This window comes from Chaetomium fimeti (genome assembly GCF_033439085.1).
Source record: "Chaetomium fimeti strain CBS 168.71 chromosome Unknown B0H64scaffold_2, whole genome shotgun sequence".
Lineage (NCBI taxonomy): Eukaryota > Fungi > Ascomycota > Sordariomycetes > Sordariales > Chaetomiaceae > Chaetomium > Chaetomium fimeti.
Window position 1 is genome coordinate 1,944,327 of NW_026944330.1, and position 103,430 is coordinate 2,047,756.

The 103,430-nt window shown below is 53.2% G+C and overlaps 32 protein-coding genes across 32 annotated transcripts; 15 read left to right on the top strand and 17 right to left on the bottom strand.

Annotated features, from left to right (window-relative positions):
* Positions 1–13,768: 13,768 nt before the first annotated feature.
* B0H64DRAFT_386090 (acyl-CoA dehydrogenase/oxidase) lies at positions 13,769–15,674 on the bottom strand. Its single transcript, XM_062803120.1, has 2 exons — positions 15,366–15,674; positions 13,769–15,297 (listed from the first exon to the last, which is right to left on the bottom strand). Exon 2 carries the CDS (start codon positions 15,172–15,174, stop codon positions 13,816–13,818), a length of 1,359 nt encoding a protein of 452 aa, XP_062662273.1. The 5' UTR covers positions 15,175–15,297; positions 15,366–15,674; the 3' UTR covers positions 13,769–13,815.
* A 776-nt stretch (positions 15,675–16,450) lies between these two features.
* B0H64DRAFT_422497 (uncharacterized protein) lies at positions 16,451–17,889 on the bottom strand. The gene is made up of 4 exons (XM_062805567.1): positions 17,656–17,889; positions 17,470–17,593; positions 17,117–17,401; positions 16,451–16,996 (listed from the first exon to the last, which is right to left on the bottom strand). Exons 1-4 carry the CDS (start codon positions 17,688–17,690, stop codon positions 16,535–16,537), a joined length of 906 nt encoding a protein of 301 aa, XP_062662274.1. The 5' UTR covers positions 17,691–17,889; the 3' UTR covers positions 16,451–16,534.
* Positions 17,890–18,097: 208 nt separating this feature from the next.
* B0H64DRAFT_386095 (uncharacterized protein) lies at positions 18,098–20,293 on the top strand. Its single transcript, XM_062803121.1, has 4 exons — positions 18,098–18,453; positions 18,560–19,062; positions 19,130–19,264; positions 19,359–20,293. Exons 1-4 carry the CDS (start codon positions 18,204–18,206, stop codon positions 20,148–20,150), a joined length of 1,680 nt encoding a protein of 559 aa, XP_062662275.1. The 5' UTR covers positions 18,098–18,203; the 3' UTR covers positions 20,151–20,293.
* A 132-nt stretch (positions 20,294–20,425) lies between these two features.
* Positions 20,426–21,949, top strand: B0H64DRAFT_318029 (kinase-like domain-containing protein; the record flags this gene model as incomplete). The annotated part of the gene is made up of 2 exons (XM_062800366.1): positions 20,426–20,802; positions 20,857–21,949. The coding sequence occupies 2 exons, from the start codon at positions 20,426–20,428 to the stop codon at positions 21,947–21,949; spliced, it is 1,470 nt and encodes a 489-aa protein (XP_062662276.1).
* Positions 21,950–23,412: 1,463 nt separating this feature from the next.
* On the bottom strand, positions 23,413–24,728 carry B0H64DRAFT_386097 (kinase-like domain-containing protein). Its single transcript, XM_062803122.1, has 2 exons — positions 24,036–24,728; positions 23,413–23,958 (listed from the first exon to the last, which is right to left on the bottom strand). Exons 1-2 carry the CDS (start codon positions 24,520–24,522, stop codon positions 23,528–23,530), a joined length of 918 nt encoding a protein of 305 aa, XP_062662277.1. The 5' UTR covers positions 24,523–24,728; the 3' UTR covers positions 23,413–23,527.
* B0H64DRAFT_422501 (uncharacterized protein) lies at positions 24,700–27,954 on the bottom strand (the record flags this gene model as incomplete). The annotated part of the gene is made up of 6 exons (XM_062805568.1): positions 24,700–25,318; positions 25,410–26,015; positions 26,069–26,304; positions 26,357–26,945; positions 26,998–27,222; positions 27,361–27,954. The coding sequence occupies 6 exons, from the start codon at positions 27,952–27,954 to the stop codon at positions 24,872–24,874; spliced, it is 2,697 nt and encodes an 898-aa protein (XP_062662278.1). The 3' UTR covers positions 24,700–24,871.
* Positions 27,955–29,122: 1,168 nt separating this feature from the next.
* Positions 29,123–31,241, top strand: B0H64DRAFT_422502 (uncharacterized protein; the record flags this gene model as incomplete). The annotated part of the gene is made up of 4 exons (XM_062805569.1): positions 29,123–29,285; positions 29,350–30,380; positions 30,450–31,053; positions 31,127–31,241. The coding sequence occupies exons 1-4, from the start codon at positions 29,176–29,178 to the stop codon at positions 31,239–31,241; spliced, it is 1,860 nt and encodes a 619-aa protein (XP_062662279.1). The 5' UTR covers positions 29,123–29,175.
* A 340-nt stretch (positions 31,242–31,581) lies between these two features.
* Positions 31,582–31,944, bottom strand: B0H64DRAFT_318673 (uncharacterized protein; the record flags this gene model as incomplete). Its single annotated transcript, XM_062800399.1, has 1 exon — positions 31,582–31,944. A coding segment is annotated over one exon (363 nt), but the record flags the coding sequence as incomplete, so codon positions are not given.
* A 761-nt stretch (positions 31,945–32,705) lies between these two features.
* B0H64DRAFT_316862 (chaperonin 10-like protein) lies at positions 32,706–33,782 on the bottom strand (the record flags this gene model as incomplete). Its single annotated transcript, XM_062800309.1, has 1 exon — positions 32,706–33,782. One exon carries the CDS (start codon positions 33,780–33,782, stop codon positions 32,706–32,708), a length of 1,077 nt encoding a protein of 358 aa, XP_062662281.1.
* A 1,544-nt stretch (positions 33,783–35,326) lies between these two features.
* On the top strand, positions 35,327–37,330 carry B0H64DRAFT_318436 (uncharacterized protein; the record flags this gene model as incomplete). The annotated part of the gene is made up of 3 exons (XM_062800390.1): positions 35,327–35,687; positions 35,751–36,608; positions 36,744–37,330. 3 exons carry the CDS (start codon positions 35,327–35,329, stop codon positions 37,328–37,330), a joined length of 1,806 nt encoding a protein of 601 aa, XP_062662282.1.
* Positions 37,331–38,013: 683 nt separating this feature from the next.
* Positions 38,014–38,448, bottom strand: B0H64DRAFT_371212 (uncharacterized protein; the record flags this gene model as incomplete). The annotated part of the gene is made up of 1 exon (XM_062802136.1): positions 38,014–38,448. One exon carries the CDS (start codon positions 38,446–38,448, stop codon positions 38,014–38,016), a length of 435 nt encoding a protein of 144 aa, XP_062662283.1.
* Positions 38,449–39,249: 801 nt separating this feature from the next.
* On the bottom strand, positions 39,250–42,189 carry B0H64DRAFT_415335 (von Willebrand factor type A domain-containing protein; the record flags this gene model as incomplete). The annotated part of the gene is made up of 1 exon (XM_062805092.1): positions 39,250–42,189. One exon carries the CDS (start codon positions 42,187–42,189, stop codon positions 39,250–39,252), a length of 2,940 nt encoding a protein of 979 aa, XP_062662284.1.
* A 925-nt stretch (positions 42,190–43,114) lies between these two features.
* B0H64DRAFT_386106 (uncharacterized protein) lies at positions 43,115–45,078 on the bottom strand. Its single transcript, XM_062803123.1, has 6 exons — positions 44,668–45,078; positions 44,566–44,602; positions 44,401–44,489; positions 43,949–44,337; positions 43,797–43,876; positions 43,115–43,734 (listed from the first exon to the last, which is right to left on the bottom strand). Exons 1-6 carry the CDS (start codon positions 44,812–44,814, stop codon positions 43,358–43,360), a joined length of 1,119 nt encoding a protein of 372 aa, XP_062662285.1. The 5' UTR covers positions 44,815–45,078; the 3' UTR covers positions 43,115–43,357.
* Positions 45,079–45,430: 352 nt separating this feature from the next.
* B0H64DRAFT_316158 (S-adenosyl-L-methionine-dependent methyltransferase) lies at positions 45,431–46,989 on the top strand (the record flags this gene model as incomplete). Its single annotated transcript, XM_062800276.1, has 5 exons — positions 45,431–45,676; positions 45,746–46,078; positions 46,148–46,327; positions 46,390–46,742; positions 46,827–46,989. 5 exons carry the CDS (start codon positions 45,431–45,433, stop codon positions 46,987–46,989), a joined length of 1,275 nt encoding a protein of 424 aa, XP_062662286.1.
* An 829-nt stretch (positions 46,990–47,818) lies between these two features.
* Positions 47,819–48,826, top strand: B0H64DRAFT_82253 (uncharacterized protein). The gene is made up of 4 exons (XM_062808827.1): positions 47,819–48,163; positions 48,247–48,348; positions 48,412–48,491; positions 48,556–48,826. Exons 1-4 carry the CDS (start codon positions 47,905–47,907, stop codon positions 48,811–48,813), a joined length of 699 nt encoding a protein of 232 aa, XP_062662287.1. The 5' UTR covers positions 47,819–47,904; the 3' UTR covers positions 48,814–48,826.
* Positions 48,827–48,906: 80 nt separating this feature from the next.
* Positions 48,907–50,263, bottom strand: B0H64DRAFT_82248 (uncharacterized protein). Its single transcript, XM_062808826.1, has 5 exons — positions 49,837–50,263; positions 49,643–49,762; positions 49,459–49,577; positions 49,304–49,388; positions 48,907–49,217 (listed from the first exon to the last, which is right to left on the bottom strand). Exons 1-5 carry the CDS (start codon positions 50,111–50,113, stop codon positions 48,988–48,990), a joined length of 831 nt encoding a protein of 276 aa, XP_062662288.1. The 5' UTR covers positions 50,114–50,263; the 3' UTR covers positions 48,907–48,987.
* A 670-nt stretch (positions 50,264–50,933) lies between these two features.
* Positions 50,934–51,324, top strand: B0H64DRAFT_439215 (uncharacterized protein; the record flags this gene model as incomplete). Its single annotated transcript, XM_062806410.1, has 2 exons — positions 50,934–51,021; positions 51,191–51,324. The coding sequence occupies 2 exons, from the start codon at positions 50,934–50,936 to the stop codon at positions 51,322–51,324; spliced, it is 222 nt and encodes a 73-aa protein (XP_062662289.1).
* Positions 51,325–51,864: 540 nt separating this feature from the next.
* Positions 51,865–53,530, bottom strand: B0H64DRAFT_82271 (PAP2 superfamily-domain-containing protein). Its single transcript, XM_062808828.1, has 3 exons — positions 52,923–53,530; positions 52,312–52,861; positions 51,865–52,245 (listed from the first exon to the last, which is right to left on the bottom strand). The coding sequence occupies exons 1-3, from the start codon at positions 53,364–53,366 to the stop codon at positions 51,950–51,952; spliced, it is 1,290 nt and encodes a 429-aa protein (XP_062662290.1). The 5' UTR covers positions 53,367–53,530; the 3' UTR covers positions 51,865–51,949.
* Positions 53,531–55,657: 2,127 nt separating this feature from the next.
* Positions 55,658–57,252, top strand: B0H64DRAFT_415340 (uncharacterized protein; the record flags this gene model as incomplete). Its single annotated transcript, XM_062805093.1, has 4 exons — positions 55,658–56,077; positions 56,186–56,441; positions 56,820–57,183; positions 57,225–57,252. The coding sequence occupies 4 exons, from the start codon at positions 55,658–55,660 to the stop codon at positions 57,250–57,252; spliced, it is 1,068 nt and encodes a 355-aa protein (XP_062662291.1).
* Positions 57,253–60,444: 3,192 nt separating this feature from the next.
* On the top strand, positions 60,445–60,861 carry B0H64DRAFT_439218 (pyridoxal phosphate-dependent transferase; the record flags this gene model as incomplete). Its single annotated transcript, XM_062806411.1, has 1 exon — positions 60,445–60,861. The coding sequence occupies one exon, from the start codon at positions 60,445–60,447 to the stop codon at positions 60,859–60,861; it is 417 nt and encodes a 138-aa protein (XP_062662292.1).
* An 802-nt stretch (positions 60,862–61,663) lies between these two features.
* Positions 61,664–63,710, top strand: B0H64DRAFT_415341 (uncharacterized protein; the record flags this gene model as incomplete). Its single annotated transcript, XM_062805094.1, has 4 exons — positions 61,664–61,913; positions 62,050–62,182; positions 62,423–63,433; positions 63,551–63,710. The coding sequence occupies 4 exons, from the start codon at positions 61,664–61,666 to the stop codon at positions 63,708–63,710; spliced, it is 1,554 nt and encodes a 517-aa protein (XP_062662293.1).
* Positions 63,711–64,238: 528 nt separating this feature from the next.
* On the bottom strand, positions 64,239–64,974 carry B0H64DRAFT_454367 (FAD dependent oxidoreductase; the record flags this gene model as incomplete). Its single annotated transcript, XM_062807271.1, has 2 exons — positions 64,239–64,412; positions 64,468–64,974. 2 exons carry the CDS (start codon positions 64,972–64,974, stop codon positions 64,239–64,241), a joined length of 681 nt encoding a protein of 226 aa, XP_062662294.1.
* A 752-nt stretch (positions 64,975–65,726) lies between these two features.
* Positions 65,727–67,588, bottom strand: B0H64DRAFT_317620 (major facilitator superfamily domain-containing protein; the record flags this gene model as incomplete). The annotated part of the gene is made up of 3 exons (XM_062800343.1): positions 65,727–65,815; positions 65,874–67,314; positions 67,385–67,588. 3 exons carry the CDS (start codon positions 67,586–67,588, stop codon positions 65,727–65,729), a joined length of 1,734 nt encoding a protein of 577 aa, XP_062662295.1.
* A 1,280-nt stretch (positions 67,589–68,868) lies between these two features.
* On the top strand, positions 68,869–69,588 carry B0H64DRAFT_317581 (uncharacterized protein; the record flags this gene model as incomplete). Its single annotated transcript, XM_062800340.1, has 1 exon — positions 68,869–69,588. One exon carries the CDS (start codon positions 68,869–68,871, stop codon positions 69,586–69,588), a length of 720 nt encoding a protein of 239 aa, XP_062662296.1.
* A 694-nt stretch (positions 69,589–70,282) lies between these two features.
* On the top strand, positions 70,283–73,678 carry B0H64DRAFT_316445 (uncharacterized protein; the record flags this gene model as incomplete). Its single annotated transcript, XM_062800287.1, has 4 exons — positions 70,283–70,520; positions 70,596–71,113; positions 71,176–71,519; positions 72,202–73,678. 4 exons carry the CDS (start codon positions 70,283–70,285, stop codon positions 73,676–73,678), a joined length of 2,577 nt encoding a protein of 858 aa, XP_062662297.1.
* Positions 73,679–73,909: 231 nt separating this feature from the next.
* B0H64DRAFT_82321 (uncharacterized protein) lies at positions 73,910–75,656 on the top strand. The gene is made up of 3 exons (XM_062808829.1): positions 73,910–73,948; positions 74,013–74,465; positions 74,576–75,656. The coding sequence occupies exons 2-3, from the start codon at positions 74,204–74,206 to the stop codon at positions 75,607–75,609; spliced, it is 1,296 nt and encodes a 431-aa protein (XP_062662298.1). The 5' UTR covers positions 73,910–73,948; positions 74,013–74,203; the 3' UTR covers positions 75,610–75,656.
* Positions 75,657–75,702: 46 nt separating this feature from the next.
* On the bottom strand, positions 75,703–78,154 carry B0H64DRAFT_415344 (uncharacterized protein; the record flags this gene model as incomplete). Its single annotated transcript, XM_062805095.1, has 7 exons — positions 75,703–76,333; positions 76,388–76,832; positions 76,884–76,962; positions 77,212–77,331; positions 77,437–77,588; positions 77,859–77,915; positions 77,989–78,154. The coding sequence occupies 7 exons, from the start codon at positions 78,152–78,154 to the stop codon at positions 75,703–75,705; spliced, it is 1,650 nt and encodes a 549-aa protein (XP_062662299.1).
* Positions 78,155–78,478: 324 nt separating this feature from the next.
* On the bottom strand, positions 78,479–79,200 carry B0H64DRAFT_82334 (uncharacterized protein). The gene has a single exon (XM_062808831.1). It carries the CDS (start codon positions 78,977–78,979, stop codon positions 78,614–78,616), a length of 366 nt encoding a protein of 121 aa, XP_062662300.1. The 5' UTR covers positions 78,980–79,200; the 3' UTR covers positions 78,479–78,613.
* Positions 79,201–79,628: 428 nt separating this feature from the next.
* Positions 79,629–80,517, bottom strand: B0H64DRAFT_82332 (uncharacterized protein). Its single transcript, XM_062808830.1, has 2 exons — positions 80,102–80,517; positions 79,629–80,017 (listed from the first exon to the last, which is right to left on the bottom strand). Exons 1-2 carry the CDS (start codon positions 80,376–80,378, stop codon positions 79,647–79,649), a joined length of 648 nt encoding a protein of 215 aa, XP_062662301.1. The 5' UTR covers positions 80,379–80,517; the 3' UTR covers positions 79,629–79,646.
* Positions 80,518–83,304: 2,787 nt separating this feature from the next.
* On the top strand, positions 83,305–84,420 carry B0H64DRAFT_386127 (uncharacterized protein). The gene is made up of 3 exons (XM_062803124.1): positions 83,305–83,883; positions 83,945–84,205; positions 84,282–84,420. Exons 1-3 carry the CDS (start codon positions 83,381–83,383, stop codon positions 84,403–84,405), a joined length of 888 nt encoding a protein of 295 aa, XP_062662302.1. The 5' UTR covers positions 83,305–83,380; the 3' UTR covers positions 84,406–84,420.
* Positions 84,421–85,499: 1,079 nt separating this feature from the next.
* Positions 85,500–86,549, top strand: B0H64DRAFT_354462 (uncharacterized protein). The gene has a single exon (XM_062801537.1). The coding sequence runs from the start codon at positions 85,754–85,756 to the stop codon at positions 86,378–86,380; it is 627 nt and encodes a 208-aa protein (XP_062662303.1). The 5' UTR covers positions 85,500–85,753; the 3' UTR covers positions 86,381–86,549.
* Positions 86,550–88,023: 1,474 nt separating this feature from the next.
* On the bottom strand, positions 88,024–89,149 carry B0H64DRAFT_354465 (thioredoxin-like protein; the record flags this gene model as incomplete). Its single annotated transcript, XM_062801538.1, has 1 exon — positions 88,024–89,149. The coding sequence occupies exon 1, from the start codon at positions 88,798–88,800 to the stop codon at positions 88,024–88,026; it is 777 nt and encodes a 258-aa protein (XP_062662304.1). The 5' UTR covers positions 88,801–89,149.
* Positions 89,150–103,430: the final 14,281 nt, after the last annotated feature.

Here is a 103,430-nt window from a genome sequence, read left to right on the forward strand (position 1 = left end):
GCTAAGTTTATCCGAGAGGCTAATAAAGTAGCTTAACCCTAAGAATCTATCTATACTTCTATTAACTATATTACTGAAAGCAGTAACCTTATAGTTAGATCTCTTTTCGCCTATACTATAGCCAGATCGTTAAACTTCTTTATAGACCGAGAATAAGGAGGCTATACTATAGTATAGCAGTACGTCCAGAAGAACCTAGAAGAGCTATATAACAATGCCTAACAGTAAGCCTGGGTAGAAGAAGCTAGAGTAGTAGAAGAAGTAGAAGTAGAAGAAGTAATTACAATAGTATAAGGAGTACCCCCGCTGAAATACCTTTTTTAAGAAGTTAAGAGCGAGGGACCCCTTTACAGTATCTAAGATAGCGATGAGGTCCGGAAAGCCCGGAAGACAATTCTTAAATATCCGCTTAGGCCTTCTTTAGCTAACTAGAGGGTATAACTATCTTCGGCTATAGGAAAGAAGCTGGTTAAGAAAGAAGTGATATCCGATAAAGCCTGAGAGTTAGATGCGGTAGGGTATCTTAAGGAGTTGGTCTATAAATCTTTATAAGTTAAATCCTTATTAACTATAGATAACCTCCTAAAGATCTCTCCGGTATACTATAAAGCTTTACTAGCCTATATTTGTATAGCCGGTTCGTCCTATAAGGTTATTAACTATAAGGGTTCTAGTATCCTAGAGTAAGATATAGCCTGTATAGTATCTAAGGAAGGTAAGGGACTCCTATAGTCTGTAAAGACGAATATTAATAATTTAGGAAATTATCGGGGTATTGACTAGAAGGGGGAAACTGTTTTAGCGATCTTTAGTATTATAACCGATAGCCTATAGTCGGTGGTTTAGGGAGGGTTTTGGGAAAAGCTCTTTTAAGGTAGCTATAATAAGCCTTTAACTATATAAGTAGAGGAATTGTTGAAGATACCCTATAGTTAGTTTATATTCAGTTAAAAGATAGAGCTTAGAGTGATTATCCGGATATATACCTTGCCGAACCTTTACTACTAGTTTAAGGATATCTATAGTAATAAGGAGCTTATATTTCTTAATTTAGGGTTGGAATGTAATATAATTACTCTAGACCTTGCGAAGAAGTATAGCCTTCCTATCCAGACTATAGAAGTTGTTTCGAAAGGATTATATTAGTCTAAACCGTTTATAGGAGAAGTCTTTATAAAAATCATCCTAGCTAGGAATGCTATTACAGAATACTTCTTTATATTAGACGGCGATATAAAGGGCTATAATATCCTATTAGGGATACTATTCCTTCGTAATATATCCCTAACCTTCGACTATAGTAACAGCTATCTAGTTACTATAAACTATATTATCAGGAATAAGCTTATTAAAGCCTATATAGTTTCGGATGAGATCTCGGGCCTACACCGCTTGAAGTAACTCCTAAATAAACTTTTTTAGAGGTTGGTTTAAACTACCGAAAGGACCCCTAATTAGATAGAGCTTTAAGAGAGTAAAGAACCTTTGGGCTTTATAGGAGATATAGAAGGTAAGGTAATTTTTAACCTAGTTTTGAAAAATTGTTATTTACCCCTTCTTTATATGCTAGTATATATTTCTTCTTCTTTATATTCCCCTTCTAGATAGGAGACTCCGAAGGATCTAGTACTATTAGAGACAGTCCAGAAGGTTAAGACTTTTCTTAACTATATTAGGTGCTACATACTTGCTAAGGTAATTCGGAAAGGACCCGCCAGCCTCCGGACATTTACTATATATAAGATAATAGCTATGAAAGTTAAACTAGTAGACTATATAATTTTAGATAGATTAATACCCGATGGTAATCCGAACTAGAGGGAAAAACGTTTAGTAGTAGTATAGAAAAAGATATAGTTTGGATCAGAGTAGGATGGCCTAATTATACTATAGTTCTCAGACCTTAAATTAGGGATAAGGCTTACCCTATCGAGACTGATAGATATAATGGCTAAAGTGGAAAGTAGTCTTATTAACTAGAAGGCCCGAATATTTATTCAGATCTTAAAGAACCGAGAGGCTATACTAGCCTAGGATTTTAGTAAATATAACCGTATTTTCTATAATATAGTTCCACCCTAGGTTATTAAGACTATTCCCTATAGTACCTAGTAGACTTATAGTATCCTAATCCCAAAGCCTTTAATATAGAAAATAGTCGATTTACTATAGTAAAGAATCTAGTACAGTATTATAGAAGAAGGTTATAGGAGCTACTGTAATAACTAGTTCCTAGTGCTTAAGAAAGATAGAGGACTTTACCTGATTAACGATGTATAGAAGGCGAATATAGTTACAATATAGGATACCTTTATACCGTTAGCTGCCGAGGAATTTAGCGAGGACTTTAGAGGTTACTAAGTTATCTCCCTTTTAGATCTTTTCTCGAGATACGATCAAGTTACCCTTAATAAAAAGAGCCGAGATCTTATAACCTTCCAGACCCTAATCGGCCTATTTAGGATATATACACTACTAATAGGAGGGACCAACTTAGTAGCTTAATTTTAGAGGGTAATAACCCGGATCTTCTAGAACCTGGTACTAGATGTATATTACATTTATCTAGACGATATCTATATTAAGGGACTACGATCCAACCTTAGTAACTAGAGGGTTGGAGAAGGTTTAAGGTAGTATATCGTTAAATATCTCTAGAATATCGATATAGTACTCCTTAATATAGAACTAGTAGGTATAACTATCGCTATAGTTAAGTCCTAATAGTATTAGTTAAAGGTAGTACTCCTCGGTTATCTATATACCCTAGAAGGGTAGTTTCCTAACGATATAAAGATTATTAAAGTTATAGAGTGGCGGATATATTTTGATTTGAAGGATGTAAGGGCCTTTATCGGCTTTATAGGTTATTACTATATCTAGATAAAAGGATTTACTATAATTGCCTACCCTCTCTATAATCTAATGAAGAAAGATACCCTCTGGATATAGGGACCGGATGAACTAGCTGTAATGGAAAAGCTCTAGATAATAATCGTTATAGTACCTATCCTCGCACCTCTTATATTTGACGATCCTTGTTATAGGCTTATTTTCTTAATAACCGATGCTAGTATTTTCGGCTAGGGTAGTATAATTAAGCAAATCGGCCTAGACTCTAAAAGGTACCTGTACCGATTCGAGAGTGGGATATGGAGTAATGCTGAGAAGCGTTACGATGCTATAAAAAGGGAGCTAAGAGGCCTGCTTTTCTTATTTAAACGCTTCTGGTATTACCTTTTTGGCATTTACTTTATAATCGAAACCGATATGTTAGTTCTAGTGTATTAGTTAAACGGTATAGCGAGCGATATCCCGGGAGCCTTAATAATGTGTTAGATTACCTGGATCTAACTATTTGATTTCGAGATTAAATATATCCTAGGAAGTAAGAATGCTATAGTTAATATACTTTTAAGGAAACTACTAGGGCCTACTAACTAGAGGGAGAAAGAGACTAAAGGGGATATTAATAACTAGGTTAATGCTTAAATCTTTATTAACTAGATAGAGTTATCTTTAAACTATACTTTGATAGATAGCTATTCGGACTACTCCTATATAATTGCTAAATATATAACGATACTTTAAAAACCCGATCTTAAGCTATACTAGAAGTATAGAGCTCTTAAATAGGAGGCCTTTAAATATATAGTTAAGGATGGGTATTTATTCCTATAGCTCTAAATAGATACCTAGAATCCTAGGTATATAGTAGATACCCCGGATAAGTAGCGATAGGTCTTTAAGGCTTACTATAATAAAGTCGGCTATAAGGGAAGAGAATCGACCTACCGAAGAATTACTAAGTACTACTACTGGAAGGGAATATATACCTATATTAACGAGTGGATTAGAGTATATCCCTAATGCTAGAAGTATAACCTATACTGTTTCGAGGAGCTCTATAGCTACTCTTACCCTTCCGCTATCCTATTTACAAAGTGGTACCTAGATATATAATATATACCCTCTGCCTAGAGGGGGAAGAAGTATGTCTTGCTTAAAGCTTGTAACGATCTAACGGGATACCTAGAAGCCGAGATCCTACCCAATACTAAGGCTACAAGTATAGAATCTTTTCTTAGATAGTAAATCTTCCTTTAGTATAGATTACCGATTATAGTAGTTATTAATAGAGGCTCTAAGTTTAAGAAGGAAGTTGTAGAAATCCTTAAGAAACTCGGAGTTGATTGTATACCTATCTCTCTATATAATTCGAAAGTAAATAGGGTTAATAAAGTCGGCTATATTCTAATTGCTATAGCCCTTACTAAAATAACTAATGGAACGGGGAAAAACTAGCGAGAAATGCTCCTCTATATCTTATTTATAGAGAGAACTACTATCTAAAAACTAATTAGGCGGACCCCTTTCTTATTACTTTACAACTATAACCCTATCAGCCCGATCGAGAATAATATCTAGATATAGTAGATTATTAACTAGAACTCTGTCCCCTCTTAGATAGAGGGTAAGGACTTACTTAAAGCTTGAATAAGGTTCTTAGAACTCCGGTATAAACTATTTATAAGAGCGGAATAAGACCGAGATATTGTAGCGGAGAGGGTTATAGCTGTAAGAGCTAAAGTAGCTGCCTAGAAGAACGAAGCTAATAGCCGTAAATTCCGATTAGAAAGAGCTATAATAGCTGTTAAAGATCTAGTTCTAGTATATAATAATATTAGAAAAATTGATATAAGCTCGTTCTATAAGCTGTAATTTAGATAGTATAGGCTATACTACGTTAGGAAGAATAGCGAGAGAGGGACTTATCTTCTGGAGACCCTAGATAGTATACCTATCTATATACTATATATATCTAATAGAGTTAAGAAGTTCTTTCAGCTTAATAGAGTTTAGTTGGAAGCTGATAGCTATAATAAGCTCTAGAAGGTAGAAGCTTCTTTTAACTAAAGGGAAGAACTTAAGGAAGAAGTTATTATTGAAGAAACTACGGGATATATTAATATAGATACTTCTTAAGGAAGATTTATAAGGTTTAGAGTATAGAAAGTAGAGGCTGAAAAGAAGGTGTAGAAAGTGGAATTTGTAATTAAGCTACCTAGAGGAGCCTACCTAGGTTTTAGAAGGTTCGATTAGTAAAAGCCCTATCCTGTCTACCCTCCTTTCCCCCCCCCCCCCCTTAAAGGAACTATATAGTGATTTTCCCCACTACCTCGACCGTCAACCAGGCCGAAATACAATACCTAAGCTTAAAAGCCCCTCTAGTTAGTAATAATTTAATCCTAATTAACAATTATCTCCCTACCTTTATCGAAATAGGCTAGCTTAACAGGACGTAGTAGCTGGTTCTTATTATAAATAATCTAAGTAAAGGCTATAGAATTCCTATTAGGGTTATCAGAAGCTGCTATCTCTTTAAAAACATAGTACTACTTATACTAGATACAGTTACTATATCGACCGTTAAGTATAGGTCTAAGCGAAATATAACTATAAAAAGGTATTATACTATATATAGTATATCTACCCGGGGTAGTTGTTACCGTCCGTTAATATCGCTTATAGTAATATTTATAAGGAAAAAGGTTTCTATAAGGAAGTTAGTTTATTAATAACTAGAAGGAGGAATAAGTTAGAAAAAGTATATCTATTACCGAAGGCTTAAACAAGTAAAGTAGTAGCCCGGTTAGGGCGGTTATAAAGCTTATAGAGGTGATGACCGAGAGGACCTCCGTTCTACAACTTAACGAAAACGGGTTATAGCCTTCTAATCAGAACTCCCCTCTATACCCGGAGCTTATTAAAGTAGGTCTTTACAAGGCTAGCCTCTTTAAATAGTATTATAAGTTTGTTAAGGTTGTTAGGGAGCTCCTACCGCTAATAAGGAACCTTGGGGAGGTTATCGCTACGGATTTGAAAGAAGCGGATAAACGGAATAACGATTTCCAGCCTAAACTATATTTCCTCTATATTGTAAATCCTATTAGAGAGAGGAAGGTTATCGGAATATATTTATATAACCTAAACAAACTAAGGACTATAAGCTGTAACCTTATTAGAAAGAGTAGTTAAATCGACAGGGCAATTAGTAAAAGGCAGTTCCAATAAGTACAATATAAGGTTAATTTCGATTTATTCCTAAGTTGCTAAGCGGAAGGTCTAGTTTATAGACTGGTCGGCTATAGTATTGTAAATTCCTAGGTAGGAGCCTAGTTAAATTCGAAAGGGAAGTAAAAGATAAGAAGTTATATCTACTACTAACTAGAAGGTAAGTAAGGTTGGAAAGTAAAAAGGAATAAAGAAGGGAGGGGATAAGCAGAGAATTTATATTTAAAGATACCTAGAACTAAAAGCGTTTCTATCTCAATACTACTAATAAAAATTTTCACCCTTAATAACATACCTTCTATAGGACTTTAACCTAGGAAAAATAAGCAAGAATGCTAGCTAATCTAGGAGATTGGAATACTAACGTATTAAGTAAAGCCGGGTAAAGGACCCTAAGAGAGATCGGATTCTTATATAAGATCGGATAGCCCTAGAGCCCTACCTTCGAAGAGAGCGGAATTAAGCTATACTAACAGGATAGAGTATTAGGAAGGAGGTCTATAAATAAAGCCTTTAGCAACTACCCTCCCCTCCTCTTTCTATTCTCTTCTCTAGAATTACTAGCCCTTCTACTATAGGTTTTTAACCTCTCTAACCCTCTCCCTATTCTACTAACTAAACTCCCCGGACCTCCCTACAACAATCGCTTACAATAGTATCGTAAGGTAAAGGGCAACCCCCTTCTAGTTAGCAGCCGCTAGTACCTTCCCCCAACTTACTAAACGTTATAAACTTATAAATTGTATACTGGACCTGTATCGAGCCTTGTAGAGACCTCTATATACCGACTTTCACACCGATACCTACCTCCGGTAACCCGGAGCCTTAAGAATTATAGGACTCTAAGGATTATCGCTAATAGATACTTACCTTCTAGCAACTAGAGGAGGGTATCGATTTAGTACCCTAAGAGGTAAATAATAAGAGAATCCTACTAATGCTAAATAAGTATATAGGATATATACTAATAATCGAGGCTAATAGGCCTAACTAGCTTGGAATGCTGCCGGGATTGGTATATAATAAAGAGGTAATAAGGTAGTTATTTCCCAACTATAAGGACCCTTTATCTAAAGGGGCTTTCTACTTTAATCTACCTTAGTATAATATTATATTATCTCTCTATAATATTAAGGGGTAGATTATTAGGAAATGGTGGTTAGACTAGACTAGTATTATAGCTTTCCTATACCTTTCCCTAGTTTGCTATTAATATTATATCTTCCTCTTTCCCGAGCCTATTACTAATAACCTCTAACTAGTAGAGGTTCTATAGTTTGAGGAAGAACTTTTAGAAGAAGCTAGAACGAAACGGTTCTAGGTAATCCCCTGCTACTTTAACGGAAATATAGAAGAAGCTTACTAGTTAGTTATAATCTATAACTAGGTATAAGGATCCTATTGCTATATAGACTCGGAGGATAGCAGCCCCTATAGTAATATTATTGGTATTAAAGGGGCGATTTTTACAGCTATTAAATATTTGGAAGGGATTGTTTGGCCGGATATCCGAATAATCGACTATCTAATATAGTTATAAGACTAGGAGTATAGGATCTAGGTAGTTAAGCTTATCCGATTTTTCTTCTAAGATATTAGAACCTATTAGGGTTATATTATAAATATAGATTGGTATATAACCCGGCCTTACTATAGACTAACTAGAGGGAAGGCCTAAGCTAAAATACTAAGTAAATAGTTTAAGGTTATTAGGGTAGCCTTAGGTAATACTATTACCTGCTTACTCTATATTAAGGTAGTATAGGATAACTATAAAAACAGTAACCTCTATAATACTAGGGTTTAGATACCTCCTGGTTAGGTTACTCTATAGTAGGAAAACAACTTACCTCTAGATACTAAAGGATAGTTTATATCCCTAATTTAAGGATAATAGGAAGAGAATAAAGGTAGCCTAAATAATAACGAAGTAGCTATCGCGTAACCAACCCCTATACTCCCGGATATACTAGTTAGACCGCCTAGGTAGGTAACTCTAAAGGTTAGAGCTAAAGCGATGTTAGCTACCCTAGGGTAGAATTCAGCTAGGTTATCGAAATTCCTAAAGAAGAACTAGTTTAATAACCCGTCTAAGCTAATTGCTAAAGTACTGAATAAGCTTAGTAATAAAGATATACTACCGGGTAGCTCTAACTAGGAGGACTTAGCTCTTACATCTCTTAATAGTACCCTAGTTCTTAATAGGGCTCTAAATAAGGAGTATAAGCTAATTGTTGATCCAGCCGAAATACTTTAGGCAGTAAGCCTTAAAGCAGGGCCTAATATTCTAGTCCGCCTTTAGTAGATCCAATACAAAGCTATAACCTAGAATAGAGAACTCCAGAAGGCGGTCTATATACAGTACTATAAAGCCGAGATAGCGAGGTAGGCTGTAGTCCAGCAGGCGCTCCCACCAGTACCGCCAGCGCTACAGCTACCCATACCTTAACTACTTCGGACTCCCGGCCCTATTGTTTAACAATCTTCTCAAATTAATATTTAATCGGTAGCGGTACCCTCTAGTTAGTAGAGGAATAACGAGACTATAAGAATATATAATCCGATATATATAGTTAGCCCAGAGGATCCGGAACTGGGTTTCAAGCGGCCCTCTATCTATAATTATCGCGGCTTATCTACCTATTATTTGGAACCTAAATACCCGGTATAGTAGTAGGGTTAGGCTCTTATATAAAGGGAAGTAGTAGATATACCTATATAGTATAACCATTACCTATAGGACCCGGTATCGTATACAGAGCGTATATAGCGTAATAGTTAGGAAGATTAGATTTAAACTTATAGATAGGAGCTATTATAAGTTTAAAAGGGAAGTATAAACTAGGGTAACGAGCTCCCTCTAACTAGAGGGATATAGGGTCTAGAATTTTCGTTTTTCTATTTCTTCGTTACGTTTGTCTGCCTAGGGTATCCTTGTATTTAGTCAGAGGCTTAAGCCCTCTCAGAGTTTACAGGGTATACAATTCTATTTCTTTTTCCGTACTTGTTGAAGTAACCTCTTTTTGCGGTAGTTGTAACCGCGGCCTTCTAACCAGAAGGCCATATATATAGGTGTATTGATTCTACAGTTGTAGGATCTGTAGTGTTGAAGATTGTTCTCTAAGCCAATTCCTCCCTTATACAACATTGACATTATAACGCGCGCGTAGTACGTGACTTACTGTAAATGTTTGGTGGTATGTGTGGTTTTGAGGTGTATCGCCACTTCAGTAGTATCGGCTATAATAGTATTACTCTCGTTATCGCCCTCTATAGCTAGAACTGGGAACCGCTATTTACAGCTAGAGCTTTCTAGCTACTGTAATTTAATAGTTAGCTTTATCTACTAGGTGGTTATCTTAACAGCTATTAGGCTTACTATACTTTGGAAGGCTTATAGTAAACCGGCTAGTATTAAAGGTTAAGTCTAACTTTAAAGATTGCTCTTACCCTCTTATACCTACCGAGAACTTTATATATTTTTACACCCGGGCTACCTTACACACCTGCCGGGCCATATACACCGCGATTTTCCAGCACTATTGCCCTACCTCTACCAATATACTTTTTAATTAACTCTAAATATACCGGTTTATTCTACTTATTTAACCTATCTCACTTTATAACTTCCATAGTTAGTTAATACCTATAAACCCAAATACTATTACTTTATATCTATAATATCAGTACATTATAGCCAACCCTAGTAATACTCTAGGCAATACTCTAGCCGGTCCGCCGCAACCGTTATAATTTATACCTAGTACTGTTAGAAGTAAGTATTATAAAGATTCGATAATAGTAAGTTACTTTAATAACTATATATTTAAGTTACTTAGATAAACCAATACTAACCTATATATTATTATAGGCCAGGTTAATTACTCTAACTACTACTATAGATATTATACTGCCCTTACCTATTGTACTAACTATATAAGAGACTGAAAATATTATACCCTATATACCCTCCGGTGCTATACCCGGTACTAGCGATATACCTAGTACTAGCAATATACCTAGTACTAGCGCTATAGCCGGTACTAGTACCGGCCCTAGTATAATATCCTTAAAAAAAACTCAAGGTAGTTCAACCCTATATAGCTCTAATAAAGAAGGCCAGGCAATCGATATACTATACCCCAACCTCTTTAAGCCTATCTCTTACACTTTATATAAGGAGCTACTTACAATACCCGATATCTAGGTTACTAGGAAAGTTAAATAGATTACTCCCAATACCCCTCTAAGTAAATAAGAGATAAATACTATAAGGACTAAGGTTAATATAAAGCTCCACTAAATCTTCTTTATATACTATAATACCCGCCTATTCGGAACTATTATTTCCGAGGTATACCCCGAAGTTCCTAGAATAAATACTGTTTTCTACAACCTTTATAAATATATTTAATATTAAGCTTAGTTCTATAGGTACTATCTGTTATACTAGTAGATATACGTTTATATAAAGACCTAGTTTACTAACTTCTAGGATGATTTCCGGTATAACCTCTAGATCTATATCCCTAAGTAGAACTTATATAGCGATAGCTTTACAATCTTTAAGCCTGAAGATATATAGTATATTAAGATCTAGGTTGAGAGTAAGATCTAGAAGGACCTCTTTAGTATAGTTTTTAAATAGTAGGCTAAATATATTAATTAGGATTAGACTTTTAAGAAGTACTATAGGAAGCTTTTCTACTTCCTCTATATTATATTTAGTATTATAATTAAATAGGTCTTATTTATTATAATTTCTAAAGAGATCCTTAACCTAGGTAAAAAGTAGAATCCAGATAATATAATAGGCTAGATAAAGGACTTAACCTAGTATAATATCTATACTAAAATCTTTAAAGGCCTTTTAGTACTAGACTTTTTCTAAGGGATCGAACTATACTATTTTAAATAGATTAAGCTTAATATCGAGGAATAGACTAAGGAACTTATTGTTAAGTATACCGATATAATAAACAAATATATTATCTCTTACTTACTACCGCCTAATTCCGGTAGTAGCAATAATAAATCGGCTACTAGTTCTCTCTAGGACTTACCATAGTATAAAACTATATAGTACCCCCCTTACTATTAGAACCTCTCTTATTCCGCTATAACTAATACTTCTAGCTAGATTACTAGAATACTATTTATATTGCCCGGTCCTTCCAAAGTATTAGAAGACCTAGCTCTAACTTCCTAATATAAGGATAAGGGTAAAGGTAAGGAGGTAGCTAGACCTAAGAATATTAAGGAGGGTCTTTATAGTAACTATATATCTATTAGCTCCAACAATCTCTAGCTAGATGATAATTATAGTATAGCGGCTCAGACTAATACTGATAAAACGATTTCCCTTACTATTAGTAAGTATATCTAGTAGCTTCTCGAATTTAGCTGCTTACTTAAAACCGCTATAGCTATCGCATTTAATAAAGGTAACTTAAATAAGGAATAGAGTTAATTACTAGAGCAACTATTTATAAGGGCTACCGGTATTAACTATAAAATAATATCTATCGACAGTACTTCTATATCCTAGGGTAGGGGTACTAGTACTAGCGGTACTACTAACTACCTATCTCTAAACTCTAATATTAACCCCTTCCTCTTACTATTTAGTTATAATTTTAGTAGAGATCTTACCTCTACAAAAAGAAATAATAGTACATTAAACCGGGAGATATAGTAGAACCCTACTAACCGCCCTACTATAGGCTTACCGACTTTTAATTTTAGTAGTACTATCCTACCGAGCTAATAGAGCTCGGATAGTATTACTAAGACTATTATACCTCTAGGTACTACTACTTTAACTATACCTATATCTACCTCTATAGTATCTATAGCTATATCGTCTATAGGTAGAAGTATAGTAGTATCAATACTGAAGAAGCTATCTACTACCCTAATCTCTATTCCTAAGATACCTATATCCTCTCTATCTACTAGTACTATAGGTACCCGGATACGGAAAATAGGTAGGACTTCCGAAATACCAGTACTACTTCTACTCTAATATACCTAGGCTATAGGTACTACCGGTCCTAGTAGGATTACCCTACCTAGTCTATAGTATATTACTAGAGGTCTAGGTAGTATATAGTCTCCTATATTAGTGGTGGCTACCGGTAAACTAACTATCTAGAGAAAGTTAACTATTAAGAAGGCTACTATTAGTAAGATCCCCTAGCAATTACCTATCTTTATTATAGCTTTAGCTACTAAATAGCAGAGTATATAGGAGTAATAAGCTCTTATTATATAGCCTGTAAGTATAATAGCCGGTGGTTCTACTAGTAAATCTACTACTATTACTACTACTACCTATATCTTAGCTAGGACCTATTAAACCTCCTAGTATATACTTATAGCTAATAATAACTTATCTTTAACTACTAGTATTTATATAGATATAGCTAGGTATAGTAGTACCCTAGCTATATATAGTAGAGGTAGTTATAGTAGTAAGGGTAGTTATAGTAGAGGTATATCTAATACTATATCCAATACTATACCTAATACTTAATATAACTATAGTAACTATAATACTTTATAGCTAAGGTATATACGCTTACTAGATTATACTACCTATTATAGTTATTACTTCTATTTATAACTTAGTTAATCGGTAACCGAATATAATACTAATATAAGCTAGGATATAAGTGATAATAACTATAATAGGTCTATTAGCCTATTTAAACTCTACTCTAAATATACTACTATATACTAGGCTAGTTACTACTAAACCTATAGTATAATACTACAAGCTATAGAATAGGTTAATAAAGCTAAAAGCGATATATTACCTTTAATAGTTACTAGTATATAGTATAGTATAGACTACCTTTATAACTACTTCCTAGGCTAGTACTTTAAAGGGGAAAAATAGATAGATCTAATTAATTAAAAAGAATATTACCTAACTTATATATTTCTATTACTTCTCTATTTACTTATTTATTTACTTCTTATTACATTGTATATTGCCACCTGGCTGTTCTCACCCACTGGTCATTCGCTACCGTATCCACTAACGCAGTCCTCCTCCGGCGCATCTTTCAGCGCGTCTTTCAGCGCGTCTTTTCTTGACGCGTCTCCACTTGCCTAATCGGGCATGAGTCGCAAGAATTGACCAATCAGAGTGGCTGCATTAGGTGGGGCGTTCATAAGCCTTACGGAAAAAATAAGCCTTACTTTAGACAGAAGCCTTACGAGCCTTCCAGAAGGCATGTAAGGCTAACCCCTCTCCTCATTTTCCCACTACGGTATTCAGGTCGCGTTTTCGGACCACCTGCAGGACCCCACGGCCGAATTTGGGTAGTAATGTCGTCGGGGCCGAAGGTCTATCTACGCATTATAACTCCAGTAAAGCCGAAGCCGAAGACAAACACCGCTGTCATACGGAGGTTGAAATGGCCATACATACACCAGTGCAGGGGCTAGGTACCACGCAGTCATTTCAGTATCTTCGATAGAGGCACCTGATAACGATGGGGAATCCGCCGTCAGTTTAGTCGAGGAATATGGCCAAATCGAACAGGAGTGCATCATAACCACTCAGCGCATGACCACAGATGCGGCTGACATGGCCGAGGCCGGAAATAGCCGGGGGTTCGATGACAGCCACCAACGGACGGCATGGTAATTAATAATATGTAAGAGAGAGGTCCAACACCAACTAATTAAGAACTAAGAATAGCACATGTGACATACTTAGATTACATGGCGCTAATAACTTCGTGGCAAACCAAGCACCCTCTCGCTGATATAATTCAAAATCATCTCCCGACTGACGGGAGCGATTCTCGGCACCAAACACTCACGAAAATAACGCTCAACATCATACTCCACCGCATATCCCATGCCTCCGTGCGTGAGGACGGCTCTTTCGCAGGCCGAGAAAGCGGCCTCTGCCGCCAGATACTTGGCGCTGTTGCAAGCCACACCAACCGCGTCCGGTTGGGCCGTCTCCTCGCCGCCCGCCCTGCTCTGGTCATAGAGACGTGCCGCGTGGTACGTCGCCAACTTGGCCGCCTCCAGCCGCATGTATGCATCCGCGAGGGGGTGTGCAATCCCCTGGTTCTGCCCGATCGGCCGCTGGAAGACTGTCCTCTCCCGCGCGTAGGCGGCTGCTTTCTCTAGTGCCGCGTACCCAAGGCCCAGCGCCTCGCCGGCGAGAAGACAGCGCTCTGCGTTCATGCCATGTAGAATGATTTTGAAGCCTTGCCCCTCGTCACCTACCAATGAGTCTGCTGGAATGGGGTAGCTGTTGAAGAAGACCTCGTTGGCGTCCACTGCCCGGCCGCCCATCTTCTTGATTCGTTGCATGTCTAAGCTGGGGCTGGACCGGTCAAGGTCGATGTAGAACAGCGACAGGCCTTCACTCGGCTTCTTGACTTGCTCTAGCGGTGTCGTCCTTGCTAGCAATATCATCTTGGATGCCACCTGCGCGCACGTAATCCAGATCTTCTGCCCGGACACCTTGTACGAACCATCGGCCTGCTTAACCGCCGCAGTAGACAGCCTCAGCGTGTCCAAGCCCGAGTTGGGCTCCGTCACGCCAAAGCACACGCGCGACTTCCCCTCGATGATGTTGGCAATGTCCTGCAGCTGCGCGGCGCTGCCGAAGCGCGCCAGCGGCTGGGTCGCGTAGACGTTGGCGTGGACGGACTGGGCCCCGGCCATGCCGGCCCCCGACTCAGTGATGGCCTGCATCATGGCCGTGGCTTCCGAGATTCCGAGGCCCGACCCCCCGAGGGACTCCGGGAGTGCGATGCCGAGCCATCCGCCCTCGGCGAGCGCGGCGTGGAAGTCGGCCGGGTCCTGCTCGCGCTGGTCGCGGTCGCGCCAGTAGGCGTTGGAAAACCGCGCGCATAGCTGGGTGATTGCGCGTCTGACCGTCAGCTGAGTGTCGGTAAAGCCGGCTGTCGTCATGAGCTGTCTCTGTGCTGTGGCGGAGAACGGGGCGCAGGGGGGTGCGGCGACCAAACACGAGGGGCGACAAGGCCAGTGGCCGTTGGCGGCGCGAGTGGGTGTTCGTTGTGGAAACCCACTCGCCCGCCTCGGTCGCCTCATAAATCGTCGCATTGTAGTGGTTGAGACGGATACGAGGTCCAACGCTCACTTTTATGAATCCGGTCTTGTCCAGTATGGCCTGGTGTGCCTAGCAGGCATCTTTTACACGATCCGAACAAAACTCGCTGGTTCGGACTTTCTTCCTGTCAGCACTCCCGACAACTGCCGAGCGGGGCGGGTGGAGCGAGAAATGACAGCCCTACCAGAACCGGTGTGCCGGTCCTTGTATCCATCCGTACCGTACCCCAGACTTTCCGTCTTTCCATCCAAGTTCCCGGGCAAGTTGCATTCGTCCACCGACCGCGCTAACGAGGCAAGTTTCGGGAGCATGAATATTAATCGCAGGACTTGGACTTGTCGACCTCTGCAAGATGTTCGCTATCCACAAGCGAAAACGCATGGGGTGAAATCCCTCGGAGTTTAGGTGATGGGATCATTGGGATGATCCGAGGGAGGCAATCCGCAGCAGGTAAGAAGAATGAATGGCTGGTGACTCAACAACTGAGGGCCTGATCCAGACGCACAGGATTACGGTAATCCTGTGTTGGCCCCCCCCTGCAAGTATCGAAAAATTGCGTCCACAGGTTAAATGGAGGCGCCTTTCCCTTTTAAGCAGTGGATTTTGCCGATACTTTGGGGCCAGTTGCTCGTAATCCCATTTTTGCCAAGAGACAATGTACCACGCTAAGGGGCTCGCCTCATTGCCTACAAAAGGTTTGGTCGCCAAGCCAGAGGCACAAAAATGCCTTCCAAACACTCTTTTTCGTAATCCCCGATTTTGGGGATTACGATGTCGAGCTCTCAGGATTACGGCTGCGGTAGAGGCGGTTAGAGGCGGCAGAATAAAAAAATTATTTTAACTTCTCTTTTTTAATATATTCTAACTATCGTAAAGGCTATAATATTATTATTACCTCTATTGTTAAGTTGGCCAACGTTAATAGTATTGATAGCGATAAATAGGAGAGAGGACTAGTATCGGGGCGATAAGCTTCTTCGCTGCAAGAGGCCTACAGATATATTAACTAATTCTGCAGGCCAAGCCGCTAACTTTTAGGGCAGAATGTATCTTTTTCAGGATTACGTGTAATCCTGTGTGCGTCTGGATCAGGCCCTGAAGCCGGGCTGCATCGGAGGTTCTGGGGGATTTCCATCTCACGCGGTTCCTGAACAGCCCTCAAGACCCACCACTGCCCCGCTGAGTTGGCCCAGAGTGGAGCCGTGAAGGTCGGTACCTAACAGTTTTCGAAATTCCTGACTGATTCTGCCTGTGTAATCTATGTATTGTAATCTTCCCAACCTCAACCTCCCCCTCTACACTCGTGCCCTGCTAAACCACCCCCCACTCAACGACGAGACCAACACCCCCTCCCTACTGAAACTGCTCGGCCCCGTACTTGCCCGTCATCTCCATGCGCAGCAAGCCCCCCTTAACAATCTCGTCCTCCCTAGCCACCAAATCATCCACGCTCCACTGCGCGGCCACGGCGCGGCCGCTCAGGAACTTGGCCTTGTCACTGGCCAGCCACACGGCGGCGCCGCCGACGAGGGCGGGCGAGTCGAAGTCGAAGTGGCGGAAGCTGTCGGGCACCATGTCGGTGTCGACGAAGCCCGGGTGCAGCGACACGGCCGTGATGTTGGGGTAGCCCGCCGCCAGGTGCGTCATCAGCTGCTGGCTCGCCACCTTGCTGGTCGCGTACCCGGACATGATGGGCAGCACCAGCCACGCCGCCGCCGTCGTCAGGTTGACGATGGTCGCCGGCGTGGTGGAGGGGTCCGGGAGCGCGTTGATGAAGCCCCGCGCGAGCAGGAAGGCGCCCTTGGCGTTGACTTCCTGTGAAGGGGTTAGTAAGTGTTTGATGGAAGGGATGGGATGGGGGGGGGGGGGGGGGGGGGGGGTTCTTTTTATGCTGTCCACGGCCGGAAGGGGTATGTTGGGAATGGGGGCACGTACATGGTTGGACCACCACACGTCAATGTCCTGCTCGTGGAAGTTTCCAGCGGCAACGCTGACACCGGCATTGTTGACGAGGACATCGGCATGGCCAAAGGTCGCCTTCACCTGTGCGAACAAATTGTCCACCGACGCGACATCGGCGATGTTGGCCGCAACGGAAAGGAGCTGGACCTTGGGGTTGATGGCCTTGAGTTCGCCCTCGACCGTCGCAAGCTTCTCCGCGTTGGTCGCCACGAGCACAATGGCCTTCGGGCCGGCTTTGGCGAATGCGGGAGCGATTCCCTGTTAGGACGAACTGTTAGCTACTGGTCTGATATCGTAGGTCCCAAGCTGTTTGGGGGGGGGGTTACCCTGGCTCCAATGCCGCGGCTGGCACCGGTGATGATGACAACCTTGCCGGCCAGAGACAGCTCCGGCTTCGAGGGGTCAATGGAGGGGTACACGTCTTGGTAGACGTTCTTGGTGAACTGGAGGCTGTTGATGCATTTTTGTTAGTGCCATGGCCGCTTGAGTATTGATGAGGCTTGGGGTCGCACCTGGTGAGGAAGTGGTCGGATGGGAGGTTCTCCATTGCGGCGGTGTTGATGTGAAATCGACGAAGTGTGAGGTGAAGATGTGCTGATGTCTGGTGGTTGTGATGTGGTTTGTGATGAGTGCGTGATGCGTTTGATGTGCATTCTGGTAGTAGAAGACTGGACTATGAAGCTCGTTATATATGATAAAAACACACGAATTTGTCAGTAGATCACGCTCTATTCTTACAAATTCGCGTTTATCGGCTCTGAGGCTCCAGGAACATCTTCAACTAAGCAAGATATGCAGCTCGATCAAAGTTGCCCGATCGGGAAGCGGGTGCAACATGGCAACGTGGAGCAAACGCTTGGCTCCGATCTCGCGCCGCCGTTGATTGGCGGGCAATGATGAAACGGATTCAACTCCTTGGAGGTGGGCTGACAAACCTCGAAGGCTCCAACGACTTCGAAATCCAGGCTCGAGCTAAGTTTCCTTTCTTGGATAACCTCCATCGGATTCAGCACAAGTGACTTAGCCAGAACCCTCGCGCCGCTTGTTTTGATCATGATTTATGACAAATTCGCCCCTGACAAACGGATTAATCACTGCTAAGCAGCAGGGGTTTCAAGCAGCGTGCCCGATTGAACGAGACCGGGCAGGCAGCACTGTGATCAATAGAGCATCGAACCCCCCGCCAAGTCTCGATTCGGGGAAAGTTAGAAAGTCACTGAACCAGCTACGACTGAAGCATTTAATCGCCATGGGTCGACTACCAACCAGCGGGTACTGCCAAACATGCCGGAAGAGACGAGTCAAGTGTGGTGAGTGGTACCTGCATGGTTAACTCCACTACCTCCCTACCAGTGTCGGCACTCCCCGGACACGGATCAAAAGTTTCCTCATTGAGACAATCCTTTGTACCTGCAGATAAGGCACGTCCCACCTGCGCTCGTTGCATTTCCTCCGGCCACACCTGCGGTGGCTACGAGCTCCCCATGCGCATGAAGGTGCTTGGCGTCCATTCGGAGCATGATGGTACCCAACGGATGGTGCAGGTCACTTCACCCGAACCCACCACTACCTTGGCGCGCCTGCCACATGTGCCGTCTCCCACAGCCGACTTACGCCTTCTCCGTAACGAACAGCAGACGTCCCCGCCCTACTTTTTTGCCAAGTACGGCTGGGCCCCGTTGTGGCGCCCGCTCATTCTCTCCGTCACGACCAGCGGGTTCCCCGAGATTAATAGAGTCTGTTTCTATGCCATCTCGTATGGATACACGGGTCTTGGCCGTGGGGATAGCGCCCTGAAGGCCCGAGGCGGCCAACTCTATGGGCATGTCTTGCGTGAAGTCCACTCATTGTTGTTGCAACCTGCCAAGCCCCAGCTTGCTGAACTGTGTTCCACCTTGATATTGATGGCCATGTATGAGGCAAGTTTCGCCCGGTCTGGCCCACGCTCGGTCGTTACATTGCTAACGTTAAACTGGTTGTCTCCAGTTTGCCATGAACAAGATCCGCGGAGACGCGCCTCCCCACCACGCCGGTATCACAAACATCCTACAGTACTGTGGCCCGGATATATTTCAGAATGACAAGCTCCTCCCCGTGTATCGGTCGTGCAGGACTTTGCTTGTAAGTTGTGTGGGGTGCCAGACACGACTCGTCATCCCGTATACCTACCTAGGCAGGGAGGTATGTACTGGACATGCAGCTAACGTCGCATAAGATCTGCCAGGCACTCTTTCGAAAAGAACGCTGCTTTCTCGAAGATGAACCCTGGAAGACTCTACCATGGCAGAAACTACCAAAGACCTTCGAGGATCGTCTCTTGGACATCATCGTCGACCTGCCCGGTATAGCCGAGGCTGTGGTTGGCCATCACGACCGAGCTGCCTGCCTCGACAGGATCAACACGGCAGCCACGGCGTTACAGGTTTGGCGGTGGGACTGGCACAGAGCCCACTCGCGTTCTGCACACCTAGTCCGACATCCCGGAAGTCCCGCTGACAAAACACGCACGATGCCTTTCGTGGTCAGCCTGATGCTGCAAGCCAACTTGGAATTCGACTCGCCGCGGCTGGCGCTCGATGTCCTGTACTACAACGCCGCGCTACTCTACCTGATGCAGCTCGACGCCTGCGCCCGCGGCCAACCATCACAACAACCCGAGCGGCTGTCGCCCGAAGATGAAAGGTATGTCCGTCGGCAGGCGGCAGCGGCCGCGGCCCATGACGGCAATCCCCTTCTTCTTCCGGGACAGGCCAGGTTCCGCTGCCAGGCCGCGGCCGAGGCGTATATGACGCTCTCTTGCATCACTAGGATGCTGGGAACTACACCGACGAGGCAGACGATGATTACGCCGACGGCCATTGGGATTTTGTACTGGGTCTTGCGGGACCAGCTGCAGTTGGGCGAGGACTGGTTGGCGTTGCTGCTCTCGAAACACGCCTTCTTTCATGATGCACAAAGGGTGTTTGACGGTTTTTACGTGTCAGCGCGCGTTGATAAAAGCGCGTAATTAGGTACCCTCGGTAACCACTTTGTGGCAGACGGGAGACCCAAACGTGTAGCGTGTGACTCGGCTCGCCATGGTGTAGCCTTGATCACATGACTAACGCCATCCCCCGGTCGGAACCCTTCCTCAATGCATGGCGATTGATTGGTCGGCGCTCGGTTGAGATGGCACCTCTTTCTCATCCTCAACCCCTTTTCTTCTTCCATCGATCAACCTCACCATGATCACGAACAATGCTGTCCAACCTTTTCCGCCTGGTGCACTGGCAATGGACATGGATGGTGTCATACTCCTCTAGGATACCCCTATGGTCGCTTTTGCCTGGTGACCACATTGTCCCAGCCGAGGCTAGGGCTAGTACCATCGGTCACGCGGCGGATGAATTTCCTACCATGACCGACGACCAATATCGGCGCCTTAAAAATGACTTCATCGAATCCCTTGATCCGAATGCCGTCTGCGCACTAGCTTCCAAGCACAACAGGGGCAGACCTTGTCGGGTTGTGGCCAAGGCCAGCGGAAGTTTCAATGTTTGCTTTTTCGTCGAATTTGATGGGAAAGGTCCGGAATGGGCTGTGAGGATTCCGATAGAGCCAGCCTTTGAACTTCTTGAAAATGCGTGGATCAAGGTTCAGAGCGAAGTCGCAACCATGCGGTCAGTACATGTGTTGATTTCCCCATCCTCCGGCCGCTACTCACACAATTCCAGCTACCTCCAAAAAGAAACACGAATTCCCGTCCCATGCGTTTTTGCCTACGGACGCGATGTTTGTTTGACAAAGTCGCGCACGAGGACGCAGATGTTCATCATCTCCGGGTTTGTCCATGGTCATGCATTGAACAAAAGCCTCTTAGTGGGAGCAGAAGAGCAAGCCCGAAAAAGATTCTACTCTCAGCTCATTGATGTTTTAACTGAGCTAAGGGGCCTCGAGTTCCCTGTCATGGGCTCCCTCATGCCGGATGCGGACCGCGGGTCCTGCCCACACGTAGGTCCCGTTATCTCCATGTCTGCTACGACGCTCTTGCAGCCACATCACAGCGCAGCTGGCCACCCCTCGTTTCAACGCCCCCCTCGAAAGCCCTTTGCTTCCGCCAGTGAATATATGAAGTACCAGTTGAGCCTTATATCGGGGTTCTTGCTGCTTCCGGTTGCCGATCATACCATCGATGACATCAAAGAAGAGATGTTCGCTTTTCGCGGCATAGAACAGATATCTCAGGACATCTTCACTTCACAACTAGATGGAGGGCCATTCGTTCTGCACCATCTCGACTTGCGAAGCGCCAACATCATCGTCGACGGAGAATTCAACATTAAGGCTATCATCGACTGGGAGTTCTCTGGTACTATCCCTCGCCGGCTCTTCACTCCACCATCCTGGATCACGGGCCATGATGCTACCGAGACGGACGAACAGATACAGATGCACACTGACTTTCGTGCCGTCTTGGACGAGAAGAGCAAAGCCCATGCTCGCTGTCGGCGGCTTAGAGAGGAGTGGTATGATGAGCGAACGACCGCCGAAGCGAACAAGGCATTTTACCTTGCTCACGTCCTCCGTCGTCCAACCGACGTGACCGACGTGTTTTCCGCCTTTGTTGCTCAGCAACACCCAAACAAACCCTTCGATGAGCTGGTATCCCACTTTTTCCACCACAACCAAGCACTTACATTGGAAGCGCACCGTCGGGCGGACCAGTGCGAAAGATACACGCAGCATCTAAAAGACAACGGGTTGTACGAGACTGACCTCGACCGGCTGTTGGCGAGATCAGAAGCCTTCAAGGCAACATGGCGTTGATCATGAAACTACCTAGCTACCTCCCTCCCCGACCGAATCAACCGTCTCAATCCCCAGCGCCTCTTGTAGCTCCACAATCTTCCTCATCATCTGTGCCATGCTGATGTCGATTTCATCTCGCCTCCGTTCGTACTCTTCCTTTTCTTCCTTGGCAGACTTTGTTCTTCGCTTATTTCTTCTACCGCGAGCACTTGATGCGCTTCCTGACACCTGATCCAAATCTGCATCATCGAATGCTCGTAGGAAGTCCAAGACACTATCCAGTTCTTTTTGTTTCTCCCCCCTCTCCAGGATGGCTTCACCCAATCTCTTCCGGAGCTCCTCGTTTGTCTGGTCCATTTGAGGGTTGGGTAAAAAGGGGGCTTCCCGGGCAACAGCAAGGATGACAATGGGTCTTTCGTTCGGCAATAAGTCAGCTCTGTTCGGCAAGAAAGGGTACCTAGATGCCCGGTACCTACCAAAGATCGGGCCTTGGCTCTGCATCTAATAGTACGTAGACACTAACTCTCGTTAACGTCTGCTTGCTTTTTGCTGATGTATCCGGAAAGCGGCCCGGAGAGGGGGGGAGGGGGGAGGGGGGGTTGAAAAGGACCATTAGGTAGGCAGCGTTTTCTGTGTACCCAATCGGTTGTTGGACGGCCACGTTTTGTCACGGGATGCTCGGCAGGGTGCTTCATCCGCATGAAACAGCAAATCGTTCGCGGAAGAGAGGAACTGGGGACGCAGCTGATCCTGCGTTGGTAGTCACAACTGTGGGAATGAGTGCGTGCTGGGCAAAGTGGTCGATCTGCTTCTAGTTTGTATTAAAGCATCCCCAAGTAGGTAATTAGACCATACTTAAACATAAAGTTGTTCTCCCCTCCCTAGTAGTTATTCCCACTTTCCATAAATACAGCGAGCAAAGGTGCGGCAACCGCGGGCACGATCTCAGGAGCCGAAACTTCGAAAAATAGGTACCTACCTAAAACGCTCCGGAAACGGCGAGTCCGCGACGTGGAAGGTGGCATGCTGCAACTGGCGCATGTCAAACCCAATCAGATCCATGATCTTCTATGTGGCAAAGTCATCTACCGTAGCTGTTTGGTGAACGCGTTCAAACTTCAGCGTGAAGCTAGATATAGAGAAACACCGCGAGGAGATCCAGACAGAGCGCATCTAGAGGATACAACCTCGACATGCGCTTCCGCGGGCAGCCGGTGGTGACTGCAAGAGAGAGGAAGGCGTTCGTCCAGGGCAACGCCGCCAGTTCCCAAATCTTCTCGACATGTCGGTAACGAAAGGTTTCGTGGTCGGACATCGGAATACTGTCAATGAACAAATTCTTCTTTTTCCAATTTTGTACAGATAATTTACGCGGTCTCGCCCCCCTGCATCCGGTGAAACGACATGAGTCGGACTATCCGTATCTCCCCTGGCCTCCGATTGCTAACTAGGGGATTCACGCACTCGTTTTGCCAACCACCCTTTTCTGGTACGAGCGCGGTGCCCGCAGCTTTACGCAGTGCTCGTCAAGACTTTGAAGACGAGGTTTAAGACTACGGTACCTTACATAGTTGAATTCTTTAGGCTAACTGGGCGTCACGGGATCCGCCACATCCAATACTCCGACAAGGCTGTCCATTCATCCTCGCAAGATGCCACAATCGAGTCAGCCCATCCGCCATCTCGCCATTCGTGGTTGTGTTGTCCGACAATAGTTAGCTTGCAGTATTCCCAGTATTCTGGATACCAACCCGCCTGCCCCCAGTCCACGATCCCCATGATGCTGCGACAGCTCGGAGTGTCGGAGATGATGACATTGTAAAGGTGAAGGTCGGCGTGGGTGAAATACACCTTGCATATGTCGGGAAGGAGGGATCTGTATGGATCTACCGGCCTCTCGGACATTGGCAGCCATGAGAGCGCAGTGAACTGTACCCAGTCGTTGAAAGCCGAGACGGTATGGAAGGGTCCCGCCTCTTCGCCGCCGCGGAAGTAGATGTCCTGCACCTGACCGTAGTTGATGGAACCTAATATTCTTGAGTCAACGAGACGAATCCGCGAAACCCGGCTACCTGGTAGGTACCTAAGGTAATCACAGACGTACCGATGAACGGCTGGGATGAAGGCTGTTGGATCCGCCTGAGAGAGGCCACCATTTGGCTCAGCTGACCACAGATGGATTTCTTATCCTCTTTGGTGAGCAATGGCCATACTTCCCCAAGGGTTGGGCCCTTGATTAAACTCATGTAGATGAAGTTCTCGCCCTGGTCGACTCTCCATCCGAATAGCTCAGGCACGGGCACATCCTTGGCGGGGAACAACTGGCCGATCGCCCACATTGCTTGTGCTTCTTCCAGCTTCACCTTGGAAGGGTGGCCAAACTTGACAACGAGATTTAGACGTTCAAACTTGACCACCTTTAGGCCTTGCGCTTTGCTCATTTCGCGGACTAGATCTGGGGGCGGAAGTTGGGGAGCCGGCGAGGTGCTACTCGTGGGACGGAAGAAAGACGTTTCGTAAAAGTTCATCTCCAGGTTCGAAATGTCCGGAAGCGAAGGGAGATGTAGTGTCGGTGAAATTGAGGGATCCATAGTCAGAACGCGACGGGAGTTAGGTACCGAGAGAGGGTTGATGAAAACCGAGGGAAGCTGCCGAGCGGCGCACAGTGCACCGCACTCGGGGTTGACAGGATTGGAACCCAATAAAAAGGCCGGGGGCAGCGATGGATCACTGCTCACCCTCGACTCACCCAGCTCTCACCCGGCTCACCCCCATTGGCGGCACGGTAAGCCGGAGCCATACGCGCAATAGTGCGATATTCTCAAATACAACGTCTCGTACCGTCAAAGCAATCATAAGTTACAACAATAAAAAGTATCCCTAAAACCCCTTTCCTCCCATGAGTCCCACCCAGCCCGAGAGCCCCGAGGCCATCAAACATCAAACCTCAAACCCGCCACTCCTCACCCTAGCCCTCATCCCCCCCACCCCAGGCGGCCCCTGCGCCCTCCTCTTCGCCTGCTCGGCCTCGACCGTCTTCCAAAACAGCTTCGTATCCCGCACCAGCCGCACCCGCTCGATCTCGTCCTCCATCTGGCGCACGGCGCGCACGCGCAGCTCGTTGAGGCGGCGGTAGTTGCGCGTGCGCTGCAGGCTGGCGGGCTGCCACAGCAGCGCGAGCCGCGTCATGACCCATTTTGTGGGTACGTTGATGCAGTAGAGTAAGAGGGCCAGGGAGAACTTGTCGAAGGCGAGCAGGAGCGAGAAGAAGATGACGACGAGCGAGATGCCGAACACGTAGTACAGCTCTTCGGCAAGGGTGCCGAGGCCGATGCGGTAGTCTTGGATGTTCATGCCGAAGACGCTGGTGATGAAGGAGAGGGGGAGCTGTTGGGGGGGGGGGGGTTGCGGTGGTTAGATATTGGTTTCTGGTTGGGGATGGGGGGAGGGTTGGAAAGGGGGAAAGGGGGGTGCTTACGAAGATGATGCTGAGGACGGAAAACAGCATGATCGATTTGCCCTGGTTGGACTGCTCGATACTGTTGGCCACGGCCTCCCAGGCCGAGACAATTCCAGCGTAACGGCTCTTGGTGTCAAGGAGGTCTTGGAGCCGCTTGTGGCAGTGCTCGGCTGCTGTGTGGAGGCCGTCGATTTGCTTGTACTGGTCGGACAGGAACAGCTCGGACTCGTCGGCGCACTCGAGCGTCCAGTTCGCGGCGGACTTCTTGTCGTCGAATATGTCCTGCCCGTCGTCCAGTTCCTCACGCATGCGCCTAACGTCTCGCAGCGCGGGGGTGTGTGGTAGCGTGATGTTAACGCCCAGCCCGTATTTGGGTACGAGACGGCGGGCGACGTGGATGTGGTACTTTTCTAGAACCTCGCGTTGGATGGACTTGATCTGGCGGATAATTCCGAGGTCGCTAAGGATATTGTCGGCTTGCTTCATCAGGCCGGCCTCGGGGTTGATATTCATGAGCGCCTTGTGCGCCTCCGCAATCTGGGCCTTGTCTGGGGAGCCGTACGCTGTCCAAATCTCTTGAGCTAGAACGGCTAGCTCTTGACGGGCGGCAAGCTCCCGTGTTGTCTATTTCGATGTCAATAGTCGTGATGGGAGGGGGCCTTGCTGTGCGGACTCACCACGAAGTTGATCGAGTCAGTGAAGATGTAATTCATGAGGGGTTGCCGGTCTTCGAAGGAGGTGTTCTCGTAGAAAGTCCGACAGCAGACATCGAACACGGAAAGGACGAGATCATATGGGTTCCCAATTTCCCGCTCTCCCCTTCTCAACTGATCCCGGACACGAGTGTGCACGCCAGACGGGTCACTAGCAAAGTACGAGCCCCAGCGTTGGGGGAAGCTGGTGATGATGGTGTCTGGAAAGTTAGCCCCCGAATGCTCCTCAAGATTTCAAGGCGAGGTACTCACTCTCGTCCAACACGAAAATCCACAGCTGGTCTACCATCAAGAGCCGTGATGATGTAGATCTCTCCGCAGTACAGTCTGGGCACTGACACCACTTACTGCAACCCTGGCGAGTCGTGTCCCGGACCTTGGCCGTTGCCCGGTACACAATCTGGTCCTGGTCGAGCTTCTTTGTGTCGCGCAGAAAATTGGCATACTCGTTGAACGACTGGTGGAGGGTCCGCCGCGGATGCAAAGGCGGGTTTGCGTACAAATAGTCGCCGATGAGCTGGTCATCTTCGTATGCTGTCATGAGTTTGGCGATGCGCGCCGCGCCGAACAAGATCCTCCCAATGACGCCACGGCGGGTGGTCGCGCGCATTGCCATGGGCCGAAAGTGGTTCATGGAGGCGGCAATGGTTTCTTGGGCCACGGCGGAAAGAGACGTCTCGTTGATGTTGTGGCCGCGTAACTCATTATGAAAGTTGTCCTCAACTCTATCATGCACTTGTAAAGCTGAGGGGTCCTGCAAGGTAGCAGTCCGAGTGGCCTGCTCGATTGCCTTGGATTGTCCCTCCCAACCCTGGGCTGTCTCCCAGTGGAGATATGGTGACTAGAGAGAGTTAGCGGTAACTCGGAAATAGGAGTATGGTGGTAGAACTTACAAATAGGCACATGGCGTTTGTGTTCCCGGAGCCTCCTTTAATAACTTCACAGCCGGGATCCATTTGCCGGGTGTGAGGGGCGCCGTGGCGGTCAGCACCCTCGCGCGAGTGGCCGCGCCAGCCGACGCGACGAAGGATCTCATGCGTCTTAGGGTTGTTTTTGGCCTTTTCGAAGAGATCCCCCCTGTCCGGCCTCACCTCGTTGTAATGGCGAGCAATGGCCTCCTGAGTTTTGTATCATATTAGCACAAAAACAAAGGAAACAAGAGAGCATAAGAGCATATTTACCTCAACCCACGATGGATTGTTCGCGGGAATGTGGAACCACCTAAGCATGCCTTCCTCGCATGGCTCCGTCAAGACACTCCTATCGCCATCTCTGGAGAGAAGGTCGGCCAAGGGGATGGTTTGATCAGGAAAGCTCCCCTGCAACTTGGAGTGGGAGTGAGGCTTTCCATCCTTGAAGTACACCGCTGCAGCCTGCAGTCCCTTGTAAGTGTGCTCTTTACCGTCCTCTTCGACATGGTGTGATCTTGACAACACAGCATCAATGTTTGGTGTTGACTCTGTCGAGAGCGTTTTGCCGCCAATTTGTATGGTCGGGATGTTGACCTGGCTGCTCCGGCTGCCAATGTGCAGGCGGGACAATGTATGGGCCAGGGTCCTCTCCCCTCTTCGCGGCTGGGGTTTGGACCGGAGGTCAGCCAGATGATCGGCGAGGCGGGCTGTCCAGAACTCCCCCTCGGGGCGGGAGTCGATATGGGATCGGACCCGTTGAACTCGAGAAAGCCAGTGGGCGACCCGCCCCTGAAGGTCTTGATTTGCGTTTTGCAGGTGGTTCTCTCGCTCCTCGAATCTCAGGCAACGGGAGTAGTGCAAGAGATCGTCGTGTGGAAGCGGGAGACATTCCGATCGCTTGGGCTTCTGCCTGCCCGTTGGCTGCTGTTCCAGCCCCATGTTGATTAGAGATGATTATATTAAATGTTTGGGCGGTGATGTTGCTCGGCGTCAACGTTGAGTCCCGGTTGCTTAAAACTGTTGATTTCCAAGCTTAGTGCTCAGTGATTATTATGTTTACACGGACGGTCAACAAGTGCGCCAGTATTAATTATTTAACAAAATGCAAACGTGGTGACTTTCTTCATGGTTTCACCGGCATCCTATCGTCCGCCATTTTCAGCAGAGGGATTTCTTCAGTTAGCGAACTTTCCATCCGTCCCGGCGCTTGTGCCGCGATGGAAGTTTGATATTTCCATGATAGTTGGGGGCCACTGGCTTCCTCGTGGTTCGGGATCAGGGTGCCACTGCATCGCCTCATCGTGTGGGAGTCTGCGACCGGACCCGCGGCCACCCTTCGCCTTAAATCCTGTTCCAGTGCCCCGGAGTGCCGAGCCTTCGATGAAATCTGGGCCATACTGGGCCGTCTATTGGCGTATAAACGCTGCTGTGCCAGACCATGCCGCTCAACGGCAGGCTTGGCGAATTCCCGCGTTGTTGCAGGTATTTTAGGACAGGGGCGGCGCCAGATCCTCAGTGTGTAATCAGCAATACGAAGTAGGTAAGGCGGTGAGATAAGGTAATAAATAATCAGGAACGGCCCGTGGCGCGTATGCATATCGTGAAAATCCTCTTAAACACCTCCCTTCCACACACACAATCTCCAGACTGTTTCCTGCCCCCGAGTCCTATCCATGTGGGGGTGCAACACTGAGGGGGGCAATGAGCAATTTACACGGACGGTAGGCTGCTGACGAATTCAGTGTTGAATTTGGCCCCCAATCGCCTTCTGTCGCTCGTTTCCACGCTCTTGCAGCCGGCCTCGAACCAACAGCTACATGCGCCACCAATCACCGCCACGTACACTGCTCAATTCATCGTCACTTTCATGCAAGTCCAGGTAAATATGTCCGAGATTCGTTGGTATGAGGTCTATCGGGGAAATCCGTGACCGGCGGCCGGGCGCTACCCCTTGGCTGTGCTGTGACCTTGTCACCAGGGGGTTGAAGTCAGGTAGTTTAGCAATATTTGAGGGTGTGCGGCCCCTCGCGGCTTCGGCGGCCTTAATATTATTTCCCGAATTCCAAGCTCCGGCCTCCAGTGTTTTCCGTGCGAACATTTCCGTGTTCTTTACCTTTCGTGAGTCTCGGTAACTCCAGCGCTTGACGACTACCTAATACCATGGAACGACGAGGGATGAGCCACTCGGCACCGTACGGCCATGCGTGTATGAGCTGCTTCAAAGCCAAGTGCCGATGCATTCCGCGCCAAAATGGCGATGGTTGCGAAAGGTGAGTTGTGTAGGCTCAGGGGGTTTGTTTATGGTGTTGGAGAAGCTCACAGGCTCGGCCTTAGATGCCGCCGTCTGAAGAAACACTGCACCCCATCCAACTCGACCCGACGCCGCGTCAATCCCAACCAAAAACCACACTCCGAAGGCTGGGTTACCCCCTTTGAAGATCTTGTCCCGCTGTTCCAGTCGGGCGAGGCCTACGAGGTCGACAACCAGCATCGGGCTCCTTGTGGACTGCCCTCGCCGGGGGGTCTAACAGGCCTAGAAGCTCTCCTTAGCCCTTTTCTTGACATACCTACCAACAACTTAAACGCGAGAACCCCCGAGTCTGCGGACCCCTCGACAGCGTCCCGCCTTGAGATATTCCGTTCCCACATGCTCCCCCATTTTCCGCTCATCCACCTCCCTGCCGAGACGACAGCCCAGCAGCTGCAGCACCAGCGACCATTCTTGTTCCAAGCCATCGCCTGCGTTACATCACCTACGTCGTGTGAAAAGCGAGTGCGTGCTGCCGAGTTGAAACGCGTCCTGTTTGCTATGGCGTTCCTCCAGCATCAGAAAGGGAACGAGACCCAACAAAGTCAAGCGGGCCGTACAATGGACTTGTTGCTTGGTCTGCTAGTCTATGTAGCCTGGGGCTGGGACCACCTTCTCAGTGGTCGCCTGATGACCCTGGCCATGTCACTGGTTGGCGAAGTGCTCCCGAGCAAGTTCACGGCTTCAGACATGCACACGCTAGGGCTGGTGGTTCCAGAAGTCGATGACACTGGCGGACCCATGTTGGCCGAGTCGTTATTGGAACGCCAACGCGCCGTTTTGGCTTGCTTCGTGCTCAGCTCTGCCGTTTCAACCTATACCGGCCAAGTTGATGCCTTACGCTGGACTCCTCACATTAAGCACAATCTCGCCGCCCTTACTGCGAGCACAGATGACCCGGCCGACGGCGTCTTGGCCTTGCAGGTGCACCTCCAGCTGCTCACATCGCAGGCTCTCCAGCTACGCACTCGGAACCGCCATACAAACTACCACGCGGCCGCCGAGGCCCTCCTAGCCCAGCTTCACGACCTCCATCCAGCCGTGCTTCAACACCAAGGTGCGACTCCTAACTCCTCCACCTCCCTACAGTCACACCAACTGACACTAACCTCCCCCTCCCAACCAGGCTCTCTCCCAGCGCACTTCTACCACGCCGAACTCACCATCCTCGAAACCCTGCACGCCACCCCCCTCCAAACCATCTCTACAACCATCCCGACCACCACCCCCGACGCCACACCCCCAACGGTCTACACCACACCCGCACCAGTCTACACCACCCCTCCAACAGTCTACACCACCCCTCCAACAGTCTACACCACACCCGCGACGGTCTACCCCCCTCCCCACGGCACCACCACCAACACCAACACCCCCCAACCCTACAACATCCTCCTCGCCCTACAAGCAAGCACCTCCGCCCTGCTCACCCTCCCCGACCCCTCCTTCCGCGGCATCGCCCTGCCGCAGTGGGCGCAGCTGACGGCGTGTCTGAGCGCGCTGCACCGGCTGGAGGGCGATACGCGGTGGGATGGCGCGTCGGTTAGGCTGGTGGTGGATTTGCCGGTGTTGTTGGGGGCGGTGGTGGAGAGGGTGGAGGGGGTTTGTGGTGGCGGTCCTGGTGTTGGGGTTGGGGTTGGTGTTGGTGTTGGGGGAGAGGGTGGTGGTGGTGGGAGTGGTGGTGGGAGTACTAGTGATGGGGGTGGTGGGGAGGGGGAGGGGTTGGTTGGGTTGGTGGCGGGGTTGAGGGCGTTGAGGGGGAGGGTGTTGATGAGGAGGGGGAGGGTGGATGGCTGTGTTGAGGGGTGGGGGGGGTAGTGATGGGTGGGGAACAGAGGGTGTGGCGATGGCGCCGCAGAAGGGGTATTGTGCAGGTCAGGGGTTGTGGTGGGATCGGTTTTGGGCGGAGGGTGATTAGAAGGGGGAGGAAGTTGGTTGTGGTCTTGTAATATCAACAGGGTTTAGAGGGTAGGCAGGTAGTTAGATCAGTTCTAGAAGTACCGCCGTATACAATGGTATCTCACACAACATCGTCATTCCGTCCTTATAAACCTATCCCCACCATCAGCAGTGGACGCGCCTGTGAGTGCTCGATTATCTCCAGGCAGTTCAACCTCGTAGGCGTTGGCATAAAAGCTCCATCTACCGTGTCCCCCCTATCTTCCCACCCTGCTCTAGCTCCAAACACATTCTTCCACTTTATGTATACCCAACGCCAAGGCAAGGTGCACCATCCAAGAAGTTAGGTCGTTATCATCCTAGGGTAGGCGACTTAGGGTAGTGAAGCAGGCGTATATCCTTGATGCTGGACCGGCGAACGCGTTTGGAAAGGACCGTACGAGGGGTCGGGACTGCTCCTCAATCCTCCTCTCGGCTTCCGAAAACTCCCTGCGGTGGAGTCGACGAGAAGCGTCTTGCCGTGATACATTTTTGTAAGCTAGATAACTAGGTAGGGTCTTGAGAATGCCCTCGATGTCGCAACCTAGTAAAGGAAACGGCATATGGTAATGGTTGACCTGCCACGGAGCGGTCTGTGGGTACTCCCAGTCGACAATGGCAAGAACATTGAAGTTATCATCGACGAGAATGTTTTGAGCGCCGAGATCCATGTAGTTGAAGGGGGGTTGCTCAAGACTATATCTCTCCGAATAAAGCAGTCTTATTCACAATATAGCGGAAGACTGGGGCACCCAGCCTGGAGGATAACTCCATCTCTTTGGCCGCGGCGTTTGCAATGGTAGTGGAATACCCAATGGCTGTAGAAAAAACGACCTACATCCTCGACATCTCCAGTGGAAGAAGGGGCTAGACTCACTATGATCGGTTCTCCTGACGGGTAAGTGGCACAGATGGAGCGGATTCGAGGGTAGGCAAAATGCCTAGATTTGCCTAGACCTTTGTCCACTACGGCATGATGTGTTCATGAGTCCCAACCTGAATGAAGCCAGTGGTCTTTGCTTCACGTTACTGCAGAAGAATACTGAGTCAAGTGACGGTGGGAGTAGAATCGAGCGGTGATACTCTAAAGTTTACTGGTAAATTATAGATAGCAAACTCGAGATCTTGGAGTATATTTCCATAAAAGGCTTGATGGAGATAGGGAGAGGGATAGGGGGTAGGGAGAGCGATGGGTTCAGGGTCTGGCTCAACCCTACCCCTTGCCCTACCCCTACCCCTATCCCCAACCCAAACCCAAACCCAAACCCAACCCTTGGGGTGAAAGTAACCCTAACCCGATAGATCGTAACGGTTGTCTTTCTTCTCCCTCTAAACTATTATCACGGTTATTGGCCTCTTCGAAGCTAGAGTACCTAGGAACAAAATTGGCAGTGTTGGAATAGGAGTTCATTCTGTGTTACAAGTACAGTCTACCGCACGTCCCTTAGTCCAAAGACACAACCACCTTCTGGGCGGACACCCCCTGCATGTGCAGGTCCATCGCCTCCTGAATCTTCTCCAGGCCCTTTCCAACAACAAGCGGTCCCGGTGCGGCGACAAATTGGCCCTCCTCCAGCGCTCGCGGCATGAAGTCCATCCACACACGTGCCACACGGCCGTCCGGCTCACAGGCATCCCTGCTATCAATGAACCTGGCCTGCGCTCCCGAAACACCAGCCGGCGGCGGGTTCGCCGACGCGATGAACCTGTGCGTCGTGTCGGCATGACGCTCCATAACCGCCGCACACATCTCGACGGCGCCCTCTCCGGTAGCCAGCGCGCCCGCCAGGGAGCGGCCCTCCAAGGCGGCGACAATCCCGGCAACCAGCGTGGGAGCATCTCCCTGATAGTCGAACACGTGCCGCGCGCCCAGCTTCTTGACATAGTCAAAGTTCTTGGGCGACGCCGTCGAGATCACCTCATACCCGGCCGCCACGGCCAGCTGCACCCCATTGCTCCCCACACTCGTCGCCCCGCCGGTGACAATCACCGCCCTGGGCTTGCCCCCGGGCCCGACAGCCCTGCGCGCCGGCACGGTGGGCATATCCAACCCCAAAAACTCCTCATGAAACAGCCCATACGCTGCGGTGGTCAGCGCGAGCGGGAGCACGCAGGCCTGCTCAAAGGGCAGGGCGCGCGGCAGCGGCGCGGCCATGTGGTCGCGCAAAACAGGATAAAGCTGGAAGGCGCCCTCGGCAGCGTCGTTGACGGACTCGAGGATGGACAGGGCGACGCCGACGACGCGGTCGCCGACGCGGAAGCGCGGGGACGCGCCCGACACTCCCGGACCGACCTCGACGACCGTGCCGGCCGCGTCGCCGCCCTGGATGAATGGGTAGTTGATGTGGCTGAGCAGCACGTCGCCGAGGAGTTGCTTTTGCCAGTCCACCGGGTTGATGGCGACCGCGCCGTTGCGGATCACGATTTGTCCTGGCCCCGGGGTTGGGTAGGGGGCGGGGCCGACACGGAGGGGCTTGGCTTTGGCGGCGGTGAGCCAGGCGGCTTGGTTTTGGGGAGGCATGGTTTTGTTTGGGTGGAAGTGCTGTTGGGATTGTTTGTGTGGAAAGTGCTGGACGGTAGGTAGCAAGGTGTTCGGTGAACTGGACAGTGATGGATCTGTTGTGTGTTGTAATCGAGCCGCAGAATCCTCATAGCGTCTCTTCCATGTCATTTTATGTTCGAACGGCACGCATCAGTTTACTCCCGGTCGGAGGTTCCCGGTCGGAAGGTGTTGAAAACCGGTCGAGAGGTTGTGCCGTCGGGACCGGAGTCCGGTCGCCGTAGGTGGTAGGCTTGAAGTTGCGGAGACGGATTGGGACTCCGGCCCTTTGTCTTAGTTGTCCCGCATTCCGTTCGCGGGGACGCCGGAACCGTTAGGGATTCCGAGACATTATGCACAATATCCATAGGCCCCTTGCCTCTAGAAACTCTGAGACTCGGCTTTATGGGTTCCTTTCCTCCGTCCATTATCATGAGATCTGAAATATGCCACTCAGACAGCACATGCATGTGCCGCGATTTGGACTCTTGTTTTTGGCGGGCGCGTGGCCTCGAGTTTCCGCCACCTATCCGCTCCCATAAGTAAGGTAGGTACCTATATCTCAGGTTGGCTGACGACGGTGATGCATGACACACATGCTGCTCGTTCTTGTGTTCTATTATGTTCCAGTTAGCGTCCCCTCGGGCTTCGGGCCGGGGGACGTCGGTCATAATCAGTGTTCAGGGCCGGGTGCAAGTGACTGCCGCTCTAATGCGAATGATTTCAGTTTTTGGGTGTGCGCGCTATTGCTGTCTGCCTAGGTTAGCACCTAGCAAGGGGTGGCCGGCCTAGTTATTCAGATCGCCCCTGAACTCCGCTGACGTGCTCCGATGCGAGCGGGCTGCGACACGGTGGCCTGGTAGCTCGCACCCGGGAACCGAGGGCACCGAGACAAAAGGCCAGGCGCTTATCTCCGCCGTTATTTTGCGGTGGGGGAGTAAGCCGAATTTGAACTTTCTTCACTTTCCATCTGATCTACTTCTTTTCTCGCATTAGGCAACAGGGTGCTCGGCGGGTGCATGGTGTTTCGACCAAGGCGGCCACACACCAAGTAGGTACCTAGATAATTAGTAGCTTTGCGAACTCCGGGACATGTCTGCATAGTACAACTCAATTGTAGCCCAGCACATCCCCACCGCCGAAGTCCTGTTCTATTCTCAAGTCCGAGCTCGGGGGGATTTTAACAGTGATCGGACGGCGGTTGAGGACCTTCAATGTTGGCCTAGCCCGAGGCCGCGGCGCTTTGTAAAACGCTGGCTAGGCACTACTTGAAAGGCTTACCTATTGCGAGAGCTCTAGGCACTTGGTATGAATTGAGGTGGAGTTATGCGGTTGGTTGATATGCATTGGTGACGACATGAATAAGGAGGCGTCGTCCGGATCGTTTGCTACTTACTATAAAGTTGCACGCCCGCTGAAAACATCCTCGAATCGTAGAACATCGTAAACAACATCGTTACCTTCAACAGGCCCGCGAAGTCCTACATACTTCTCCGTTACACCTTCACAGCACCCAACTTGCAACAATGTCCACCGGTACCGCGAACATGAAGGCTGCGCCGGCTCCTCGGTTGCCGATTTTCGGCGTCGAAATCGAGCTATATGTTAAAGTCAAACCACATATCGAGGCTTCGATCAGAGAAAAGAGAAGGACGAACCCCAAGTCCCTACCTGAGTGGTGGCAAAAGTGGGATTTCGACCTTCTCAACGACCCGCCGACGGTTGAGGGGCAAAAGCAAGTCGTTTGGCAACGGCTATTAGGAGTATCGCCGGCCGTGCAGGCAGATATTGACGCTATGCTAGGCCCGGGCAACGGATGGAATTGCGTATCTGATCCGAGTATGGTAGAACGGAAGCTCGCACTACCCCCCAATGCTCGAAAGTGGTGTACGTATTGCCAGCCATTCCTAGACGCTTTTGATAGGTGGACTAATTATAGTTGTTATATAGGGGGGGTCGAGATCGTCTCACCACCTATGTCGGTAACCAAGCAATGGCAACACGAAATAGAGATGATTTATACAGCAATCTGCAAAAACTTCAATATCTGGACTACCCACTACTCTGGCTGCCACGTACATATATCGCCCGGGCCAGTCCAAATCAAGAAAAACGACTACACACTGCCCCAGCTCGTAAGCGTAGCAAAGGGGGCATTTTTCTGGGAGGAGGCTCTACGCGAATTCCTCCCGTCGGATCGCCATGACGGTGAATATGCCCGCCCAAACTATAAGGTCTTTGCGACCCAGGAATACGAGGCAGTTCGGAGTAAAGGTTGGGGACCAGTCTTTAAGAAGATAGAGATGTTGGCTGTCGGTGAAACCGCCAAAAGGGCCCAAAAGAACTTTATCACCGAGATACAAGGCGGCAAGAGAGATGGCGACCGGTATACCTCTTTTAACTTTACGCCATTTCCGGAAATCGGGACGGTTGAGTTCCGCCGCCAAGCGGGTGTTCTTTCACCTATTACTACCACCCATCGCATTCTTTTAGCTCTCGGACTTCATCTCAGTGCTCTGAGGTACGACTTCGATGCGGCCAACGGCCGGAAGACGTACCCAAGCGCCGAAGAACTGCGCAAGGAGCTCGCTGGTTGCATCAAGAACCTTCCCGAAACCTGCCACGGCACTCGATTCCTCAACTACCTCAGCTGGTGCCACGAATCCTACAAGGACGGCAAGCGTTTTACAGAGGCGCAAATCAACGCGCGCGAGCAAGCCTTGCTCAGGGGACTCCCCCTGCCGGTACAACAGTCCGCTATCCCGCCCCCACCCCCGCCCGAAGGAACCATCATCCCCGGCCAGGGCCGTCCTGCGCCCCTCCCTGGCAGCGCTGCCGACACCATGACCCCGCCACGCGAAGCGTCGCCAGAACCGCCGGCGCCCAGGGGTCCAGCCCCGGCCGCCCAGGCACCGTCAACACCGGCACGGGGCGCGGCAAGAGGCCCTGCCTCGCAGGGTCAGCAAGCCCCGTCGGCAAGGGGACGCGCTCCCCCAGCAGGCGCAAACCCGGGCGTCTCCGCGGGTGCTGGCACTGGCACGGGCACGGGCACGGGCAGGAGCAGGAACACGGCCCCCCAAGGCGGCGGTGAACGCGTTCGCCCCCCGGCGGCAGCAGACACCGCCCCGCGCCCCACCACAGGCACGGGCGGTAGAAACGGCGGCACTCCACAAGGCACAGCCTCCGGTCGTGCCTCGGGCGGGCGCCCGACCGGAGGGGCGGCGAACGCTCCGTCGTCCGGTCCAGGTGGGGCTTCAGGGCCTAGGGGGCCGCCGCCGCGCCCCACGGGGGGCACGACGACGCGCCTCCCTGAACGGCCCGCACCGTCGTCGGCGTCTTCTGCGTCCCGGACTGGTGGCGGTGCGGCGGGTGGAAATGGCAGAAGCAATGGCGGGGCGGCTGCGTCCGCGTCCGCTTCTACTTCTACTCGTCGCACGGTTCCGGCTGGAAACAACAACGGAGGGGGTGCTGCTGCCGGCGGCGCCCCGCCGGTCCGTCGTCGGCGCCAGGAGGGGGATGGGACTGCTTAATTTGGGGTTAGAGGCGTGAGGTGGGTTCATGGGTGGGAGGTACACGGGGATGTTGGCTGGGGGTAGACCAGGTGGGTTGATATCGAGGGGTTTCGATCAGGCCGGGTGTGGATGTCGAAAGGTGCAGTGAAGTCGGTTGGTTCCTGGGTAGATGGCAGGTCGTGCTTTCTTGAAAGATTTAACGGCGCAATTTGATTTTCGCTGTCTTAGGTACCTAGTCGGTTAACTATTGGTACATCCTTTTGTTCCATGCCGTCAAGTCCGTCCACACAGGGGTCAGGGTTTTCCGATGCTCCCGAACACAGTCCTACCAAAAGTGCCAGGTCAAGGTATTGCCAAATTGGGTTTGTAAACGAACTCGCATGCAAAACGGCGCTCATATCTGCTAAGCGTACTTCCAAGACACGTTCACCTTTGACAACGGTGATGCTACGGGTTGTGGGCAACAGAATGGGTCCAGGCCCTCAAACAAAGCTACTAATTAAGTACTATTCACTATCGTTCTTGGTCACGGAATTCATCATCTTCTATGGATCTATGCTTGGTTTACATGTCAACAGACCCACTACTCTCCACGACCGTCTCGACAGGGGGATAACCTATTGCAGGGTATGTATCTTCCTTGCCTTCTTGAGGCTGTCCTAACGAGGGCTGGTTCTTGTTTGAGGTCCACAACACAACCCCTACAGCTCCACTCCTTCCCAGCTTTCCGCCTTATCCTCATGATCTTTCTCCTCCGCTTCCCCTACCGGCAAACCAGATCCCACCCCCCTGCCAAATTCAGCCTCAAGCCTGGCCCTCTCGCGCCTGCCACAGATGCGGAGGCAAGCGATGAGAGCCACGGCGATGATGCCGATAGCGCCAGCGGCCGCGACGGTGACAACAGCGACCAATACAAGCGCTACGATGCCCATCGCCATGGCGAGGGCGTCGGTCACGAGGCGAGTTTCGACGTCGATCTCGCTATACTCGGCGTATTTAGAAGGAGCGACGTAGTCAGAGGTAAAGATACCGAGAGCATCGGTATGGCTCTGGCCGTCGTAATCGCTGGGTTCGTCCTGCGGGCGGGCGTCTGCCGCGCCGCGCTTCAAGCTGCGGAGATTGTTGCAGACTGTCATGATTATCGTCTTGCTGGGTAGGACGTTTGGAAGGGACTGTTTAGTTCGAGCCCAATACTTCGATTAGCGAAGTAATGTTAGTTGGGAAAGAGTAACACCAACGATGAAAGGACTGTCGGCTTTGACAACACCTCTCAAGATTGCAAGTTAGGTTTTTAAATGGGCGTAGTAGAATTATTTGAGGTCTTGAAAGCCGGGACCCTACAAAATATATACCAAGCAGCCAGCTTTCTACCATTGACTAACACCAGTTCTGGTTTGCTTTGAGTGTGGAACAGGCCTGCTTGTTCTATATGATGGATTCAACCACCTTGTTGTTCAGTGGACGACATCGGGGGTGAAAGACTGGTGGTCATGGTTGGTTGTGTGTGTGTGTGGAAACCCAGGTCTAGAGGACTAAATCCAGCATGTTGCGTCAGAACACATGTGTAGCTCCCCGAGATCACAACCACGACTCCCCAAGTCAAACAAGTGAGCTCTTTCCTGCTGACCATGGATCTAGCATCCCGAACACAGGTTGTGTTCGGGACCCCACAAGGGTCCTTTGGAATACAAACCACGAGGGCTACTAGAGTACGATCCGACCGACTCGGACTTGCGAACGGGGTAAATGTTAAGAGTTATGATAGGTCGAGAAAAGTGGTGCATTCGTGCCGTAATTAACTCTCAAACTGGCGGTTCCCAACCCAAGCCCCCCATTCCAATAACGATACACTAGGAAATTGCGTTCCCAAAACCACAACCGCCAACCCAAACAAGTCAATACACCAACCCGCCCCCAATAATCATCACTACGATCACTTACTCCCCAACCACCCGCTCCTTCTGCAAGAAAACCTTCACCTTCTCACACAACCCATCCACCTCCCTCCCCTGACCCTCATCCACCAACCGCCCCTCCAACCACCCCCTCGCCTTGTCCGCCACCATCTCCCACTCATCCCTCCTCTCCCCCATCCACCCCTCCAAGAACACCAACACCAGCGCAGTCGCCAGCACATCCGACGGCGCACCCAGCCCCGCAGCAGCCGCCTTCTCCGTAACAACGCCCCCCGCCTCTCCACCTCCCTTCCCTTTACTCCCCAAAAGCCCCACCAACCCAAGCACCCTCCCCTCCCACCGCCACGCCCCCTCAAACGACTGCAGCGCCACCAGCCGGTCCAGCACGTCCCCCTTCTCAAGGGACCCTCTCCCCACGACGTCGTCGTCGTCCAGAAAAGCGAACAAGCCTCTGCCACGTGGGGAGGCCGGGCTGACGGGGGAGTAAGAGAGGCTAGCGACGGCAGACGAGGGGCTGGCGATGGGAGAGTGGGGTTCGCCGCCGCCGCCGGAGTCCATGAGGCCAAAACCCATGGCGTCATCATCGGACTCGTCGTCCGATGCGGCAGGAGCGGCGGCGGGGGGCGGCGGGCGCCAAGATTGGGCGGAGGTTGTGCCGGCGGGTAGTATACCTCGGGAGGAGGATTTTATGGCCACGGTTTCAGGGGCTCTACTCCGGCGTAGTTCGGCGGGGTAGGCCCGGGGTTGGGCGGCCATGGTAACGCTTTCGCCTTGGACCCCTGTGGAGGTGAAGGACGAGTGGATGGCTCGGTGTCGCACGGCCCCCCCTTTTGATAGACGGGAACGAGACTTTTTGTGAGCAAATATCTCGTTGCTCGAAGGCTGGGTCGGCTCCTGGGCCTCATTTGGGTCCTCGTTCCCCTCGACTGCGACAAAGCTACACCATTTCCCACCGACCTGGTAAGTGACGCCCAGCCGGACCGCCTCGCGCTCAACCATGTCCTTGAAGCGGCCGGGGTATTGGTCCTTGAGCAGAGACCCGGCGGTATCCTTGGCGTGGTAGATCCAACCACGGCCCTCCTCCAACTCCTTGACGGCTTTGCGGGCAGCGAGCTGATGGATGGTCTCGGACTTCTCCGCCAGCACGGTAACGGGAACCTCCAGCTCGACCGGCCCATGGATGGACGTGCCACGGACGACGACCGACTTGGGTTGCTTCTGAGCGGTTTCTGGAGAGAGGAGGAGGTACACGCTGGTGCGGTTGAAGGGGAAAAGGGCCGGAATGAGGAACGGGGCCTGTAGGAACTTTGGCTCCGAGATGGGCGGGACGTGCGAGTACTTGCCGCCCGCGGAAGTGTCAAGGGACGCGTCAGACATCTCGACATCCGGGTTGGCCGCCTCGTCGAAGAGAGAGGTGGGCTTCTTGGGGGTCTCCTCTTTCTCGGCCTCGCGCACGTCAATGGTCATGCCGTCCATGACCTTTTCCACCATCTCAAAGTCCTCGTCGCTGTCGGCCGCGTTGTCGGCATACTTGACCTCAAGCGTGTAGTCGTTGATGTGGGGCATTAGAGAGGCCTTCAGCATGCGCACGACCTTGCTGTTCATTTTCTCGTTGTCACCAACCACCTGCGAGAAACCGTTGCCAGCCCTCGCGACGCCCTCAATGAGGGCGTGGCTGACGGCACTGCCGATGCCCAGAGTGAAAACGCGAATGTGACCCTTACTCTCAGCAACCTGCTTGTTCAGCAGTTCAAAAAGGGCACTTTGGTCCCAGATCTCGCCGTCGGTGAGCAGGAACACCTCCAAGTCCATGTCGGCGTAGCGCTTCTTGATGACATCTTCCATAGGTCGGTAGATGTCGGTGCCGCCAAAGTCGGCCCCGAAACTGTCGACATAGCGCGTGGCCTTTTCGAGCGAGGACTGGTCGTAGGTGTGCGATCCGTCCTTGAAGAGGAACTCGTGGCGTGAGCCGAAGGAGCAGATATTGAACTTGACCCCCACGGGCAGCGACTTGAGGAAGAGACACAGGGCGGCTTTGAGATTTTTAATATTGGGACCGTTCATGGAACCGGACCGGTCACAGAGGAATACGATCTCGGGCTTCGCGGAGGGAAGGTTGAATTTCGGGACCAGGGTAGCCATCAGAGCGCGGTGATTGGCAAGGGTCGGGTGTGTCTCGAGAACGGCGATGGGGTTCCCGGTATTGGTGGCGACCACCTGGAGGACAAAATCGTCGCTCAATTCCGTGGTGGACAGGGTGAGAGTGGCCGATGCCTTCCGAAGAGACATGTCGGCACCACTGGCGGCGCCCGCGGAGGTGTTGCCTAGCGTTACGGAGATGGGGTGCGATGGCGACTGGACGTTCTTGACGTTCGAACCGTCGGGCATTTCAACGTCAACGACGATGCTAATTCCGCCCTTTGTATCGACTGGGCTCGACAGCAGCTCGCCGGGGTAGTTGCCGTACCGGGGTGCGATCCCAGTTGGGATAGTAAAGCGGGTTCCGTCGACCTCGACATCTTGCTTCAGCTCGCCAAGATACACAATCTCGACTTTCAGAGTTGCGTCTGCGGGAACATTCCCCACCGTGGTGGTAAAAACATCGCTGGCTTCCGGTAGCTGCTCCAAAAGGCCGGCAGTCTCGCCGCGGTCAACCGCGGCCTGGTAGGTCTGCTTCGCCTCGGCGCGCTCCTTAACCACGCCGCGGATGACCCGCTCGCCGTTGATGGTGCACACGAAGCCGACAACAGAGACGCCTTCGTAGAGGGGAAATGTGTATCTGAGTTCGGGGATGGCCTCGGACCGGGGATTGACGAAGTTCTGGGTCAGGGTGGTCCGGCTAGTCGACGAGACAATCTTGGTCTCGGCCGAGAGTGACAGCTGGGGAAGGTATTTGCGTTCCGGAATACGTCGGCCGGGAACAACATAGTAGAGGCCACAGATGTGGTCGCTGCGAGCCATCTTGGGTGGTTTTGTGGTTGTTATGTGGTCTTGCTTCGGGAAAGTTCACCGGTGCAGTGGTATTGAAATGTGAATAGTAAAGTCAAAGATGATGAACTGCTGGTGATAATGTGCCCGAGTATGACGACGGTGTGGGTTATTAAATAGATGGAGCAATGCCGTCAGGTCTTGCTTCCAACACCTAATAACAAGCACAAAGCGGGGTGAAAGTGGAAGGAAGGACTGTGATGACACTGATGAGTTTGGAAAAGGCAGGAACAGGTGACTCAGAGATGTTTGTTGTTGGTAATTGCTCGGATTGGCAGTCGGATGTGATGAAAAAAACCCTAAACGGTTGAGAAATATGCAGGCCGGAATCCTTTATACCATAACCTCTCCTCAGCCTTCCTCCCTTCTCAGGTCAAGAAATCGTCATGAAGTCAAGCAGCCCTCAGTGACGCTCAGCTCCAGACCCTGGTGTGCCTGGTCAGGGATTGAAGAAGGTGGCGGAGTTGGTCGGTCGAATGAGAGCATGGCAATTGAACATGACTCCACCTTCTGTCACACCACTTTCAATAAATTCAGAGTTGCACAGTTGAGCAAACGTCTCCAAACAACTCGGTCGACCCAACTTCCCCTGATTGTGTGTGGTGACTCAATAACAACCATGCATAGGGAATAGATTGGCTTTGCACAGGACCTCGGGACCCTTATTACGCAGCTAGGCAGGCAACCAGGCAGCAAGGCAAACCAACCATCACCAACCAACACCAACAGGAACAACCCCGCTCGTTGACTCACCGAAGCTCGCTTACCCAGGGTTAGGGCGACCACGCCCGCTCAACCCCCACCCCTAACCCCTGTGTCTCTGCCCCTTTTTCTGGGACAAGTCGCCGTGGGAGCGTTGCGGGAAGGCGAAGATGGTATACGCAACGCTCATTCACCCATGAGGAGTCTGCGTCTCAGCATTTATCTCCCCCCTGAACCCCGCGTCGACTGCGAAGTTCACGACGTTACGGTTGCGTACCTAGCAGATGGAAAGACTGCCAAAAGAACTAGAAGGCGGTTGTAGCTTCCATCCCGTCTATTACTGAGATACTTGAAGTGCACGGTAATATTTTTTGCCAAATCCCAGGCACGACAACCCTTCTGCAAGTTGGATTACATCGTTCCCGGCAAACCCCACCACCTAAGCATCATGACGTTCCTGATGAACCGCCTTTGACACGACAATGCCACCGGCATGATCTCGCAGCTCAAACGGGGCCTCCTCCGAACTCGGGTTGCGCACCGCCTCGGCCCGGTTCACGATCTTGGCCGACGACGATGCGCTGTGGTTGGGGAACGACAACTGCCACATGTTGTTCGCAGCCGCCGTGCTTGCCGGGTTGCTCCTGAGGCTGCTGGGCGACTTGGTGCCGCTGCGGAGCGAGAACTTGCTCGCAAAGTCCTGCAGCGCCTCCAGCGAGATGCCCGTGAAGAGGGGCCGCAGCGTGGGCAAGCAAGCGCTGACCACCGCGATGGCCGCCTCGATCACGGTCCAGTAGAGGGTTGGCGCAATGTTCACTGTTGGTCTGGTTAGCAAAGCCGGCTGCTATATGTGAAAGGGTGTTAGTGATTTGCCTTACCGGTGATGTCCATTGCATTTGCGTAGCTGTCCGAGGACACGAAGAAGAAGTGGATTCTTGCGATGCTGATGCCCACGACACTAATTAGGTACCTTCAAGTTAGTCTCTACTCCAAATATGCCCGGATTACCAAAATACATGGAGACACTCACAAAGCACCCAGCAGAAAGATGGCGCTCACGGCAATCTTCTGCCGCCGGGGCATGTTTAAACGCCAAACAAACGGCATCGGAAGAGTCAGGATGGCGACGTCCATAATCATGTTGCTAATGGCCGTGGCCCAGAACATGGGGAGGTAGTTGTAGCATACGGCCTGATGATCGGGGGTCCCGAATAGCGTCTTCCATACCATGGGGATGGGCATGCATTCGAAAAGAGTGGCGAAGAAGAATGCGACTCCCCAGGCTGCCACGGCTCCGAGCAAGATCGTGCTGGCGATGGAGAAGATCTTGCCTTTGAAGATGCGGCGGTAAAAGACGACGATTGAGAGCTTCGTGAAGACGAGCGACAACACAGATAGCAGTTGAGTCGCGAATTCGGTCTGGGGCAAGAACCGAAGATCAGTTTCATTCTTTCTTAAGGGTTTAAGCCATCACATAATTACCTGCAAGAAAATAGTTAAGGTGTTGTCAAACACGATGTTGCCAGCATCATCTGTGTGTATGTGACCCCCCAAATTCCCCAAAGCAACAGCTGGTGAGGATCCGGATCAGCTAAAAGCCCGAATACAAAAGATATACACCACTCCAATGGATGAATGAGGACATACCGACAATGTTATTGACGCTTAGTGCCACGCTAAAGAGCTAGAGATATGGTGTCAGTGCCTGGTACAGTACTGTACCATGTGTCCCTCCCGTTGTTGACCTACCAGGCCGGGAATGATCAGATAGTCATCCGCAGAAAGGCCGCTATGTTTCACGGTACGCGCCCAGAACCTGAGAACCACCGCAAGGATGGGCAGTGCTGTAAACACGCCACACACAATGGCGATGTTGGTGCTGAGAGACAGACCCATGGCGACGACTTTGCCAGTTGGCAGCCGCAATAATTTGCGTCCAGCACTGTGCGGTGGCAGAGACTAGGAAGCTGTCACGCTAACAAGATGCGGAGGGAGAAAACAGCAAAACTCAGTCATGCTGACGCGTTTCCGGGGGGGCCGCCACTCGATACATGTATGGCCGACGGTTTGCTTTCTCAGCCTGCCGTGTCTCAAATAATTCCGGTTCAACATTGGTTAACCGCAGTCCTCCTGCACACCCGAGGCAAAGTTAGAGACGGTGGTGTGGGGAGCATTGGGGGCTGACCGCAGACTAGCCAGAACCAACGGCGTTCGGGTCTGATTCCCCGCCCGCTTGCGCCGCGGTTGGGGGCCACAACTGCCGTACAAGGCAGGCCATAGGCCGGTGCGTGGCCGATATGTAAGCCGGTTGGGACGGGACACCAAGATAAGGTGACATTCGATTTGATGTTTGCTCTCACGGTCTCACCTGCCTAAGACACCCCAACCTGAAGGCATCCAGTCGCCACCACACCATTTCCACAATATCCCTCCCATCGCCAACCCTCGCTTCACGGCGCAACAGATTACCCAGCCAGTAACTACTGTGACTAAGTACCCAACGCTTTCAACCATGGCCTCTCCAGAACCACACATCATCGAGCTGGCCAAGAGAATTGCCGCAAACACGGACAAATTGCAGAGTTACCTAACTTCCCATGGTCTCCCCACGCCATCCTTCGACGTCGACGGACCGAAGGACACCCTGGTACCCAAAACAGAGACAGACGCCGAGGCAGCACGCGTTGCCATTGTCGATGACACGCAGGAGCTACGCCGTCTGGTTCTCGGGCCTCGGGAGTACCTCATGAGCTACACGGTTCGTTTCAAGATCCCCCATCGGTACCCGTAATGCCTCCCGTCTCACGTTTACACCGTTGAAACACAGCACAACGAGCTTCTCAGCCAGCAAGCCATCGCGCGTTTCCGCCTCGCGCATGCTTTCGCCCCCGGCACTGAGTCCTCGTTTGGAGACATTGCCGCGGCCACGGGGCTGCCGGAGATCAATGTCCGCCAGATCATCCGCCATGCCATCGTCAAGGACATCTTTGTAGAACCCCGCCCAGGTGTCGTGGCTCACAATGCCGTGTCGCGCCTGCTTGCCGAGGACCCGGTCATCCACGACTGGGTGGGCGCGAGCAACGACGACCTCTGGCAGGGCGCAGCCCAGACTTGCAACGCGCTGGAGAAGTATCCAGGCTCGCAGGAACCGAATGAGACGGTACGTTGTATCTGGTGGGAATGGCATGCGTTCATACGCCCGGTTCTAATCAGGAGTGTAATGGTGTAGGGTTTCGCCTTGGCGAATAGCACCAACGCAACCGTGTACCAGGTGTTCTCTCAGTTCCCGGAGCGCGCCCGTCGGTTCGGCAACGCCATGCGGGCTTTTACCGAGGGCACCGGCTTCGAGCTCAGCCATGTTGTTGATGGCTTCCCATGGGGAGAGCTTGGGAACGGGACCGTCGTCGACGTATGTTCCATCGTCCCTGTGCGTTTGTTTCTGGTCTGATCAGGGTTGACAAACAACAACAGGTCGGCGGTTCCCAGGGGTTCGCATGCTTTGCCATCGCCCGCCAGTTTCCCGCCCTTTCGTTCGTGGTCCAAGATCTCGAGCCCGTCATCCAGGCGGCCGAGAAGGAGGTCCCCACCGACGTGGCAAACCGCATGCAATTCATGGCGCACGACTTTCTCCTCGAAGACCAACCCGTCAAGGGGGCGGATGTCTACTTCTTCCGCTGGATCCTGCACAACTGGTCCGACAAGTACTGCGTCAAGATCCTCCGTGGCCTAATCCCCGCCCTCAAAACGGGCGCCAAGGTTGTGTTGAACGATAATGTTCTGCCTCAGCCGGGCGTCCTGTCAAGGTGGCAAGAAGACCGCCTCCGGTATGTTTCTTTCCTCTCCCCCTTTTTTTCCCTTTCCATTTTGGAGTAATGCATGCAGCTAAGCTGACATCAACACACTCGTAGGTCCATGGACCTTTGCATGACAGAGCTCCAGAACTCTCATGAGCGAGAGCTCGACGATTGGGCCAAGGTGTTCGAGCTCGCAGACCCCCGTTTCGAATTCAAGGGGGGGCAGCGACCCGCTGGTGCGAACCTGTGGCTGATGGTGGCGGAGTGGAAGGGGTGAAAACCGGGCCGATAAACGGTCGATCTCCTGACATATCATACTCGAATCGAGAGTTAAAATACCTGGCCTTGCTCCGTTACGCGGCACAGGGGAGGCATGAATTCGAGACGCCAGTTCCGCGAACCCCTATTCGTCAACCGCTCACCCACTGTGTAACGAGACCGGCGTAGAGTAATCAATGAATTTGCCCATACGGAAGTCCCCGTTTAATCCTACGACGTAGTGTTACAACACCAAAAGGCCTTACCGATCACGTCCCCGATGGGGTTGGGGCGGCGGGCCGAAGAAAGCGTCTAGCTGTGCCTCCCTTTACCAACCGCCGGCCGCCGTATAGTTACCTCTGCATTCTTGGCTAGGACCTTCCAGACATCTTTGACGAATCGCCGGGCATATTCGTGTGCCGCCTTATCACAGTGGCTTACTCATGATCAGATGTTCAAGTGCCGATCGGAGCCGGTATTCGTGCGGCACGGTTCGTAACACAACCGGTCAGTCACCCTTCCTTTTGGTGGGCGTTCCGGAAACTCCTCATTTTGAGCGGGCCTATCGGGAACGGCGCTTCTGATGGAGGCTTTCAAGCTAGGTCACGCAGACGCACACGAACCGCTGGGCCAAATCGACCGCCTGGCACAGTGCCCATTTATATAGGTACCAACTCGATGGGTTACCGTTTGTACAAGCCCCCGTACTTGGCGAAGGCAAGGATGACGCCCCTCTTACACGTGGAATCCGAGTCCTCTTGAGTCGTAATATGGCCGCTTACGCAAATTCTGTGAGAGGTCATACCCATTGGGACTCGATCCTCTGCTTGCATCGAGATTACCTCAAGCCACTCGGCTTTTCTTGTAACGCCAGCTGCCTACTAGGAGTAGTACCTTGAAAGCAATACTGAAAGCCCCCGAGCCAAAGTCAGCCATGTCGAGCAAGATCACCTACGAGCGCGTTCCTGCCCAAGACGTCCCGGAAGATGCGGAACATACCCCAGCTGAGCATGACGGTTCACCGCTGCTAGTTTCGGACCTGGATCAACGGTTACAAAACAGACGATACTCAACGGCGTGCTGGCTTATCACGCTCGTGCTTGTGGCCGCCGCCGCAGCCCTGGTATCAGGAACTGCGGGCTTCACATGGGGACGACGCGTCGAGAGGGACCGTGCTGAGTCGGACTGGTTTTGTATGTTCAAACTTTTAAGGACCCTCAATGAAAGATACTGGTATGTAAAGCAAGATACTAATACTTGGTTTTGGTTGTCGCAGCGCCGCCTGGACGCATCGACCACGTTTTCAAATACCGGTGGCAGTTTTCAGCGAGACCCAGCAACAATGAGTCGCAGATCTGGTGGGATAAGGTGTTTCCACGTGAGTCCCCCGAGGTACCTACTTTAACCAACGTTGCCTTCTACTTACACAAACTCCTTACAGGAGGTCGGGGGTTCATCCAACACCCCGAGATTTCCCCCGTACCCCATGGCCTTGCCGTATTCCACCAGCTTCACTGCCTTGTAAGACAACATAAAAAGCCGTTACCAGAGAAAGCCGTCTCGACCTGCTAACCTCTCGAAATAGGACGCCATTCGTCATGGGTACTATGCGGCTGTAGATGGAACTGAGCCGGCCCATTTTGCAAAGCCCGGCCACATCCGTCACTGCATCGACTACCTCCGGCAGTCCATCATGTGTAACGCCGACACCAACCTTGAGCCCATCGACCCCGACCTTGACGGCGTTACTGGGTGGGGCTTCCCAAGAAAGTGCCGGGATATCGTGCGGCTCATCGGCTGGGCCCAGAAGTGGAGGACGCATAATCAAACCGGCCATCACTGAGCAGTGAGCAGTTGACATGTAAATTCTTAACTGTATGTAGCTTGGGGAACAGCGGCAAGGAGTGGCCAATGCATGTAGATCATCAAGGGTATGTAAATAGTTTGACGGTTTTGCACATGAATTAACAATGGTAGATCCTGTTCTCCAAGATATTTAACCTCGTTCCCGCTCCATTTAATGACCACCGGCATACTCTGGAACAAGCAAATGGGGATCAAACAAGTCCACACGGCGCGACCTTGCCCATGTCTGGAGGCTGTCCCACTTGACGCACCGATGCAGAGCCCCTTCTTTTGTCGTCGGTTCGATGGCATGCCCCTGTTGATCGTGTAACCACTTAAACGACGTCACGGTAACATCGCCGTGACACATGGAAGCCTGGCGGAGAAATTCGAGGCAATGATCTAGAGGTGGACAATCACTCAATAGTCAGTGGTTGCTGCGAGATCGTCCGATCCTAACGGTGGTAGTCTCGGAATTCTCGACTTACCCGCGTGCGTCATACGCTCATTGAACTCGAGCTCAGTCTGATTTGGGTAGTAATACTCTCGATAAAACCATTTCCGCAGTCGCTTCTAAAATATTGGTTGGATGGGTTGTCAGTTACCGGAGACATATCGCCAACACATTCGGACGCCATCTTACCACGCAGTGGAGCTCATGATAAACGCCGAGAACTGCCAACGACCCCGATCCGTCCCTCATCTTCAGGGATGTTTCGTTGAGTTCTCCCATCTCATCAGGGTACAATTTGATGTTGGTACCTATATGGGATGTTAGGCGTCACTTGTTTCCCTCCCGTCAAGCAAAGACCGGGGCCAGTACTGACCTTCCATGAGATTCTTCCAGGCAGCCTCCGACTCTGCCCGTGGATAACCGGCATATATGCTCCCCTCTGCCAATCCATCGACCGGTCTCTTTTCGTAGTCAACAACTTGTTCGGCCGGAGCTAGAGGATACATGTCAGTTACAATTGCTACAATAGTACCGTGGACGGGACGTCTGGCTTCACCCCAGACATACAATACAATGATAACTCATGTAGCGGCGGGGCGCCACACTCATGTTTTCTGAAGGTAAAGACAACGAATAGGACAGTGTAGAAAAGAATGAGGGCGCCATGGAACGAAATGTATCCGAGACGCTGCCATCGGTGTGGCTGTGTACTAGACGGTAAAAAGGAAGAGTCCTTTTCCAAATCAGACCTGTTGTTTGTTCCAGGGATGAAAGGGGCTGACTCTTCCCCTGGACTTTCGGAACTGTGACGCTCGCTCGATGAAGCCATGGCCCCGTGCCTCATGGAAGGTCGATTCTCGTTGTCTTCCGTAAGGTACCTAGATAAGTTATTGCGAGGACCAAATCCTCAGTTCTGAAATTGAGGGATCTGAACATGAAGGTAACACAGCAGAAATCGAGCTCGGCCGATATGATCCTATCAGCTACTTCGGGGTCAGCCCACAGTTCGTGCCCGCGAGTCAGCGAACCACGCCGCCTGCGCCACTTCTATATCCCCGTCCTTGCTTTTGGTCTAATGTATGTACTTCAACCTATGCACACTGTGTATCATGCGGCCGTTGCAGGGGGCGAAGCCCTCAAAGTCCTGCATGTTGTCCTGCGAGCCTATAGAGTATTCAACGTCCACCTCCGGGCCCATCCTGCACTTGTCAAGGCGCACTTCCTGCATGTCATTGGCCTGCAACAGCGGCGCCTGCCGAACACCGTTCGCGGCCCAGACCAATCATTGGCTTACAACTGCTGTGATCATCGGAACCCCCGCGTTGTGTGGTGTACGGGTGCATGCGGCGGGTAAGGCGCTTCTCGGTTCGTAAGGCAAGGCAACCATCAACGCGAGACCCAAGGCCGAGGCACTGCCGCTTACTCTCGATGTTCTCGGGACCGGCGGGCCCTGGTCCGTCTCGAGCCCAGGTGCCGATGAAGGGCCAATGGGGGCCGGGCCCGATGAGATTTATACGGCAAGGTCCCCTGGTATCACAACCGCGTCCGGTCTCAGGACGTATGTCTCTGCTAGAACCCCCTTCGGTGTTCTCCAGCAAAAGCCCCAACAACAATTCAAACCGCACCCACACCAACCATTCCTTCAGTACACACAAAACATTACCATGCGCCCGATCGCCACCCTCCTCATCAGCCTGCTTGCCCCCGCGGTTCTAGGCCTCGCGATCCCTGCCCCCAAGAACGCCGCCGAGGGTATGTCTTAACCCGCCACCCTCCCTCCCTCTAGACATTCTCCCATCTCAAACCGCATCCCTCCAATTTCCCCCATCCCCATCCCCATCCCCAGATCTCCATTCACATCCCCAGATCCCCATTCACATCCCCATCGCCCCCAAAACACTAACACCACCACCCCCAACAGTCCGCACCACCGTCCCCACCACCGCGGGGGACCGCCGCCGCAGCCCGTCGGTGGAAGGCGCCGGGCAGTCGGGCGGCGACGACGACGACGCGATTGCGTATGCGTGGTATGAAGAGGACAAGGAGAGTGCTTAGGTGTGCTGCCTGCTTGCCTGCTTGAGTGGGTCGGGGTGGTTGGGTAGCTGGCACGGGCTTATGGGCTTGGGTGGGCTTGCGTAAGGGTAAGGTAGTTGTGGTGGGTGGTGATATGGGGGTATGGGTTAGGGTATTATGGTACGTGGTGGGGGGTTGATAGGGGTGTTGCGCTTGGGGGAGGGGATGGTGGTATTCGTTGGAAACGATAGGTGTGGGATGTTGAGAGAAGTAACGGATTGTTTGAATTGGTGGGTTAGCTGGTTATTTAGGGCTTGAAAGCCGGGTCTGTGGAGGGAAATGGGTGAGTGTCGTAGAGGTGCCCGTCCTCTCATCGCGCCCACTGTTCTTAAGATCGAGATACTAGCCTACGATCCGAGCGTGCCCGGTATAATTGCTTATATTGCGAACTTAATACTCCGCCAGGGGATACAGCCAACCAAAGCCCGAGTTTGTTGATTTCTCTCCTTTGGTATCCCATCTAGCCAGCAATGTGCCATCATATCCGCCAAACTCCTGACCTGATATTAACGCAACATTCAATCCCGCGTGAGCTACCCTGAGTAGCCCCAACTAACCATGAGCAATAAAGTCAAGACGTGAACGGTCCTCCGCTAATCAGGCCCGCTCAAGGCTTCTGTATCCTCACCAACGCCAAGAAATAGTCCTCCAGGGGCAAGAGGTTCAGCAAGAGGTCGTTAAAGTTCCAGGCAAGCAGGCAGGCGATGGCGCCCGCCAGTGCATCTAGGATGTAGTGATTTGCCGTCGCAACGATGGCGGTCAAAATAACGGCAGGGTAAATCATGCCGATTCCGACCACGGCGAGACGCTTCCAGCCGAACTGGCCGCGTTTCCTCAGGGGCACGGCGGCGATGGTGAGGCCGATCAGGAAGGAGTAGCCAAAGTGGAGAGAAGGCATGGCAGCTTGATTAGGAGGTTAGTTGGGCAGTTTACTGGGGTGGAACGAGGAACCGTTTGTCTGGCACTTACCATATTGGTTGCAAAATCGATTAGTGGTCCACACGCTGCTGTCACCGTCGGCGCCGTGGACAGTATCCACAAAGCCAAAGCTCTTGGCCTCTTCGGCGTACTCGCCCATATAAGTCGGATCGCTCAACAGCCGCGGCGGCATGCATGGCCAGAATGTGAAGACGATGAAGGCGAGCAGGTTGCACATGGCCATGGTCCTCCTCCTCCGCTCAAAGATGGCCGGTCCGAACGGCGGCGCAAGGTCCCGCCAGTTATCAAGCACATATTTCCCCCCATGCTCTTCCTGCAGCTTGTGTCGCGGCCTCGCGGTCGTGATGTGGTAGAGTACGATGAGATAGAGAATGGTGCCCGGGATGTGTATGAACGAATACGTTTTGTTGGTCCACCGCATGAGCGTGGGTCGCTCAAGAAACCATTGCTGCACGGCCGGCTCGACGAAGATGCCGAGAGCCTGTTCGAGGCGGACAACCTGGAGCCCATGCTCGCGGGCGGTGTTGACGGTAGATTCCTGGAGCGTCACTGCCGTGAAGGCGCGCCCGAGTTGATATACCTGGTGATGTGTGAACAAAGAAGTCGCCCAAGGGGGGGGCGTGGGAGCTGGCACCACTTACCCAGTAGATTAAAGCCCAGTACCAGACCTCGGCGAGGAACGGGAAGCGTTGGAGAACCCGGCTAAGGAAACGGTCTCTGAAGATTTCGGTGTTGGGCGTCGTTACCTCCTTCTCCCAACCCATGAAGCGCAGTCTCCTCTTACGCCATCTGGGAACGGCCTTGCTGTCGGCGGAGAGGTCCTCTGCGAGTGTGCTGCTCGAGCTGCTGCTGGACCGGCTTAGTGATGAGGGCAGTAGGGTGGGCTCGTCTTCCTTGCTTCTGCCCGTCTCGACGTCCTCATCCCCTGGGTCCGAGCTGTATTTTAGATGCTGCCATGGCTCCGGGCGGCTAGGGGATAATGATGACCGTGCGAGAACGGCTCGGCTTCTGTTGCGGTTGACGATGGTGCCGAAGGCCAGCAAGCTGACTACGATCAAGGGTTCCAGCACGGCGCCGAGCGCCATGTTCGCGAGCAGTGAATCGGGGGTACGCAGGCGGTTGGCCTTCCGTCAGAGAGGCCTAGGTTATGATGGGATGGAACGAACCGGGTATCAAACCGATAAGAGAGAAGAGAAGAAAAGATGAGACCCGGACTCACGTCAGTCAAACCACGGACGGAGAGATCAGACAAGACGGCCGAGACTGCCAAGCTTGCCGTACCTTTACGGTTGGCGGGCAGTTGCAATCCCGTCTGAACTGGAGGCCCATCTTACTCATGATAGGGCTTGCAACCCGGACAGGCTGCTCCTCGCTGGGTCTATTCCAAGTCGTTGTTCCCCACCCAGTTCATGCTTACTGTGTCTGAAATAAAGAACCTTGCGGCCAACAAGGCGCTTTGCCCGGTGCCCAGAGCCTTACCACACGGTACGGGAGGTGTCGAAGAAGTCTGAGCCCCTCCCCTCGGCCGCCGACAGTGGAACGAATGGTACGTTTTTTCTGACGGCCAAGAACGTTCCAAGACTCGGCCGGATACGTCGGAACGGAAACAAAGACGCGGTTGTGGGGTCTATGATCTCCAACAGGCACGGCGCAAGCTTGGAACCTCCACTGTGGTCGGAGACCGTCCAACCTCCGTGCACCCAAGCCATGCGCCGATGCGCATCTCATGGCCATGACGCGCCGAGGATGGTCGCATGCACCTAGAAGACTGCTTCCGGTCCCCTCACAGCTAGACACCTGCCTCCCTGACCACACCGACAAAGGGGTTGGATCCTAATCCCTTCCATCCTTGTGAAAATCGACATGGTTGGTTGTAAAGCACCAAGGCAGACGGGGTTCTTGTACCACTCTTTCAGACCTCCGAGACAGCCATGATCCAGAACTTGGGCCTGCCCGACTCTCTACCGAGGTACCTAACGCGGCACGCCGGTAGTCCGACTGCCCGATCCGGACTTCTTGTGGAAACCGATTGCGAGATGGAGATGCAGGAGGCAATGCTCGAACTGATCATTGATGGAGCCGACAATGTCCTTTCCAATGGCATTACGTCATTGGTCTGCTTTGAAGTTTGAAAGTGGAGGACTGGACCCCGAGTTCCGACTCCATGAGACTCGCAACCGTGGTGCCGCGCTCCCGCGTCAGAACTTTAACATCCTTTTATTAGTGCAAGGGGGGCACGCGACCTTGGCCACTGGAACTTCCCGCGCAGCTTCCAGATTGAAGACCCCAAGCTGCGCGCCTTCGTACCTCGCCCTAGGTAGTTAATGCCTCGCATACACAATACGTAGGTACAAAGTAAGCGCGACAAAATCAAGAGACTGACTCACCAAGTGTTTGGAAAATGTCGGCACATCAAAACGGGCGGCCCCCAAATTGCCAAAGTTCCCATCCTCCTTGTTGCATGAAGGGGCGGCGGATTCGACATTGGCAGAGTGCCGATTTCCTATTGCCGGCGTTCTTTGCCTGGGCGGGTCCCATTGAGTGGGGCCCCGTAGTATTTCCGAGCCAGTCAATCCACTCACTCAGCCCCTGCTGGCTTTTTTCCCATTCCGTCTCGTGCGAAATTTCCTTTCTTGGACACCACCCAAACGTTGCATGCCAAGCTCCACTGCGGCTTGCTCATGTGGCAGTCGAGGGTGGCTCGAATACGTGTATACAACAATGAATGTTTAAAGAGGAAGTCTTCTATTCCGTACAAGCCAAGCAATCATACTGATAACTAGGTATGTTAAGAATTCAATAAACGTCGGGGTGAAGAATCATCTACACAGTAAATCGTGCGGGATGGCAACTGCTCCGCACTCTGCCCATCAATAACATAACGTCTCCAGTTTTCAACACATGACTGGTGCGCCCGAGCCCACGTCATTGATGTTACATCTTACAGCTGATAGTACCAGCTCTCGCCCATAAAGTCCAATGCGGGAATGGCCAAGGCGACTGATATAATCCGCGGAAGTAACGGTTGTTCTCCGACAGAGACGTTGTCCAAGCAGCGCAGTGGCATTCCTCACAAAGACAAACAACGATGTGACCCTTGGTGACCGCAGAGGCATCATCAGTGATGCCACTACGTCAATCTTGTTGTTCAAGTTGTAGTCAGACTATAACAATCGTTGCCCTCGATTGGTGTTTTCGAGGCCATATATACTTCTCAGCATGGCACCCTCCGATACCTAGGTACCTAGGTAGCTATCCGGGATCCCTTCACTTGTATTATCACGAAACTCGCGAGTCGGCAGAGGCCATCAGATCCCTTCTCGTACGAATCGATATAAAATCCCCCGACCGCCGGACCATCTATCTACTACCCGCCATGGATTCCCCCGGGCCCAGTCTCGCCGCACTCATGACGCTTCCAGTTGAAATTGTCTTGTATATCGCGGATCAATTACACGACTGGTGGGACATCCACAACCTGATGAGAGCCTACGTAGGCTGCAAAGACCCCAATGGAGACACGACTCGCCGGTTTCAGAAACTCATGTTCCGCACCGACGCACGCAACGCGAGAACACTCGCCTATCTGAATACCAGCTACAAAGACCAGCCCTTCATGCGAATGAACCCGGAGATGTTAGCGTGCCACTGGGCGATCCTCATGGGCGACGTCAAGGTTGCTCTGTCCGCCATGCCGGAATACCGCGCTCAGGGAAACGGAACCCATCTTTTCGGGCCGTGGTACTGGAGGCGAGTCCCCGTCAATCTTTGCCCGTCGGGCCATGAAAAGAATCTGGTAATAATCGACGAGCCCACGCCGGTTATGCTGGCCGTCCTAAGCGGGAACATCGACATGTTGAAAGCAATACTCGATCAATTCCTACCCACTAAACATGATCAACAGACCTGGGGTCCCATCTGTCTAAACAGGTCGAAGGGGGCAGTTGGCCCCAAAAGGTCCGTCCCCTTCGGAGTCACCGCTCTTGATCTGGCCGCTCATCAGGGACGCAAGGACTTTGTTGAGCTTCTGATTGACGAAGGCGCCGAGGTTGGTTGGTCACACCCAGACAAAGACGGCTCGGCTGGAAAACGAACATGTGTCCTTGCCGCCCTCTGCGACTGGGGGCTGGACTTGTACGTGTCCGAGGAGCAGCAGGCAGGTCGGGTGGCCGTCCTGAAATTCCTACTCGACCAGGGGCACAACGTCAACGAAGCAAAGCACTGGGATTATTATGGCGTCAGTCAGGACGGGCGTTTAGGTAACGGTAAAGCCGGGACAATACCCTGCCCATTCATGCCTCTCTTCTATACAATCTGGGCGACGAAACGGCAATACCTCGGCCTTGCCCAGTCGCTTCTTCGCCGCGGGGCCGAATGGGGACCCTGGGCAGATCCTGGCGAGGGGCCATAGCGGAGGAAGGGCATTTACGACCCTGACTGCATGGGAAGCTATCGGATATCGCCCCTCGAGTGGGTCCTCTTCGGTATGGGGCGCGAAGTCGACGAGAAAGTCTTGGTGGGCGCGGGCGGGGTGGAAGAAACATGGGCGGACGTGGAGGAATTAGACGGTGAACAACAAACCGCCGACGAGACTGTGGACGAAGACGCGGTGGAAAACACGCACGATACAGTGGCTTATAGACTTCAGTCGCTAGGCGAAGAAAAGCTCCAGGTAGAGGAAGCCCTGTTCATTACCATGATGGAGGAAGGAATCGACAGACCACTCAACGCAAACCAACTTCGGTGGACACTTGAGACGGTTCTCCAAGGGTACGCCAAGAGGGCTTCTTCAAACCCTCATCCACGCCTACTGATTCATTATATCAAAATTGTCAATTATCTGACGGCAAGGGGCGCGACATTCGAGGGACTCCACAAAAAGTCCGTTAAAATACTTGCAATGTTTGCACGAAGGTCCCGTAAATTGGTTGAGGCTGGTCAAGCATTGGGAGCTATTGGCGAGATAGCTAAGGAGTTAGAGAGAATGCCAGGTGACCGCTAGCTTTTCAGCCAGCATGGACCGGGTGCGGGCAGGCTGCTGTTCGGGAAGGCAACTTAAATAGACTGAAATTTCAGATAACGGCTCTCCATCTCCGGTCTCGTTCACTATAGCTAGGTACTTAGATGGAGCAGGTGGGATTGAGAGACGGGTCCACCCATATACCTACGGCTGGATGGCGATCAAAAGGAATAATTGCTCTGTCAACCGCACCTGTATCGCCCATTACCTTCAAGAACTTGACGATGCTCGGCTTGTAGCCATTCGATACGCGTAGCTACCTATCCTCTTGTGCGTGACTAAGACACGTGCGGACGGACATTGCTACGAGGAGCAGCCATTTGGCGTTTTATCTACGTTATCTAGATAGGTATCTCTCTTCAGAAGCGCCGTCAACAACACACGTATGAGCTTCATCGATGATAGACCGCAATGCGGCGTTTCCATGAACCTCGATCTGATCGGGAAAGCAAACCAAGATTGAAATGTACTAGGTACGACCTGCAGCTGGCGAGATAGACAGACCAGGGTGGTGAAACAGCTGGGCAACTGTGAGGTCCAACCCAACCTTACGAGCCTCCTCCACAACTACCATCACACCAATTGAGTCCCCTCCAAGTTCGAAAAAGTTGTCGTCCATCCCAATGCTCGCCGTTTCAATCCTCAGCACCCGGGCCCATATCTTCTGCATCTGTCGCTCGCTTTCCGACTCTGGCTAACGCTTGTTAAGCCTTTGCCCGTCCGCTTGATTCTGGACCAAGTCCTTGAGAGAAAAGGACGCCCCAACCACTCGTAAGCGTCTCCGGTCAACTTTTCCCGTGGCTGTTAGCGGAAGCTCCTGCACCGAAATGTATGCACTCGGCCTCATATGCCTTGGCAGTTGTTTCGTCAGACTCATCTCTGCCTCAGCGCCAATGCGAACAATGGCAGGACTGGGGCTTCCTGTCTTTGTTGATCCCTTGGAGGTCATTTCAAGAAACGCAACCAACGTAAGGCTTGAGTTCTCTCCACGCGGCACGACGACCTCTGCAGCAACCTGTTCCACCTCTGGCATGTGGCTGCGAAGGCAATGCTCGACTTCGTCGACTCGCTGCCCACGAATCTTCACTTGGGTATCCCTTCGCCCGAGGAACGTGAGGAACGTAAGCCTTCCATCTTTCTCATATCGGACCAGATCTCCAGTCTTGTACAACCGCCCATGCCGCCCAGCGTGCTTCGGCGTACCCCTTAACAGCCATGACGGGTCGTGGATGAATGCTGCGGCCGTCTTTTGTTCGTCATGAAGGTAGCCTCGGGCAACAAGGGGCCCTTCAAGAAGAAGCTCGCCAACGCGCCCTGGAGGCAATAGATGATTGTGGTTATGCTAGTGCACAATCCACGTAACACACCCAGCCCCTTTCCCTATGCTAATGGCTTCGTCTAGCGCTGTGGGCCGAGGACCAATGTTCTCGATGGTGCTGATGCCACATTCAGCCGGTCCGTAGGCATTGACCACTTGAGCTCGGCCCAACCATCGCGCCGCGTCGTCTGCCGTGACCGCCTCCCCGGCCAAGATGATCGTCTTCAGGTGAGGTAGCGCAGGTGGATCGATGAGTCGTGCCACGGAGGGCGTAAGATCAACAACCGTTTCTACCTTGTATAGAAACAAATGCGAACGCGCATCTATGGCCTACTTCGGTACGTACCTATCCAATCTGCACCCGGGTCGTCCCGTCCCGCTTTGCTCACGACTCTACTGCCGGGTCAGGATGATGGTGCCATGCGTCTCACCGAGGGCCGTCTGAACCAGTGTGAATTACAATGAGCGGCTTTTTGCCGACGGTGCAGTGTCTGGTATTTACATGGTAGTGGTGTGAGCATGGCCGGCCCCAAACGAGCTTGTACATGGGACGCGGCGGTGCTCTGAACTTCTGAAGTGACAAAGTTGACTATTTGCACTCCGGGGCCAGCTTATTTTGTTAGCGTTATCATCTCCTTGGGAGAGAGTGCATAAACATCAAGCAGTGGGAGGTTACACGTATGGTGTATCTGGGGTCTCGGGTGGGGTCGCGTCACTCGGTACCCGGGTTATTGTGCCATTGCCGCGCAGTACCAAGGCCCAGGGGGGGGGACCACGAGAGGATCTTGATCTGGAGATCGCTCGTCTACCTTCAGGGGGCCACGGAATGCCACCCTACCGACGGACTCCTACATAGCTGGATGTGGAGGCATGCATGCATGATGATGCATGCATGCCGCTGAACAAGAGTCCGATCTTCGTGAAGTTGACAGCTGAAAGCCAAAGCTGGTTAGGATCGGTTTCGCCTCGTCAATGATAGTGCGGTTCCACAATACCGTTACGTGGCTACACTGCAGAGAGCTTTTTAAACATGCAAGCCGTTCAATTCAGGGTCCGATGACTCCGATCTCGGTGAAGTTGACGGCTGAAAGCCAAAGCTGGTTAGGATCAGCTTCCCTTGTCAATCATAATGCCGTACATACGGTGTAGTCCGACGATATCGTTACATAGTTACATGAACATGACCTCTTCAACAGACCCTGGTTCATTGGCCAGCGGAAGGGTGATCCTCAAGTCACTGTTGCGAACACCATAGAGAGACATCACGTAATTACAGCTTCAGATTATGAATCTGACGTGCCGCACAGCCGCCAAGATGTTACCCGTCGGCTGTGCGAAATTCATTTACACAGGATGGAAAGAGGTCTGGACACGCACGGGCGAAGGACCAGTGCTACACCAGTGGTGTCTCCGCCGGTGTCTGTCTCTGCTGTGGGACAGTGTACCGAGTACGGAGGTAGTAGGGCTACTCATCGGGAGCTGTAGGTCTGTAATCAATGTTCGAAACAGGACGGGAATGGAGAAGGAAGCCAGGCGAGTGGTCAGTTGGGAATCAAGCCCTCGGGCTCTCCGCTCTCGTTGGTAGGAATCTTTGCTGGAGGTTTCCCGCATCCCGGCCCAGATAATAGCACGGGGGGCGGCATGGTTTCTGGGCTCTGTCGAAAGGACGATGCTCAAGGTCAGTAGTCGGGTAGTTTCACAAATGCTAGTGTCCCTCTTCACGAGCTTCCACATCCGGTACCAACTTTGAGGTTGAAGCCATGATCGCACACTAGTTGTTATCTCCATTCAAAGCTTGCTGTCCAAATGGGACCCATCATTTCTTATGGCATTGCTCGTCACAATCGTTACCCCCTACCGCGGCCTGCTTCATCCCGCCATCCGCCCCGGTGCCACCAAGCTCATCAGCATCTGCTCTCCCAACAACCCAACCGGCACCAAGTGCAGCGCGTCGGAACTCCAGTCGCTCGCGTCCTTGGCCAAAGATGCCGGTTGCTGTCTCCTGATCGACGAGACGTATGTCGACCTCGACTACGCATCCTGGGATCATGGCGACCAAGCCAAGGCGACGGTGCTCGGGGGCGCTGAGCTCGGAAGCCACGTCATCACGGTGTCTTCCATGTCCAAGGCCGACGGCGTTCCCGGCATCCGCGTCGGCTGGCCTCACCGCCACGGACCCCGCTCTCATGGAGAGCAGTTCCTGGCCGCCAAGGAGCAGATCAGCATCAGCGGCAGCGGGTGATCGACGAGTACTGTGTAAGGAGCCGAGCAGATCCTCGATCGCCGGGCCGAGCTCCTGCCGGTGACGATCGCCGACATGACCTGGCGCGTGGGTGGAGAAGGAGCGGGAGCTGAGAGCGGAGGGCGGCTGGAGTCTCGACGGGCGGCTACGGCGGGCCAGAGGGCCAACAAAGGGTGTTATGTAGGAATTAATTGGGCAGTTGAAGCTAGCCAATGTTTGTGTGGCAGCAGTGGTATGTACTTAGTACGCGTACACTGCCACTACGACGGAGTGTATAGGTAGGTAGGTACGTACTTGAGCAACAGTGGTGGGGAGAGTACTCTGCATCAGGTATGTACTCGGGTCTCTCCCGCAGGCCTTCGTCGGATCCGAACTTCACTCAGAACCCTGTCATCCAGATTCCGTTGACGTTTAGTTATTTTGCCGGGCTTCCGTGCCGGTGGGGGTTCATTTGCTTTTTCTCCTCGCTGCTGCGGGCTTGCATGCTGCGGGCGGCACAGTTGGCATGGATACATGAGCGGCTGCTAGCCCTGTTACCCATGCATGTCCCTCGGTGCATGTGTACTCATCCGCGATTCGTCCGAGTGTGAACGTTGGGAGCCAAGACATGGCTAGGGGGCAGAGGAAGAGGAAGACTCTCTTATTGCTGTCGGTCGCAACCATGGCACCGCTTCCATGTCGCCTCCTTGACTAGAAGCCGGGAAGCCTTTCTGAGTTCGTCCTTGAACCGACATAGGCCAGCGTGTTCTGTCCGAGCACGCAGTTTGCTTCGATGTCCGGGACTTCGGCTACGTCGACCAGCATGGGGGACGTCAAGGTTGCCGTGATCGGCCTTGGTAGCTATCATCCGCTCTTTGTCAGTGAGTACTGGCTGACACTGATTGCAGGCCCGGCCGGCCTGACGGCCATCAAAGCATTGCGCGAAGAAGGGTTTGGTGTCCAGGGCTTTGAAAGACGAGATTGCGTGGGCGGCGTGTGGTCCAAGAGCCAGAATGCCAGTTACACGTCCGTCATCCAGGAGACCATCACCAACACAAGCAGATTCACAGTCAGTCATGTATTTTGCCCTCCCAGAGTCGTGTGTTGATACAACGTGGTTACGTAGTCTGGTTTCAGTGATTTTCCTATACCTCGCGGTGCGTCCCCCCCCCCCCCCCTTCCCTTCTTAATTCCTAACATTGGCGTCAGATTGGCCGCCATACTTGACAGGGTCGCAAGTTGCAGAGTTTCTCCAGGCGTACGCGACAAAGTTCCAGCTCCATCAGTACATTCGGTTCAATACAACGGTTCGCGTGGTCCTCCGTGACGACGCTGACGCAGGGTGGAACGTTCACATTGCCAAAGAGAATGGTGAAGAAGAAGTCGTACATTTCGACAAGGTTGTACTCGGAACTGGTTCCGACACCCTGCCCGTGTGGCCGCAGATGCCGGGCAGGAACAAGTTCAAAGGCGCGGTCATCCATGGACAAAACTATCGCGAGTATGCGGCCCCCTCAGCCTCTCGGCTCAACTACCAACTCCAAGCTTGACGAAACTATGTTAACACAAAAACGGGGCGCAGGCCCAAGCAATTTGCCGGGCAGAGAGTCTTGGTCGTCGGACTCGGGAACACGGCATGCGACGTATCGCTCAGTGTCGCGCGCGAAGCTTCGTGCGTGTACCAGTCGTATCGCAGCGGGAGAATGATCATCTCGCGCTACGACGATGATGGCATCCCCACTGACCCCAAGCCGTGGCCCAAGGCGCAGCTCACGTATCTATTGCGCGATAGGCTCCCGTGGCTCGCCATGAGGCTGGAGAAGCGCTTGCTGGTCAAGACCATGGTCGGAGATGCAGCCCGTCAACGGCCTCGGAGAGAAGACGGAGACTCGGAGCGGCGACGACGACTGCGCGCGGAAGAAAAGATCAGAGGCGAGTGGCGCCTGATGCCCTGCCCGACAGAGTTCGCGCACCCGACGGTGCACGACGACTTTATCTCGGCTCTGGATTCCGGGCGCGTCACACCCGTCCGGGGATTCAAAGAGTTTGCGGGCGCAGACGAGGTGTTGCTAGACGATGGCTCGACTATCCGAGTTGACGCCGTCGTGTTTTGCACCGGGTACACGCTTGACTTTGGCATCATGCCCGAGCTGGAAATGGACGGCTGCTGCGGCTTGCCCCTGAAAATGGCAGCGGATCAGCGCCAGACCAAAGCGCAGCAGGCCGGTGAGGAAAAGGGTGCAGGGGTCGGGACGAGGGAGAAGCCCACACTGCCACGGCTGTATCACATGCTGTTCCCTCCGCGGTGGGCGTCGTCGGTGGCCATCCTGAGTTGGATGTCGACGTTCGAGACGGCGTGGTGCGTATCTGAGCTGGCTTCCACGGCAGTGTCACAGGTCTGGGCGGCCGACGTGGCGAGCAAACTGACGCCAGGGTCTCTTGAGCCTGGGAAGTTACCATCGGCCGCGCCCTATCGAGAACCAGCGCGGCTGCCGACGGAGGCCGAGATGAACGCGGCCGTCGACAAGCACCACGCCTGGTGGCGCCGAGGCTGGGCTAAGGAGCCGTCGGCACACCCAGGCCTGATCCAGCCGTACAGCCTCTACCGCTTCCTACACAACATGGCTGGCACGGGCATGTACGACAACGTCGGCCACTCGCTTAGCCTCCAGAACTGCGTTCTCTGGTTCAGGGACAGACGGCTGCACAGGTGGCTGACCAAGGGCCCAGGGAGCAACCACGCATGGCGTGTGTTTGAGACCAACCCGTTGAACATTCCTGGCTGCGGCAGACGCGCCTGGCCTGGAGCGAGACAAGCACTCCAAGACGCGGTGAGTCGTTTGTCATTCTTGTCGTCATTGTTCGTATAACCCCTTGTTAGCTATATCGCTGACGCTGGCTGTCCAGTATGATGATTACGAGCGGTATAAACGCAAGGTGACCGCGTAGGTAGCTAGACACATAATGGACGTCCCGCCGGACTTCTGTGTACCGTCGGTTCTACGGGCGGCTGGCTATTACCTTTGCTCGCACCTTGTTATTATGTGAACATAGCTGCGCGCGTCTGTGCTGCGGTGCTGCGATACGATATGATACCAAGTATCCCGTTCTACTACGATGATGGTTTGTCAAATCACTTGACATGGTGGTACTTGTTTAATCACGCTGCGCGTGGTTAGTAAATACATTCCATGCTGGTTGTTATTTGGCCGGTAGGTGTCGAATAAGTTCATCCAGCGTCTTAGGTAGCACGGCTGATCTCGCCGCCTGTACTCGGCTGTCGGTAGCCATCCACTGCTTGGGGACCTGCACGCCGTCCTGGCGGCCGACATCATCTGGGCGACGGCGACACCACACCTTGCTACCACTGGCATCCCGTGCCCCGTGTATGCACTGACCTACAGCCCGCCCTGAACAACCGTGCCGGTGGCCTGGGTTGGGGCGGTACACTCGTCCTCTAGCAAACCCCCGGGCACGCGCCCAACCCACGGATCCCAGTGGCTTGAGTATCTCATGATACCGGTCCACTCGTAAGCTGTATGAAGCGGCTCCGGCGATTTGTTGGACTTGTTCTTGTCAGGGCACAGCGCAAGGGCGTCATGTACACCTCTGCAGAGCTCGGCTCACGGCCGGGTCAACCTCGTCGTCGCATGATATGCCTTCGTCTCGGCCTTCCGCCGCTGGCCTCTCCCCGCCAAATACGATGAAACTGTCCTCCGGTTGCGACTTGCTGGCCCCTTCGTGGTCGCCATCGTTGCTCTGGGCATCTTCTGACCCCCTTTGAATTAAATACTGGTGATCGGCGCCCTTGATCCAGACGTAGCTATGTGGGAGCTGTGTTGCCTCCGGGGGGGGCTCAAGCGCGCAGACCTGCGCTCGAACAGGTGTGATGGGGCCTGTCATATTGGGTACGAGATGCGAGGTATACGCATTGGTCGCGAGGAGCACATCCCTCGTTCGCACCTGTCCCCTATCCGTGTGCACCAGCCACGATGACGAACCCCGTTCTCCGTATGGCTGAATACGCGTGACAGGCGTGTTGGTTTGCAGGTTAAAGGCTGCGACGTCGTGCTTGTCGAGGAGCCGTTCCAGGAGCCAGGCGACAAGCTTGTAAGGATAGAGCTGGGCCGCCATGGGTTGTTACACAGCGGCCAGAGCCCCGGGAATGCGCCTGGAGGCGAGCTGGTCCTCGTCCCGAAGGTCCGGATACTGCTGTAGCCGCTCTATGTTCTTTGACGGCATCCAGGACGACGGGGGAGTAGGCTGTATGTATACCGCCAACCACGTGCCAGTCGCAGGGGATGTCGTGCTTGCGGATGAGCTCCCGGATCTGATAAAACGTTCGAGCTCGAATCGGGCTACCTCGGGCGGACTGTCCCAGACCCCGGGCTGACAATGCCCGCCGTTCTACCACATAGGACCGAATTAGTATTGCGTTTTCTTTCTATTTTTTACTCGCACGCGCTGACTACAAACGAAGCACCACAATCAAAACAGTCGGGTTCCTAACTCAAACTGCAAGCATGCACGACCTGTTGCGCCCCAGCATGCCTCGCGCGCCTCAGGCATGAGGACGCTTTGGCCAGCGTCGACCAACTCCTGCGCAGCGAACGCACCGGTGATGCCGCTGCCGATGACGACGACATCGGTCGACGGCGGAAGATCTCCGAGGTGCGGTGACCGATCAGTTGAGCCGAGGGGTCCCGGTGCCAGTATGAAGTCGTGCTGGTGGGCATAGGCAGCCCGGCGCGCCGGTCAGCAAGGCCTCCGCCGTTGCAGGGCGAAGTGCCGGACATGGTAGCCAAGGCGAGAGGGATACATAAGAGTCGAACTTGGCTTCATTCATGAGCGCCAGCCAGCGCCATATCACCAGTGAAATAAGCCCCCTAAGCGGAAGGCGACTCCTCCTGCTTTTCGATCGGGTTGTCAATCCGCATGTTGAACTCCTTCTCCTCCTCGATTAGAAAAATAGCAGCTACGAATCATATATTAGCATACTATCAATATCAAGAGAGTGTCAATTGTTGACTTACCGATAGCCGCCACGGCCACGAAACACCCCGCGCTTATCCACACATAGCGGAAGGCTACCACGTAAGTCTCAAGGAGAGCCGTGGTTCCACTGCCAATGATCTCAGGGGTAGCCCCCGGGATCCCCAGAAGTGTGGTCTCGTTGCGCGCAACAAGCGCGGCAACAAACCGCGGCACTTCCTCTACCGGCAGCCCTGCCGACACGGCGGCGTCTCCCACATTCCCATCCAAGCGATCCATCGCCGCGTTATAAACCGCATTATAGATCGCCAACCCAACATTCCCGCCCAGCGAGCGGAACGAGATAAACAACCCGCTCGCGATGCTAATCAGCTCCGGCGGCGTCGACAGCTGCGCCACCGTGATCAGCGTCGTCAGCGTGATCCCAAACGCGACGCCCATCAGCGCCGCATACCCCCAGACGGCATCGTCGCTGCCGCGATCACTCGTGGCCATGCACACGAAGAACGCCAGTAGTAGCACGAAGGCGGCCACCGTGATCCAGCGGACGCGGCGCGAGCTCGTGGCGCGCCACCCGGCCACGCACCCGAAGACCGCCGTGAAGATGAACTTGAGGCTGTAGCGCGCGGCGGACAGCATGGCGTCGGGCTCGTACAGCGTCGTGACCTGGAAGGCGAAGTAGCTGTTGACGGCGAAGAAGGCGAGCCCTTCGAGGAATATGGCCAGCGTGGCGATGGCGAAGTTGCGGTTGCGCGAGAAGAGGCCGTGGTGGAAGAGCCCGTCGGTCTTGTGGAAGGTTTCGTAGAGGATTAGGGCGAGCGAGAGGGCGATGCCGACGGCGAAGGTCGCGGATACGCGCGGGTCGGTCCATTCGTAGGGGTTCTTGGAGTAGGACAGGCCGACGGAGAAGAGGACCAGGCCCGTGGAGAAGAGGAGGTAGCCGATCCAGTCCAGCTTGGCGAGCTTCTCGCGCTGGGTGAAGGCTAGTTGGCCAGGGAGGGGCGGTGGGTTGTAAACGATGGCGCATGCGACCGCGGCGAGGAGATAGCAGGCCATGGCCATGTAGAAGTAGTAGCGGAACCCGTCCGAGTTTGGATCAGACGTACGGTTCAGGGCGGCGCCCACAAAGAGCCCTGTGAGACTGCCGAGTGTGCTGATCATCAGGGGACAAGCCTGTGCCCAACCCCGCCAACGTCGGGGGAGAACCTCGGACGCGACGACGTGCAGGAGCGGCTGCGTACCGAAGGCGGTGCCGACGAGGCAGAAGCCGGCGATGGCCATGTTTAGGGAGCTGGCGCGGGATATTACCACGGAGCCGACGGCACCAGTGAAAGTCAGGGTGACGAGGAACCATTTTCGGCCCCAGTAATCGGCGGCTTGAGACACGATGGGCCCGAGGACGACGGTGAAGATGGCGATGGCGCCGGCAAACCAGACGACTTTGCTTGTGTCGTTGAAGTGGGCGCCAATGGTTTGTGCTTGCTTTGTCCGGTGAGTTATACGCCTACTTGTATCCGGGAACTGGCCGGTGAGAATGCAGATAGACACTTACGACGCCGGCCCCCACGAGACTGACAAGTTGAGCAAAGTATATTAGGCAAACAGCCAGCACTGCTAGAAGGGTTCTAGCGTGGAGCCGAGGCGCTGGCTCGCTGGATCCATCATGACTGCTCCCCGACGACTGGGGGAGGGAACTGTCAAATATTGGTGGCTCCCCGGTTTGTTCCCGTGATGCCTTTTCCTCCAGCCCAGCCATGGCTCGTGATAACTCTGTTGAAGTTGGTAAAGGCTTTAGTTGAAAAGTGAGGCGCAGAGAACCATGATGCGGGCATAGACGACACGCAAGGTCGAAAACAACTGACGCCCCCAAGACGCGAATCGGACGAGGAACTGAGGTGAGTTAAGCAGCTTGCTACTTTTCGTCGTACAGGTACACGGCTCGGAGTCTAACGGGATTGGGCATCGAATGTGAATCAAATGGCGACCGTAACGGCACGATCTGCAGACCGATGCCAGCTGGATGGGTAACCCGAGCGGTGTGCGACAGAGGGATGTACGACATGGCGCTTCGTGATAGGCATAAGCAAGTAACTATTCGTCAGGAATATCATCGAAGCTGTCCGTTTATATCCCCAGAGGTTTGGTGTGATAACAGAGTGTAAATTGTTTGAGAAATCCCGCCACCTCGCCCGTGGATGATGGTCTGGCGTGGTGTCTCAGACTATCAATTCACCACCCGCTAATTTGCGACGGATCTACAGAAAGCTTGCCTAAATGGTGGAACTTAGGGTGAAATCGCGAGACCACGATCAGAGCCTGCCGGGATGTGAGAGGCGGTGGTTTGACTTTCTTCCCTACGTGCGTACCTTGCCTCCACCACCTAGGTACTTACCACCTACCTAATTATGTTACGAAAAGGGATGAGATAAACACGTCGCCTGTCCCCAGGCCTCGGCAGACGGTGATTCGTAGGGGTCACCATAACCAGCATCGTCGGATCATTGCGCCAGGGATAGGTCCTCACGGGCTGCGGCATTTCCTCCAGCCCCTTGACGGAGAAGGCGAGATATAAGGAGAGAGACTTCAGCGAAGTACGGGGGGTCTAAATATGAGTATGTGACTCTGTCCCCGATCTAGGGTACCAAGGGCCGACCGTGAATGTTCAGGTTCTAGTTGAGTAGCATGACCTCTATCAAAGGACCCGTTCGGTGTTAAACCCTTTAATTCATCGCAGGATCACTTGGCTTGCAGTGGTTCAACGGGCGATGAGGCACAGCCAGGCAGGCAGTATTACCCCGCCGCCGCTTTTCTCTTTTCTCCTCCCTCCTCCACACACAAAACACACAAGTTAGGTATTACAACAACCGGCTGGATTGAAATATTTACCAACACTTTTTTTTCTGTTCCGCTATCCGTCACCCGCGGCCCGTGACAGTAATTTCGCTCCCCACCAACAACCTAGTTCCGCAGCTACGTATCACCTAGGTACCTGAAGGGAGACAACTCCTATTATTGGCAACCATGGAGCCGCCCCAAATGCCCGAGGAATGGACGAAGCGGCATGCGTACCTGTCAGCGTTGTGCCGTTCGCTCCGCGATACGGACTTCCACGAATGGGGCTTTGTTATCTACCGCGGTGTGTACGGTGACGACGATGCGTGGAACTCGTTCCTTCAGTGTCTTCGGGACAATGTGCACCTGAACTTGAGGCGTGGCGGGGCACCGGGGCCAGAGCGCGGGGCACTGCTCGAGCGGTACGCCCAATGGACGGTCATTGAGGACAGGGCAACGCTGGACGGTGCGTCGAGGGATGTTGTCAGGCAGAAATTCGTCCGGTGGCGTGAGGGCCGGATCGTGACTCGGAAGCGATCACCCAACTTTTTGACGCTCCCCTGCGACCCCAAGCCCCTGGCCCTGCCGCGCTTCGCCTACTGCCTCTATGTCGACCACGAATGCCTCGCCACGCTCGGCCCTCACCTTGCGGGCAAGCCCAGCGATCCCACCCAACCGCATTTCCCTCCCCCGCCGCTCGTCGCCATCCTTATAGACGGCGATTACGTGCACCAGCCAGACGTCCAGGGGCCTTTTCCGCCCATCGACGGCTCCACGGCCAGATACGTGGGCTGGGAATACTCCGACACGCGCTACATTTGTTCCCTTTACGAGGATTTGATTGCTTCTCCCCTCGATGATTACAGTTACCGGCGACCTCCGGCGTTAACTGAGACAGGATCTCGGTCGATGCCGCTTGTGTAGGTGGTGACACTCTATACAGTGCCTACCGACACATGTTGCCTTCTCGCACGGGTACGCGAGAGAAGACCTGTGGGCGCGTCTAAGTTCGTTTCAATTACTGGCAATTTGATGTGTTGCTCCCTGAGCAACAAGTCACAGGTCGACTCTTGATAGAAAATACACGATCTTGGCATATATCCATCCTTAAGTTTTCGCCTTTCGCGAGTACGGTCACGGGGGAATAGATTGCAGAAACGTCCCCTTCCTTGTCATCTGACTCCCGCAACAGGATTAGAAGTCATCCCGTTGGCTTCTCACTCGGTTTCCAGAGCACGGTCTTGGCCCGAGCATTTTTCGACACAAGGTCCGCGCACAAACCAGGCCGGCGCTGCTTTGAGCATGTTCCCCTTTGGCACGACCAACTTGTTATTGCTCAACCAATGGTGGGGGGTTCACTGTAACGGGGTGTAGTGGTGCACCTTTTGGGGGACTCTTTTCGTGTGATCATGACCTCCAGCTTTGTCGGTTGTTGACGGTGTCGTGCAAAAATGAGGAGGTGGGGTTCGGGACCCTGGCGTCCCTGGCTTGAGGTGGGGGGGGGGGTGGGGTAGCTGCAGCGCAGTGGAACCGATGCAAGACAGTGGCAGAGCTGCAGGCGCGTCGGTCGCGTCTCCCTTCGACACGCCCCAAATGCCACACTTTAACGAGCCACAAAATGCCACCACGGAGGAAACGGACCTACCTGGCAACGAACCTGCATAATGGCAAACCCATGCCATCGAAGAGGAGACGCGTCGCCGATATTGTTACTTTGAGCAGTGATAGCGAGTCAGACGCCTTTGAGACCGACCAGAGATACCACCCGATCGTGTTGGACGACGACAACGAAGAGGAAGACAATGAAGAGGAAAACAACGAAAAGGACTGCCAATGGGGATACGAAGATGATGATGGTTTGCGGGGATCCGACGGCCACAACGATGATGACGACGAACAGGAACACGACCATGGAGCCCAAGAATCACAAGAATCGCAAGAATCTCAATATCACCGCTCGCGGAGCTTGATTGAGCAGCTGCAGAAAGATGCGTTTGATGATTTCAAGGCCGACGTCTGCCTCGAACTGGATTGTCTCCGCGAGTCCACCGAGAAGGCTGCCAACCCGCTCCCAGTGGAAGACGACGACGCACCAGGCCTCCGGGATGTGCTCCGGGAATGGGTCGAGCAGGACAAGGCATCTCGACGCACGAACCATCTTTACTACAGGCTCGATCACACATACAACGACGGGCAATTTCCGCCCGAGGCTTTTCTTGGCCGGGATGCTGTGGTTGTCGAGACGCTGAACCGGATGGCAGACGAACTCCATCTTGAGATCTTCCTTGCCTTGGTCGAGAGAGAAGACAGGGGGCCGACACCGGACTACCTGGTCCGCACCCTAGTTGACCAGCACGGCCACGAGCTGATTTCCGACATTCCAGTCGACGACAACTTGGTGCAGGCGAAAGTTCCTTCGCTGCTCGCCGGCGCTGTTGGTTCTGAAGTGGTGGGTGCTCTTCCAACACCAACCTCACGAACACGGGCGGATACTGACGCCGACTTCTGTAGGCCGTGATGCTGGCCCCACGAGACAGCGTGGTGGACTTCCTAATGCGATATACTACCATTCCTTCCACATCCACACTGTGCCCCTCCCGACTCAAACTTCTTGAGGGTGTCGCAAGGTATTTCATAACTCGGATATCAGAGTCGAGCAGCTGCGATCCCCTTGTCGCCGTTTTTAGGGAGTTTTGTGCTACGGTCTGGCGGCTCGATGAGGCCAAGGGCCTTTCTGTGTTGTCGGACCTCGTGGTCCATGACCTTCTTCAGGCAGTGGTGAACATGGAGGATTGGGATTTCCTTGAGCAAGCCGCTTGCCGCCTTGGAAAACGCCCCCCTTTGAGCTTCTTCACGTGGGTCAGTAACCGGGTGGCTTCGGGGTTGCTGCCCTTACCTAAAGCCGAGAAGAGGTACGCGCTGCCCATTTCACTTACAAAGATCCTGACTGACAGAGTTGAAGCCTGTTTGCCGTTGCTTCAGCCGCGGCGACGTTTTCGGGCAGACTTTTTATCGCCTATCAACTCGCCGGGCCAAAATTGCCAGAAACCGGGTGTAGGGTGTTATCACGGCAGTTGATAACCAGCCTGCCGGAAGATATAGACGCCAACGATTCCTGTTCTTATATTGGCCACTTTTTGGTCGATTTGTTATGTCTCGCGCAGGGCCCTGAAGGAATGGATGTGTCCAAGTAAGACCGTGCCATCCTGCCCCTTTTATAGGTATAGGACCAACTAACCCATGCAGGCTGCTTCGCATCGTCGAGAAGAACCCCTCAAAGTCGTCCTTCTTACTCGGTGTCCTAGAGGGCCTCCGCCTCAGTGCCGTGAACGCGCAGGCGATCCGAACCGCGATCCCACCGGGCCCCGAGCGGCTTTTCGACCGTGTAGCACGGGTTCTTTTCAACAATCTCGATGTATCGAAGCTCTTCCGACGGGGCCAACACGAATTTAAATGTCGCGGCTGTGACCATTCCAACCAGTCCGCCTACAAGCCGGGGTTTGCCGGCGCTGTCGACGCCAGCCAACTCGCGAACAGTATTTCTACACTCCTGGCTGATGGGGCGGATAGTGTTGTGGCATCTTTTGCATTCAAGGTTGTTGCAGACGTTGGACTGATCCCACGTCCAGAGTTCACGTCTTTTTGGATTCCGTTTCTTGGCCACCTTATCAAGGTTCTAGAGGAAAAGAACGTCTTCCTCTCTGCATCTCGGTACCGCCATTTCTTCGCCGCAATCCTCGAAACATACCTTGCCCGCTGTGTCGGCGCGCTGCCGTTCACATGGATGCCCAAGACCAAAGAGATCGACTGCCGCTGCAGCCTGTGCACCTCGTTCAGACGCTTCCTCATAAACAGCGTCTCTGCCGCTTCTTTCCACTCAGGCTCGCAGTTGAACGTACACCATCTCAACACATATCTAATTCCCAACGCTTACAAGAACAACCGATGTATTCTCGGAATGGAGGACGGTTCGCTTGTCGTCAGGAAAATGGAGGAGGTTGATGTCCAGAACCGGGAGCGTTGGATGGAGAGCAACAAGACAGCAAGCATGAACATACGGAAGTTGGACGGCCCGTCCTTGCGCCAAATCCTCGGTGACGACTACCCCCGAATTCGGAACTTCCAATCTGTTCAGAAGCCCAAACGATGCTCCCCGGTTCCCATCGAGAGTTTGAGCGACCCACTCCACCAGGCAGATATACTTAGGCCACACCAAATCCCCGTCTCGATGGCCCCAGCAGCTTCACCCGGCTCAGCACATCGGTTGCTTGGAAGCAGCCGTTCACCAAACCGACAAGGCCGTCTTCCTTCTACCAACAGCCCACTTGCAGCAGCACCCGGTCGCCCCGTAAGGAGTACTGCACGCACACCACGCAACCCCGCAAAGGGCAACGGCAACCACAATCCGGATGAAACATTGACTTCGGCCACTTCACGGATGGACGGCTTTCTTGCCGGGTGCCGCTCTCAGCCCGCTGCGTCTAACCCACGTCTTAGCCCCCCCATTACCCCCGCAGCTTATCGGGAGGCCATCTCGAGGGGATGGGACTCGGTGCGTTCGAAGGAGACAGAGTCGTACACGTCGAGGGCCGAGAGTGTGTGGGGGGTAACGCGCCCAACACCGGTCTCGATGTCTAAATATCTGCCGCGTTCTACCCCAAAGGCTTCCCCACGCGGGACACCATTTTCATCGCAACCCACAGCCTTTCAAAGTTCACCGAGTTCACCGAGCAAACGTGCTAGGTCCGGGAATGCATCAAAGGGGGCAAGACTGCCCGTCCCGGCTCCGACACCGCGGAGATCGGCAGCCACGATGCAGCCTTCCTCTCCATCTCCGCGTGTCTTCGGCCCGGTATCCTCCGGCCGCCTTAACTCGATTCCGACGTCCCGAACCGCCTCCAAGGCCAAGACGGAGGTTGTCAAGGTCAAGACGGAGGTTTTGCCATCAGCGTCCTCTTCACGAGGCGCCAAGAAGCGTGTCTGCGAGGTTATTGACCTGACCGGAGATGACTGAACCCGAAGCCTGGTTGGATTTCTCTTTTGGATTTGCCACGTACGGCTGTGCATGGGCGGCTTTATTTACGCGATACCCGTTGTCTTGTCTTACTATTTTACGATGTTGAATCCCTGTTGGCTGTTTCGCGTGAGCTTGCACCGCAAGGTGGGGCTGAGCGCCTGGAAGTTGTTGGTGCGCCGTTGCATTTGCCGCCGTGTGCTGTTCCCCGTCTGCACACTGCCTCATTAGGCTTTCTGTTGGTTCTCACCGAGGGGGGGGGGGCCAAATGTGAGTTGCCTTCTCTCTCAGTCCTGCGAACTGTTTGCCTTTTCTGCTCTAACCTCGTGTAAAGTGTCTTGTGTGTCCTCGGGCCGTCGATTGTCGGACTCGGGACGTCATCTCACCTCTCAAAGTGTGTGAAAGGGTTGTCAGCCGCCAGCCGTCTCGAGTGGGTGGGGGCTGCGGCGCGTCGCCGGAGGGTGGGATCGCGCCCCGGGAGTGGTCCGCTGTCGTCGGGGATTGGCGCCAAGGCAGCCCCTCGACATGGATCTGCCCAAGCCTCGCGGTTCCCGTGCCGCCGTCTTGTGCTGCCAACGGCGTTCAGCTGATTCAAAAATGATGGGCTCGCCCCAAGCTGGGCTTCCTAAAGATCTCTCTCGCAACCCGCGGCGAGTAGAGGGCACCGCAAAGGCAACCCGCAGAATTCACGATCTCGATACGACACGACAGCAGCGACACCCCGCCCTCCAACCCCCCGTCGAGATCAATACCAGGCACAGCAACTGCCAGAAATCATGGCGACCGAGTTGCCAACGTCCGTGACGAGCGAGGCGGCGACGCCACAGTCCAACCCGTCGACGCCCGGAGTCAACAAGTCGTACGATACATTCACGCCGTTCGAGCGCCTCGCTTTAGAGTTCAACGACGACCTCGAGTACGCCTCGATTGGGCTCACGGAGAAGCAGACACGAAAGATCCTGAAAGCAAAAGCGGACAGGAAACAATTCCTACCCGGCCAGCCTCGCATACGACTAGACAAGACCCACGGGCATAACGTCGACGCCAACGAGGACCACCTTCTCAAGTACCTGGAAAAATGCCACAGTACCAAGGGCTTGGATGAGTTATTACCGTGGATGCGGTACATCTTTGTTCAAACGCCATCTTACACCCACATCATGCCATTACACCACCAAAGGTCACACGCGCGCGAGATCAAGGTGTCCGAAAACCCCGGCCTCCACTTGGTCTGGTACTACGAGCTCATCTTCATCAAGCCCATTCCGGCCTACTTCTACTCGCAAGCCTTTTGGGCCTACCTCGAAAACGCCGACAAGGGACTCTACGGCGCCTGCCTCGGCTTCATACGTAGCTATTACATGCTTATCCAATACGAGCTCGACTTTCACGAAGCCTGCAAGCTGCACCTGATCCCGCCCAAGGGGGACGGCGAGATGCCCACATACGAGGAGTGGTGCGAGTTCATCGAGCCGTTCGCTCGGGTGGGCGACGCCCACGTCAACCGCCGCTACCACTACGGCGAGCTCCGCCTGACGCGCATCAACCGCGCCGCCATGCTGTTCAAGTTCAGCCTCGCCTACTTCCACATCTACCCCCAATGGGGCTCTTTTCTCGAGCACACCCTGGCGCCCATCATCACTGTCTTCGCGGTATGCTCGGTCGTGCTCAACTCGATGCAGGTCAGCCTGGCGGTTATGGAGGTCCAGGGAGACGGGTTTACAAGTTCGAGGGCGTGGTCCAGTTTTATGGATGCATCCTTGTGGTTCCCGGTTATCGTTATGCTCAGCATCGCGGTCATTCTCATTGCGTCGTTGTTTGGCATGGGCATTATGGGCCTGAAGGACTTGTTCCGCGGGAACTCGGTCCGTCGGCGGAAGAAGAGGGGTGATCCCAGCGCAGGGACACGGAGCCATGGCATGGTCTGGTAGTACCTCATCGACTATTATCTCTGTTCATGTATACACTTGTTTGGATATTTCCAGTTATAATTATCCTTTCCAGGACACTCCCCGTATTCTCCCTTATGACCTCAGCTCCGCACGCTGGACGCCGAATCTTTCGCCTATCGTCACCCAGCCTCCAACGACGACCAGAACTCTGAACGCCACGTTATCTGCATCCTCACCGAATGCATTGTCCAACGCCTTCCTCACAACTTCCCAGTCCACAAACCCGAGCCTCTCAACCGCCTCTCGCGTGCAGATCCCCCGCAGCTTCCTATGCATCGGCCCGTCCTTGGGCCATTTGCTCGGGGCCAAGTACGGGTGCTTCCTTCGCTCGTACAATTCCGTCGTGATGTACGGCTTCCCCGCCTCGCGGAGGATCCATTTCTCCGTGAAGGAGTTGGTGATGGACCCGCGGCTGTCCCAGGGCGTGCCCGACTTTTTCGCCGCGCTCTCCGCGTCGGGCGTGTACGCCAGCTTGACGCTCGGCGGGAGCGCGTTGACGTACTCGGACAGCTCGTGGTCCAGGAACGGCGGCCGCGCCTCGACGCTGTGCGCCATCTCGCTGCGGTCGCCCAGGCACGTGAGCAGGTTGTTGGCAAGTAGGGTCTTGGTCCAGATGTACTGCGACGCGTGCAGCGGGTGCCACTTCGTCATCATCTTTTCTTTTGCGGCGGCCGATATCTCATTGGTCTGGGCTTGCTCCCCGCTGACGTTGGCTCATCGCTCCCGGAACTGCGGCGCGAAGATGTGCAGCGGCGACTGCCACGCTTGGATCCAGCTCATGATCCGGACGCCGTTGAGCTCGCGGTATGCCTCGGGGTCGCCCACGCGCTGGATCATGCCCGACCGCGAAAGCATTCCCCCCTCGATGGTCTGCTGCGTCTTGTCTTGCAATTCTGCGCGCAGTTCGGGGTCGCGGGCCAGGAGCGACTCGGGCGTGGCCAGGTCCGGCTCGCGCAGCATGTCGGGGATGAACAAAGAGTAGCCGGCAAAGTGCTCGTCGGAACCCTCGCCCGTGAGCACCACCTTGTACCCGTGCTCGCGCGGCAGTTTCGAGAGGCAGAACTTGCCGACGGCGTTGAGGTCCATGTTGTGGTGCTCGCTGTGGTAAGCCGTGTCGGCAAAGTTCTCGGCCAGAGCGGTCTCGTCCATGCGCTGCTTGAGGATCTGCACGCCCAGCCAGTTGGCCGTCCTCTCGGCGATGTCTAGGTACTCTTGTCAGCATTGGCGGTTTGGGGAAGGGCGGTGCTCCATACCCGACTCATCCAAAGCCCGGGAGTCTGGAAACTCGATGCTGAAGCAGCAGATTCGCTTGGTGGCGTCCTGGTTTCCCATCTTGATCCCCTCATCCCGCACGAGATGGGTCACGATGCCCGCCAACAGCGACGAGTCAATCCCTCCGGACAAGTAAATCCCAACCGGCACATCCGCCCTCAACCGCAGCCGAATCGCCTCGATCAACCGCTCCCTCACGCCAAGCACCATCTCTTCGACCGACCTCGTCTCCGGCACGCGCTAGTCACCCACACGTCAGCATCACCACCACACCGCCACCAACACAACATAAGACTTTCCTGCACTCACCTTATCAGGATACCCCAAATCCCAATACGTCCCCGTCACCATCTCCCCATCAGCCCCCACCTCCACCCACCCGCCCGGCAGCACCTTCCGCACCCCCTCAAACAGCGTCCTCTCCCCAACCTGCCACACCCCCTCCACAATCGCCTCCACATCCCACCTCGGCGTCCACCCCATCGCCAAAAACGCCTTAGCCTCGGCCGCCACCAGCAGCCGCCCATCTTGCACGGTCCAGAACAGCGGCTTGATGCCGAAGCGGTCGCGCGCCAGCACGACCTTTCCTCCGTTTGCGCCGCCGCCGCGTTCGTCGTAGAGCACGAGGGAGAACTCCCCGCGCAGGTGGTTGAGGAAGGCGGGCGCGCCATAGACCTGGTAGAGGGCTAGGACGAGCTCGGTGTCGGCGTGGGATTGGAAGGCGTACCCGTGCGTGGTGGCGAGGGTTGTGCGCAGGGCGTCGTCCGGGTCGTAGATCTCGCCGTTGATGACGGCGTGGATTTGGTTGCAGGGGGAGTGGTTTGGGTGGTAGTGTTAGGGGAGTTAGGGTGGTTTGGGGATTTGGGGGTTTGGTGGAGTGTTAAGGGGTTTGTTTGGTGGGGGTTGGTTTTGTTTTTTTTTGGGGGGGGGGGGGGGGGGGGGGGGGGTTAACGTACGGGGTTGGTTGGCGGACGGGGAGAGGTCGTTGATGGAGAGGCGGTTGTGCCCGAGGCCTGGCGAGGGCGGTTTGTTAGTTGACAGAGTGGTGGTGAGCGGGAAAAGATGGAGGGGTGAAATTGAGCGTACCAATCGAGGCATCCTCGTTGATCCAGATGCCTTTTGCGTCGGGGCCTCGATGGGCGATCAGGTCAAGACTATTGCTAAGCTTTGTCTCGAGGTCTGCGCGGGTTTCTGGCGTACATGGCTGGCGTTGGCGCCGGTCCAGCGCGATGCTCACGGTTATGCCACACATGGTGTTGCGGGGTTGCTCAGTAGGTAGGTACGTACACAATTATTGGATTGAACTTGGAACGTTCGATTACTCTTTCCGTGTTGTTCTCTTCTCTTATAGTTTTTTCTACCCCTCATGTCTCACTACTTCCAATGATGTCTGCCTGATCGCCCCTGACATCACCAAACATAACCTAGGGGGGACCAGGTAGCAGTGGTGATCACTCATCCCCATGGAAACCTCGCACCACCTTTTAGGCACGCTATCCAACCAAGTAGTAGTACCACCGCGTTTACTTGATGAATTACCGTGTTTTCCGACCCTTCGGCGAGCCTTCAGCTGCCAGATATTCCCAGATAGGTACTCACCACGTCCATGACTTTGTGATTTCGTCCCCAATTGCGATGGCGGCGATCCAATATCAATCAAATGTCGACAACCCGAGGCTGAAAAGCGGGATTGCCCGTCCCCGGGAGCCGGTTAAGAGGCGGTGACGGCCCGGGACGGAGACTGAACCCCTGCCGGAGAAATGGTGGCTGCCTGGCCCAGCTCGGGGATGGACTCAAACCCGGGACCCCGTCGGGGATGAGTAAGGAGGATGAACCCGAGCGTATGAATGGCCCTTTTTAACCTGGGACGCCACCAACTTTGGGTTCCGGAATGGTGTGCCGAGGGTTGGGTAGAGGGCTCGTGGTTGTGAGGGACATTGTCTGAATAGTTTCGGTATAGCCAGCCGGTCTCAGATAGAACGGTATAACCTTTCCACTTGCAGTCGCATTTGCGTGAGGATGACTTCCTCAGGCCTGTTGGCGAGGAGGTCGGTTTGCCATTCCTGTCACAGAGCATCTCGTACCGTGTATAGCTTCCTTGCTCCTCGCCGCATTTCTCTTATTGCGACCGTTGTTTCGTACCACAGCGAGGCCGTGATCTTTGGCCCAGATGTTGACGGCAGTCTGGAGGCCTTGGATGGTGGAGGAGAAGAAGCCTTCAGGGGGTTGGGAATGCCTTCCTGGGGACTGGTTCTCGCTGTCAATACCACTCCAATCCGGGTACTGCTGGTCGTCTAGATCGCGAATAGGGCGTTTTAGAAGGGAGGGAACGCGCTCAGAATCCGTAAGGTCGATGGGAAGCTCGGGGAGGAGGTCGTCGATGTCATGAAAATCGTCGGCATCGCCGCCGAAGTCTTGGGAGGCGCCTGGGCTTGAGGGGATGGCGATGGGGTCGCTGTGGGAGCTGCCTGTGCTGGCGCGGTGCGTTGCATTGAAGCCGACAAGAAAGACACAACATCATGAATAAGAAGCAGGACGGTCGAAGAGAGACCATCGTCATCAATCAATTGCAGTGCCTTGACCCATGTTGTCTGTCTTCCAGTCCGCCCCAGACGGTTGCGCCGTGGTTCCAACAGAGACGAGCAAGACGAAGCTCGGGGCCGACCATCCGTCCATCCCTCGACGCTGACCAGAATCCAGAATTATGAGACTAGTCTCAGTTTAACGTACCCATAGCGCGGGCATTAGTTCTGAACCAAGAGACCGGCGACAATGCCACCGATGACGACTCCAATATGGGCTTCAACGTGGCCGGCCGCACCGGTGGCGAGAGTGGAAGTGGCCTGTATCTCCGTCGGCGCCGTGGTCGTCGTCGTCGTCGTCGGGGCGGTCGTAGTTTTGGAGTCGGTCTTGGACTCGGCAACGGGCTCGGGCGTCATCCGGGGTGTGATCGTGGGCCAGGGGTAGAAGATGGTAGTAGAAGTAAATTCCTGGGTGTCGTTACCGATAATGATCATCGACGACACGACCTCGTCAAACACCCGCTCAGTCTGGGTCAAGATACACTCCGAGACGTTGTCGGGGTCGCAGGCGTAGGCGCGGTAGCAGCAGTTGCCTGTGGTACCATGTTAGCTCCACAGTCTTGTTCTTTCTTGAAAAGGGGCCCCAGCTCGAGGGCAGAGGAGAGTGAGGTTCTTACCACCGAGTGACAGGGGGCAGAGGTGGTGAGCGGGGATGCCGGGGCACGCTGTTGTGGTCGCCGTGACGGGTAAGGTCGGGGTTCCGGTGGACGAGCACTCGGTGGCGTAGCAGTCCCACCCCGTGGGACAGCATCCGTAACCGGTGGTCCGGTCTCCGTCAGTACACGACGAGAAGCCCTGCAAGCCACACGCCGACTGCGCGTGGGCGGCGGGCATCAACGACAGCAGGGCGACGAGCAGCACACCGTACGCATGTCGGGAGTTCTGAGGTGACATGATTGATTTGAATGTACTTGATTGGAGATGAGATTAAAAGGTATCAGAACTTTTTGGTAAGGTACCTAGGTAGGTACCTAATCAGCAACTTATACTCCCAGCGGACCTCGGATGAAAAGTTGGCAAAGTCTGCCTCACGTTCTGCCCAACGGGGCTTGGACAGTTGTCCCCAGTTTTCCCCCCCTAGGTATCTTAACGCGTTGCGCTTGTGCACGCTCGGTACCAACCCCCAATTAAAAGTCTTGTGGTGGTGGTGGTGCTCAGCCACGACGAAGAGCTTGCATGAAGTCGGAGGCTTGGCAGGTTAGGTACCTTCGCAGAGGAGAAAACTAAGGTAGGTACGAAGTACTTAGTGGATTAAGCGTGGATTACGAAGGAAGCATTGTGCAGATTCAGAGCCAGCATCTCTTCACGGGCTCCCTTGCCAAGAATAGCACACGGTCCCTGCACGGTCATCTACCTACCCTGAGTGGATTGGGCGACGTCTCACGGATGGCGAGCATCTGCACCGAGCTGGCAGCTTGGACGGGTAGCGGCATTCATGGTGTCGACGGGCGGAATCTGTCAGATCTCTCAGGCTATCTCACTCCTCTCCACAGCGTCGAAGACATGAGTCCTCGAAATCTCCTCTTGGCGTCGTACGCCGCCTATTCCTCGTCGAGCCTCGGCCCTCATATCAACCGGACACGCTAGTTACCTTGTCACGGATGGATGGAATTTATTTCGACCGGAGGCACTGAGCCTGAATGCTCTGAGCACACTCACTACCTACATCCGGATCGAAGCCACTTAGCCTCTAACTCGTGCAAGCCCACTAGGTACTCTTTGGCAAGTCTTCCAGGACGGAAGACATGGTCATGATGGAGGAGGGGCATCATATCACGGATATGGTTTTCGGAAGAATGGTTTTCGGAAGAAAACTACCTAGGTACCTTATGTACCCTCCAGGCTGCCATCCCTTAGTATCTTCCTATAATTGCCAACATAGCCCTCCCCCGTTCTAGGCACGTAGCTTTCAGAGGCGTAAATATCTATGGGTGCTGTGAACCTTGGGCCCTACCGTCCACGCACTGTTGTTCTGAGCTGCCTCCGGTTTGCCTTCTTCTAGTTCCGCGGTTGAAATGTGAAAGGAAGGCGCGCCGTGACCCAGGGCCGCCCAAGTGGGCTTTAAGCAGGCCTCTCCAACTTATTTAGCCAGCCCTAGGCCCCACGTTTTCGTCGCAATCATACTCACAGCTAGACGTATGGGCTACGAAAGCGATGATTTGTGGGCTTTTCGGTGGGTTTCCGTTACATGTCGTCACCATGAATCTTGGTTTGATGGTTGTCGTCATATTAATTCTTCCCCCACGGCCACGGACAGGGAATGATGACGTTTGCTACAATGATATCACGGACCGAGCAAGGGTGAATTTCTAGGAAGAGGTGAGTACGGTCCGTGGGTCTGTGCTTTGGCGGTACGAGGGCTCGTAATGGACAGGCCGAAGTGACGGCTCGATCGGAGGGAGGGAACAGACAACTTGATGAACAGGAAGGCGAAGCGGCACTTCCTGGTGTCATCCCGACCAAGCGTAGGCATGGGGCCAAGGCCAGGGGGTGGCTGCGCCTGATGTTGATGGTTGTTGGGGTATATTGTGTCAGTGCTGTACCCGTAACCGCCCGGGAACCTGTTCACATCATAGGGCAGGTGCTCATTGTCACGCTCCCGGTAGTGAGGATCGATCAGTGGTATCTTTAGTAGATCTTCGATTCGACCCGGTGAGGTACGGTCGCGGGCACTGGGGCCATCGGATTTGGCGTTGTCTGCCATGCTGACCTGTGAAGGGTGTTGGAGAAAGGGAGTTTGTCCTGGTAGTAGGGGGTATGGGCCGTAGAACAACTGTCCTAGAGAGCTTCCTGATGACTCGGGATCCGCAGTTATAGGTCTGTGTAGTGATCAGTTGTTCTCGTTAGCGCGTCGGCGTAGGTGTTCTCAGGTTGGGTTAGTCTTGATGAGGGATGAACGGTGTGTATTGGGGCGTCCTGTTGGGGAGTTCCTCTGTCTGTCCCACTTGAGATGGGGCAGGGATAGGTGGATGGGCCTCCTGGGAAGGTCTTTCCCAAAGCGTTAGTGTCAAATACAGGTATCTCCTTCCTAATATCCCGTAAGAGGGAAGGACTGAGGGAAGGACCAGCCTGGCCAGTCGCCCAGAAGGTAGGGTCGGCTTGGTGGCGAACTGGGGATTCCGTTCGGCGATGACGCTGCCAGGGGTCACAAGTCTTTTCACACCAGTTACCTGACTTACTTTTCTATGACTTCGGTTCCCAGTATGAAAGCATGGCTGTGGACTTCAAAGGCCCACCATCGCTCTGGCTCTGAGCCGTTGTTTCATGTACCTACTTACCTTAGGTATCTAAGGGATTCAAAATACCCCGACGGGAAATTTGAAGTGACCGTTTCTCAATACCTAGTACCTATTTTGCTCAAAGGGGACGGGGCAGCGAAGTCTAGATCAACATCAGTTCCACACCCAGGTTTCCTTCTCGGCCTTCAAGGTACTGCGAGGAGCAGTAGGCTGGACGCAATGACGATGGGCCATTCGATAGGTGCCCCGCCTTTGGACAACACAATTGAGAAGATGTAATTCAGAGTTGGGTCGCTCCTTGACGGGAATGGAGAGATTCCCGGCTGCCCTATGGGCAGAGTCCGCCTTGTCTTTTTGGTGGTGAGGTAAACAACTTTGAACGCTGAACTATTATCGACTAGGCGTAATCCGGCCTAACAATCTGCCCGGCTGGGCTCAAACATCTACCTACCTAAGAATACGCTTTTCTTTTGTTCTTCTCTTGGCATGGGCCCAGCCGCCCGCCCCCCTAGGCTAACTCAGCCCGGCCCCCAATTTCTGGCTCGTTCCACTCGAGACCTCAATTTAACAGCTCGACGCGACGCACTTGTGCTCTCCCGTAAAGCCAGCGCCCGTCGTCGGCCATCTCTCGGCATAGAAATAGCAACTCACCCCCCGATGACGGACCGTGAAGTGATGAGGTCAGGATGGGTGGTCGATACGCTGGACGAGATCAATACAATCGGGACGGCGTCCTCTGACCCCCCACCGCCCGACGACTGCGGAGCAAGCGCCTCACCATCATGGGCGCCACCCAAGGCTCCGACTAGACCGACGAGGCCAGCCAGCCAGGCGCCGACCTTTGGCAGCGCGGATGCACCCCCGCCGCCATACGTCGAAAGTGAACCAGCACCGCCGGCGTTCGACGCGGATTATCATCGCCCGGGGTTTTTGCTCTTGGGCGTGCGCCCGCGGCCGTTTGATTACCACCTAGGTGACCTGGATTCCGCATATACGGCAGCCACCCCGCGTCGGCGGACGAGCGGAGCGCCGTGGGATGGGACCCATCGTGCTTGGATGTGGTTTGGCGGCCTCGGCGTGTTCGCTTGCTTTGTTGCGGCGGCCGGTTTGACCGTGGCCTCCCTGAAACTCCTCGACGACAAGGACGTCGGAGCTGCTGGGTAAGCGCATCCATTACCCCGAGTATTGCTTGGCTAACGCAGTTATCACAACGCCCCTCAGCATCATCGCAATGATTTCAACCATAGTTGAAGGGCTCTGCATGTCGATAGTCTTGCCGTGTCTCTACTGCTGTCTGGGAGGCGCCGCTGCGTGCGCCTGGTTCGCACTGGTCATTCTCGAGGCCGCGAGCATAGGCGTGTATGTCATCTACGTGGTGGATCGCACTAACAAAGCCGACATATGCGCGACTACCATCTTTGGTGACTGCACACGTGGCGTGTCGCTTGCGGCAGGTATGGGGGTTTGCCGGATCCTTATGGTGTAGGTGCCGCACCACACAACCCAAAACGTCAACCTTGAGTTGGATATCGCGCTGACCATGCCCTGGGGCGATTAGCGTTTTTGCCGCCTTGATTATTTACGTATACGGGTTGAAAACACAGTGGTGGCGGCCGCCGAGACGGCAGATATTAAGACAATCCGACCCTGACATGAACGGGGCGGGCTCACCAGGCGCCTGATATTGGATCTCTGAGCTCTCCAATGTTAGATGATAGATAATTACCTTGATTTTGCGGTTTTAATTCTCACTACAGCGTAAACTCGCAGTCGATAGCGCGGGTTTTGTTGTCGCCTCCCGGTGTATGTTGGTTCCTCGGCAGTAGGAGATCAGCGATCTTGTAGACGAGGGATTCATCGTCGTCACTGCCTGGGCCGGGCCGACTCGCTGGAGCCGAGTCGAGTGGGGGGCAATCAGTTTCGAGTCTTCGGATGGACCCCCTATCGTTCCTGACGCTTGCCTAAGTTGGCAAGGTCAGCTCAGCGGAGTTCCCGTCCCCCAACTTTCACTCGTGTAAGTCATTTTAGGGATGTTAGGTCCTTGAAGCACGATGGTACCAACCGTTGTCCAGCCCCTATTTCCCTTGACATCCTGGTAGCGCCAGGTCAGAGTACAAGAACAAGGAGGAGAAAAGATGGTGCCTACCACCGACTGAAATGGCAGGTAGTATCCTCTAAGCTTCCAGGGTACTAGTTGTCTTGGCTATTACTACGACTACTACTACGACTACTACTACTATTTATACCTTGTCTTCGCCCTGTTGTTAGCGGCCCAAGCGTATAATAACACCTCCTAGAGTGGTAGTAGCAGTAGTACCGGAACCGTATAGAGAGCGGCCTTTCAACAAGAACTGGGGTCTACAGCATGGCCATCAACGTCCACCAGGGAGGGAGGTGCTCCCTAACGCCAACGGCCTACCCGGTCACCGGTATATCGATATGGATTTCGTATTCTGCTGATCCTACGTTGAGCAGAACCTCAGCCCTCCTCGCCTAGTTGGACGCAGGTCGGAGGTGGAATGAAATTGAACATATTACTGGATGCAGGTCGCGCGAACAAATTGCAAACTGGGATTGGCGGATTGACTGTTTTTGACATTCTTGCCATTTGCGGCGGGCTCTTAGTAAGAACCCAAAATAGAGAGTGGCGATCATCCTTCCAGGGATACGAGATCGAGGTTTGCCCCTTTTGGGACTCGAAGTGGTCGCAATGCACGGGAGCGGGAGGGTAGGGGAACAATACGAAGCACTGCAACGTTGACTTACCCGGATTCTCCCCAACCACGCCAAACTGCTGCCCTCTGCCGCAAGTGCGGCGGGACATGGAGACCCGGAAATGGGAGCCCGCCATGGTGTTGACGTATCCAAGAGTGAAAGATCGGCGGTGTGGAGGTTAATACCTATTAAAGTCTCCGTTGTCCCCAATCTTTAAACCCCCAATCTTTTTGCACAGACAAACTCGCACCGAAACAATTACTCAACTAAACCGAACTTCTCGAAAGCCGAACGCCCAACCCTAAATCCACCACCATGCGCTTCCCCATCTCAGTCGTCACCCTCGCAGCGGCGGTCACCGCCCTGCCCAGCCAGCAGGCGAGGGCACCAACCTTCACGTCTAAGGGCTTCAACCTCTACGCCCACGTCACCGGCGGCAACAGCTCGCTCGCGGAGTCTGTCGAGGGCATGACCCTCAGCACGGCGCACACGGGCGCCGCCATGAACGCAGCGGTGCTCTCGCACACGAGCGTGCGGCTCTTCTACCAAAACGGCACGGCCGAGAGCGGCACCAGCAGCATCGTCACCGACGGCGGCAGCCCCCCCTCCATCCCCTTCAGCCTGGCGGTGCAGCCCGCGGGCGAGCCGCGCCGGATCCTCGACATCGACGTCGGCTCCGGCACCCCCAACTTCGTCAGCGCCGAGGGCACGCTCCAGAACGCCATCGCCGAGGGCTCCTTCCTGGCCTGCGACGCCGTCATCCCCTACTACAACCGCGTCTTCACCACCCTGCAGTTTGTCTACGGCAAGGCGGACCCGGCCACCCTGGCGGAGTGCGTCACCATCCAACTGGTGGCCAAGTGCGCCGAGCTGAATGAGCTGCCCGATGAGGGCAGCCTGTCGAGCCACGAGTTTGCCGTAGATGTCAAGTGCGAGGCCTGAGTTGTGGGATAGGAGATGAGGATGGGTTTGGATCTCTATATTTTGTGTGTTATCCTGAATAGAGTCTGCCGCCATAATATTGAACAAGTAGAGCGCTTCGCGCGACGTTCCGTTGCCGAGTCGACTCACACTGGGTCCTATAAATGTTCCAAGCCTTGCATTAACGTTCTCTAGGTAGATAGTCCTAGTATGTAGGCTCGAACTATTTAAGGGCCCTTCCCTCTAGGTATATTACTATAAATACAGCCTTGTTAATTATATTATTGAACTTCGGTAGTTTAATAATTCAAAAGTCATATTTCTTATAGTGAAGTGGTGATACACCTCAAAACCACACACACCACCAAACACTGGGCACGTGCCACGCGCGTTGTGATGTCAATGTAGCATGAGGGAGGAGATGGCTCAAAGAACAAACTTCAACGCCACGGATCCTACGATGGTGGAATCAATGCACCTTCGTGGATGGCCCTCTGGTCAGAGGGCCGCGGCCACACTTACCGCGAAAAAGAGTCACTTCTGCAAGCGTGGAAAGAGAAATCGAATTGCCTCCTCATGGCCCCTGAGAGGACCGGGGACTCTGACTGTTTACCTACTCTTAGTTCCTAGAAATAGAAATACCCTAAACTATTTTTCTTGTCCTCATAGCTACCAGTTCTGGACCCTTCTGAGCAGACAGGAAACCTTTATGGGCGAACAGATAATGATATCGTTGGGCCCCGGGGCCAGTAACCGCGGCTCCGATGAATGTTCAGCCCAATAATAGGGGTTGGGGAGTGAAAGGTGGTCAGATATCGCCTGATTTGGGTGATTGATTCCTACCGAGGTAATGTCCCACTTAATGCCAGCCCCTGCCTCGCAAGCCAAGGTTGATTCCGCCCGACTTCCATGAGGCAAAATACCCCGCCAGGAGTTGTGGGATACGGAGGTACCAGACCCAACGATACTCTCTTTGGGTGCGTGAAGTGACCAAGACCATACAGAGGGCGGGCGGCACACCGGCGACAGGAGTTGGTGATGACTCCTCCGCCAGTGCATGCATAGTCCGTTATTTTTACCTCCGTCCACGCCAAGGGCTATTAGACTTTCCCGCCCTGCGACATCTGGCTCCGGATCGCCTTTGCAGTTGAGACCCGCGGGTTGCGCTTAACCGACCCCGGAACGAAGACTCGCTGCCGCTTATATCCCTCCACGACCAGGACTGGGGCGGCCAGAAGGACGACGATCCGCTGTTAGAAGTAGCGGTGCCGAGAGTTCAATACGAAGAGGAAATGAAAGTCGATCGCTGGTTGAGCTAGGTGTACAAGGGCTCGGGGGAGCGGATCAAAGTCTGGCAGGGGAGGTTTTACCTCTGGACTTCTCGGTGGGACAACTCATGATGCGCGCGGCACGTAGGACGCGCAGAATAGCTCGAGGCGGCTTCGGAATACTCAATCACCGCCATGGGTAAGACCATGCTTTGCTTCGGCAGCTTTCTTCGGCGTACCAACAAAGTGGTAGGGAGACTCTCCATCGAGATACAGGGGCACGGCTGGTAGCAAGCGCTGGCAGGAACTTGAGTTTTGATTGATAAAGCATACGCAGATGTCCTCATGGATAGACACTATGCAATCCTCGAGCATTGCTCTCCTTCTCTGTGCAAACTACAGTTTGGCCGCAGCCAGGATGTGCCCACCCGCCGGTGCTTGGAGCATGACAACCGCTTCTTTCCCAGGGGGGAGATCAGACTTCGCTGTTGGAAGGGGCAGTGTCGTGTTGCCACCCCTCCATTCCCCAACCTTCACTAGGTCGGTAACAACGTTCACATGATCAAGCTTCTTCCCTTTATTCGGACCTTTTTTGATCTTGATCTTTTCCAATCTGGGGTCGTAGATAGCAAGCAAGATGTCGTAGACGCCCACCTCGCCTTCCTGCTTATCCGAGTCGATTCTCAGGTCCGTGTCATTGACGTCGACATAGACTTGCCAGCCCAAATCTCTGTTGGTCTCCCGAGAACGAGCGACAATGTCCGTGATCTCCTGCCTGCCGCCAGCACCTGGTCCGTCAGTCACGCCATTCCCGACGACCATGGGAGTATAAAGGTTGTTGCGCCCCCATAGCTTCGCGTATGCGCGCTGACGTGCGTCCCACTTTGGGCTCGCCAGTGTATCCGGCCAGCCGAGATGATCGAAAATGGTGACGTTGTATGAGAGTAGCAGGAGGTTCGGCTGGTTGACTCCCTCGAGGATGGCCGGGATAGCGGGGGGGCAGGATAGGCATCCCTGGCTCTGGAAGAATTCGACGATGGCGAGTGGCTCGAAGTCGACGAAGCATGCAGCGGTGTGTCTGTGCTCACTGTGAACGTCGGCGTCGAGGCTCACCGAGCAGACCAAAGGAGGCTCCTTCTTGCGACGGAAAATCTGGCGGATGATGGCAGCCATTGCACTTGGACGCGGTGATTTTCTGAAGGGATTGTTTAAGGGTTGGATTATAGAAGCAGAGAGGGGCTTGCTGGATTGAATGCTGATTGTGATGGTAGAAGTGAAGCAGCGTTGGAAGTAGGCTTTTCGGGGGCTTTATATCCATGGTCCATTTCCTCCGAAGAGCAGCTACGCTGTCTCCTCCCTCTAAGCACATTTACTGTGCCATCCATCACCGAGGGCTGCCCCACACACACTGAAACCTGGTCAAGCGGACTGCAAACAACCGCGTGTGGCTTAATGATTTGTCATTACCTAGTACTCAGGATCCTTTGCTGGCCGCTTCGGAGGCACAAGAAGTTGGCTGCCCCGTTCACACATGGGATTGGTGGGATGGGATATCAGATATCAGGACCAGAGAGCTGGCAGTCAGCGCCTGTAACAGACATATCCTTCAGGCCAATAGCAGGCCACCTCAGCCCGATTTTGATTCCACATGCCGTTATCTCGGCCTGGTTTTATCGCTCGCTTCGATTCCCTGCTCACAAGCTTTATTCGACAACTCAGCTGCACTCGTTTATTACGGCACGGTTGGGAAAAGAATCTGCTATGACCAGCAAGTCAGGATGCGTTGATACCCCAAAGTGTCGCGCCTCGGTTCTGGGCCAATTAATCCATCAGGATGCTCAAAAGAAAGTCTCTGCAAACTACTGTATCGCTTCCTCACGGAAAACCTTTCTGCTCAAAAGAGAGGATGCTGTGCGGAGATGACAGAAGCCGCTCTCTGACTGGGCTGTTCTCAGCTTCTGCTCTGGTGCGGTCCCAAAGGTCAGGCTGAGACTGCCTCCACCGGGGGGGCAGCGAGCTGGACGTCTTCGCTCACTCATTCCCTGTCAGCTCTTGCCGTGAGGGAAGAAAGACAAATAGGTACCTTCTCTTCTAGTGCTGAGAAAGACGGTTATGCGTAAGATTGCTTGCATTATTCAGAGTCCAGAGGAGGGGGGATGCCCTCTGTCTATATACAGAGGAACGGTTACAGGGACTCCCTTACCCTCCATATCTTGTAGCCTCTATACCCATTTCAGTACTCCCACTCAGAGCCACAAGATAGGCCTCGATGCCTGCTCCCCCCTCTGTAGCTCAGAGAGCTCCCACTGAGTATATCTCCCACTAACTGCAACCTCCCTTTAGAGGAATCCCTCAAAGGTCTGTACGGCCCTGTAGCTCCCTTACAAGGCCTAACGCCGCTCTAAACTGTAGAAAAGCCTCCTTTACCAGGGGTTTCGTCAGTCCATCGGCTACCATCTCTACTGTAGGTACAAACTGTAGGGCGATCTTTCCTTCGGCTACCTTTTCCCTAACAAAGTACTATTGAATGTCGATGTACTTCGTCCGTTGGTGGTTGGCTGGGTTCTTGGCTAGTATAATAGCCCCCTGGTTGTTAGAGTAGATAACGATAGCCTTCGGCTCAGTTTTCCCTAACCTACCCAGTTCCTCGAATAGCCGTTGCAACCAGATAGCTTCCTTTACAGCCTACGTTTATCCTATATATTCGGCCTTACAGGATAATAGGGCTACCGTAGGTTAGTGTTTAGAGCTCCAGCTGATTGTACTGCTTCCAACGTTAAAGATGTACCCGGATATAGACCTCCGGGTATCGAGGTCCCTAGCCCAATCGGCATTAGTATAGCCCTCTGGCTATCGTAGGGCGCCGCTGAACATCATATACAGGTTGTCGGACCCGTTAAGGTATCTAAAGATCCGTTTTACCGCTATTTCGTACTCCTTTGCTGGATTGTGGAGGTACCGGCTAACAGCCGTTATCGGATATCCCAGGTCCCCCTATATACCCAGTATCAAGAATAGTAGCGAGCCAACCGACGACTGATACCACTAGCGGACCGCTACAGGGCATTCGTAGCCCTTTAGCGGGGCTGTTAGTTTTATAGAGGTGGCTATCGGTGTATCAGCCTTCCTACAGTCCTTACCTATAAACCTCTCGATAATCCTCTAAATATATGTCTTCTGATCTAAGTAAATCCGGCGGTTCTTCCTATCCTGCGTTATCCTAATGCCCAGATAGTAGTAATAGGGCCTTAGATCTTGTCACGGATTAGGCCCAACGCGGTCTTGGCCTGCGGGATGCGGGACGTCCCGGCCAATCATTTAAGGGTCCAACGGCCAATCGTTGCGACAAGTGAAAGCGCTCCCGACGCTCCCTCTCGAGGAAGGGAGCACGGGGAGCACTCGCCGCACTCACTGCTCACGACGCTCCCATCGCTCCTCGGGAGCATAGGGAGCAGAGGGATCAACACGTTAGATAGCAGTATATAGTCACTCGTTCTGGAGAGCTCTGGGAGTTCTCCAGTTAGCAATCACAACTACAGTTCGCTACAAGCTCGAGAGCCTACTGTTGAGACAAGTCTTTGTTGTGCACCCTTTGGCTGCACCGAACCTAAGCACCCTTGAGAGAATACCTTCGACCGATACTGAACCCTAACAGGACGGGTCCAGAGACAGGTTCGTCACACGTTGCTAACTCCCTTTGATCTGTTACAGTTCAGGCTCGAAGGTAAAACGACATGGCAACTCAACCGACGCCGGGCCAGATCACGGCCGCGCTTCAGAGAGTCACCGAACGACTCGACGAAACTGAAGAAGAGCTTGCGAAGACCAAGGCCAGCAACGCGGCATTGGCAGCCCGACTTGCGGCGACCGAGGTCCACACCAAGGACCCGGCCAAGACGAAGGTCAAATTGGAGCAACCCGAGAAGTACGGGGGCGACCAGGAAGCCTTGCCAGGTTGGATCACGGAGATGCGGAACTATCTCGACCACAACTCGCACCAGTTCGCCACTGAGGAATCCAAGACCAGATACGCCGCCACCCGACTCAAGGACAAGGCCCTCAAGTGGTTCACGGGAACACTGAGTGATTTCCTCGGCGGAGCAATCCACAAACCCTTCACCAAAAAGGTCTTCGAGAACTACTCCGAGTTCGAGAGTGAGATTCAGAAGGTGTTCGGTGACAAGGACGAGAAGTTACACGCCCAGGAACGGCTAGGACGGCTGAAGCAGACTAGGTCAGCCACCGCCTACGCCACGATTTTCCGACAAGACTCCATGAAGGCAGAAATAGACGACGAGGGGCTGATGCACCTGTTCTACGGAGGACTGAAGGAGGAGGTCAAGGACGAGCTCTACAAGGAGAGCCGACCTGACACGCTCGACGAGTACATCGCCATGGCTGTCAAGATTGACGACCGATAGTTCGCCCGCAAACAACAGAAGAAGGGCAGCGAGATTCAGCGATCCGCAGGCTACCACAAGCCCAACGACAAAAAGAAACGCCAGCACCAGAGCACGTCATACGGCACGCACTCGGGACCCATGGACGTCAGCGCTGCCCAGGCACAATGGGCAGGAAAGAGAGATGGTGCCAAGGACAAATCAGGCATCACTTGTTACAATTGCGGCAAGAAGGGGCACTTCAAACGAGACTGCCGCAGCAAGAAAGAATGGAGACCGGTTCCAGGGAAGGAAGCTGCCACCATCGACCAAAACACGGTCGGAAGAAGAACCCGGTTTCTGGAGGTCGCAGCCGCCAGCTACACGCAGGACGACCTCGAAATCGACATTGACCGAGTCATCGAGCAGGACGATGAACTCACCGACTCGGATCAAGAAGACTTGATGAGCAGCAACCACCAGGAGGGAAATGACACCGCCCATCACGCTTTCATCGAAACGGATGACGAGGGAGAACTGGCTCCCCCGCGGCACATCCGACAAGTCGCTGAGGACTGGGGCATCACCCTGGTTCAGCAAGAGGACGGGCAATGGCGAACCCACGAGGGTGAAGGAGGAGTCAGCCCGAACCTCATTTTTCTGCAACAGAAGGTCCTAAGCCAACGGCAAAGGATCGAGGAGTTGTCAAGAGAGAAAGAAGAACTCGAGCAACTTCTCCAGAGAAGGAACGACCAGTACGGACGACTTTGCGCGGAACTCGATTTCGCCAGGGAACGAGTCCAAGAGATCACCGAGGCCAACAACAGGGCCGGGGATCACGTCGAAAAGACATTAAGAGAGGCACAGGCCTTGCAGGACGACATCCGCCAGGCACTTCCGCACCACACACCGTGGGATGGACCCACCGAAGAGGCGGAAGGATACGAAAACGGAGTACGATACCCCGAGCAACTTTTCGACTACGCACAGGAACAGAATGCGGCGAAAGGAAGAAAACAGCAGAGCTGGGAAGAATACTGGACGCGACATCAGCACATCGTGCGCGCCGGACGACAAACCTCCGACCTTGAATGGTGGGGTTTTCGGGGCGAGAACAACACGGAGGGATTCCAGTTGTTATCAGAAGACCACGAGCGGGTGGACCCACGAAAAGAAAGTCACATCTACCTGCCCTGGTTCCAGTGCATCACGCACGAATGTCGGTACCACTTCCAGGACAAATTTCGCAACAGTTTCTGGCCCACAAGAGAAGAAAAGGGAATGCAACCCCTGCCCATCAGATGGGTATACGACAGCGGCGACGCTCCCGCAGGCATGTTGTGGGACACCCAACGCACTCACGAGGGCAGGCTGAGGGTTAAACCCAAGGCAGCCTGGCCCCGACGCTGTATGGCGGGCGTAGGAGTCAACGAATGCCGAAGCGCAGACTGCCTACCACACGCCGACGAGAAAATCTGGGGATACATGGAACAGCAATCCCAGAGGAAGCCACACCAGAGGACGAGAGCGTCCCGAAGGAACGAGAGGCGCCCAGTTGAGGCATGGGCGGCCCAATGGCTCCAAGAACACCAGACGATTGACGCCGCAAGCCAAGGTGCGGACAGGGACGCCTTGAAACACCACAAGAGCTTGGGAAACGGCTCAGGGCCCTCCGAGGGGCCCGGAAACCGCTAACTCCACAGCAACGGAGACAGGCTGCGCAGTACAGGAAGAACTGGCGCAAGCAGAAGCCTTACAACGACCTCCCAGCAGACGAACACGAAGTAGCTGCTGTACGAAGCACCAAGCCAGACAACAGGCTCTGGATCACAGCGCGATGGGGGAAGATCGAAGCCCTCGCGTTAGTGGATGGAGGAGCGCAGATGGATCTCATCTCGCCCGCATTTGTGAATCAACTCAGAATCCCATGGAGGATCAAGAAGCAACCACACGTCGTCAAGGGACCATTCGACACACAATGGGTACGACGAGAGACAGAACCACTCGACATTGAGGTGGAAGGAAAAACCACCCAAGTGGTGTTCGACATCGTAAACATGGGGCCGAAGAAAGACATGATTCTCGGGCGCCCATGGCATGAGGAATACGACCCAGACATCAGTTGGAAGGGAGATGGCCATCTGCGACCGCGGGAACAGCGGGAGCATCCGACCAACTCGATGGGAGAACGCGCAGAACAGGAGCCACGGGAGAGCAGCGGGTCAGAACGAACCCCCTCTACGGGCCCACCGCAGGAAGCAGCCAGTGCAGAACCACGCACTCTGGAGTCCGGAAGAAGCGGCACACGACGAAAGAAGCAGGCACGGGAGGAACGAACCATCGCCGTCGTCTCAGTCGACGAGCACGGAATGCTCAAACACGAACAATGGGTCAATCAGCTCGAAGCGGCAAGCATCGAGCTGGCAGCAGAAGAAGTCAGGGAACTCGAAGCAGCGAGCATCGAGCCTGGGAACAACAAGTTCGCGTACTACGAGGGTACAGCGAAGAACGCAAAGACGGGGCAGATCCCAGACGACTACAAGGGGCACCCGGCGTTCACGGCAAAACATCTTGCAGGGCTACCAGACCACGGACCTTGGGATCACGAGATCAAACTCAAGGAAGGAGCCCAGTTGAGATTTTTCAAGGTGTACCACACCAACGAGAAGCAAGATGCAGAGTTGAGGAGCTATCTCGAAAAGAACCTCGAGATAGGACACATCAGACCATCGACATCTCCAGCAGGCTACCCAGTCCTCTTCGTTCCAAAGAAGGATGGGAAACTCAGGATGTGTGTGGACTACCGACAGTTGAACAACGAGACGGTGAAGAACCGATACCCGCTGCCACTGATTTCGAGGCTTCGAGATCAGCTGTCAGGAGCACAACACTTCACGCGACTCGACCTTCCAACAGCGTACGCCCACATCCGCATCAAGGAAGGAGACGAATGGAAGACGGCTTTTCGGACACCCTACGGACACTACGAGTACCTCGTTATGCCATTTGGGTTGACCAACGCACCAGCGACGTTTCAAGCCGCTATCGACCACGCAATTCGACATTGCCTCGATAAATTTGCAGTCTGTTACTTGGATGACATTCTCATCTACTCCAAGACACTCGAAGAACACAAGAAACACGTACGGCAGGTGCTGGACGCACTGCACGAGCACAAATTGTCAGTCAACAAGGACAAGAGCGAGTTTCATGTCAAGAAGACAGTATTTCTGGGTTACGAAATCTCCCCGGGATGGGTCAAGATCGAACCCGAGAAACTGGAAGCTGTCAAGACGTGGCCGACACCGACGAGCGCCACGGAGGTCAGAGGATTTATCGGATTCGCCAACTTCGTCAGAATGTTCATCAAGAATTTTGGCGACTTCGCGAGACCTCTGCACGAACTTACCAAAAAGGATGCCACATTCCAGTGGAAGCAGGAGCACGAGCAGGCTTTCCAGCGGATCCGCGATGCGATCATCGCCGACCCGGTGCTCATGCTGCCTGATCCAAGCACACCTTTCGAAGTCGAGGCTGATGCTTCGGACTTCGCGATCGGAGGACAACTTGGTCAGAGAGACAAGGACGGCAAGCTTCATCCAGTTGCGTTCTTCTCCAAGAAACTCGAAGGACCAAGGCTCAACTACCCGATCCACGACAAGGAGCTTCTCGCAATCATCGAAGCATTTCAGGAATGGAGACCATACCTCAGCGGCACGACACACGAAGTTCAGGTGTACACAGACCACAAGAACTTACGATACTTCACCACCACCAAGGTGCTGAACGGACGACAGACTCGATGGGCAGAATTTCTGTCCGAATTCAACTTCACGATCCACTACAAGAAAGGCTCAGAGAACGCACGAGCAGATGCCTTGAGTAGGAGAGCGGATCACCACGACAACACGTCTGAAGTCTCACCACCATTGCTACATCAACAGACAGACGGATCGCTACGGCACGCTTCCCAACCGACTGAAGACTACGAGATCGCAGCACTTCAGCAACAGTCGGAAGATCCCGAAGCCAGGCCTCTGCAACCGTTTGTAGAATGCTGTGCGGCCTTCAGAGAACAACGACTGGAACGAGACTTCCAAGGAATCATCGCGGACGACGAACGCGATGCATGGCAAGAAGAGCCGGAATCCAAGATCGCAGGGTTGCGACTTGAAGGAACGAGGCTCTGGTACCACGACAAGGCCTATGTCAGGCTGGGTGACCAAAAGGAGCTCATTCGAAAGATCCACGAGTCAAGACTCGGAGGACACATGGGAATCGGCAAGACAATTGCGAAAGTCAAGCAGAACTACGACTTCCCAGGAATCAAGCAGACGGCAGAAGGGGTCCTAGCAGAATGCGACCTCTGTAAACGAAGCAAACCAGGACGACACAAGCCGTACGGGCTATTGCAGCCACTGCCAGTCGCAGAACGACCATGGAGTTCGGTGACGATGGACTTCATCACCAAACTGCCAGTCTCCAAGGACTCAGTAACAGGAGTGGAATACGACAGCATCCTCACAATGGTGGACAGACTCACCAAGTGGAGTTACTTCCTCCCTTACAAGGAGACATGGTCAGCAGAACAACTCGCAGACGTGATCTACCGCAACATCACCTCGGTCCACGGATGGCCAGAAGAATGGATCACGGACAGAGACACGAAGTTCGCATCAAAGTTTTGGCAAGCTCTGATGACGAAGCTGGGTACGAAGAGTAAACTTTCGACTGCTTATCACCCACAAACGGACGGACAGACGGAACGACTCAACCAGATCGTCGAGCAATACCTACGGTTGTACGTCAACTTCCAGCAGGATGATTGGGTCGAGCTGTTGCCAACGGCACAACTCGCCTACAACACCACCGTCACGGAGACCACCAAGGTCACGCCATTCTTCGCGAATTACGGCTACGAAGCAGATTTGCGACAGGGGCCCGATGTCTCGGTGCCCCGAGCGGCAGTCAAAGCCGACAAAATGAGCTCGCTGCATGCGATGCTCAAGGAAGAACTCGAGTTCGTACGAACCAGGATGAAGAGGTTCTACGACAGAAACAGGCTCGAGGGACCTCGCCTAGAAGAGGGGGGCAAAGTTTACCTCATTTCTCGAAATCTTCGCACGAAACGACCAAGTAGGAAGCTCGACTTCCGCAAAGTCGGACCGTTCAAAATCGACAAGAAGATTTCGGAGAACAACTACGCACTCGCGTTACCCTTGACAATGCGACTACGGACCAACGTTTTCCACATCTCGCTTCTGGAGCCAGCACCCAAGGACGCACGACTCGACAAGGACGCCGAGGCAGAGGACGAAGAGGAGGAGTGGGACGTTGAGGAAGTCCTAGATTCACGCATCACGAAAGGACAGTTGGAGTATTTGGTCAAGTGGCTGGACTTTGGCCCAGAAGACAATTCATGGCAACCAGCTACCAACCTCAACTGCCCCGAGAAACTTCAGGAGTTCCACCAGAGGAACCCTGACCGACCACAGGGAATACCAAAGAAGGATCGACCCCGGCGAGCCAATCGTCGAAGGAGGGCCTAGGAGACAATCAGTAAGGCGGTCTGTTGAGGAGGGAGGTGACCAACTCTTCAGCCACGGAAGGAACGGCGAGCGAGGCCACAGCAGCCGCCTCCTCGGCCTCCAGTTCCCGAATGGCGGTATCCTCACGCTCAAACGCTTTCCGAACACGCTCCTGAAACGCGCGCGTTTGCGAATCCAGACGGGCCAGTTTCGCCGTAACCTGACCCAAGGCTGCCACGACTCGATTCTGCTCGGCCAAAGCCGCCGCACGCTCCAAGTCCAACTTGTTCTTCTCGTTGGCGAAAGAACGGATCGTCGAATCCGCGATGCCGTTCCAGTCGCAGCCGCGACGGTTAGCAGCAACACAGGAGGCGCACCGATTGGAGTCTTCGGCCACCACACACGACGAGTTGTGCTCTCGGCAATAGGAACAACGGGGCATAGCGTCACCCAAGAAACGGATGCGAGTAGCAAGATCGGCACGACGCTCGGTGCTGGTTTTTGGCCGCTGTTTACGCACTCGGTTAGGAGGCATGACGGGCGACGAAGGCAGGATTGGACAAGAGGATAGCGAAACTCACCAGGGTTAGGCAAAGAATGTTGGCGCTACTTAAGAAGGGGGAAAACCAACGAGCCTTCCGGGACGGAAGACCTGGGGAGGGGCATCGTGTCACGGATATGGTCACATGCAGCCGGCCAGCGGGGCGCGCTGGCAGCGTCCCGGGCCAATCAAGACGGGACGCCTAGCTACCAATGAGAAGGAGATCTGTGGTGGTTACAATGATCTATGGACAGACCACGGCAGTGGTAACAGATCAAGGGGCTCGGCCTCCTGGATCTGTTGACGACCCACCACGGATCACGCAGATCCAGGTACAGAGGTACCTAGGAATTAGATAGTATATAGTCACTCGTTCTGGAGAGCTCTGGGAGTTCTCCAGTTAGCAATCACAACTACAGTTCGCTACAAGCTCGAGAGCCTACTGTTGAGACAAGTCTTTGTTGTGCACCCTTTGGCTGCACCGAACCTAAGCACCCTTGAGAGAATACCTTCGACCGATACTGAACCCTAACAGGACGGGTCCAGAGACAGGTTCGTCACACGGTTCCAGCTCGAAGTGTACGTTATTGGTTCTAATAACCTGTTTCTAATCCTCTATAAGAACCCGAAACACTATTATTCCTTCGAAGCCTAGTAGCTATCCGGCCCTTAATTTGTTGTTAAGCTTACCCCGTTCGGTGCTTAGAAGTATATACTAGATGTCACGGATATGGTCACATGCAGCCGGCCAGCGGGGCGCGCTGGCAGCGTCCCGGGCCAATCAAGACGGGACGCCTAGCTACCAATGAGAAGGAGATCTGTGGTGGTTACAATGATCTATGGACAGACCACGGCAGTGGTAACAGATCAAGGGGCTCGGCCTCCTGGATCTGTTGACGACCCACCACGGATCACGCAGATCCAGGTACAGAGGTACCTAGGAATTAGATAGTATATAGTCACTCGTTCTGGAGAGCTCTGGGAGTTCTCCAGTTAGCAATCACAACTACAGTTCGCTACAAGCTCGAGAGCCTACTGTTGAGACAAGTCTTTGTTGTGCACCCTTTGGCTGCACCGAACCTAAGCACCCTTGAGAGAATACCTTCGACCGATACTGAACCCTAACAGGACGGGTCCAGAGACAGGTTCGTCACACTAGACCTTAGTACCTACTATTTGAATATAGGAGATATTAGGTCTCTTCTAGTATACTGTTTCGAATAGGGTTTTCTTAAAGGCACTGTATAGGCTCCTGTTTCGTAGGTAGTTGATCGTTTCTAGTACCTCTGGCTAGAACCTATCTAGGATAGTCCCTCTAATTAGTATAGGTAGGAGCTTATCCCTAATTGTAACGTTGAGGCTCTCTACAATACCGTTCGACTGGTATTATTCTATAGTCGACCGTTCGTAGTAGATGCCGTTCTCCAGAGCCCAGTCGTTAAACTCGTAGCTATTGAACTCCTAGGCGCCATCTATATAGATTACTCGGTACTTACACCCCTGTGGCTTATTCTTTTCCAGGTGTTTAATAAACCCTCGAATATACTTCTAGGCGGCCTTTTGCTCCTTGAGGGCTGTTAAGGCGCTAAAGCGGCTATAGCTATCTACTAGTATAATCTAGTAGAGCTCCCCTCGGTACCTTTTAATTTGGAACAGCCTATAGATATCGGTATATACTATATCTCCCGAGTAGGTACCTGTGACGAGAAGCAGATATTCCATGGGGTCAGGCCACCAGTCAATACAACTATAATATCGAAACTGAGACAAAGAGAAAAAGAGAGGTGGTGGGATCGCTAGCGATCGTTTCGTGGGGAAGTAGGGCGAGGCGCTATGCGCGCTAACCCCGATTGAGCCACAGTGCCATCACAGGCAACCACCTCTCGTGACAACCCCCCCCCTCCACGAAAAAGCTCGTCCGCGAGCTTTTGCTCGGAAAAGGTCCATCACTTTTTCTTCCTGTTGGATCGCCTCAACGGCGCGCCCACCATGACTGGTTCGTTGTCATCCTCATGATCCGCCGCGAACTCGTCGCGTTCGGCCATTTCCAACCATATTTGCAATCGTGTGGGCGGGCCAGACTTGTCGGGGTTCGCGTCATGGAACTGTTTCAACGCTTCCGGCGAGTTCTTGAAGTCGGCCGCGGGATACCATTCGGGGTCGGCTGCCCAGCCCTTCCAACGGACTTGGTACTGCAATTTTCCATAGTAAACACGGCTCGCCAAGAGTTGTTCGACCTCCCATTCCATGTCTTGATTCGGACCAACCTCTTCGGCATCCGGGGACTCGGGTGCTTGGCCAGGAAGAGGGTTGTTTAGGTGTAATCGTAGTCGGTCGGGAGGGAACGTGTCGGTTCCCTTCCACGAAGCTGGGACTTCCAAACGGTACGCGTGGCCAACCTTCTCGATGATGCGGAAGTGCTGCCGCGTAACGGGGAAATCGAGCTTATCGCTGGGTCTGCTCGTCATTTCGGTGCGCTTGATGATCACGACGTGGTCGTCGACGTCGAAATCTGGTACGCGGCGATGTCGATTCGCCTGCTCTGCTTGCTTCTCCTGCGCTTTAAGGATGTTGGACCGCGCGAAGTCCCCAAATTCCTGGATCTGGCGCGCCCTCCGCTGGGCCTCTTCGCGATTGAGACGCTCTTCGTGCGGCAGATCTGTCAGTCCGGTTCGTGATTCCCAGTCGAATGGTAAGGGCATCGCGAACCCAAACATCACTTCGTGGGGCGACAATCCGGTGCTGTCGTGCGGGAGGCTCGACTGTACCGCGTCAAGAGCTGGGATTGCCCGGGACCAGTTGTCTTGGTAATGGCTTACAAACGGTCGTAACCGTTGGTTAATATACTGGTTAAGGTTCTCGACTTGGCCCGCGGTCTGCGAATGACCGGGTGTGGCCAGTTTCCAATTGATCCCCAGAATCTTTGACAGTTCGTTGGTAAAGTCGGCTCGAAACTGCGGCCCCTGGTCACTGATGACCTCCATCGGGAGACCGTAGACTCGATACGGGCCTTCATAGTACATCTTCGCCGCATCGCGAGCCGTGGCTCCCTTCGTGCAGGGAATAGTCCATGAAGCTTTCGTGAGGCGGTCAATCATGACCAGAGCGTTGTCAAATCCGTACTTGTCTTTCGGAAGTTCGTTGAAATCCATCACAACGCTCTGCCATGCTCGCTGCGAGGGGGGGATTGGGTGTAGCAATCCGGGGGTCTTGTCTCTCGGGTGCTTCGCGGCGCGGCACACACAGTTAGCGATATACTGATCGATATCGCTGCCCATTCGGGGCCACCAGTACCGGGTGTTGATCAACTTGCGCGTCTTGTTTATGCCCGGGTGGGCGGTCGTCAAGCGCGAGTGTGCCTCAGTAATGATGCGGGTCCGCAGATGGTTGACGGCTGGGACCACCAATCTACCGCTCATCAACAGCAAGCGGCCATCCAGGAGCGAGTATTCGGAATCCTGCTCGCTGCGGGCCTTCTCACGGTATGGCTCCAACTCCAGGGCAGATTGGTTGTAACGGAGGAGCTCGTCGATGAGCTCGAAACCCGAGTCTGCGGGCGCCTCTATCTCCTCGTCAAGCGCCATCAACTCAACTTCAAGATCATCAGTGCGGGTTGCTGCGCCATCCTCCAGCACGGGGGTGAAGATTTGCAAGGTGCGATAGGCTTCCCTCTTCGCCTTCTGCGTCACTGTATCCTCGCTCTTGCGGGAGAGAGCGTCTGCCGCAGCATTCTCTTTGCCCGGCCGGTACGTGATTTGGAAATGGTACTGCGCGAGCAGCTCAGCCCATCCGGCTTGTCTAGCGTTGAGCAGGCGCTTCGTGCCAAAATACTTCAACGCTTCGTGGTCCGTGATGATCAGGAACGGGTCGTCCCCTTGGAGGCCAACAAGCTCGGCTCGCCAGCACTGCAGCGCGCGGATCACCGCCAGGAGTTCCTTGTCATGGATATGGTAGTTGTGTTCCGCGCCGTGCATTGTCTCTGAGAAAAAGGCGATAGGATGCCATTCGCCGTCCGGCTGTTGCTGGGTAAGTACGCCTGCTACCACTCCCTGTGACGCGTCGGTTTCGACGCGGGTTGGCTTGTCGTGAGAGAAATGGGCTAAAACAGGCGCGTTAAGTAGCCGGTCTTTCAGCTCCTCGAAGGCACACTGGCAATCCGCATTCCAGTCAAATGGTACGTCTTTCCTTGTGAGGTTGTTTAGTGGGCGCGCTGTTCGACCGTATTCGCGAACGAAGCGTCGATAGAAGTTGCAGAAGCCAAGGAACGATTGGACTCCCTTGACAGTAGTCGGCTGTTCCCAATCCCGAACAGTTTCAATCTTCTTTGGGTCGACAGCGATGCCGTCGGTTCCAATAATGAATCCCAAGAACTTGGTGCTGGTGACGTGGAATTCGCATTTATCGATGTCGGCCTGTAAGCCCGCCTCGCGGAGGCGCTCCAGAACCTTCCCGACGTGCTCCTTGTGCTCCCGGAGGTTGTTCGAAAAGATCAGGATGTCATCGATGTATGCGCTACAGAAATCGTCCAAATAACCCATCAAAGTGTTGTTGATGAACCGTTGAAAGGTCGCTGGGCCGTTGGTCAAGCCGAACGGCATCACTTTGTACTTGTACGCGCCGTATCTCGTGCGGAACGTTGTGAGTTCTTCGTGTTCCGGGTTGATCCGGATGCGGTGGAAGGCTTGGCGAATATCGATCTTAGAAAAGATTTTGGCTTGGGAGACCCGCGCCAGAGTCTCGTCGATCAGCGGTAATGGGTACCGGTCCTTCCTTGTGATCGCGTTGAGCTTTCGGTAGTCGACGCAGAAGCGTAGTCCACCGTTAGCCTTGATCGCGAACAGGATGGGCGCGGCCCACGGGGAATCGCTTGGTTCAATGAAGCCTTTCCGCAGGTTCTCGGTGATATATTTCCGAGCGGCTTCCAATTCCTCCAAAGAGAGCTTGTACAGCGGCGAATATCCCAGATCCTCCGGCCTGCCAGTGACATCGATCTTATGGTCGACTTGCGGGCGGTATGGGGGCATATCGTCGGATTCCGCCTTGCTGAACACGTCGAGGAAGTCATGGTACTCGCTCGGGATCGCGTTGACTGCTTTCTGACGCAGGTCGTGATCATCTCGGGGCATCGACTCTGCGAGCTTGTCCTCAATCATCCTGTCGATCTCGTGAAGAGTGACGCAGCCGGTGGGCAGGTTGCGCGCAATCTGCCTGAATGCAATGGCACCGATAACGGCCATATCGGGTGGGCGATCCTTGTACCAGCCGATGCTATCCCTACGTAGAGTGTACGGTCCGTATTTATCTGTGCCACGCTTGTAGTCGATCGCGGGTTCCTTTCGCCGAACGCGTGGTTTA

Excerpts from the sequence above, each read along its gene's own strand:
- B0H64DRAFT_82271 (XM_062808828.1), bottom strand. The coding sequence starts at position 53,366 with ATGGCGCTCGGCGCCGTGCTGGAACCCTTGATCGTAGTCAGCTTGCTG. Across the intron at positions 52,862-52,922 it reads ACTGGGCTTTAATCTACTGG|GTATATCAACTCGGGCGCGC; the intron begins GTAAGTGGTGCC and ends ACACATCACCAG. Across the intron at positions 52,246-52,311 it reads TCGATTTTGCAACCAATATG|CTGCCATGCCTTCTCTCCAC; the intron begins GTAAGTGCCAGA and ends CTCCTAATCAAG.
- B0H64DRAFT_386090 (XM_062803120.1), bottom strand. The coding sequence starts at position 15,174 with ATGCGACGATTTATGAGGCGACCGAGGCGGGCGAGTGGGTTTCCACAA.
- B0H64DRAFT_422497 (XM_062805567.1), bottom strand. The coding sequence starts at position 17,690 with ATGGAGAACCTCCCATCCGACCACTTCCTCACCAG. Across the intron at positions 17,594-17,655 it reads TCCGACCACTTCCTCACCAG|CCTCCAGTTCACCAAGAACG; the intron begins GTGCGACCCCAA and ends ATGCATCAACAG. Across the intron at positions 17,402-17,469 it reads GCCGCGGCATTGGAGCCAGG|GGAATCGCTCCCGCATTCGC; the intron begins GTAACCCCCCCC and ends TCGTCCTAACAG.
- B0H64DRAFT_386097 (XM_062803122.1), bottom strand. The coding sequence starts at position 24,522 with ATGGATCCCTCAATTTCACCGACACTACATCTCCCTTCGCTTCCGGAC. Across the intron at positions 23,959-24,035 it reads TTCATCCCAGCCGTTCATCG|GTTCCATCAACTACGGTCAG; the intron begins GTACGTCTGTGA and ends CAAGAATATTAG.
- B0H64DRAFT_354462 (XM_062801537.1), top strand. The coding sequence starts at position 85,754 with ATGCGCTTCCCCATCTCAGTCGTCACCCTCGCAGCGGCGGTCACCGCC.
- B0H64DRAFT_82321 (XM_062808829.1), top strand. The coding sequence starts at position 74,204 with ATGGATCTGCCCAAGCCTCGCGGTTCCCGTGCCGCCGTCTTGTGCTGC. Across the intron at positions 74,466-74,575 it reads CCAGAAATCATGGCGACCGA|AGTTCAACGACGACCTCGAG; the intron begins GTTGCCAACGTC and ends GCCTCGCTTTAG.
- B0H64DRAFT_82253 (XM_062808827.1), top strand. The coding sequence starts at position 47,905 with ATGTCGAGCAAGATCACCTACGAGCGCGTTCCTGCCCAAGACGTCCCG. Across the intron at positions 48,164-48,246 it reads TGCTGAGTCGGACTGGTTTT|CGCCGCCTGGACGCATCGAC; the intron begins GTATGTTCAAAC and ends TGGTTGTCGCAG. Across the intron at positions 48,349-48,411 it reads GTGGGATAAGGTGTTTCCAC|GAGGTCGGGGGTTCATCCAA; the intron begins GTGAGTCCCCCG and ends AACTCCTTACAG.
- B0H64DRAFT_386095 (XM_062803121.1), top strand. The coding sequence starts at position 18,204 with ATGACAAATTCGCCCCTGACAAACGGATTAATCACTGCTAAGCAGCAG. Across the intron at positions 18,454-18,559 it reads GAAGAGACGAGTCAAGTGTG|ATAAGGCACGTCCCACCTGC; the intron begins GTGAGTGGTACC and ends TTGTACCTGCAG. Across the intron at positions 19,265-19,358 it reads GGTCGTGCAGGACTTTGCTT|ATCTGCCAGGCACTCTTTCG; the intron begins GTAAGTTGTGTG and ends ACGTCGCATAAG.
- B0H64DRAFT_82332 (XM_062808830.1), bottom strand. The coding sequence starts at position 80,378 with ATGTCACCTCAGAACTCCCGACATGCGTACGGTGTGCTGCTCGTCGCC. Across the intron at positions 80,018-80,101 it reads CTGCCCCCTGTCACTCGGTG|GCAACTGCTGCTACCGCGCC; the intron begins GTAAGAACCTCA and ends ATGGTACCACAG.
- B0H64DRAFT_386127 (XM_062803124.1), top strand. The coding sequence starts at position 83,381 with ATGACGGACCGTGAAGTGATGAGGTCAGGATGGGTGGTCGATACGCTG. Across the intron at positions 83,884-83,944 it reads AAGGACGTCGGAGCTGCTGG|CATCATCGCAATGATTTCAA; the intron begins GTAAGCGCATCC and ends AACGCCCCTCAG. Across the intron at positions 84,206-84,281 it reads GTTTGCCGGATCCTTATGGT|CGTTTTTGCCGCCTTGATTA; the intron begins GTAGGTGCCGCA and ends TGGGGCGATTAG.
- B0H64DRAFT_82334 (XM_062808831.1), bottom strand. The coding sequence starts at position 78,979 with ATGCTCTGTGACAGGAATGGCAAACCGACCTCCTCGCCAACAGGCCTG.
- B0H64DRAFT_386106 (XM_062803123.1), bottom strand. The coding sequence starts at position 44,814 with ATGGGTCTGTCTCTCAGCACCAACATCGCCATTGTGTGTGGCGTGTTT. Across the intron at positions 44,338-44,400 it reads CCTTAACTATTTTCTTGCAG|ACCGAATTCGCGACTCAACT; the intron begins GTAATTATGTGA and ends TTCTTGCCCCAG. Across the intron at positions 43,877-43,948 it reads ATCTTTCTGCTGGGTGCTTT|TGTCGTGGGCATCAGCATCG; the intron begins GTGAGTGTCTCC and ends GTACCTAATTAG.
- B0H64DRAFT_82248 (XM_062808826.1), bottom strand. The coding sequence starts at position 50,113 with ATGAGGCACGGGGCCATGGCTTCATCGAGCGAGCGTCACAGTTCCGAA. Across the intron at positions 49,578-49,642 it reads CTGGAAGAATCTCATGGAAG|GTACCAACATCAAATTGTAC; the intron begins GTCAGTACTGGC and ends CATCCCATATAG. Across the intron at positions 49,218-49,303 it reads TGAGCGTATGACGCACGCGG|ATCATTGCCTCGAATTTCTC; the intron begins GTAAGTCGAGAA and ends GTCCACCTCTAG.